The 124028-nt window shown below is 40.2% G+C and overlaps 1 protein-coding gene across 4 annotated transcripts; it reads right to left on the reverse strand.

Moving 5' to 3' along the window:
* Positions 1 to 39257: 39257 nt before the first annotated feature.
* Positions 39258 to 117466, reverse strand: RBM27 (RNA binding motif protein 27). 4 transcript variants are annotated; one of them, XM_037509008.2, is made up of 21 exons: positions 117194 to 117449; positions 103015 to 103133; positions 97170 to 97294; positions 93592 to 93683; positions 92786 to 92979; positions 91729 to 91989; positions 89681 to 89974; positions 86587 to 86721; positions 76345 to 76509; positions 74348 to 74497; positions 70601 to 70745; positions 69546 to 69699; positions 64376 to 64672; positions 62809 to 62949; positions 56523 to 56642; positions 55265 to 55339; positions 54990 to 55154; positions 53767 to 53871; positions 53463 to 53654; positions 44405 to 44515; positions 39258 to 42507 (listed from the first exon to the last, which is right to left on the reverse strand). In XM_037509008.2, the coding sequence occupies exons 1-21, from the start codon at positions 117250 to 117252 to the stop codon at positions 42424 to 42426; spliced, it is 3183 nt and encodes a 1060-aa protein (XP_037364905.1). In that variant the 5' UTR covers positions 117253 to 117449; the 3' UTR covers positions 39258 to 42423. The 4 variants fall into 4 exon arrangements, with proteins under 4 accessions (XP_037364905.1, XP_037364904.1, XP_037364907.1 ...); XM_037509007.2 differs by having other exon boundaries at positions 91729 to 91992; XM_037509010.1 differs by lacking the exon at positions 76345 to 76509 and having other exon boundaries at positions 117194 to 117466.
* Positions 117467 to 124028: the final 6562 nt, after the last annotated feature.

Below are 124028 nucleotides of genomic sequence, written 5' to 3' on the forward strand. Positions count from 1 at the left end.
GAGAAGCTCTCTACTTCCCTTTTTAAAGCTCTTTAATTTCTCATGCTCTGATAAACCAATAAATAAATACAGTGGGTTGAAAAGAAACATACCTAGGCACCTCTCTACTCTACCATTAAATCTGAGTTGAAGGATGAATTTGTGCCTGTATTGTTTGCTTGTCGTAAGCAAACAATATGGAAAATGTTGCCAGCTTGGGGGCATGGAGATATTTTGACCTGGAATTCATTTGTGGCACCTCCCAGGGGAGTGCAGGTGGTGGTGATGGTGGAGACCTCATCTTCCAAGACCCACGTCTTCTGTCTGGTGTAACCCATTCGGGTGAACCATAGTAAAAGACGATTTCAGCTTTCAACATACAATAGGTCATTTGTCACTGACCTATTTTAATTCATTAGACCAAAAGGGTTTTGCAGTTGCCTCCCCCTTACTAACATTTATCACCTTATAAACAAAACAAAATAATATAAACTGGCACTGCCCCACCCCATTTTTCCCCATGTAAAGTAATTTAAATCTTTTGAAGCTTATCAAGTACTTTTCTGTATTTATTAAAATGATGTGGTTTTTAATCCTTTGTTCTAATGATATGTTCTATTACATTAGTGACTTTCAGATGTTTGGAAATTTGGTTTTAGTAAATTATATTTTCACAGGAAAAAAAAAAAAAGAAATGCAGAGAACCTGGAAACTGTTTTCTACTGATTTTCCAGAATTTTTTTTTTTCTTTCTGAGGAATGACACTTCTTCCTTTCCTCGGCTCTTATGTTCTACTTCCTGAGCAGTGTAGCGAGTTTGTATGCATTTGCAAGTGAGTCTTTCAAAATTCAAAATCAGGCCTGATAGTAAGTAGAAGGATCTGGAAATGCACATCATATTCTAAAAGGCTGTAAACCTCGTGATATGATAGGTGAGTACTGTGTTATATTTCTTCTTGCATTTATAACCGCCTTTTTCTCCAAAGAGCATATAACACATAATGGGCCAGTTTCAGTGCAGAAGGAAATGACTACATCCTCTGTGAGTAAGTGGTTAGTCTTCCTGACTGGTGAGCCCTTGATAACTGCTGTGAGTGGGGAGTGGGGTAAACAATAGCCATAAGGTCTGGGAGAGCCAAGGAAGCAGTCTCTGAGTTGCTAAGACCTGAGAAGGAACCAACAGTAGACCTTCTCCGACTTATTCTAGACTGAGGATTAATAAGTGGTGCACCCCCAGCTGGGAAAAAGTTTGCATTTTCAAAGAGCGGGAAGATTACTACTGTGGCTGGGGCCTTGAAACAAGAGGAAGAGGAAAGGGAGATGAATTGGAGAGGTGAAGGGATTAACTAGGACCTTATTGGCCACGGTAAGATATTTATGCTTTATAACAAGGGTGGCAGAACATTTTAAGCAGGACAGTAGTGAATATTTTGATTAACGTTTCATAAAAAGGGCAGCAAAACCCAGGCTACTGGCAGGCAGGTAGCAGAGAGGAGGGCTCCAGGAAAAAGTGACAGAAAAAAAGTGTTCCATTTGTCTGGAACACTTTTCCCCACACAGTCACCTGGTTCAGGCACACACTCCTGTAATGTCACCTTCTCAGTGAAGCCTTCCCCGGGCTCTCTGTTTCAAATTTCAAGGTTCCTGCTTTACTTCTCTCCATAACACCTATTATCTCAGATACTTTATAGCTGTATTTTACTTATTTATTAATTTAGTTTCTATTTTGCTAATAGAAATAAGTTTGATGAGAGCAGGGATTTGGCATTCATCACAAACATGGCTCAATGAATGTGTGGAATAGATGAATTAGCCTAAGCTGGGTTTTGATATCTGATTTTCATATACAAAAAATGACACTGACTGTATCATGGGGGTATATATTTTGAAAAATGTAGTTCCACCTGTAATGCTTATTCAGGTCCCCAGGACTAAGGGGAGGCCACACAGAATTGTGGCTTGGGAGGTACCAAGGTGAGCAGTCAATGTGGGCATCACCCTCACCTGATGTCAGGCTTCCCATCATTCTGCTCTAGCCCCGTGGATGTCTCTATCCTCACACATGCTAAACCCATTCTCATCTCAGAACCTTTGCCGTCATGAGTCTTCTAGAATCTTCTCTATCTGGAATCTTCTTCCCTCATTTCTTCACCTGACTGGCTCCTCGTCATTCAGTTCTTAGCTCAAAGGTTACATAATCGGAGAGGACTTTCTGACCTTCCCCGAATACCCAATCAAAATTATATCTATTGGGCCTCCCCTGGTGGCGCAGCGTTTGAGCGCTGGCCTGCAAGCCTCGCAGCCTCTGCGGTGCTGGTTTGTTCCCCGGCCGCCCCGGCCACCGGCGAGGGTCCCACCAAAAAAAACAAAAATTATATCTATCTACCCCATCCCTTTAGCAGTCACTTTCTATCCCATTATTCCCTTTCAATTTTTCAACCTAGCATTTGCCCCTATCTGAAACTTCTTTGTTCCTTTACTGCCTTACATGTGCTCTCACTGCACTGTCATCTCCGTGAAGGCAGACACACAGGCAACCTTGTTTTGCATGGGATGCCCTAAGAGTGCAGAAATGAATACATCAGACAAGCTAAGGCTGGCCTAGCGCTGCAGAGTAAGTGATTGGCATTGCTCAGGAAATCCCATCCCCAGTTCTCTCCTCCCCTTTAGACCACATTGCCTTCCCCGATGTATGTGGGAAAAGATACCCAAAAAGATAAACGAGAAGAGCTGAAACCTTTCTAAACCCAGATGAAGGGGAAATGCTGAGTTCTTGTGGACGAAAGGCGAAGTATGCCCCGCTTTGGGAGGATTGCTGCCCCCATTGTTCACCTGAGCCTTTGGGTCAAGAAAGCGGATTTCTGATATGAAAAACCAATTAAGACAAAACAAAAACAAACCAAAAAAAAGAAAACACAAAAACTTGACACTGGCTATGACATGACTGTTCCATTGCACAATCTGATCGAGGAAATGTATCTAGGATTACCCAGACAGTCAATTATTCATGAGCTAAACGTCCAGGCATCAATTACCTGGCTTGATGCTCTTATTCATTAAGGAGATTGAACAGACCAACTTAACAAAGCCAGAGAAAGTTGCTAAGTAACAGAAGTTACCTGACCAGCCTACAACATTGCTACCTTCCCAGTGTGAGTGTTTTCATGGCAAGAGAGGGCCCAGGGATTGCCTCAGGGAGATCAGCTGGTAAATGCCACAGGGGCTATTTTCAGCTTGGGCAAAGGGAAGTGGCTGAGGCTAATATGAGCTGGACTGAGAGACAGCAGAATGCATGTATAAGGTCTAAATCACCTTTTCCAAATGAGGGGATTTACCAAGAGGAGTAAGAATCTTTCACAACATTAATATTAATATTTTAGTTAATAGTTGAAGATGCTTATCTAGCATATAGTTGAACAAAAGTAGGCTATAAGTATAATAAACATTTCTCCAAGTGCTACAAATTCTTGGATTTTCTCTTCAGGCAGTCATCTGAGAGTGAGTCTAAAGAGCATTCTAATAGGGAAATGTACAAATAGACTACAGAAGTTAATAAAGAAGACATAGGGCTTTATATATAGTGCAATTATATATAAATATAATTAACTTTCTCCTTATAAAAACTCATTCCACTCTATACTACCATCACCAGTACCTATCTGCATTTTATAATCATAAAAAGGACTTATCACATATTTTCATTTAGTTGAACATTTCTTTTGCCATTTAGAGGCTTTTTAGTTCGATGTGGTACTACTTGATTATTTTTTGTTGCTGGTGCTTTAGGTGCCATATCCAGAAAATCATGTCAAGACCCATGTCAAAGAGCAAGGGTTTTGTGCTTTCTGATCTTACATTTTTTTTTTTAAGTATAGATTTGAGATTTTAAATCTCTCTCTCTTTTTTTTTTTCAAGATTTATTTACTTATTTATACAAGCACTGTGTACAGTCAAAAGCGCGGGAGGGTGAGAGAATTCACCAGAGCCAGAGCAGGGAGCAGAACAGGCAGACCTACGAAGTACACTGCTGAGGGGAGCAGCGGGCACGGCAGGAGAGGTCTGCGTGCCATGTGGGACCCTTGCCCGGCAGCTGGGGATCGAACCAGTGCTGCAGAGGCTGCCGGCAGCTTCGCAACCCAGCGCTCAACCACTGTGCCACCAGGGGAGGCCCTCTTACATTAAGTTTTAATCCATTTTGAGTTAATGTTTGTGAGTGGTGTAAGAAAGGGGTTAGTTTCCTTCTTTTACATGGGAGTATTCAGTTTCCTCAGAACCACGTATTCCAGAGACTGTCCTTTCTCCATTGAATATTCTTACCCCTCTTGAAAACATTAGTTGTCCAAGACAGGCGTGTTAGATCTGAGGATATAGATCTTGATAAAAGGAGTTTGTGTTTTGAGTTTCAGTGCATACTGCAGTTGATACAAGCTGAACAAAGAAGCCGGAAGCTCCCCACATCAAATGTGTTGGTAAGTGGTTGGTAAGGGGCAACGTAGTGCAGGAAACCCTACAAAATGTAATTTGTAGGTCCTACTGCAAAATGAAATAGTGAAGCCCCTTGTTCAAAAATTAAGAATTTCAAACCGGTGACAGCACATGATTAAACCAAACAGCAGGGCCCTGGTGTAACACAGGTTCCAAGCCCATAAAGTCAGCCCTGGCTTGAAAGTTCAACAGCACAAACTTCCAAAGGAGATAGACACTGGCATGAGCTCTGGTTTCCCCTGTACTAGCTGTAAAGCATAGCTGTGTCTCTGTTTTGGTTGTTATTATTTTTTTTTTTTTGAGATAATAATAGGAGCAAATGAGGATTAAGTGAGATCCTGCTTGGCACACATGCGGACCACTCGGTTGGGGATAATTACCTTTAACGCCATGGAAATGTTACTGACAAGTTAGTGATTATAGAGTAAAGCTGCTCTTGGCCTGGGCTAAGTGTCTTCATAGGGTAAAGTTTCCAAGCGTGCAAACTACAAGACAAGGTAAACCACTTACTCTCTGAGCTGGGAATACCCTGGGTACAGGTTTCAGTGGAATTCCTTCTCCCCACAGCTATTAGCACCTGAGAAGGGCCAGATTTGGGTGGATGTGAATATTTCATGTGAGGTAAGGCTGTTGCAAGTTTGATAACTGAGGTTCCTTCTGAGCCAACATAATTTGGCTCATTCATTCATTCATTCATGAAATCCTTTGATGGTCATTCGCTGAGCACCTTCGTGAGACTGGGCAATATGCCAGGCATTGGGGAAGCCGATAAATTATAAGCTCTTCCTATCCTCAGGGTGGGAGAGTGGGCATGGAGCCATGCATTCTGGAAAATACTGCCACAGCCTTCACGTGACTGACTGGTTCATATCGTTTGGTCTCAGCTCAAGTGACAGCACCTGAGACAGGCTTTCCTCCACTCCCCTCCCACGTGTGTGCCTCCCCCACTGACCGCCCTCATAGATCCTTTTGATTGATTTGTAAACAGCAGGGACCGTATTTTGTTCATCCCTGCAGCTCTAGAACACAGAGTAAGGGCTGGCTCGTAGTAGGAGTCCAGCAAATATCTCTGAATAGATTAATGAAGAAAGTGCTAGAGAAATTTGATGGCACTATGGGAGCAGAGAGGAGGAGCACAGCATTATGCCTGAAATTGTTACTGATGGCTTCCCGGAAGAGGTGTCATTTCAGATGAGTCTTGAGGGATGAGAAGGAGTTCGACAGCAACAAGACTGGACATGTTCAGTCTGAGGGGATGGCGTGTGCAAAAGCAAAAGGCCCAAGAGACATCAGGAATAGCCACCATTTCGGAGGGACAAGAGGGCAGGACGCAAGTCACAGGTTGGGCAAGAATTAGGACTAGAAGTAGAAGCAGCAACCATATCACAAGGGACAGTGTATGTAATTTTAAGGAAGCTGAGTTTTGTACTGGAGCAAAGCATCCTCCATGTACCTGTCTGCTTTGTGCCAGGCTGAAGGACGCGCAGTGGCTATGGCAGTAAGGACAGCATACCTGGTCCTTGCCCTCCAGGAGCTTACCTTCCAGCAGGGAAGTCAGGCAGGGTATAAATACATAATGATTTCTTATTTAATAATTAAACAAAAATAATCGAGAGCATGTGATTAAATGCAGGGTGTGATGAGAACCCACATAGGGATCTTGACCTGGTCTAGGGATTGGAGAAGCCTCCTGAATTTGACTCTCAAATTGCTCCTGGAAAAATTCATTGCTAGATGTCAGAAATTAACCCAAACCACATATACCAATGGAAAAAATTCCACATATATGCTGGTGAGTTCATAAGGCCCATTCCCAGAAAGACACGTTTTCTTTGATGCCATTTATATAAAATTTTAAAGCAAAGCAAAATATTATCATTATCTATTGATACATACATAGAATAGAAAGACATTAGTGGGAACAAAGGACTCCAAAATCCATACAGTGGCTCCCTGGGGATGAGAGTAGAAGTTGGAATAAATCGTATTACTGGGAGTTTAAACTATATTTATTATGTTTTATTTCTAAGCTGGCAATAAATACATAGGTTAATTTTATTTTCTATAGCCTCTCATATTTTTGAAGTATTTCACTTTTTTCTTTTGCATCGAAGAACTGGGGTATAGGCCAGAGGTGGGTGGGGCAGTGGGAGAATTCACCAGAGACAGAGTGGGGAGCAGAATAGGCAGATTGACTGAAATGAAGTATTTAACTCTTAAAAAAATCCAGTTAACTGAAGTCCATGTTAAGTATCTTTTTAATAGTCATCATTACCATAAAAGAGGTTGTAAGATCTGTTCTCCAGGAAAATACAGGAAATGGAAATACATATGTGGTACCAATTCCATCCCATATTGCTGGGTAAATAAAACAAAGCTCATAAAAATGTCATTCGGTCAAAATTTGTCCCTAGGCCTGTAAGTTCTTTCCAGAGATTTTATATATAAAACAAGAAGTAAAGAAAGCAATTCTATTTGTTTGTATAAATCTGTCCTTGTGAAACCAGCTCTTCTTATAATCTAGGACTCTTTGGGGACTGGCTGGTCGCCTTGCAAGCTCCCTTTATCTGTATTTTGGAAAGAGGCAACTGAAATGAAAAGCAATCAGGGGAAGGCAGAAATAGCTGGAACCTCCAATTCTCACCAACAATGCCAAAGTCTAGGCGCCAGTGGGACAGCACCCCGATCGATGGCTGAGTGCCTGGGAGCAGCTGCTTCTGTGCCCCATCATAAGTGGCTTTCAGGAGCACAGCTCTGAGGGGCTCTGGATGGTATGTTTCCCTGGACCCTCTGTGGGAGGTGAAAGCTGTCAGGGAGATGAACAGTGGGCTTCCTTGTTTAAGAATATTTTCCTATGAGCCTACGGTGGGTCTCAGTGGGCGTCCTTAAAATAGCCAGCAAGGAGTAACTGGACTGGCAGCCAATTATTGATCATTCAGCAGAGTGCTAGCCGCTGTCATCAGGCCAGGGTAATAGAGAGACCACGTACCTTCCCTCCCCTGGCAGAACACATTTCCCCCAAATCCTTCTCCTGGACCCAGAACTAAAAGCCCTAACTAATTTGCTATCTCAGCAGCACAGTGTCTAATAATATCTTCTGATAAATGGAGATAAATTGTGTTTGGAAGATGGACAGTGCTTTCTAGATTGACAGCCCAATCCTAGGAGACACAAAGGCGTCAAGTGGTCATCTGAGTGAGTCTATAAAGCCATCAGCACTCAAGGCCCCTTTCCACCCTGGATCTGTTCCTATGGACTTTTTCAATTGCTAAGTCCATCCATCCATCCATCCATCCATCCATCCATCCATCCACCCACCCAAACATGGTTCAATGTCTGTTTGTGTCAGGTTCCATTCCAGGTTACTGGATATGGAAATGACTGGAGTTCTGGCCTGGAGAAGCATACAATCAATGTTGACCACATGCCCGCTGGAAATAGGACCTGGCATCAGGGTTCTAAGGAAAAGATCTTCCCCGCAGCTTTGATATGCCAATCGAACTGGATGATGAGATCAATGCTGAAGGCTAGCTCGCCTTGTCCAGGAATGACCAATAGGTTTGTTATAGTTCCATGTCACTTAGATTCAACTGGTGATGGCTATCTGGAACTCTGTGATAAGAAGGACTCCTCTGAGGATTCAGATGGTGGGAAAGAAAATTGTGGTTGATTAATGACATCTGTTACGAGTGAAGAGTAAGAGTGGCTACACATAACTTTCTCTGGTGTAGTGAAAAGACAACAGGCTAGAAGTCTATTTCCAGAGATTCTGATTTTACTTTTATTAATAATAACTGTATATCTTGGGCAAGTTAGTTGCTTTCTCTTCTTAGATCCCTATCTGTAGAACAAAACTGATGATATATGCTCTGTTCTATCTTCCTCCCAAGTTTGCTAGTGAGAATTAAAACAAACTAGGAGAAAGTACTTGTCACCATATATTTATATTACAGGTTAATACTATACCAAAACAAATAGGCTTCATCCTGGAGGAGGGGGGGTCAGTCAGCTTGTTACCTCCCTACTTTCCTATGTTTGATTTTGTTTTCCTGTTCTATCTATACTAAGGAAAGCATGATCTGGTTCTTTCGGAGGGCAGGAATATTCAAAACAGAAGAGCATCATTAAAATTCCTGAAATTGAGAGGAACAAAATTCTCCCAAGAACCAAGAAATAGTGGGGCTCATGGAGAATGGTCCCCGATCAAGATAAGGCAGGTAGTTTGTGATTAAATGTATCCCTGGGGCGTTAAGATAACAAGATGAAGGTGGTTATCAATTCTGGTAGCCACTGTAATGAAGGCTTTCCTGAGGCCTCTTCATTTAGTCCTTCTAATTGCCCCATTATGTATTCTTGTCTTAGAGATGGGTTGATACAAGTCTTAAAAGACTAACAAGCAGCCATGGTCACAGAACTAGTAAGGACCATCTGAAAGCAAACACTATTGTGCTCTCATCCACTTCACTCTCCTACCATCCTAGAAATCTGGAATGAAATACTAGAAATACATGAGCGCTGTAACTCCACATTAATATATAAATACATAGGAAAGAAATAACCACCCAACAAAGAATAACTCACGCCACAGCCTGGGAGTTGGAGGGACAACCTCAGGTTGGATTTCTATGATGCTAGATCCAAAAACCCAGGGGTAAAGGGCCCTTGTTTGAAGCACAAGAGTTATTTTTCAGCAAAAGACAACTTAAAAGAGCCAACAGGGGCGCAACTAACCCAGAAATATGTGGTTCGATTATTCATGATTTTTAAGAAAAACGTCTTTCGATTATTAAGTTCTAGCAATGCAGCAAAAATTAGAATTTTCCCCCATTTCACTCACATCACCTGTTTCTGTTCCCAGAACTCATAAAATTTCCATTTTCTAATATCACATTTTTACAGAGTCCTTGTCCATAATGTAGACCACATCCTTTCAGCATTTACATCCTAGCAGGTAAATAACATTCATTTTAAGAAGTTCCCATCATATGCTTCTTAAGAACTAGCTAAAGTCTATATATAGTGCAAATGCTTGGGCCTGTCTAGACCACTGAAAGGAATTATTCTGCCATAGAATTCTGGGTAAAGTTTGTTGAATTGACCACTCCCTTAATTCACTGGTTTGAAAATATTTTGTTGAAATTTCATATGTTAACTTATGTCCATTTTGCTCACAAAGTGATTGTGGGGACTGACAGATGCTTAGCATGGCCAGATGGAGCTCACTTGTTAGTTGAGCTCAAACTCAACTAAAGCTTAACAGCCAGAAAGGCCTGCCCTTGGAAATTTCCAGAGAGTAATTTATCTGCATTCAGAGTATAATATTTAGTATCTAGTTATAGGCTTGTTTTAAGGGGAAAATAAATTATTACCTGTAAAATACACACTGTCTGAAACATTTAGGCCCTCAATAACAGTAGCTATTGTCTTTGTGGTGGTTACAGGAGTGGTTGTCACAGCCATCTTTCCAAATCAATACATGCAGCTCTGTGACTCCACATCAATATATACATCCAGCATTTCATGACTGTATAGTATTCCATTGTAAGGATATTCATGATTTACTTAGTCATCTGTATTTTCTCAATTGTTTAGAGTGATTATGACATCACATAAGTAATAAAAATATTTTAAAAGACTGATATTTATTCTTTCTACTGAAAACATAATCAGATATTGAAAGTAATCATTAGACATATACATTTATAGATATAAATAGGGTACTATTCTTTTGGTTGTTGAGGAAAGTCTCACTTATATGATCTTTATTTTATTTTTTTTAAAAGCATACCTCTTTTTATTTTATTTATTTTTTAAGATTTATTTATTTATTTATACAAGCACTGGGTACAGTTAGAAGCGCGGGAGGGTGAGAAAATTCACCAGAGCCAGAGCGGAGAGTAGAACAGGCAGACTGACAAAGTACACTGCTGAGGGGAGCAGCAGGCAGCAGGAGAGGTATGGCGCCATGTGGGACCCTTGCCCAGTGGCCAGGGTTTGAACCGGCGCTGCAGAGGCTGCGGGCAGTTTCGCAACCCAGCGCTCAACCGCTGCGCCATCAGGGAGGCCCTTAAATGATCTTTAAATAACTACAAAATTCTTCATATTATTGCTAAATCAGTCCCCCAGAGAGATCTGGCCCTTGGTGACTCCTCTCTGAACTGAGAAAATTAGATCTCTTTATTTTTTGCAATGCCTACCAGTAGTCAGACTGTAAACATCAATATTTGAATAGTTAATGTCATTTAGAACCTGAGTAAGAATTATCTCCAACTCGTATTTAAACTTGGTGTCCTCAACAGGATCTGCTTCTATTATACCAGAATGGACAAATGAGCTATCATATTTAATAATATAATAATATAACTGTGTCACCCTCATTTGAGTTGCTGTGAGGGCACTGAAGGGAAGTTCCTTATGGCTTTTAAATATATATAGAAACACACTTAAAAGATCATATACATTTTTAAAGGCATATAATAATTTCAAGCCTATTATAATGAAGCTCTTCTATATATGTGTGTGTGTATATATATGCACACACATATATACACATAGGCATATATACACATACACACATATATTTTATATATTTATATTATATACATTACATATTATATATATTTTAAGCAAATGGGATGTATGACATAGTTGGTTCTGAAATGAGGCAGAAGTCTGTATTTTCATTGGAGGCCTAAAAACATTCTCTAATCACCTAATTTGGAACAAGGAAAACTGTTCCTATGCCAACTGTGTGAATAAGTTACAACTTTGCTATCCCTTTAGTGTGTCTTCCCATTACTTCCAGACCCTCATTTGCCTCTAATTATTCTAATTACGTGGTTCCAGGCTTATCAGGCAACTGAAGCAACACTTTTCAAATGGCATTAAGGAGTGCATTGTCCAGTCCTTAATGCACACATCACCACACTTTCTAGAGGGGTGCGCTCTCCTTCTGGTGGATTCACACATAACTGCTATAAAATGTGCTCATGCTTTTCAGACCTGTGTGTGTGAACCCCAGAGCAGGACTGAGCTTTGCCTGTGACTGACCTGGCGGTCCTGTGTGATGGCCAGAGAACTAGCGTCTCTGGTCTGTTCCTTAAAACAGAAGAGGAAGGCCTTCCTGGTGGCGCAAGGGGTTAAGCACAGAACTGTGAAGCTATCCACAGCCTCTGCAGCACCCGTTAGATCCCTGATCCCAGCCAGCCAAGGGAGCTACTCAGCAGTGTATTTCAGTCTGCCTGTTCTGCTTCCAGCTCTGTCTCTGGTGAATCCTCTCACTATCCCCCACCCCTGCATCTCTGGCCTGTACCCCAGTTTTTGTATACATAAATAAATAAATAAATCTTTAAAAAAAAAAGCAGAAGAGGGGCGGGAAGAGCATAAGGGACTGTGGTGATGGTGCATGGATGAATTGGTGGTGGAAATTCTATGGGGACTACACCTGAGAAGAGAAAGTAAACGTTGTTTAAAAATGAACAGTGATGTAAAACACATATAAATTTAAAAAAGACACATGCCTGTGAGAGTGACTCTGCTAGGACACGGTATGGCACAGTGGCTTGAGAGCACTAGCTCTAGAGCCAGAGACAGAGGCTGGCTGGAATCCTTCCCAGCTGTGTGACCTGGGGCAAGTTAATTAACCACTCTGACCTTCAGCTCCCTCATTTGTATGCTAGGGATGCTATTAATAGCTATCTTCCAGGATTAGGTGTAAGTGCTCACTAAGATGGGGGCAGACACAGCAAAAGAAACCATCATTCAAGAGAAAAAGACACACTACCACATGGCTAATATCTGAAATATGCAAGGAACTCATAAAATTCAACCACAAAAATCCCCAAACAACCCAATTAAAAAATGGACAGAGGGGGCCTCCCCTGGTGGCGCAGCAGTTGAGCGCTGGGCTGCTAAGCTGCCTGCAGCCTCTGAAGCGCAGGTTCGATCCCCAGCTGCCAGGCGAGGGTCCCATATGGTGCGCAGACCTCTCCTGCCGTGCCCACTGCTCCCCTCAGCAGTGTACTTCAGTCTGTCTGTTCTGCTCTCTGCTCTGTCTCTGGTGAGTTCTCTCACCCTCCCATGCTTCTGACTGTACCCAGTACTTGTATAAATAAATCTTAAAAAAAAAAAATCTGTTAAAAAAAAAAAATGGACAGAGGATCTGAATAAGCACTTTTTCAAGGAAGACATGAAGATGGCCAACATTCATGGGGGCTGATGTTTAACCCCTCTTATCAGAGAAAAGCAAATCAAAACAATGAGCTATCCGGACCTCCTGGGTGGCACAAGGGGTTAAGCACCACACTATGAAGCTACCATCAGCCACTGCAACATGAGTTCGATCCCTGGCCGGGGAGATACCCACATGGCACAGCAGACCTCTCCTGTCTTGCCTGCTGCTCCCCTCAGCGGTGAATTTCAGTCAGTCTGCCTGTTCTGTTCCCCACTGTCTCTGGCGAATCCTTTCACCCCCCACACTTTTGGCCTATACCCCAGCTCTTGTATGCATAAGTAAATAAATCTTTAAAAAAATTAAAAATTAAATTAAAAAAACAAACAATGAGCTATCACCTCACACCTGTGAGAATGCCCCTTCACTGAAAAAAAAAAAAAAAGAGGCCCCTGTTGGGGAGGGTGTGGCTAGCAGGGAAGCCCTGTGCCCTTTGGTGGGAATCTAAATTGATTCAGGCATTATGGAAAATAGATGGAGGTTTCCCAAAAAATTAAAAACAGAAATTCCATAGATCTAGTTATCCCACTTCTGGTTATTTATCACAAAAACACGATAATTCAAAGAGATGTTTGCATCCCTTTGTTTATTGCACCATTATCTACAAGAGGCAAGAGGTGGAAACAACCTAAATGTCCATCAACAGATGATTGGATGAAGAAGGTATATATACATATATGCACAATAGAATGCTACTCAATGATTGGGGAAAAAAAGATGAAATTCTGGGGCCTCCCTGGTGCCACAAGGTGTTAAGATGCAACCTATGAAACTATCGGCAGCCACTGCAGCACGAGTTCGATTCCCGGCCAGGGAGCTACCCACATGGCGAAGCAGACCTTTCCTGTCTCGCCTGCTGGTCCCCTCAGCAGTGTATTTCAGTCAGTCTGCCTGTTCTGTTCCCCTCTCTGTCTCTGGTGAATCCTCTCACCCTCCACACCTCTGGCCTGTATCCCAGTTCTTGTATGCATAAATAATCTTTAAAAACAAAAAGATGTAATTCTGTCATTTGTGACAACATGGACAGAGCTAAGGGTATTATGCTTAGTGAAATAAGTCAGACAGAGGAAGACAAACATTGTATAATTTCACTCATATGTGGTATAGGGAGAAACCAAACAAACGGATGAACTAAATAAAACAAAAATGAGCTTTCAGACAATTCGACCAATTAGTGGTTACCAGAAGGGAAGGGGGAAGGGCGGTGGGTAAATTGGGTAAAAGAGGTCAATGTTATGGTGAAGGATAGAATTTCGGTGGTGAGGTTAATATAGTCTGCACACGTCTGGATTCTTAATGATGCACACGTGAAACGTTCAGACTCTTGGAATGCAGCATTACTTAAACAGCGAAAGGATTGGTGTAGATAAATAAAAGAATCTTTTCACACAAAGGCTATTCTAGCACCAGTGTCTCCTCCCCTCCCCCAGTCACACGTGCTGTAAACAACAGGGGCAGCAACAGCAGCTGGTATTTACCCAGCTTTTGTTAGGGACAGGTATGGACTGGGCTTATATGGGTACCATGGAGTTTGATCTTGACCGAGAACCTAGGTGGCAGGTATTATTGGAACCCCCATCTACCAGTGTGGAAACAGGTCCAGCATGTTAAGTAACGTCAGTGGGGGTGACAAGAAATGTCAGCGGCTGCACTTGAGCTCAGGTCTGAGTGACTTCAGAGGCTGCCTTCCTAACCACGCTGCCGTTGGGACAGTCAGAAAAAGTGCCAGCTGGGGGGCTCAAGCATGTGCTAGGCTTGAGCAATTTTGTAAGTATTCGATTTTACTCTGAAAAATACTATTTCTCTTTTTATAATGTGAAAAACAGTATTTCTTTGAATATTGCTTTTTCTTTCACTTTCTTCCTTCGCATACTGGCATGATCACTGGCCTAGGGGTATTTCACAAAGACAGGGTACTACTGACTTCTTAAAGGTTATAGGAATTGGTGAGTCCTATCAGAGAGCTCTGCTGGACATCCAGAGTGCCCACGTTATAACTGGAAACTTATCTCCGTCAAAAAAAAAAAAAAAAAAAACAAACTTCTGGGCCTCCCCTGATGGCGCAGTGGTGGAGCGCTGGGGTGCGAGGTTGCCCACAGCCTCTGCAGCGCCGGTTCAATCCCCGGATGCGGGGTGAGGGTCCCACATGGTGCACAGACCTCTCCTGCTACCCGCTGCTCCCCTCAGCAGTGTACTTCGTCATTCTGCCTGTTCTGTTCCCCGCTCTGGCTTTGGTGAATTCTCTCACCCTCCCGCGCTTCTGACTGTATCCAGTGCTTGTGTAAATGAATAAATAAATCTTAAAAAAAAAAAAAAATTCTTACTGTGTGTTCATTATGGAAGCATTAAAAAATCTGGAGGGCCTCCCTGGTGGCACAAGGGGTTAAGATGCAACCTATGAAGCTGTGCGCAGGCACTGCAGCATGGGTTCTATCCCCGGCCAGGGAGCTCCCCACATGGCACAGCAGACCTCTCCTGACTTGCCTGCTGCTCCCCTCAGCAGTGTATTTCAGTCATTCCGCCTGTTCTGCTCCCCGCTCTGTCTCTGGTGCATCCTCTCACCCCCCACACCTCTGGCCTGTATCCCAGTTCTTGTATGCATAAATAAATAAATCTTAAAAAAAATCTGGAGAAGCACAATTCACAACTCACAAACACTATCATTTTAGTATATATCATTCTAGTCTTTTTTTCTTCTGGACATCATATTTATTTATCTACAGGTTGATTAATACCGCGGATCCCCCTAAGTGCTCTCCTCCCTCAATGTTGCCTGTCTACCATTAGTGCCACCATTGGCCCAGTTCTTTGGAACAGTATCTAGGAATGATGTTTGAATCCTCTCTTTCACCCTCCACATCCAATCCATTGACAAATTTCATATCTCCCCCCTTACGTAGGTATCTATTTCCAGGGCCATCAGCCAGGTCCTGATCACTCACACCACTTCCTTTTTTTTAAGATTTATTTGTATTTATTTATGCATATAAAAACTGGGGTGCAGGCCAGAGGCACATGGGGTAAAAGGAATCACCAGAGACAGAGTGGGGAGCAGAACAGGCAGATCTACTGAAATGCACTGCTGAGGGGAGCAGCAGAGAGAGACAGGAGAGGTCTGCTGCACCATGTGGGTTGCTCCCTGGTCGGCTGGGGATCGAACTTGTGCTGCAGAGGCTGCGGATTGCTTCATAATGCGATGCTTAACCCCTTCTGCCACCAGGGAGGCCCCAGCATTTTTCTTTTAAATGAATTGAGAAATCAGTCTCTGAAAAGCTTTGACGGCTCTGTACTGGCACAACCCATCTGGCTTTACTTTAAATGTTAAGACATTTGAAAATTATTTTATTTCACCTTTTTCTTGCAGAGTACATTATACTAGAGTAGAGGAATAGAATTGGGTGAAAGAGAGACCTCTGGGCATGCAGGGATATTTCATTGAGGCAAAACAGCAAAATTCATCTATCAGGCAACGTTTCCAGTAAGTACCCATCATTGCATCCACAGTATAGATCTCTCTGGCAGCAAACATTTAGGGGCCATATAATTCAGGAGTCGTTGTCGAAACAGATCAATGGGTCCTGCACGCGAGAACCAGCTTGCGCCCGCAATTGAGAGGCGGCTGGGCTCCCTGGGCTGGGACGCCCGGCCAGTGAATGGCGAATCACCATTCAGCCTCAGCGCCCAGCAGCACTTCCCTATCCAAGCCCGGCCCCCAAGCAGCGGAAGGGGAAGCAAGTGTGGCTTTGTGGTTTGATCAGAGGACTGGGCCATTAGAACTTCAAGTTCGCTTTTGGGCTCTGCCGATGACTTCTCCCAGGGCCTCCGTCCTGTCTGTCTCCTTTTTCTCTGTGGTGAGAGGCAGGTAACACTGCTAGCCCGCTCCACGCTCCACGCTCCACGTGGAGAATACCCACAAGTGCCTCAAGATAAGCGGCGCTCTCCGAAATCCACAAGGCATTTTTTAAAAAGTCACCACTGTAACAGGGATTTTGTGTTACTTCAGATAAATCTAGGCTTCACGCTCATATAAGGAGGGCAAATCAAAATGAAGACGCCAAAGAGGAATCCAGAATTGCCTTTTCTTTGTCTCCACAATGATTCAGAAAAAAACGAAATGAGCATGTGGAATGTGTTGGAGGTGTAAAGGCAATGTAGAAGGAATTTTTTTTTTGTTTTTTTTTAAAATAAATTTTATTTTTATATTCCCCATACAATTGCAACCCCCCCCCATTTTGACCCCAATCCCTCCCCTCCCACCCCTCACCCCCCAGAAGGAATATTTTTATAGTAATGGAAAGTTAATAATTTACTGTTGAGTGAAAATGATACTGAAAGCAACATGATCAGCACGATTCCATTTTGTAAACGGTGAATACACACGTGTGTGGAAATACGGTGATCACAGGGAAAAATCTGGACCTATACTCACAAAATAATATCAAATGGTTGTCTATGGTTTTTCATTTTCTTCCTGTTGGCCTATCCCTACTTCCTAATTTTCCTACAATGAACATAAATTACTTGAGTGCTAAAAATTACTTTAAAGTAAGTGATGAATATTTTAGAGGACAATGATCTTTGTGAACCTAAATAGAGAATAAACCGGGAAGCTTTCATATTATATATGTGGACATGATCCAAGGCTGAGTAATCCAAAGGATTTGTTTTCATTGGAAAGAAGTAAGTAAATTAAGGGGAGGAGATATTTCCTGACTTGCAGTAGACCTATCCGGGGACCTGATTAGGGATAGTTATTGATTTTGTATTACCACTTAGAAAACTCTGACTCCAAATGTTGCTCCAGGTCAGATTTTCCTTCTCTGACCTGTCCTCTCAATTCTTCTCAGAGCCAACTGAAGTTGAGAGGGAGCTTCTCGACACATATTACATTGTACTAGCAGTCATCATCCCAAACCCGAGCTCTTACTTGGTCTTGTGTAGTTCTGGAGGTCTCTCTGCAGACTCACATACCCCAAGCATAAGCCTAGTGGGTGAAGCAACGTATTGCTAAGTGGGGCTGATCCATGAGTGAGATGATCATCAGCTTATATTTGCTGATGTTTCTCACAGACGCTTGCTCCTGCCCCTCCTGGAGAGGGTCAAAACAAAGTTGAGAGAATAGAATGAACATCTACTTTTTTTTTTTTTGAAAGATTTATTTTATTTATTTATGCATATAAGAGCTGGGGTGTGGGCCAGGGTGCAGGGCAGGTGCGGGGGAGTGAAAGGATTCACCAGAGACAGCGTGGGGAGCCAAACAGGCAAATCCACTGAAATACACTGCTGAGGGGATCAGCGGGCGAGCCAGGAGAGGTCTGCTGTGCCATGTGAGTAGCTCCCTGGCCGGGGATCAAACTCAGGCCTTTGCAGTGGTAGTGCTGAGACTTAGCCCCTAGGCCACCAGGGAGGCCCTAATTTCTAGTTTAATACCATAATGATTAGAGAAGATATTTGATATGGTTTCATTCTTTATGAATTTATTCACTCTTGTGTTGTGAGGCCCATAAACAGCTACTTTTCATTAACCATCATCCATTTCCCGTTCTACTGTGACACACTGCAATTTTGCTTTGGGGAACTAGCCCTTCCTGACTGGATACCGATCGCTGAGACTGCCAATCAAGATTCCTACCCTGGGCCTCCCTAGTGGTGCAAGGGGTTAAGCCTCAGTGCTACCAAGCTATCGCCAGCCACTACAACACAAGTTCGATGCCCGGCCAGGGAGGTGACCCACATGACACAGCAGACCTCTCCTGTCTCGCCTGCTGCTCCCCTCAGCAGTGTATTTCAGTCAGTCTGCCTGTTCTGTTCCCCACTCTGTCTCTGGTGAATCCTCTCACCCCCTGCACCTCTGGCCTGTATCCCAGCTCTTGTATGCATAAATAAATCAAATAAATAAAGCTTAAAAAAATTCCTACCCTCTTCAAGGCAGGCTGGCACATGTCCTCTACAAGGACACTTACTCGTGTGGACTGACCAGGGCTGGAGGAGCCCATTCAGGACAGAGCATCGGCCCTTCTTCCACCAGCCTCAGGCTGCCTGGCTCCTGCCATTCCCTGAGATTTTTATCCTTTCCTTCAATTCTGTGTACTAATCTACATTTGCAATAAATTCTATTTTTGTTTAAGTTAGCCAGATATCATTTTATTGCACTTGACCAAGGATCCCAAAGAAGCCCAAAACCCCTTTTCATGAGCCACTTGCATATCCAGCCTCCGAGTCCCTGCAAAGTCACAAGATGACAGCGGTTAATGACACAGGTGTCTAAGTCTGGTGACAAGAGGTCAGAATCTATTATGTCCTGGAAATGAAACAAATACAAACCAATAATGTATCATAATTTAGTGCTCTGAAAATAGCACTCTTTTGAGATTAAGATGAGTCATCACTACCACCATCTGCTATAAGGAGGAAAACATTCTGAAATGCAACAAGTGCAAAATACTAAAATCCTGGAAAACATAACCCAAAGCAATGATGAGGGAGCAGCCAAAGTTTTAGTGACTCCCTAGTAAGGAGTTCCGAGAAGAGAGAGGGGGATAAAAGAAACAAAGCTGAAACTATATGCCAACTGCTCTGAGCTGAGAATGAAAAACTGTGGGTCTTTAGGCCTAATTTCATAATTACATAATTACAAGCCCATGACTGCAGGCATCTAAACAACATCACTCAGATATAGAAAGGAGACAGCATGACTTCGTAACCCTGTCTTTCTTTGTCTAAATTCCCAGAAGGTGGTCAGGCTGATTCTGCCCCCATTACTGCTTTCCTTAGGTCAGGTTCACTCACCTGAGGTCACAGAGGGATAGGTCATGTCATATGAAAAAGGATGCAGAGCCTCACTGGTGGTGCAAGGGATTTCGTCTCAGCACTCTGAGGCAATCCACAGCCACTGCAGCACAAGTTCGATCCCCGGCCAGGGAGCTACCCACATGGTGCCTCAGACCTCTCCTGTCTTGCCCACTGCTCCCCTCAGCAGTGTATTTTGGTAGATCTGCCTGTTCTGCTGCCCACTCTGTCTCTGGTGAATCCTTTCACCCGCTGCACCTCTGGCCTGCACCCAGTTCTTGTATGCATAAATAAATAAATAAATCTTTAAAAAAAAAAAAAAAAAGATGCAGAAGCTCAGGACTAGGGAGGAGGGAGGCAGGGGCAGAAGCCAGGAAAGGGGTGTCTGTTTCAGCAGGGTCATTTTTGAACAAGACGGGAGGAATTAGCAGCAGGCCCCCAGTTCCCAGACCAATTACTGGAGCTGCATTATCACGTAACACAGAAGTCTTATGACACAGAGGGTCACATTACATAATTTCCAAAGCCTTGCCAGCAATAAAGAAAGGGGGTAACGTTTAAACACATCTTGAGGATCACGTGTTAGTAAACAGGGGTGGTTATATTGCATGGTGATACAGCATAGATTTGGGGATCAGACTCTCTGAGTTCAATCCTGTTCCTATCGTGCACCTCCAGTTTTACATAAGCTCCCGATACCACCTTGTATGTTGATTCCGGGGGATACGGAAATAAGCGATGCTCAGGACTCACTGCCATGCCTGGCATTTTAATGTCATGAAACATAAAACTTCCACGGTTGTTATAAGTGAAAAAATTATATGAATAAAGGCATTTCTCTCTCAGTCTGATTTAGTTTTTCATTTCATCACATGTTCCAAATAGGATATCAACCTTTCGTGATAGGAATTAACCTGATCTCAGAAATGTTACTTGATTCTGATGACATCCAGAATAGAGTGGATGAACAAAACAGAAGCCCCTATTTCAGCACATAAGATTGATAGCTGAGTTTTCTAAGTAATGAGGGAAAGGAAGGACATTTCTCACAAAACCGTAGCTCACATGGTGAACAGTAACCTTAACGAACCCCTCTCTCCAGCCCCCCACATGTACCCTCTCTGCCCCTCTTCATCCTTTCTGTTAGCATCTCCCCAGCATCGTCCTAGCTCCTGTGATGTACCCTCCCAGGACTAGCTTCAATAGAGGGGGAAAAATCCACTTTTTATTGATTTCATTTCATATACATTTATGCTGTTGGTTGGCTGCTTTTATGTTACAAGCAACCTTCAGGACCCAGGTTGGATGTGTCACGGCATGATGTGGGGGCCTGCAGAGGGAGCGCCCCTGGCCTTTAATGGGAGCCAAGTACATTCAAAGGAAGAATTTTGCTTTCAATGTACTTAACACTGTTTGCCTAGGGTCCTGTCTCCACAGGGGCTGACATCTATGTAGACAGCAGGGAGAGAAGCCCTTGGCCCAGGCCCTGCTGAGAACAAAGCCGGGACACCTGAGAATGAAGGACTCCCATCCCTCAAAGCTTTCTTGAGACAACACTGCTTCTCATTGCCCCGGCGCATCTTAACACTTCCATTCCCTAGGTTTGAGCACCAACCACCCCCGCCCCCAACACACACACACACACATGCAGAACATAGTGGGGGGGGGCAGAGCATACACTTGTTCTAACTGGTGTGTCATAATGTACATAGCCCACTGCCACTGGCTTTTGTTGATCAGCATTAAGTTTTTGATATTTAGGGGCCTCCCTGGTGGTGCAAGGGGTTTAGATTCAGCACTATCCAGCTATCGCCAGCCACTACAACATGAGTTCGATCCCCGGCCAGGGAGCTGACCCACATGGCACAGCAGACCTCTCCTGTCTCACCCGCTGCTCCCCTCAGCAGTGTGTTTCAGTCAGTCTGCCTGTTCTGCTCCCCACTCAGAACTGGTGGATTGACTGAAATACACTGCTGAGGGGAGCAGCAGGCGAGACAGGAGAGGTCAGCTGGGGCGCTCAGGCTGTAGTGGTGATAGCGCTGAGAATTAACCCCTAAGTCACCAGGGAGGCCTCTTTCCTTCTTCCTTAAATGCTGGAAGCATTTAATATGAGGATTTTAAATAGGCCAAATTTCTTTTTTTTTTAAATAAACTTTTAAATTTTCTTTTATCATTGTTCAATTTTGTACAATATTTGATTTCTTCCCTCAGGTGCAGTCCCTGTAAATCTCCACCACCATATCACCTGTAACCCAACACCTTAGACCCTTGTGCTCCTCCCTCCCCTGAGAGGACCCCCTCCCCCACCCCTCTCCCCTGTTGGGCACCTCAGATCTATAGTCTGTAGTTTGTAAATAGGCCAATTTCAAATTCTCTTTTCAGTACTTTTATTATTTTTTAGTATCTCAGGCGCCTCTAAAGCATGACAGTGACCTGGACCCCTGAGAAGCTCTGCTGTGGCTCCCGGGGAGAGGAGAGGAGCCAGGGACTTGTGGGTCACTCCTCTGCATGCTGGGGATTCCCTCTGGCTCCTGAGAGAACTCTCAAGCTGTTGCAACTGCCCAACAAAGCAAAGCAAAGCCTCTTGTACGGTTCTGTATTCAGTATTTATAGATGAGCAGATAAAAAGCGATGTGAAAGATATCCATTCTACTTTCACCATAGGTGCAGGTGATGTCAGCTCTGGCTGTGGCAGGTAGCTATTGAATATTGCTGTTGCTGGGCCACACTGACACGCTGACACTTCTCAACTGCAACCTTCCCCCAAACCCACTCCTACAGTCCCATGTCTATTGATGCCACTCCCCAGACTTAATAAGGGGTCTCTGCTCCCAAAATCCGAAACAGTGGAAGAAAAAGAAATAAACATCATGCATCTGAATAATCAACCTTTGATTCATCAATCATTTGGACAAGATTGATTTCTAGCCAGGGATCTGATCCACTTTTTTAATAATTCCAAACGTTCCGAGGAGGACAGCTGCTCCTTTTTAAACTGCTGTAACTTCAGGCACTTGTGACAAAGTCTAGGTGAATTATTAGACAATTTCATGCTGGTTTGCAGAGTGATTAAAACAAGTGGCCTTGAATGATAGCACACGTTATAAAGAGATGGAGCTTTTCAGTTATAAAAGATGTATCAATCAGGGGGAAGCAAATACAAATTAAAGTTTGATGAGCAATTGGATATTAATTGGTACTCGCTCTGCCTTTTATGTCACTTTGATGTGGAGAGGATCATAAACATGGTAAGCAATACTCATAATGTATATTCACTTCAATACAACTTTATGGCACCATTTATTAAAGAAACCAATATTGAGATTGAGCTGTGAGTGTGTGGGTGAGCACTTTTTTCCATTGTGTGCCTTGCAGGGCGGGCTCAGGGCCACAGCCAACTGGTGCTTTGCACTTACTTAGACCTGTAAGAGTCACTACCTAGTTTCCTATATGCACCAAATATAAATTACGGCAGAAACAAATTTGACAGTAAAGTAGGACTTTCTCCCTTTTCGCAGTTTTTGTTTACAAGTTGCCTGCTCTTTTCTGAATTTAAACAGCAAGCTCAAGGGAAGGAATATCATGGTTTTTTAAAAATTTTTTAATTTTATATATTTTTTACATCATTTTTCATTTTTGCACAATGTATGCATTTTCATCTTGGCTATAGGAATATTATCTTAATGTGATTAAGTAGACACTAAACAGACGTTGTAACAGAGTCCTACACAGAGCCAAATATTTTCATGTCAAATACAACCCAACAGGCTTTATCTCAAATATAAAGAAAATTCTTTAAAGATAATCACAAAAATAAAGATACGATATATGATCGCTAGTAAAAAAAGAAAATAAAGCTATGTTTTAAAAATTAAAATGGGAACATACTGGATCATCAATTTTCCCCAGTCCTTTTCTCTTCTGACAATTTGGAAAGTTTTTCATTTACTCTTACCTGGATTCATAGTCCAGTTCTACTATGTCTTTACTGGGTAACCTTGGGCCAGTTACTTAATCTCTCTGTGCTTTAATTTTCTCATCTGTAAAATGAGGACGACAACATGCACCTTAAGAACTATTGCACAAATAAATGAGACATTTGAAAAGAATCTTTAAAACTAGTATTTAACACTTAATACCATGTATAATGTATGCTCAAAAACTTAGCTATTGTTGCTGTGACAATATCATTTATAATGGATGGGTTCTGTATTGCCATTCAATAATCCATCTAATCAATCAACAAAAGCTGGTCTTCCAGGTTGGCAACATTTCTCATGGCTTGACTTGGCTTGGTACTTGGCTTTATTACCTGGGGTTAACCTTTAAAATCCAGCCTAGTTAAGAAAACAACTTGTCTTCCCTATAGTGGTTTCCATTCTTTAGCATTTTAGCAGGCCCACATAGGAGATAAGACACTTTATTATTACATTTGAAGCAATACTTCTGTATTATAAACTTATTCTACTAATTTATTTTTTTAAGATGTATTATTTATGCACACAAGAACTGGGGTACAGGCCATAGGTGTGGGGGAGTGAGAGGATTCACCAAGACAGAGTAGGGAGCAGAACAGGCAGATTGACTGAAATACACTGCTGAGGGGAGCAGTGGGTGAGACAGGAGAGGTCTGCTGCACTATGTGGGACCCTTCCCAGCCGGGATGGAACCAATGCTGCAGAGGCTGCAAGCAGCTTCACAGCGCTGCGCTCAACCGCCTTCGCCACCAGGGAGGCCCCTGGGCAGTTTTTTAAAGCAAAGGGAAGAAGGCGGTCAAGTGCAGAGCTAGTGGAATCCTTGAGTTCCATATTTGTTTGATTAAAAGGCAGGCTTATGTGGAAATGTAGAGAAATAGATCCCAGAACAAACACCTTCTGATGGAAGGTGCTGCTTAGCAAACAAAAGACATGTGTTGCATCTCATTAAAAGAGGTTCCTTTTATTGCCACCGATGGACTCCAATGTCACAATTTCCTCTCAAAAGTAAATGGCCTATTTTCAAGATAGGCAGAGTCCCTGCTCCTCCTATTTTCTCTTAATTCAAGAAATATATCTAACAGTAGTCTAACAAGAGTCAGTTTCAGAAGAAATTAATGAGGAGCATCCATTAATTATTTATGCTCTGAAACAGTAGGTCTGCTAATGTTTCTGCTAATCACCAAAGCTAAACAGATGTATCTTCATAGAGACAATCTTGAAGAACAGAATGAGTATAAAAGAAGTACAAGTAGAAAAAAATATGAGTATGTACAGTCATGACAGGAACCGATACTAGCGGGTGCATCATTGTCTATTTGTTTAAACTGCAAGGCATAGAAAAATCATCAGAGCAGGTTTTGTCACTGTTTTCCAATATGTAAATATTACATAAGCAATAATAATAGTTGAATGCATGGAGCAAAGACTAACGCTGAGAATAAAAAGACTGAGATGTCTACTTTTTAAAACCGCACTTAGGAAGCTATCTAATTTCCCAAGACCCTGGAAAAATGATCTCTTTCAGGGATGTTATATAAAGGTAGGGTTTATATTTTGATATTGGCACATACAAACCGGAAATGATTTGAGCCTTCATTTTTGCCTTCATACACATTTGGTCAGAAGAAAAGCCATCAGTTCCTTTTTTGAGTTGCCAGGATGGTGTTAAAATAGCCCTGGTCCTGTGATCTACAGTATGGGAGAGGTGGTGAGAGCGGGACCATTTCTGAGAACCGGACCATCTGGATTCAAACCTGCCTCTTCCACTTACTAGCTTTGAAACTTGGGCAAAGTAATCTGTCCACACCTCAGTCTTCTTATCACCAAAGTGGGATTGTAGAGGACTCACCACAAAAAGTTACAAAGTGAGCTCTTAAGACAAACCACAATATAGGCTCAGTTTTTGTGAGTTATTATTTTCAGGACAACCTGGTGATCTGTTTAGGAGTGTGACCACACTAGGTGTTTGATAGAGTGTTCACTGTCCTTTCGTCACAGCTTTCATGACAGGACAGTGACAGCTTCCCACCTTGCCTCCAAACTCATATTCCTAATCATGATGATGTCCCACAATTCTTTGAACATAACCCAAGATCCTTCAAGTTCTGAAGGTTTGCAGGGTGGTTAGTACCTATGTGGTGCCCAGAATGGGGACATCAGGAAACTAGATTGCCAATCCCGTCCTTTTTTCAGAGCTCCTCTCCCAACCATGCTGGAAACTGGGGGTTAGAGCCTTTCAGTGGCCCATGTGGCTTTTCAGAACTTGTCTCTAAATAGTAACAGGGAGGGCCTCCCTGGGTGGCACAGGCGGTTGAGCGCTGCACTGTGAAGCCGTCTGCAGCCTCTGCAGTGCTGGTTCGATCCTGGCCAGCCGGCGAGGGTCCCACATGGCGAAGCAGACCTCGCCTGTCACACCCGCTGCTCCCCTCAGCAGTGTACTTCATCAGTCTGCCTGTTCTGTTCCCCGCTCTGTCTGTGGTGAACCCTCTCACCCTCCCGTGCATCTGGCCTGTACCCCGGCTCTTGTATAAAGAAAAACTAAATCTTTAAAAAAAATAAAATAAAAAATAAATAGTCACAGGGAATGTGTCCTTACTCCTCTTTGAAAAGGTCGCCTCTGTCACGCCTGCTAAACTATGTGTCATCATTATACGGAGTGATCCTAGGAAGCTCTTCTCGTTCTCTGCCGGAATCACTTGGGAGAGTTTAAAATATGTACATATACATATAAGCACACATATTTCTGGAGGGAGCATGAGGGCTCACTGCTTTCTTTACCAGACCACTGAATTCAAGTCCCTTTCTACAACCTTCAGGGTTAAGACACAGTAACTTGCACTTTTTCAAAGTTCCTAGGAAACTTCTGGGGAGCAGTCAGATCATGGAGCTGCTATTCAAAGGCAGGAGCCTCAACATTCTGTGCACAGCACAGTTGTGTTTCTCATGGCATTTGCTACGATTTAAAGACTGTTAACATTTATGAGAGATTCGCTGTCATAAGTTAGGATGGATTTGAGGTTATCCCCTATAATGAAGTCACTCTCCCTCACACGCACGCCCTAATGCTCTTTTGCATGGGAGAGAAGAGGGAGTTATATTGCCTGTGCCTACACGGGCATCCTGTGTAATCTCTGCAGCAGGAGTCTGCAGAGTGAGTGCCACTGATGGGCCGTTAGTAAATGTGGTTGAAATATTACTTTACTTACCAGAAAAAGGGGGGGACTATTTTCAGTAACTAGTACAATAAACTCATGAGTTTAACGGGCAGGCAGTAATTATGCAGAATCCACCAAGCTGAGCAGCTCAGACCTGCCCGCATCTACAGCAGCCTAGCAGCAAATTTGGGGGCCAGAGTGACTGCCTCACCTTTCAAGCAAGCACCTCTCAGAGGCATGAGTCTGCCCTCGCTCTGCAATCAAGGTCTCTCTAAGCCCTCTGTACATTTTCCTTTCAGTACCTACCTTATCCTGGATGCCTTCAGTCAGGGACCCACAGGCGAGTGCAGAAGAAATAGACATGCAATCAGCAAAGAACAGATGCCTGTGGTGTCCAGCCTCCCTGCTTCCCACCACCGCCAGCCCACATTCCTTGAGCATCAATGATCCCTGGACCAGCCATTTGGTTGTGAGGTTAAAATAGAAATACCACAAGGAAAGGATAGCCTGTTACCTAGAGCCAAGCTCCCTGGAAATAGCGCATTAGTTCCCTTGTCCACATGTGGGGGAAACATGCAGGGTCTGGGCAAATCACACTTGTCACTAGCTGCACTAACAACATCAAAGCCGACATGCAGCCCAAGATTGCCGTGTCCCTGCTACGTTTGATTAAACAACACAGCCCACTAGTTTGCATACCCAGAACAGCTGAGCTCCAGAAGCCATTCAAGGTGGACGGCAACATTCTTCACCCTCTACTGGTCCGGTTTCTATTTTCTTCTCCACACCTTTTTTTTCCCTTATATGTTCTATTTTTTGTTTTAATTATTTATTTATTTATTTATATTTTTACATCATTGTTCTTTTTTTTTTTCCCCACAATTTTGCTTTCTTTTCTCAGGTGTAGTCCCCATAGAATTTCCACCACCAACTCACCTGCGCACCTTCACCATAGTCCCTGGCGCAATTCCTGCCCTCACATTTTTAATCCAAAGGATAAGCTTATAACGTGCCGGCTCTCACAGAGCAGAACAAGTAAAGGAAAATTACAAACACTTTATAAATCCTACAAATTAAAACAGGCAGGGGATTGAAGAGGTAAGACTTTTTGCCAAACTGGTTACACTTCGATATTTTATGTTTCACTGCAGGAAAACTCTCATTTGCCTACAAATATATTCAAAATTACAATTTTCAGATCATTTTTTCAAACTGATCTATGGAAACTTCTGCTCAGGTGTTCTACTTTAAGACAGACACCATCATCTTTAACAAGCAACTAAAATATCTGCAGAATGTGTGGTAGTAACAAACCAGCTAGTCGGAGAAAGGAGGAAAATTAAAGTTATTATAGAATCTTCTCGGTGTTGTCAGCCTCTTATTGCTCCATAAAAAGAGAGAATCCCTTTAAAAATTTGAGCTAATTAATAAGCTTGTGCAAAATTGACTTCTATAGGGGAAAGGACAAGGATGTTTCCTCCCTGCTAATCATGTAATTTATTATACTCTTGAATCACATGTGCAGATGACACTCGTTTGTTCCTGATACAACGCAGTAGATGAGAAGTTGCTCAAAAAAATCCTGTAAGTGGCTTTCCAGTATTACTACCAAGGCACAGAGTGGCGACAGCAAATGACCTTTTCCATGAAAGTTCCAGACTCTCATGCAATCTGTGATCTGAGGGCAGAAAGTAATTTGTAAAGGTTTGAATGATTACATAATCCTCAGTGGTGTTGCCCTAGAAACGCACTCTGTTGATTGTAAGATAGGCTCATTTTTGTCCACAGGTACTTTTACTTTTGGGTTACAGTGTAGTGGTAGAATGGAAGCCACAGGTGACATTCATTACCAGTGGAGAGGCCCATTTGCCTAATGTTCCAGATCAAGTCCAGATAAAGTCATTATCAAAATTTTCACACCTGCCATCCTGTTTTGATTTTAAATTTCAAGTGCAACTTTGCCTATGGCTTCTGGGTAGTTACATTAAGTTAATCATTCCAAGAATAAGAAAGAGTAACACAGCGGACAAAGAGGGACTCCCAGTGAATTAAGAATGGAGCCCTTGGCTATTCGCTTGGGAATACTGGTGCCACACCTCCTAAAAGGGGACCTTTTGCTACAGGAAATGAGGCTTGTTTTCTCATTTTAAGTCTTGCAATAGAAAGATGATGTCCTGAGGAAGTGTAAAGTATATAAAAAGAATTTCAAATAAGGAAAAGTCTCCCACTGGTCTCTTTAATAGTGTGATCGTTTGGAAGCTAGGAAGCAAGTTCAGGAAAATAGCATGTTTTCAGACAAAATGTGTCTATATTTTCAATTTGAGCGTTTAAAACATTGTTAGCTTGTAGAATGCTCATTAAATCAATACATTTGCCTAGATGGTTACAATAGAGTCCACTAAAAAAAATAAATAATAATTCCAATAATGTGATTTTTTTCAGTGTATCATTTGGGATAATTTTATTTATTTATTTATTTAAAGATTTATTTATTTATTTATTCATACAAACACTGGGTACAGTCAGAAGCGCGGGAGGGTGAGAGAAGTCACCAGAGCCAGAGCGGGGAGCAGAGCAGGCAGAAGGACTGAAGTACACTGCTGAGGGGAGCAGCGGGCGGCAGGAGAGGTCTGCGCGCCATGCGGGACCCTCCTCCTGTGGCCGGGGAGCAGCCGGGGATCGAACCGGCGCCGCAGAGGCCGCGGGCAGCTTTGCAAACAAGAGCTCAACCGCTGCGCCACCAGGGAGGCCCGATAATTTTATTTAAAAATGGAGAATGACAGCTTGCTTTGAAATATTTTTGCCTTTTATCCAGAAACACAAGATCAATGAACAACTTGTGCAGTTATTCACATACTTTGTTAATAATAAAATATAGCTGTTTGATAGCTAATTCTAGTGATTGTGATTCCTTGAACTAGAATCATATTATAGATATATTTCCTTGAAATTATCATAGATTTAAGTTCTGTCAAGGTTCTATTTCACATGTTTTCCTTTGGTCATACCCTATAGCATTAGTCACTGGCCACCTTTCAGTAGGCAGGTATATACACTTTATAGATTGTTAGGACAAGGAAATATCTCATTTTACACTACCAAGAGATTCACATTAAAGGATTCATCAGGCTGGAGCAGACCCTATCGCAAACAGCAGAACAGTTAGTGAAGGTAATTGTGAAGTATGACTGTTACGTAAATTACAGCTCAAAAGGCTTGGGACACTGAGGAAACACGTATGCCTTTCTGTCATACATCACATAAGAACACAAAGAGGGGCCTCCCTGGTGGCGCAAGGGGTTAAGCACAGCACTAGGAAGCTGTCCGCAGCCTCTGCAGCACGAATTCAATCCCTGGCCAGGGAGGTGACCCACATGGAGCAGCAGACCTCTCCTGTCTCGCCTGCTACTCCCCTCAGCAGTGTATTTCAGTCAGTCTGCCTGTTCTGCTCCCAGCTCTGTCTCAAAAAAACACAAAGAAAAACTAAAATCAGAAAAAAAACCAAAACACCTATGCACTTTCGTGGCAGACTGGCAAGGGGATTGTAGTCAGGAAAGCAAAGACCCTTTAAGCATTTCAGGTAAGTGATCACAAGACCATCAAAATAGCCTATATTTAATTTACCTCATGGTTACCTTTACTGTCCATTTACAATCACTAAGGATTAGAAAATGTCATCACCTAGAGTCTAGTTGTCTTTACTTAGTTTAATATGTTATAAGGATGTTTTATGTCATAGCAATGCAGAGAGCCAAACTCAAGTAGGAAGTAATCCCTTCTCTTGAACTTAACATTACTAAACACATTTATTTAGGCAATGCCACAAGATTTAATAACTGTTAGGGTACATTTTAATAAAGTTTAAAACTTTAATAAAGTTAAAAACCCCACTCCTGGCCCAGCAGGCAGCTTTGGGAGGCTTAAATTGATAAGGGAATGGATAAGGCTGCCTCAGGGAACAGGTCATAAGACCGACCACCATGACCTGAAAAACCAGGCCAGCTCCAGGAATGCAGCAGCACAGGCCAGGAGATGTTTCTGTGTCAAACACCACTGCCCAAGACCAGACATCCCATCCCAGCAGATAACTGGTGCAAACTGGTGTCCCAAGTTAGAAAGCTCAAGAAAGCAAGAGTATAAAAGAGCCTCAAATCCTCCTTAGTGTGCAGACTTCTCTCGTCTTGCCCAATGCTCCTCTTAGCAGTGTATTTTAATAAATCCACCTGTTCTGTTCTCTGCTCTGTCTTTGATGAACCCTTTCACCACTATGCCTTCAGCTTTACCTTGCTATTTCTCCCCACTACAATAACCAGTGTAGGAAATTCAATTGTAGCTGAAAATAACTCCGTTCAGACAATTCAGTGCAGCTTAAAAGATCTGCTAATTGTTTACATTTCAAAAAGTGCTTTCAGTGATATTCTCATTTAATGTTCATGGAAAACTAGTAACAGTAAGTAGGTACTAATATCATAATACTCATTTTATATGTAAAAACCAAACACTTAAAAGACTAAACAATTAAGAAAAGCTTCTACACTGTTGGTGGGAATGCAGACTGGTCCAGCCCATATGGAAATTTCTCAAAATATGAAAAAACAGATCTACCATAAAATCCATTAATTCCACTCCTACATATCTATGAAAAGAATGCAAAACCACTAATTTGAAGGGATATACACACTGCTATAATCATTGCAGCATGGTTTACAGTAGTCAAGTTATGGAAACCGTCTGAGTGCCCCAGAACAGGTGAGTGGGCCAAGTAACAGCATGGATGGAACTAGAACTAGAGGGGATTATGCTAAATTAAATAAGTCAGAGGAAAGACTGGATGATCTCACTCCGTGGAATGTACGGAAACGAAACAAAGGAACAAACAAAACTAAACCAACATAAACCCTAGAAATTGATTTAGACGGGTTCTTCCCCATCTGGTAGCCCCAATTGGGGGTGGGGAGAAAATTGGGAGAGGGCAATGGACTATGGTGGAGGACTGTGGGTGCCCTGTTTGAGGGTGTGGTAACAGCATCTGAAGAGGTGTGAACCTATTACTCTGAATCATATAGTGTTGGAAACAATGTTACCTCAATAAAAAAAATAAATACAGGGGCCTCCCCAGTGGCGCAGCGGTTGAGCGCTGGGTTGCAAAGCTGCCTGCGGCCTATGCGGCGCCGGTTCGAGCCCCTGCTGTTCCCCGGCCACCGGAGGAGGGTCCCACATGGCGCGCAGACCTCTCCTGCCGCCCGCTGCTCCCCTCAGCAGTGTACTTCGGTCCTTCTGCCTGCTCTGCTCCCTGCTCTGGCTCTGGTGAATTCTCTCACCCTCCCGCGCTTCTGACTGTACCCAGTGCATGTATAAACAAAACAAACAAACAAACAAATAAATAAATAAAAAACATGCCTCTATTAAAAAAAAAAATTTAAAAAATAAATAAATAAATAAATAAATGCCAAAATTTTTAAAAAGAGTTGTAAAATAGGGCCTCCCCTGGTGGCACAGCAGTTGAGCGCTGGGCTGCGAAGCTGCCCGCAGCCTCTGCGGCACTGGTTCGATCCCCGGCCGCCAGCGAGGGTCCAGGGTCCCTCCTGGCACGCAGACTTCACCTGCCGCCCGCTGCTCCCCTCAGCAGTGTATTTTGTCAGTCTGCCTGTTCTGTTCCCCGCTCTGGCTCTGGTGAATCCTCTCACCCTCCCGCGCTTCTGACTGTACCCAGTGCTTGTATAAATGAATAAATAAATCTTTAAAAAAAAAAAGTTGTAAAAATAAAAAAACTAAGTCATCCATTCCAGCTCACACAGGTAGCAAGAATTGTGACATACATACAGTGACAAACAATGCTTAAAAGTCTTACTCTGAAGTCAGATAAAATGTAGCTTCAACTTTTCAACTTTGCTTTGAAACTATGGATAACATAACCTGTCTGTACCTCAGTTTTCTCTTGTAGAATAAGGGGAAAAATAGTACACCTCAGAGTTGTTGAAAGGACTAAGAATGTTTGAAAACGCTCAGCACAAGTGAGTCGCCTAATGAGCACAGAAATGGCAGCATATTAAAGAAAACAAGACTTGAAATAATTTATCGGGAAATTAATTAATTGCCTTTACAATTCCACATTTACAGGGCCTCCCTGGTGGTGCAGGGGTTAAGTCTCAGCGCTATCAAGCTATCACCAGCCACTGTACCACGAATATGATCCCCAGCCAGGGAGCTAAGCACAAGGCAAGGCGCAGCAGACCTCTCCCATCTAGCCAGCTGTTCCCCTCAGCAGTGTATTTCAGTGGCTCTGCCTGTTCTGCTCCCCACTCTGTCTCTGGTGAACCCTCTCTCTCTCTCTCTCTCTCTCTCACACACACACACACACACACACACACACACACACACACACACACAACACACGCTCCTCCTTGCCCTCCCCCCCCCCCCGCACCCGCACCGCACCTCTGACCTACACCCAGCTCTTGTATGCGTAAATAAACAAACTTTAAAAAAAAAATTCCACATTTACAATCATTTTTTCTTACCACCATTTACATTGGCTGCGGTGAAATTTTAACAGGGTGGTCCCCAGGAAAGGGGGAGGTTCCAGGTTCCCTGCCCCACCCAAATGCAGGGTGGAGCTGAGCAGGGAGAGAAGAAGCTGCAGAGGAGACTGAGGAAGGAAGGAAGCAGGATGGAGCCAGGAGACCTGGAGGAGGCACATGGAATGGAGAGACATGTGAAGAAACTGCACTTGCCTTTTGGTTGTGGACTAGGTGACACAAATGTGGGTGAGACCCATGGGGAGGTGACCATGGTGGTTTTTGTCTTGATTTTGCTCTTTTCCCTCCAGACTTGTCTGGTTGTTTCTGACCCTTTTCTGTGGGTCCCCACTGGAAGATGCTTTAGACTTGTGGCAGGCTTTGGGGCCTTGCTCTGGGCCAATCCTGCTTGGGTGGACTTTTACCCACGAGGGGACGGGTAACTTTGGGTGCTTGATTTAGAAACTAGATTCTTTGCCTTTCCTGTATTGTTTCCTAGTTGTATTAAAGTTCCTTCCCATTAAAGTCTCATATGTTTTGTGTTCATGTGGTGGATGGCAGAACCCATTTAGAACAGGCCGGTTTGCGGGGTTTGGGCTGCCCCTCTCCCTGCCCTGTAACAAAATGAGCTACCCAAATAAAAGGCAGAAATCAGTTATTTCCTCTCGTGATTCTTCAAGTCATTTCCTAAACAGTTATTAAATGGCTTCTGTGTGCAGAATATTTTACTCTGACCGAACATTTTTTTAAAATTTCTTGTTTACGTGAAACACAAAGTCCATCCTGGTTCTGGGTAAGAACAGTAAAGGATGACCCTACTAAAATGTTGAATAGAATCAAACCTCATTGTACTTTTCTCCTATTTGAAGTATGCAGATTTTCTTTGGATTCTGACTCATGTAGGCCGCAAAGAAAGAAAATCTAATCACCTACTGCAATAGTCTATGAAGCAGAGAAGCACTGCAGTGATGATGGCCAAAATTCAGGATGAATAGAAGGCAATCTCCCTTGGTAGAAAACAGGAGAGGCTTTCTGACCATGTCTGAAGACCAGTTAGCTTTTTTTTATTCCCCTACAGGAGGTCATTTCTGAGAAGTTGGTAGGTACCTACAAACCCCTAAATGGTTTTCCAAAAATATTAGACAAACTTCAGAACAGAATTCTTCCATAAATGCCCTCACTTCTAAGTAGATTTTAATCATTTGCTTCAATTCTTTAAGGACTTTTCTTCAGCTTTATTTGATTTATCAAAACAGTCACTTGAAAATGTAAAACTAAGAATGAATGGAACTTCTTTGACACACTTGGGGCTCAGGAGAATACACAATACCATTCTATTGAGATCACTTCAAATAATTTTCACATGAATGGCTAAAGTGCAGAAATGCATAATTTATTAGGATTTCAATAAATCACAGGAGAGAAGCACCTTAAAGATTTTGGTAGAAAGTTTAAAAACCAAAAAATGTTAATTCTAAGAAATTAGCTTCTGTGTGTAGGTTTTTCCCATCTTTAGTATTTCCAGGCAAAACATAATTAGCACATACTGCTTTTAGCATTCAAAGACGGTAAAATATTTCAATAACTTAATTCAATTTTATTGTTAGCTGGGAAAACACCTGCATAGAAACATGTACTGTCACTAGTAGAATGGTGTAAACATTCTCTTTTGTCTCATCAATTTCCTTGATAATTACCATACTGGAAATATTCCCAATGGCTACCAAATTTGTCAGGGATAAAACCCTTTTTCTGTTGAATGTATTAAAACATGCCTGGCTTTCTCACGGGCTCTCAGAGAATAAAATGCTCCCTTTCTCCCAATGGTGCTTACATTTCTTTTATTTTTTCTTTGCAGATGACAATTATTGCCATACCATTAGTAGTCAATAAACATTTCATAGTTGCCCAAATAGCTAAAATTAGAAATTCACAAGGATTTGGCATGACATTACTAAAGTAAGAAATCTGAACTTGTAAAAAAAATCAAATAACTGTAACTGAAACAGTGACATGAACATCAGTTTTATTCACTGAGAATATATTCTTTCTAAAAAATCTATGGCATAAATATAACTATAAAGGAACACTGCTATTCTCAGCACTTTCTGCCTAGAAAATTCAGTATACTATATGAAAACATCATTAAATTAAAGCATGTAAACTTATTTATGTACAATATGATGCTTTTAATGCCAAGGCACTAGAATAAGGCACCAGAAATATTGAAAAACACAAAGAAGCAAGGTAGAAATACTGTGAGATTATCATAATTTAGTTTGCCACCTTAAGATAAAATTGAAAATAAAATAAACATAGGTTATGATATAGCCAAATTATTGTGAAGTGTATCAAATTGGCTGGCTGTACATTATGGAGGTCACAAAAAATTATTACTTTAAAATGTTTTCCCACAAATTAGCATATATAAACACTGTTCTCTCTAGGTTCCAATATGCTACCTAAAAACACAATGGTTTTTCCCCAAGGGAGTCTGGTTCCAATCCAAGAAGAAATACATGGAGCCAGAATGGCAGCGTTTGACAGACACTAATAAAAAAGATCAGTGACATTCTACAAACTTGCAATATTCCATTTTATTAGAAGCAGCAGCACACACAGGTTAAAAGCATAAGCTCTGGAATCAAGTTCAAATCCTGGTGCCATCACTACAGGCTCTGTGACCTCCAGGGAGATACTTTCTCTCTCCAAAATCCAGTTTTCGGTGCTGAACAAGGGAGGTAAGAGCACCTTTTTTCCAAGGCCCACTGAAGCACAGAAAACAGGCATACTGAGTCATTACCTGATTCAGTCTGTATTTGATACATTCCAGTTAATCCTTTGAAAAAAAGAAGTTAAAATTTATCACCTGGCTTAATTGCAATTTCTTGGCATCATGGTATTACAGGAATGTCTGGACTATTGTTTAGGGAATCCCTAAAGGAATGGACAAGAAAACAGAAATACTTAAAAGTAGAAAAAACATGCTGCTGATTGGTTATTTCATTACTTTGCAGACTTAGTAGTTTTCTTCTGTGGATTTTTGAAGACAGTAACATTCTCATGTTTCTTTCTCTTTAAAATTTAGAAACTGGAAAAGCTCAAGCATGTAAAGACACAAATAACACACTTGCCCAACATTAAGTGGCAAGATTAGGTCATTCATTGTTTATATAGAGATCTATCAATAGTTCCGGTTTCTTATAAACCTACAGGGCAATGTGTTTGACAAGGGTTGAATTCATTATCACAATGTTGGGATATGTACATTTTCTCACAGGGGTATCAAACTTGGTTTATTTTGAAAGCTTGGTAGGTAAAGTCAATGCAAAATTAAATCCAAAGTTAAATAACCTTTTTGATTCACAGATATTAAAGTCATAATTGTATGGACTTCACAGGCAAGTTCTTTTTCAGTATTTTCTGCAAAATGACTTGAATGTCCAAAAAAGTAGCACCAATATATCAGAATGCCACTCTACCCAGAATAAATCATGACAAAAATATGTGTCAACAAGCTTAAAATACTGACAATGTCACAACAGGAGACTGATTTAAAATGCAAATCACCCTGCAACCTATTAGGCTAGCATTTTCCAAACTGAAGCCAAATAGTGGGTCATCATGGGAATACCTAGTACAATAAGCATATCTACTGTATATTGAATGTACAGCTATATATATTGCTTCGTAAACTTTGTTGGGGGGGAGGGTGTTTACTGTGTCAACAACGCGAAGTATTTTGCACTGTGACCTGCTATGAGAAAGATTCAGTCACTGCTCTAATGTCAATTAAATTTTGCCTTCTAGAGCCCTCTACAGGCTCTGTTAAAAACTTGTAGCCTACAGGAAAAAATCCTTTGTTGGAGGGTTGTTCAGGAACTGAACGACCACAGTTCACATAGCAGATGCTTACATAAATAAATAGGCACTGTTTGGTCTAAGAACTCAAACTGAACACGTGGGCGGCAATGTCTATAGTAGCTCTCATTTAAAACTGGGAAAAACATATCAGATCTCACAACTACAACTCTGAGGGCAAACTAAGATGGAGTTACAAGGACTTTAGAAAACTGTTAAGACATTCACTTTTATAAGATTTTACAAAAATAGTGCTGAGAACTTAATTTATGATGAGGTAATTAAAAGGTGTATTTCCACATTGCTATTCCCCAACAAAGAATTGAAAAAAAGAACAATTTTGAACTATCAAATGCTAAATCCATGACCCCAACCCCAAATATTAAGAACTAGTGAATCAAAGTTGTAGAACTCTATGAAAAGGCTAAAACAAAGTTTGCAGAAGCCTAAGAGCAGATTCAACCTACAAAATACCCTGCAATCACACATCAAACACTATTACTGCCCTTATTTTCACTTCTATACTCAAAATGCTGAATGGTTTAATTCACCTCAGATCCATAGCAGAACCAGGAAAAAGGCCAAGTGGTAGAAATAATCTTGTAGAAAGATCAGTTGGCATAGTTAGTCTCGCATAATGAAGGTGATCTAACACATTTAATAGCAGTATTAAAGCCTGGCAGGGGGGTTGCTTTTAGTTTTTCTTCAGTCTCAGTCCCTCAAACAGATCTTTTATACTAAATATCATACAAAATGGGTAAGTCTGCCCTGTGAGATGTTGGTCCACTTGTTTAAAATATTCCTGACTCACTTAAATCCCAACTTTGACATTCACACTCATGTTATCTTATTTACTAAAAACAATCAGATACAGACTAGAGATTATACTGGGTGACATGAGCCAAAATTTTTCCTTGCTTGGCTTATTCTCAGAATTTCCTTAGTTATCCTTAGAATAATTTACATCAAAACCAGTAAAAACACTAATTTTTGTTGAGTTCCTTTTCAGTAAAATATTTGACTATTAAAGCTATAACTATATTCAGTTATGCTCCCCCCCCAAATCCCAGAACTAATGCTGATTATAAACATAGGGTAAATTATTCAAAACAGGCAAATACAACTTACTTAGCATTTACCTAATGCATAAAAGATTCTTTGTTGTGAAAAGAATGAAATTTACTAATACTTTAGTATTTTCCTGTGTATGCTTTTTAAGTGCTTCTTAGTAATCATTTGAAGAACTTTCTAAGAAAGCAAAAGATGGGGCCTCCATGGTAGCACAAGAGGTTAAGTCTCAGCATGCAGCCACTGAAGCGCCATCCTGGCCAGGGAGCTAACCCACATGATGCAGCAGACCTCTCCTGTCTTGCCCACACCTCCCGTGTAGCCCAGTTCTTGTATGCATAAACAAATTTAAAAAAAAAAAAAGGCACAATAAATCCTCTTATTTGGATGGGAAGGCTGGGGGCGGGAGAGGGAGCAGGTCTGGGCCCAAGTAATGCACCTCATTTTCCCATTACCACCTAGTCTCTAGTGTGTAAAATGACTTCCTCCTGTTATTCCTTACAAATATTCATCACAATTAGACTTCAGGTTATCTCTTCAAGGTGTTTTTTCCCTTTTCTCTGTTCACTTAAGGAAAATGCCTTTCCTACTGTTGGTAGCATACCGAATATCAAGATAATGTGAAAATGATCCTTTGCAGATGGAGCAGCCTCAAATGAAGACATACCTGTGAGACATGATTATGTGGCCCAAAATGGTGGGCACCTACAAGACCTTCAATCAAGTAGAAGTGATGCTGAGACAATCGGCCACTAACTGGACGAACGCTCCATCACCTACCAGCTCACGAATCACGGCCTGGCATGGAGATCACCCACTCCTACAGCTTCGTCTTCCTCAGGTAGCCTACTTGACACCAGTAAGGGCAGAGATGTCTCTAAAAATAATTGTTTTTATAAAATTGTGCTTCATAGGTAGGAAACCCAGACCCTGCCACAAAGAAAACTGGCTATCAAAGGTTACTTACAAGTAGCACTTTAACACACTACTGTTTCAACACGACCCCAATGAGGGAGTTACTCTACTCAATATTTAATAGCCAGTAACTTCAGTACCCAAATTAATAGTGACATTCTCTCATGTTCATGAACCCAACATAAAACACACACACATGTCCTCTACACGCTCACTCTCACACACAAGCAGGCATACCCACACATTTTCTTTCTTTCCAGAACAAGCCAGAATTACAGCTCTTTTGGTGATTGTTATAATTTTTGGAATGGTTCATAAATTTTTCAAATTCTTTTAAATTCGTAATACTTTTTCTTTTCTCTTTTCTTTTTTGCCAATTGTGAACCATTCCATATTGCATCTTTATTGCAAAAGTCAACATGCTTCTTAGAAATTCAGATTGTAATCGATAAAACAAACATTACATATATGAATTTAAATGTATATAAACAGTTAGAAATTCAACAATATCTCCTATTATACTATTACACAAGTTCACAATTTTGTAAAAACTATAATACAGGCGTACTATACATCAAGATGAACCACTATTCCTTTTCACATGATTTTTTCCTTCATTTTGAAATAATGATCCATCACTATGGACCTTTTCCACCCTAACAAGACTGTTTTCCAATTTGTCATCTTAGCTCCTGATGATGTTTCCCCAAAATTACAACATGAAGAAATTGAGGGAAATTCTGCATTCCCTGGGGTCACCTTTTTAAGCTTGGGCAGCAATCCACTAGCAAACCAGGCTAACCTGGCCAAATCGGTGTTTGTTTTTCCTCATCAGCTATTCATAAAGATGTCAGACACATTGAAAATAACAGAATTTGCCTCAGGTACTATGTTTTTTCTATAAATGATGTCAAGAAAACAAGTCATGGTAGTTACTCGGTTTTCACAGAAATTCGAACACTTGGGGATTTGAGGGTGCGGGTGAAAAAAATCTAAAGGAAAAAATATATACATACACTTTTAACCACTTTATGCTAACTTTAAAAATTTCTAATATTATGTTTAATCCATACTTTGAGTTAATTTTTGAGAATCAAACACGTTTTAGAATTCTTAGAAAGGTCATTTTAAAGCACTTAAGTCCTATTTAAGGTATACTGAAAATTTTTATACAAAGGGTTTCAATCTTACTGAAAAAGTATCTTGTCACTTTAACATCCTTTCCTTCAAATATCCCCTCCCCCCAATAACTAAAAAGTCAAACAAATCCTTAACTCTCTGTACTGAGAGTACAAGATGTCTATTTTGAGGTTTAAAAAAATCATATGAAAAGGAATCTCATTCTGTCAAACTGTCAGTCTACTGAAAATTTTCTTACAGATCCATTAATTTACTGTAATTTTCAGTTTCCAAATACAAAAATACAACAATTCTTATTGAAATCTATACGCTGGTAGTTTTAGTACACAAAAAAACCAAACAAATTATTTACAAAATTATACAGTTTAAGAAAAAACTTTGTACAAAAAATATATAAATCCTTTGTTCCCTCTATCACGTTTAAACTGTCAGGACTCAAAATATTCACCACAATGAATCTTTCAAAATATATACCGACTGAGCCACAGACATCAAGAAAATCTCATTAGAGATGATGGAGGAGGAAGGAGCAAGATTGCTTGTTCTAGGTACCCCATTGTAATGTTTTACTTCTTTTATAAGCTTATTTTAGTTTCAGTGTTATCAGAAATACAATAATAACCTACAAAGAGGAAGTCTTTATTATTATGAACTTAAAAATGATCCTGGTTTGATACATCATTCCAGGAAAATATGTAGAAAAGACAATCAGGATGTGGGATTTAACTTCTTGTAGCTAACTAAGTAAATCTAGAGCCTGATGGTTTTAAGTTTCTTAGTGAATAGGTTCTACTGTGAAAAACAGTCTTCACCTCAGGCAACAAAATCCTTAATATAGTGATCACCAAGAGCCTTTTGAAGCCAACAGAAGTTGCAAATTTTCACACCACACACTTATAAAAACATAGATGTGTATATCCTTGAAAAAGTGACATCCTATGTACATTAATCATTTTATTTCCCCAGGGGTCAATACAGTGTAGTGTTGCTCCTCTGCTTTTCCATCTAACATTCAGAACACAAGGACATAAATTTACATATATATTTTACTTAACAAATACTCTACTCTATACAGTGTACAGTAAAAATGCACACAGTGAAGGAAACTGTCTACTGAAGGATGCATGTTCATGGATAGCAACAAGCTACAAAATTATGAAAATATAAGTTCATCTGATCAAAGTCAAGTTATGACTCCCATTTATTTCTAGCATACCCATCCCCTACCCTACCCAAGCCCGACCCTACCCCCAGTCACCAAACCATCATGGTTTAAATTTAGGAAAAGAATTTCAGATACTTTTTAACCCTTTTGTGTAAGTAAACTAAACTGAAGCTTAAAAAAAAAATAAAAAATAAAAAAAGCTGGTGACTCTCCTCTACAAATCTTTACATTATTCTCATCAAAACATCACTTATTTATCAAGGTGCTGGTTTCAACTTTTTATTGAGGACTGACTTTTGGTGACCCTAAAAAATCACTTATCTCAATAATGGATAAGTCAGGCCTATTAATAAAAAGGCAGGAGAAAGAAAACAGGGACAAGAAAGGGGCAATAGTTGAAAGCCTTTTACTTTGTGAGAATGTTAAGAAAAAGGATCAACTGAATCAATGTCCACTAAGTATCAAAGTAAACGAAGGATCAGTAGCAGAGTCCAGGAGAGTTAATGAGAATGGAAATACTATGGAGCTAGCTACCACTTCCTTACAGCATTTAAGAACACAGAGTTTGCTGTGATTTACACTAAAAGTAGTAGTTACTACCATACATGGAACACCAAAATTTAGACTGAATAGAAACTGGGCTCCTCCACAGTAAAAAAATTAAATTTACTTTCAAGATAATTTTTGAAAGCAAAAGGGCATTTTAATCACAAATATCTCCTACTGTCTGACGACCCATCCATAATAGCTGAGAGTTAAGAGATTCCAGGCAATTTTGACATTTAATGAAATTTTATCAGCAGATTAGAATCCAAAATAAAATTTCTGAACACCCTGTCATTTACATTATAATCCAACACCAATAGCAACAAAAAAAGGTGGTGTGGAAAATAAGGCTCTAGAGAGTATCCGTGTCATTCCTGTGGATCTTCACAACTGTGTAAAAGTCACTAGGCCTTTGGTGCTTTAATATCATGAACAGTTATGAGATGTGTTTAAATAGCAAACTTGCTGTCCTTAAACCTATTGTGTTGAAAAGAAAATAAAAAGAAATTTTTTTGGCTCATTGACTTCTTTAAATAATTTTAAAAAGTTGTTCTTCTAAACAATATTCCTAAAAAGTATACAGCTCGAATCAGATTTCATCTTCGCCATGAACGAGACTCATATTCATCTTCATCTTCGTCGTCATCATCATGCAAAAACAAATCTGAGGTTTCTGTTTCCTAAAGAAAGAGAAGGAAAAATTTGCTTAGTAGTAGAAAAAAGTCAAGATACATTTTAGGCCAAAGGACGAACAGATTCATATACAAAGTCCAGACTGGATTTACAAATGATGCATTCGGAGCATCTTTCAAGGCCAAAAAACCCCACCAAAACCTGAAACATTTTTTAAACGTATATCTATTCTTCTCTCCTTCTGTGTTTCCTGGTTTTACTAGATTTCCAATCCAATAATTACAAAAATAAAGAACATATGAACATTTTACAGGGGAAATGAGAGAAAAATATCTATGAAATAGTTTTGATGAAATGTGCTTTTATTCCACTAACTTCACATTAAGGAAAATAAATGACCTAACTCCCAAATCTTTTCTTTGCTATCTGATTATCTTTGAGTGAAGAATACACTAATTTCCTCATGACATGGACAGTCCAAAGTTTACTAATAATATAAAATCTTAAGGAAAGTAGATGTATTGTATCTATAAACATTCCCCAAATATCATGGCTTTTTTTAAAAAAATGATAATTGTTTCTGCTTTTCTTATGTAGAATTACCCTTATGGTCAGAAGACTTTCATCAACTATAATGCTAAAGACTTTCAAAACCAAAATTATCATGAATCAGAAGTAACTTGTAATGCTGGCTAAGTGTGCATTTCAACAAACTAAGTAGAAAGAGGGGAGTAAAAAAGCAAAATTGTCATACACCTTAAGAGGCTGATAACTTATTTAGTATTTATAATAATTTTAAGGCCTTGGTTTTCCTAATCTTCCCGCTTATGTCCAAAAATCCCCTCACACTCTGATTTTAGATTTGCACATAGAAAGAAAACAAGAAATTCAAATCTACTTACTACTTGTGGAACTTGAATAAGCTAAAGAAACCAGCTAAAATTTATGTTATTATTGGCAAGGGTGTAGAGAAAAAGGAACTCTCATACACTTTTGGTGGGAACATAGGCCATTTCAGCCCCAATGGGAAAACAGTATGAAAACGTCTCAAAATATTAAAAATAGATCAACCTTATGACCCATCAATTCTACTCCTAGATATTTACCCAAGGAATGCAATAAACACTAATTCTAAGGGATGAAGGCACTTCTATGTTCATTGTAGGATTACTTACAACAGCCAAGTAATGGAAACAATTTAAGTGCCCCAAAACAGAGGAAAGATTAAGGCTATGAGGTATATATACACCATGGAGTACCACCCAATTATTTAAAAAAAAAAAAAAAAAAATGAACTCTAGTCATTTGTGACAACATGGATAGACGTGCAGGAGATTATGCTTAGAAATTAATCAGAAGGCAAAGATAAATAATCAGATGATTTCACTCACATGTGGAATAAAGAAACAACAAAGGAACTGATAAAACTGAATCAAAACAAATTCTAGAAATATGACTGCAGAATTGAGGATACTAAAGGGGGAAGAAAAGTAGGGGTGGGAATAAAGTGGGAGAGAGCTCAATAGTCTATGGCAAAGGACTGGGTTCTTTGGTGGTGGGTGTGGTGTGGGTAACACACACCTAAAGAGCTATGAACCTATTCCCCTAAATCATATACAGTGTTGCCTATCAATGTAAACTCAATTTTTAAAAAAAGGTCAAGTTTAATTTGGTCACATAATCCATGTCTTCATTTACCAGAGTTAAAATTTCATGAGCTCAAATAAAGCCAAAATAAATGCAATAAAAAAGAATAGTTTCTCCTAGACCAGAAAACAAACCCAAAGAGCTTTATTTCTGCACTTGTTCTGATGCTTTAATAAATTTGTAGACAAGTCTTACCTGCCTGCACAAAAGCAGCAGTTTAAGTTATTTTAAAATTAAGAAAAACACAGAACTGGGAAATGACCCAATTCAACTCTTATTTTCAATCATTAAATTTACCTCTTCCTTGACTTCTTCTTCCTCAGTCTCATTGGATACAGAAGGCACCTTGGCCTTGTGCCATGATATTTGTAGCCGACGGTCTTTGAATTTTGACCCTTGGTTTGGAGCCTAAAATAGATTTTAGAAGAACACAAAAGTTTGTATTCACAATACTAATGATTTCTTCAAATGTGTGCTATTTTAAATTGTAAAATGTGTAAAGCTGATCCATGATTTGCAATGAGGATTAGAAAAACTGAAGGGCCTTTTTCGATTAGAAGACTGGATGTTCTGGTTTGCTCATAGTTCAAAGCTTCTACCTATGTCAGGTAAAATTTAGCATATATCTTGGTCTGGATAATAAATTATATAGTCACTCTACTTAAGTCATGATGAAAACAAAAGGTATCTATATACAATTAATGGTCTTTGGCTTTGACTGCATATTTAGACTGGAACCTTAAAATTATAAGCAGTTTTTTAAAAAGCATTTATTTACATCAGGGTATCTCCTATAGTTCCACCTATATTTGCTAAAGCTATTCCTATTTTACCTTCTAACACGATACATCACTATGACAAGTACTCCCCAATTCACCTAAGAATTCAACAAATATTCATTAAACATCTACTCGTCTAACTTAAGGTAAAACTCCTCAGTTTCAAATGTATTTCTTTGTAGTACTGTACATTTTTTTCTTCCCCAGCAAAATTCAGTAAGAGAAATAAAATGTTTACTTTTAAAGATAAAGCAGGGCCTCCCAGGTAGTGCAAGGGGTTAAGATGCAACACTAGGAAGCTATCCACAGCCATTGCAGCACGAGTTCTATCTCTGGCCAGGGAGCTACCCACACGGTACCGCAGACCTCTCCTGTCTCACTCACTGCTCCCCTCAGCAGTATATTTCAGTCGATCTGCCTTTTCTGTTCCCTACTCTATCTCTGGTGAATCCTCTCACTTTCCACACCACTGGCCTGTACCCCAATTCTTGTATGCATAAATAAATAAATCTTAAAAATAAAATAAATATAAAGCAGCAGAGACAAATGAAAAGGACCCAACATTTCATGAAAAGTGGAAACTTATTCATTCCTATAGCTCTTCTATCAACAATGCTGGATTATGGAATAATCCTAATTCTTGGTTCAGTTGTAAAAAACATAATAGAAGAGGGGCTTATAAATTTAGGGGTGGCCTCCCTGGTGGTGCAAGAGGTTAAGCACTGCACTATGAAGCCATCTGAAGCTTCTGTAGCACAAGTTCGATCCCTGGCCTGCGGGGAGCAACCCACATGGGCAGCAGACCTCTCCTGTCTCGCCCGCTGCTCTCCTCAGCAGTGTATTTCAGTCAGTCTGCCTGTTCTGTTTCCCACTCTGTCTCTGGTGAATCCTCTCACCCCCCACATCTCTGGCCTGTACCCCAGCTCTTGTATGTATAAATAAATAAATCTTTACGTTCTACTCTGAACAAATTTCAATTATATCATACAGTGCTATAATTATAGCCATCAAGCCATATACTAGATCCTTACATGTTACCATATGTTCATAAAAATAAAGTGGAAATAACCCAAGTGCCTAACAATAGGAAAATAGAAAACAAATTGTGCTACATTTATATGACTGTAAATTAGACAGTAGTAAAAATGGCAAGTTACTCTTTGAGTAACAACACAACACAATGTAACAACACAAATGAATCTCACAGTTTAAGGTTAAGTAAAAGAAACTAGAAACAAAAGAATAAACACTGCAATTCCAGTTACAAAATTTAAAAACCAGGCAGAATACTACTACAAAATTCTAGAACACACATTTGGCTGATAAAACTACAGCTGATTCTCGTCATTTGTGGTAGTTATATAAAGCCAATTCTAACACTAAATTAGCAAATAATGAACCATTCTTGCTAGGGGAAAAACAGGATTGGGATCCCACAAGCTTCTGGTGAATATATTTTCATCACCTTTTCAATGCATAAGCTTGTTTCATGTTTAAAGACATCTTATTTAATATCTACTTGCTTCACTAACATTGAATAACAGCCATAGTATTATCTCTCATGCCTGAACAAAGCCTTTCTGACAAGAGAAAAGATAGTGACTAGAAAGGGATAGCAGAAAGGTTTTAGGTTGCTGAGAATGTTCTATTTCTTGACCTGAGGGGGTAGGCATTTGGGAGTTTACCTTCTGATAAATCATTAAACTATATGTTTAGAATTGATAGTGCATGTTTTAATAAGTACTTAAAATCAATAGCTTAATTTTAAAAAATACCAAACTATATGCTAAAAGTGATTTTTGGTGATGCAACCATGTATTAATATGATCCCACTTTAGAAAATTATTTTTAAAGATGTGTATATTTTTATATTCATAATCTTTTTTCTATGCAAATACCCAAGAATAGTAGTTAACTTTAAAAAAATTTTTTAAAGATTTATTTATTTATTTATAGAAGAACTGGGGTGTAGTGTAGGCTAGAAGTATGAGGGGTGAGAGGATTCACCAGAGACAGAGTGGGGAACAAAACAGGCAGACTGACGAAATAGGGGAGCAGTGGGCGAGACAGGAGAGGTCTGCTATACCGTATGTGGGTTAGGTCCCTGGCCAGGGATCAAACTCAGGCCACAGTGGTCATAGCATGATAGAGCTGAGATTTAACCCCTACACCACCAGGGAGGAAGTAGCTAACTTTTAAAGGTAGGCAGATATTAAGAGAAATTTTTACTCTTTATTAAGCACATTTTTAAACTATATATACTAATTTTTAACACTTAAAAAAGTTTAAGGCTCGCCTCTTAAAATGCCATGTAGTTATTAAAACACATATTCTCTTACACATATATCTGTGACTTGAAATAATATTGGAAAATAATTAGATCCCATCAATATGGGACTATTCAAATCTAGTGTGGCACTATTACAATGACATACCACGCAGTCATTAAAAAGAATGAAGCAACATGCTATACACTAGTATAGAATAATTCCTAATTAAACAACTTGTTATAAATTAAAAGTGCACATGTAGGGCCTCCCTGGTAGTGCAAGGAGTTAAGCAACGCACATGAAGCAATCCGCAGCGTCTGCAGCACAAGTTCGATCCCCGGCTGGCCAGGGAGAAACCCACATGGCCAAGTAGACCTCCCCTATCTCGCCTGCTGATCCCCTCAGCAGTGTATTTCATTAGTCTGCCTGTCCTGTTCCCCACTGTCTGGTGAATCCTCTCACCCACCCTCATCTCTGGCCTGTGCCCCAGCTCTTGTATGCATAAATAAATAAATCTTCAAAAATAAATAAATAAAGTGCACATGCAAAAGTGCTATATAACATGCTACCATTTGTGCAAAATAAGATTAAACTGTATCTGTGTGCACAGAGGAAAAAATCTTAAGAAAATGTGAGAAATAATAAACAGCAATTGACTATATGAAATTCAATGACCTAAGTAGAAATTTTACTTTCCATTACATACATTTTTATTTCCTTTATACTTTGCAAATGTGTGTTGGGGAAAAAAAAAAAAACAAACCCTCAAATAAAATAGTAATATATGGGAACATATGCAAATCAAATATATATCATCAATGAAAAGTTACATGCAACTCAGAGGTACTTGAACTTTAGGGGCAGAAGTTATTCAGAAAGAAAATCATCTAGCCCCGTCAATTTCCCATATCAGAAACTAATGCCAAATCTGTGCCTGTCATCATTCAGTAATCACCTAACTGGCAAGGACGAGAAAAAAAAAAAACTCAAGGGCCTCCCTCCCTGGTGGCGCAAGGGGTTAAGACACAACCTATGAAGTTGACCGCAGCCACTGCACCACAAGTTCGATCCCTGGCCAAGGAGCTACCCACATGGAACAGCAGACCTCTCCTGACTTGCCTGCTGCTCCCTTCAGCAGTGTATTTCAGTCAATTTGCCTGTTCTGTTCTCCACTCTGTCTCTGGTAATTCCTCTCACCCCCACAACTCTGGCCCATAGTACCCAAGTTCTTGTATGCATAAATAAATAAATCTTAAAAAAAAAACCTCAAGTGCCTTTCAGAGTATGGGAAAATAGGCACTCTCATCCAATGTTACAATAAATATAAATCAGTGCACCTTCTGAAAGGTTATGTGGCAACCAAAAGTTTAAATATGGATGCTTTTGATCCAGTCAACTCACTTGTATGAACCTACCTAAAGCAATCGTTCTCAAATGGAGACAATTATGTTGCTTTAGGCATTTTAGTTGTCACACTAAAGAGCATTCACTAACATTTAGTAGGTGGGAGAGCCAGGGGTACCTAAAGGACTTGCAATGTGTAGGACCACCCTCAAATCCAGTCACATGTATATAACACTGTTCCCAATGGTGAAAAAACTGGAAATACCCTAACTAGTCACCAACAGCAAGTATCAGTCATTCAAAAGGATCTACTATTATTGAAAGTTTTTAACAAGTTCTGATAAAGGGATATCAGTAAGACACTATTCTGAAAAGTTTCTGAATGCTTCATCCAAAGAAAAGGTAACTTTTGTTTTGATAAAAACAAGGTCTAACAAAAAGATATCACTTTCATACACAGTAAAAAATCTCAAATATGTTTTCAGACCCTTGGACAATGAGATAAGATAAAACCTTGTTTAGAGAGGCTATCAGGAAAAGCCCCAGTAATTACAGCGTAAGTACTCAGTTGTCTGGAATGAAGTTCCACGAATGAAGTGGGAAAATTAAAGGTTCCTGCCAGTAAAAAAACAACAATTAGAACGAATTAAACAAATATTTGGGAGGGACACAGAAACTCAGACTTCTAAACTTCCTTCTTCAGACTCAAAAGGCTCTTTTCAAGAATGAAAAAGCATACATTGTGCAAAAATGAAAAATGATGTAGAAAATATATAAAAGAAAATATATATAAAAAAGAAAATGCATTCATTGTACAAAAATGTAAAACGATGTAAAAAATATATAAAATTTAAAAATAATGAATTTTAAAAAAGGCTGTTTTGGCTAAAGATGGAGGGCTGACTGACATCCATTGTATACAATTTCATATCCTTCCCATTCCCTCTGAAATGACAGTAAAGTGATTTATTTTTATTTTTATTTTTTAAGATTTATTTATTTTATACAAGCACTGGGTACAGTCAGAAGCGCGGGAGGGTGAGAGAATTCACCAGAGCCAGAGCGGGGAGCAGAGCAGGCAGAAGGACCGAAGTACACTGCTGAGGGGAGCAGCGGGAGTGACAGGAGAGGGGTCTACGTGCCATGTGGGACCCTCACTGGTGGCCAGGTATCAAACTGGTGCTGCAGAGGGTGCAGGCAGCTTCGCAGCCCAGTGCTCAACTGCTGTGCCACCAGGGGAGGCCCTAAAGTGACTTCTTTTTAAAGCATAAATACACAGGAAGAGAAAGTAAAAGCAGATCTAACAGTCAAAAAAACTGTGGAACTGGAAAGCAGGACTAATAAATTTAAAAAGCAAGATCTCTACCTCTGAATCATATATAATGTTGTAAACCAACAAAAATCAAGAAAAGTACACTATTATTTAGAAGTAAAAAACAAAGAATCAGTTATATGAGGTAAAGCAGACATCTCTAAAGAAGGAGAAATGGGGAGAATAGGGCTGGGGACTACTTAACAGCTTGTGGTTAAATTCATTTGACTCTCCAAATGATGCATTTATTAACTTTCATGAAAATAAAACCTGAAAAATCCATAAGGAAAGAATCTAAGGTACTTGAAGCTGTTTTCATCTTTCTATAACTGCATACTTTTCAAGTTTTTGTCAGTGAACATGGAAGACCTGTTAACTACCTACTAACTCAACTTCTTTCTAATACATACTGATTTTCATCACTGGCCAATCTCTATATGGTGAACCATGACTGGTTTAATTAAATTATGGTTAGTCTGTTTCCCTTAAACAGGGTACTAAGTTTAGAAATGGGTATGTGACAATTCTGGCTAGTACACATGATGGCATTTTGCTGACTAGAGCATTGTAGTACTTTCTGGTAAGGTTTATTTCATAATATAAAAAATGTCCTAAGAAAGGTATTCTTCTTTTTCTGTCTTTGGGCATTCTTGTTAGAAGCCATGATGTTTGTTGTTGCTATAACCATTCTGACACCATGAAGAAAAAGGCCTAAGAAAAAAAGCCAATTATGAAAAGAATCTGTGTGGCTGAGTTTATGAATCAATCAATCCTAAATATTTATCTACATACACCCCATGAAATAAAAGAAAATAAGCGTCCATATTTTCCAAGCTATTTATCTGTTACTTGTAGTCAAATGCATCCTAAAAGTAGCATGTATTACTGTCATAATCAGGAAGAAAGAAAAAAATCAAGTTCCAACCTATGTCACTGAGTTCACAGTTAGACCCCACTACCATAGTCCAAAAATCTTAGAAGCGGATTACTGGATACACGAATAAACTTTGAAAGAATTAGATCCTCACACTTGAGAATAGCTTCACTAAAATGTACTCATCTTTTTTTTTTTTTTTTATAGATATGGTTTATCCATGATCTCTTCAGAATCATTAAGGACAGTAAAGGAAAACTGAAACAAATAAATTTTACGTTAGGTTCTGTGGATTATGAAAGACCTTGAAGAAAATTTACCCTTTCACTTTGCTAAATCTATCTACAATGATGTCTAGGTATATGTATTTCTATATTTCTTTCCAAGAATTCTAGACTGCCCAAATACCTATTTCTATGGTATGTTACTTGTATTCAAGACAGCCTGATACCACCCTATCAAAACCACCCACCATCAAAACCAAGGGTAGTATATCATTCTTGGAGTTACTCATCTGCCTTGGCTTTGTTCCTTCTCCAAAGGCCTGGCCACAACCCTTTCTGCAACTGAATGCCGTATTTCAGACTTATCAAACATATGACCATAACAATTAATTATTATTAGATGTTCTAGAATGACCCCAATTCTTTTTTTTTTTAAGATTTTTTTTTTTAATAGAGGCATTTTATTTATTTTATTTATTTGTTTGTTTGTTTTGTTTATACATGCACTGGGTACAGTCAGAAGCGCAGGAGGGTGAAGGAATTCACCAGAGCCAGAGTGGGGAGCAAAGCAGGCAGAAGGACTGAAGTACACTGCTGAGGGGAGCAGCGGGCGGCAGGAGAGGTCTGCGCGCCATGTGGGACCCTCCTCCGGTGGCCAGGGAGCAGCCGGGGATCGAACCGGCGCCACAGAGGCCGTGGGCAGCTTCGCAACCCAGCGCTCAACCGCTGCGCCACCGGGGAGGCCCCGAATGACCCCAATTCTAAGAGAGAGATATCGATTTGAGCAAGTATAAAACATCTAGATATAGTCTCTATTCACCTTCATGGTGGAGCATGCAGCTTCTTACCTAACAAGATTACCCACTATTCGTAACTAGAAAGTTCTGCAGCGGGGGCCTCCCCTGGTGGCGCAGGCAGTTGAGTGCCACACTGTGAAGCTGTCCACAGCCTCTGCAGCGCCGGTTCGATCCCGGCCGGCCAGCAAGGGTCCCACATGGCGCAGCAGACCTCTCCTGTCTCGTCCGCTGCTCCCTTCAGCAGTGTATTTCGTCAGGCTGCCTGTTCTGTTCCCTGCTCTGTCTCTGGTGAATCCTCTCACCCTCCCGCGCATCTGGCCTGTACCCCGGTTCTTAAATAAATAAATAAATAAATAAATAAATAAAATCTTTAAAAAAAAAAAAAAAAAAAAAGTTCTGCAGAGTTCACTTTCAAAATTTGTTACATAATTGAATTATCACCTCACCTGAGCTGGCACTAGATCTGAAAGTTCAACTTAGTTGGCAAAGATCTTAATTTTATATACTCATTCTTAAAAGGGAAAAGTCTACATTCACTCAGCTTCTACAAGGATACTTTGCACGTGTACTTTGCATCCTTCTACAAGGATACTCTTTACTCATCAAAGAGTCATTTATAGCTAGTAACTCATTTTATCAAAAATGAAAAAAAGGTTCAGACTAATCAAAGAATTGCTCCAGATTGAATAAGTCACAGTCCAGATCTCAAATTTGTATGCTTTGTAACAACCCACCAGTCTTCACGAGTCAGGGTGAAACAGGATTAATGGACATCAAACTAATAAGAACCCTGAAGGAAAGTGTGCTCTTCAAGTTTCCCCTTACCATCTTTAACCTAAAAGGTTAAAAGCATTTTCTCTCAGAAAAGTAGTTTAACGGGGCCTCCCTGGTGGCGCAGCGGTTGAGCGCTGGGTTGCGAAGCTGCCCACAGCCTCTGCAGTGCCGGTTCGATGCCCGGCTGCTCCCCAGCCACTGGAGGAGGATCCCACATGGCGCGCAGACCTCTCCTGCCGCCCGCTGCTCCCCTCAGCAGTGTGCTTCAGTCCTTCTGCCTATTCTGCTCCCCGCTCTGGCTCTGGTGAATTCTCTCACCCTCCCGCACTTCTGACTGTACCCAGTGCTTGTATAAATAAATAAATAAAATAAAATAAATCTTTAAAAAAAAAAAAGGAAAAGTAGTTTAACGAATAGGGATCCTGAATGTTAATAGTCAGCCATGGTTTTTTTTTTATTGGTTCTGGCAACTTATTAACTGTATGATGTTGACTGATTTGACCTTCAAGTGTATTAGTAAGAATTTGCTAATACCCATGTTTTTACAACTTTTTATAATCCATAAAACATTTGACATTTATGCAGTATGCAACAAGAAAATGCTTAACACAGTGTTTTTTATAGTTAGCATTTACTACTTTATTTTTTTTTTTTTATAGAGGCATGCTTTATTTATTTGTTTGCTGGTTTGTTTGTTTGTTTTTGTTTATACATGCACTGGGTACAGTCAGAAGTGCGGGAGGGCGAGAGAATTCACCAGAGCCAGAGCGGGGAGCAGAGCAGGCAGAAGGACCGAAGTACACTGCTGAGGGGAGCAGCGGGCGGCAGGAGAGGTCTGCGCGCCATGTGGGACCCTCCTCTGGTGGCCGGGGAGCAGCCGGGGATCGAACCGGCGCCGCAGAGGCCGCGCGCAGCTTCGCAACCCAGCGCTCAACCGCTGCGCCACCGGGGAGGCCCAGCATTTACTACTTTAAAACTTACTGAGAAATGTTGAAGTAATTCATCTTTTTCCTCCTCAATGAATGCCCCAACTGTTAGTGCTTTGGGGCGGTGGTCAACCACCATGTGATTGAGTGAGCCCCTTCCTCGTCCTCCACGACCTCGGCCTCGTCCTCGACCTTGAGAAGACATGGTCTTTCCTCGACCCACAGGTAAAATACCTAATCGTGCAGCCTGAATAACAGGAAAAGACAGAATGTAGAATACAAACTGAACCTTGGACAACAGAAGAACAGAAAACTATTTTTTTGAGGTATCAATGTATAGTAACCCTCTTAAATCTCACCTCAACTTGTAACTGATTGAGTTTTTTCCGTAATTCTGTCGTGTCTTCTCCTGAGGATAACCTCTTGTGAAGGTCCAGTTCAGTATCTAACAGCTCCTTCTGGGCCTTGGGAAAATTAAGAGTAAAAATGTATTGTTAGATAACATCAAAGATCTTAAGTCAGAATACTATACTTACAGAATGACGCATCTCTTTTGGAGAAATGAGAGGATGCGGTAATACATTTGTGCCTTACAGAAAGTAACTTCACAGGTATAATACTAAAAACATGCAAACAATATAATGATATTAGTAAAAATAATAAGCAGTACTACTGCTGAAGATGACCTGAAAATGAGACCTTGTAAAGTCATCTAAGATAAGGGATCTGAGAGTAATTTTCCCATAATGAGGCATCATAAATAAAATACAATGGGCTTAAGTAAATTAAATAACAAAAATTCATTAACAGTACAAATGTAAGTTACATAATTGCTTTCAGATTTGAACCGTGTACTGCTGCCACTGTTTTTTGGGGGGGAGGGTATGAAATAAATTATCCATCTTTGCGGTCAAGACTCAAATACTTGTTTTCTCCCATATGCTCTTTAATTTTTACAATGTGCACACTTTCTTTCTACCATCAGGTATTTGTATTATTAAAAAGAAAAACCAATGGAACACTTTCCCTTCCTATAATGATAAGGAAGTACAACTTCAAATGTAATATGATATTGTACATAAAAATTTTCATTCCATATAACTGACAAATTTATTCCTAGTTCTCAAGGGGCTGGAAATTAAAATCCCACTACAGAACTGTGGTAAAGCAATTTCTCTCCCAGGGTATGGAAATAAGAGAAATGATAAAATTAGACTGAAATGGATCTAAACTTGAGATTCTTTTTAATAACATCACATTTTTAGCCATATTAAAGTCAATAATGTTATTACAATATCATAACATTAGCAAAAAAACCTGCTGAAATAGGAGACACCTTTGTACTCCCCATCACCAGCAGTTTCATCTTCAGTATAGAGAACCAAGAAATTCACTTAAAAAATACAAGTCTGCTCTCTCAAAGAGTACACAAGCACCTATAGAAACATTAAAAAAAAATTTTATAATTGTTTCCCTACTAAACTATTGGCTACACAAGAGTTCCAGATATACTTTCAAAGTGCCACAAACTTTGAAACAGATGTTCAATAATCCTGAACATCTGAACAATGCAAATAGATACCTCTGTTTTTGTCTTTACTTTAGATGGTATGGAGACTGCAGAAGATGTTTTTAATTCATCTTTCAACTGTGAGATCTTTTCTCCAAGCTCTTTCAAAGTCTTCATTATATTTGCTCTCTCTTCTGGTTTCATGCTTTTGTTTTTTTCTAACTTAGATATCAGCATCTATAAAGTAAACAGAAATAAGTAAAACTATACCTAGAAAATTTCTGTATGAATTCTATATATTCTATATTCATTCTATATATCAATTACAGCAAATAATGAGCTCTTACCTTTTGGCATTCGATTTGTTTTTCTAACACTTCTTGCCTCTTTTTCCTCATGTCTTGTTGTAACTTCATTGCTTCCTATATAAATAAAAAAAAAAATTAGTAAGGGATATAGAATTTGCCAGTGATATATGACTATTATATTCTCATTTATTCTGGGACATTCCTATTTAAGATAAATTTTCTTCCTTATCAAAAAATAGCTAAAACCTTTACATATATTCCCCCAACACTTCCAACATAAAGTTGTTCACATTTATAAATGTAATTTTAAAGGCCTTTAAAATATTGAACACTAATTAGTTGTCTATATAAGGGCTCATTCACTTATTGACCCAAATGAAGAAAACATAAGTTGTTTTCACTTGCCAATGTAATAAACCTTATCTTTAAAGTTTAAAATTTCACAATGTGAGATGCATAGGTTAGAAATGACAGCAACATCTATAAACTTTTTCCAGGAAAATGTTGCCTCCCACCTCTCAGTCAAATTAAATCACCAAAACTAATTCATGGGGGGGAGGCAGGGTAATACACATAAATATTTATTTAAAAACCTTATGTGGGGCCTCCCCTGGTGGCGCAGCGGTTGAACACTGGGCTGTGAAGCTGCCAGCAGCCTCTGCAGCACCGGTTCGATCCTGGGCCGCTGGCGAGGGTCCCACATGGTGGGCAGACCTCTCCTGCCACCAGCTGCTCCCCTCAGCAGTGTATTTAATCGGTCTGCCTGTTCTGTTCCCCGCTCTGGCTCTGGTGAATTCTATCACCCTCCTGCGCTTCTGACTGTACCCAGTGCTTGTATAAATAAATAAATAAATCTTTAAAAAAAAAAAAAAAACCTCATGTGAGTTTTTAAGTCAGTCTGATAGTGATACTCAGAATTTAGTCATATGAATACAACCACATAAATGTTATAGTTTGTGTGAAACAAAACCAGAAATGAACTGAAAGAAAAAAAAAATGAAAGTGTCTGCTTGCTTCTGTTCCTTGGAGGGAAAAACACATGACAGCTCAATGCTGTTTACTTTAATAGAGAAAAAAAAATTTTTTTTCTTTGTGTTTGATGTAGTCCCTGAAAGACAACTACAAAACATTTTTCCTGTTTGTTGATTTTTCTTCCAAGTTTATACTGTATCAAGAAAGAGCTAAATAAACAGTATAAAGTAGTTCCATTACTACTGAAGTGTTCAAGGGTGTTAACATAATCACTTAAGAATTCGATAGGTTCTTTCATCTTTAAGGGGAGAATTAAGGTTGTTACCTGCTTCTTTTTAAGAACTTCTTGAACATCATGAGATTTAGACCCTGAACAAAGTTTTGAAGGTGTCTTTAAGTTTGAGGAGCTGTAAACCATTTTTTGATGACCTGGAGTTGAAAATATCTATAAAACACAAGATTAAATGTTTACAACCATTTTTTAGAAAGGCAGTAAATGTATATGTATATCTACACACATATAAAAATATTTCATATATAGGGCCTCCCTGGTGTCGCACCAGGGAGGTCTATTTTATATATAGACCTCTCCTGACTCGCCTGCTGCTCCCCTCAGCAGTGTGCTTTGGTCAGTCTGCCCGTTCTGTTCCCCAGTCTGTCTCTGGTGGGTCCTCTCAAACCCCACATTTCTGGCCTGTACCCCAGCTCTTGTGTGCATAAATAAATCTTTAAAAAAGAAAAAACTTTACATATATAAATTTTTTTTTTTTTTAGGAATTCTGAAAAACTTAGCTAGGTCCTTATATGTAAAATTCAATTATCATTCAAAGACAAAATACAAAAATTAATTCTTAGCAACGTTTTGTTTCTGAATGCAATCACCTCTATCATTATATTTATTTATTTTAAGAAAATGAACAACAATCGGGCCTCCCCGGTGGCGCAGCGGTTGAGCGCTGGGTTGCGAAGCTGCCTGCAGCCTCTGCAGCGCCGGTTCGATCCCCGGCTGCTCCCCGGCCGCCCCAGGAGGGTCCCACATGGCGCGCAGACCTCTCCTGCCGCCCGCTGCTCCCCTCAGCAGTGTGCTTCGGTTCTTCTGTCTGCTCTGCTCCCCGCTCTGGCTCTGGTGAATTCTCTTACCCTCCCGCGCTTCTGACTGTACCCAGTGCTAGTATAAATATATAAATAAATAAAACAAACAAACAAAAAAAAAAAAAAAACAAGAGTTCTCCTTTAAAAAAAAAAAAAATAATAGTATAAAAAAAAAAAAAAGAAAATGAACAACAATCCCCGATATCTAGCAGTTGGTCTGCCATGCACAGCTAGGCCTTTGTGTCCTTCTGTTAAACAATTTCACAAACTATCAAATCTCAGATAAAGTCACTCCTAAGACCACGATAGATCAAGACAAAAACAAGAGCACTCACTACATAATCATGATAAAACATCAGGGGGAAAATCCCATGAAAACTATAACCCATGAAAGTGACCAAACATTTCTCTACCCTGGCTAAACAGAAAACACTGTAGCTTCTTTACCCAATTATAGCTTTGGCCTCATTCTAGTCTTCTATAATTCTAAGATTTATTAAGACATCCACAATTGTGGAATTTCTCCTATTTCCTTAATTTAAACCTTCCCCAAATCACCTGACACAGTCCAAATCCTAAAATAACATTTTGACTGAGAAGTTTCACTGTGTATACTTCCTTACTGAATAATAATAAACTAGATATGTTCAACTATAGGTGTGTTCTTGGTGGTCTTTAGCTAGAGGGTACTGTCATAAATGAAGTGTGAAAGAAGAACCCACATTCCTGATAACTGCAAACCCTTCTTAGAATTAAGGTACTTTGGGGCCTTCCTGGTGGTACAATCGTTTAAGACATAGCTTAACCTATGAAGCTATCCGCAACCACTGCAGCACCAGTTTGATCCCCGGCTGGCCAGGGAGCAACCCACATGGCGAAGCAGACCTCTCCTGACTCACCAGATGCTCCCCTCAGCAGTGTACTTCGGTCAATCCGCCTGTTCTGTTCCCCACTCTCTCTGGTGAATCCTCTCACCACCCCCCCACCTCTGGCTTGTACCCCAGTTCTTGTATGCATAAACAAATATTAAAAAAAAAAGAATTAAGGTATTTTGCAATCATAATCTTAATATTTACTTAACTGAATATTATGAGTTTACAATCAAACATAAGACTAATAGTTAGCTCATAGATCTGATTTTGCAAACAAATGACAGCCATCCTTACTATACTAGTGTTGGCATTTCAATTCCTTTTCTCTTCTGAACATATAACTCTCTAGTTAATCTCCACCACCCCCGCCTTAAGGCACAGCAAAACAACAAGGTAAACTACAATCTTCCTGGTTCAGGTCTTTCCTAAGACATGCTGTTCCTTTCTCAATTTTTAAATTACCTTTGAATACAAGATGTAGGAACACAGGATATAATATTAAGGAATTCATGTGAAATTCAATCACAAATAATACCAAATTTCTCTCAATCATACAATGCTTAATTGTTCTCAAATTTAAGCAAAGTCATTTTAACTACACATAAAATTCCTTAAGTATGGTTGGAATCCTATATAGCTGTTGTTCATGGTGCTATTATGACTGCTAGTTATTAATAAAACACGGAAATACCTATAATTTAGTGAGCATTTATTATGTGCTAAGCACTTCCCTTTCATGTTTTGTAACATGAAAGTTTTAGTACCCACAGCAGCTTAAGGAAAAGAAAATCATTGCTCACAAGTTATCTGGCACAGCTAGCAAGAGGCAGATCAAGTCAGGTCTGCCTGGCTTCCAACTCTGTAATTGTTTTTCTTTTTATAATGGAATTTTTGAAACAGACAAAACTACAAAGTTACATAAACTTGATGCACCCATCAACAAGCAGCAAAAATGATCAACACAGAAAATAAACTTGTTTCACTTATACCTCCCAACTATACCTGCAACCCAAACAGTATTGTTATCTATAACTACTTCAGTTTTTTTCTACATAAGAATTCCTTTCTTTTTAAAACATAACCATAATACCATCAGTACACTTAAAAGTTTCCTTTCATTCAATGTCCCATTCCAGTTCTTTCTTTTCCTTGCAAAACAACTGTTGAAGAAACCAGGTCATTCTTCCTATAGTGTTCTCCCCAGGACTCAACAGTACCCTTTAACATGTTTCTCTGTCTTCTGAATTTCCTTTAAGATGGTGAAAAGATATAAAGTCTTAATGACATTTTTGTTCTTTGACAAGATTCCACTAATCCCTAATAATTTCCTCACTTTCTAAGGTTTGACAAAATAGTACCTTTGGGTGCAAAGGGTACACATTAACTGGGTAGGCCATTTCTCTAGATCTTTCTAGTGAACAGAATTAGAAAATGCTTTAGAGATTTTTTTTGTTTGTTTACTTATTTTTTAACATATAATACAACCTGAATCTACACTATACTTTCAATACAGATAAGGACACTATAGAGTTTTTACTTAATTTCATATATCTTACATCTCTCTTTCAATCACAATGAAATCTTAGTAATTAATGACACCAATATAATTCCTTTTGATTTATTCCGCAATGCTCAGAAACCAATATTAAAACATAGCCAACAATATTATTTCTGAAAAGGGCTTTTTAAAATTGTTTTTTTTGTCTTCAGAGTACAACTTACCAGGAATTCGGTCAAAAAACTGTTTTAAGGCACTATCTATGCAGACATGCTAGTTCATTTGTTTCACTTTTCAACTGTTATGGATTATCTTTGTTTTATTACATTTCATAATTACATGCATCATTTACATGGTTCCGAAACAAATGTTTAAAACAAGACATAGTCAAAGCTGTAGGATGGGCTTCTCTGTCCTTGCTATAACCACCAGTTTTAAATTACACACATTTTTTCCTACTACAAACACTTACGTGTTCATTGCCCCTATTTTTTTTTCAATTTTGCAGAGAAAAACTGGGGTGTAGGCCAGAGGTACAGAGGATGAGAGGATTCACCAGAGACAGAACAGGAAGCAAAAGGCAAGACAGGAGAGGTCTGCTGCACCATGTGGTTAAGCTCCCTGGCCAAGGATTGAACTTAGGCCCTAGTGGTGATATAGTGCTGAGACTTAACTCTCCACCAGGGAGTCCCTGCACCTAGTTTCTTGTACCAACAGTGACTGATTATACATTTTTTTGTTCCATTTTGTTTGTATGATGTCATATACCCTCATGATCACCCCATGTTACAAAGATATCCTTTGCAAAGTTACCCATATGCTACTGTATAGATACAAAACATTTTTTTTTTGGTTATTTTATTTTATATATTTTTACATCATTTTTCATTTTTGTATAATGTATGCATTTTCATCTCGGTTATAGTCCCCATGAAATTTCTACCACCCATTCACCCATGAACCATCACCACAGTCCCTTGTGCTCTTCCCACCCCTGTTTTGATCCTACTCCTTTCTCCCCCCACCTCCCCACCCCCTGCAGAATGTCTCTGGTTTATAGTTGCCTGTTGATTTTGATTTTTACTTATTATATTTACTTTTTTCCCCCAGATCCCTTATTTGGATCCCGTACATTGCTCCTATAAGTGAAACCATTCGATATTTTTCTTCTTCTTTCTGGTTTATTTTACATTTTAAGTAACCAGTCCTCCACTAATGGGCATTTGGGTGTTTCCATCCTTTTGTGACTATAAAGAGTCCACAATTACTAGCTTTGTACTTACATCTTTTCAGTTTTAATTGTGCATCTCTGCAATATCCTTAGAAAGATTACTGGTTAGAGAAATGTACACACAACTATTCCAGATGCTATCAAATTTCTTTTCATGCAGGTTGTAACATTTAGCATTTCCAAAGCATCTAAATCTGATTGGTTTGAAACTCACCCTGGTTTAAAATGTAATTTAAAAATGAATCTAGGGTCTCCCTGGTGGCACAAGGGGTTAAGTCTCAGCACCACGAAGCTATTGGCAGCCACTAAAACATGAGTTTGATTCCTGGTCAGGGAGTTAAGCCAGATGGCTCAGCAGACCTCTCCTGTCTCACCTGCTGCTCCCCTCAACAGTGTGCTTCAGTCAATCTGCCTGTTCTGCTCCCTAACTCTGTCTCTGTCTCTCACCCACCTTTCCACCCTGCACCCTGGCCTATGTATACCCAGCTCTTGTATGCATAAATAAACAAATCTTTAAAAAAACTAAAAATGAATCTAATTTGCTCTGTTCTATATGGCTATCTAGTTACGCCAAAACAATTTATCAGAAAGTATGTATCTTCCTCACTGATCTGAGATACCACGGAGGAACAAATTTTTATTTGCGAATGAGTTTATTAGTCAATCTTTTATTCCACTGGGCTGTCTCTTCATGTGCCAGTATCAAACTATCTACTTTAAGAGACTACAGCACTTCTTATTGTCTAGTAGGGTTAACACCCTCTTATAATTATTTTTTCTGAGCTTTCCTCATTCACTGAAATAATCATCATGCCAGAGTCACAGTCTAGCTACATTCCAAAGGGCAAAACACACTACTTATGTTTAAAAGTTTGACTTTTAGGGCCTCCCAGGTGGCGCAGCGGTTTAGCGCTGGGTTGCGAAGCTGCCCGCGGCCTCTGCGGCGCCGGTTCGATCCCCGGCTGCTCTCCGGCCACCGAAGGAGGGTCCCACATGGCGCGCAGACCTCTCCTGCCGCCCGCTGCTCCCCTCAGCAGTGTACTTCGGTCCTTCTGCCTGCCCTGCTCTGGCTCTGGTGAATTCTCTCACCCTCCCGGCTTCTGACTGTACCCAGTGCATGTATAAACCAAACAACCAAACAAACAAACAAATAGATAAATAAATAAGACATGCCTCTAGAAAATTAAAAAAAATAATAATAAAAGTTTGACTTTTAATAGCTATAAGAAAGAAAAAATCAAAATCAACAAACAACTATGAACCAGAGACACACGGGGGGGGGGGGGCAGGGAAAGAGGGATTGGGATCAAAATAAGGGGGTTGCAATTGTATGGGGAATATAAAAATAAAATTTAATAAATAAATAAAAGTTTGACTTTTGATTAGGGTAAATTCCCTTCACTGTGTTCTGAATTTATCCAAGAGGAAAAATGATAAAAGAAGTGGAGAGACAGATATGTATTAATAAGTGGCTAAAATCCTCAAATACCTATTTAGTTTTGAATAGCAAAAAATTTCTGGCTAAGAAAGAAAAAGAAAAATACCGGATAGTCTCACTCATAGCAGGAATCTAGAAAACTTAAATAAGGGACCAGGAAAAAGAATAATTATAAGAAAGAAAATATCAAAATCAACAAATAACTATGAACAAGAGACACTCTATGGGGGGTGGGGGGGGCGGGGAAAGGAGGGTTTGGGGTAAAAATAAGGGGGTTGCAATTGTAAGGGGAATATAAAAATAAAATTTAAATTAAAAAAAAATTCTGGCTAACTATATGGAAATTATGTTAACTTAAGTTGGCTGTCACACTTACTTGAGCAAAGAAGCAATACACTACAAATCTGGATGATAATCAATTTGTTAATTTCTTCGTGTCATTGAACAACTCTAGTATTTGAAGTTCACAGAAGTACATACCTGGGAATCCTCTCCAGCACCACCTGACTGATTCAGTAAGTGTGCGGTATCACTCTGGTTACCACTTGCAAGTCCAAGACGATGTTTAACGGGAACTTTGTTAAGAACATACGCACCTGAGGTCTGTGGTTTGCTCATCATCTGTATGTACAAAATAAAAATGTGGTAAGAAGTTTTTTAAATGCCTAAGAATGAAACAAGTTTAGGATAGTGTTTACTCTGGGTAGGAAAGTAAGGAAATGGGAAGAGGGAACACTTTAATTATTTTTAAGGGCTTATTTTTTAAGTGAAGTGGTGGTATTCAAGTAATTGTTGAATTATCATCCATACATTTTTAGAAATCTGAAATATGTCACAACAAAATGCATGCAGATGTGTAATCCTCATATAAACAGAAGTGTCTAATAAGGTCTTATGCTTTCATCAATATGTAGTTCTTAGGAAGGCTTTTACTTGACAGATTAGGCTACTACCCCCCTAAAACATATTGCAATCTTGGGTGGCACTAAGAAAGTACTGTCTAATGAATCACAGAAGTGATATCACTCTTGTATACAGTATTCAGTCAGCAAGCAGGGAAGTATTCACCTTTGGGCTCTAACAAGAAGTGTGATACAGACAGAAGGAAGGCAACTTTAGATGCAAGTATGCAGAACAATTCTGAATACACTGGAAGCTATATTGATTTTGGCAATTACAATAATCAATATTCAAATTTTGGGCTTTGGAGGCAGAGCTCTGGCCCCTGTGGTGGCAGAAGCCAATACTTTGCCAAACCACGAAACCAAGGTGGCTGTAGTGGTGCCATCAGCAGCAGTAGCTATAGCTATGGCAGCGGCAGAAGGTTTTAATTAACTGCCAGGAAACAAAGCTCAGCAGGCCAAAAGAGACAGAGAAGTGATAGGGCAGCTACAGGTTACAACAGATTTGTGAACTCAGCGAAGCTCAGTGGTGGTAGGGCATCGCTACTACAAAGACGACATGTTTTAGAAAATACTCATGTCTATGGAGGGAATACCTCGAGGACTGTATTTGTGACTAACTGCATAACAGGTTATTTCAGTTTCTGTTCTATTGCCATAAAGGATTTTAATGCAGTTTTTTGTTTTGTTTTGTTTTTTTTTGCACCCATGATTACTAAATGTAATTGTCGATTACTAAACGTAATTGTCTGATCATGGGAAAAAGAGAGTGAGAGAGAGCAGAATCACTAAGAGTATTTTTAAACATATGGAATTATGAGCTGCATAGAGAAAGTGATTAAGTTTGGGAAGGTAATCTCAGGAATAATTCTAATGTAAAACAGCATTAGGGTACGTAAGAAACCACGTGGAGAGCTGCTTAAAAGATAGATTCCTGAGTGCCAACCACAGCAATTCTGATTCAGGAGATTGGGGTGAGGCCCTTATCTAGTAAGAAACTGCATATTTAAAAAGCTTCCAGGAAATCAGATGCTGCTGGTCTGCAGATCAAATTGAGTAGCTCTGATATAGAAGACTCAAAGACCACAAACTGAAAAACAATCATCTAGAAGGTGGAAATAGATACTCTAATTTCCTGTGATTACCTTTTGTATGCCTCCATGTACCGTTGAGGGAGGAGACTGAGCCACCAGCACCTGCTGCTGCTGAAGGTGCTGTGGGAGGTGATGGTGCTGCTGTGACAGGTGACCAAGTGTTTGCTGTTGCTGCAGGAGCAGCTGTGTCGGGGACTGTAGTGCTGGTTGCTCATTATTTTCCCTATGCCACAGGACTCGAATGAATCGGTTGTTCAGAACTGCTTCTGTGCTGGAAATGGCTTTCCTGGCCTCCTCATTTGTAAGATATTGAATGAGGGCTGCTTCTGGATCCCCCTTAAAAGCAACCTAACAAGAACATAAAAAAAGCAACATAAAAATACAGAAATGAACCAAAGTAAAATGTGAATAAAGTATTTATAAACAGAAAACTGTTGAAATCCATCTTGAATAAAGTTCTCCATTCCCTAAAAGACATTTGTATTTCAGAATTATATACAAAAGTTTATTTAGTAATAATCCCAGTAATGTTATCTAACCACTTGGGGAAAGTTGTTAGATACCTCCCTGACAGCTTACATTCAAGTGAACTCCAAAAACAGAACATATTTTACAGCAACAAATAAATAAATAAATAAATAAAACTCAGAAGAACACTTTGTATAATTTGAGCATTTGGAAAAACCACTTAATGCACACCTACAAAGGCAGGCTCTATAAAGACAAACAGCTATAGATCTGACCATATTAAATTCTATAACCTCTGTCAATTAAAACATGACATAAAATTACAAATGGAAAAAATGTTCACACATGTGCACAAAGCAAGGGTTTGAACATGCATTTTTCTAAATTCCCTAATAAAGAGGGCAAAGATTATTGATAAGTAAATACAAAAATTAAAATGTTGTATATAAATTAGTCTATCAGAATTTTAAAAATCAACTTAAGTATGATTTTTCACTTATCAAACTGAAAAAAATAAAATATATATATATATATATTTTTTTTTTTTATAGAGGCATGTTTATTTATTTGTTTGTTTGTTTGATGGTTTGTTTATACATGCACTGGGTACAGTCAGAAGCACGGGAGGGTGAGAGAATTCACCAGAGCCAGAGCAGGGAACAGAGCAGGCAGAGGACCGAAGTACACTGCTGAGGGGAGCAGCGGGCGGCAGGAGAGGTCTGCGCGCCATGTGGGACCCTCCTCCGGTGGACGGGGAGCAGCCGGGGATCGAACTGGCGCTGCAGAGGCCGCGGGCAGCTTCGCAACCCAGCGCTCAACCGCTGCGCCACCGGGGAGGCCCCAATATATATATTTTTTAAGATTTATTTTATTTATGCATACAAGAGCCGGGGTACAGGCCAGAGATGTGGGGGGTGAGAGGATTCACCAGAGACAGAGTATGGAACAGAACAGGCAGATTGACCCAAGTACACTGCTGAGGGAGCAGCAGGCAAGTCAGGAGAGGTCTGCTGTGCCATGTGGGTTTCTTCCTGGCAGGCCAGGGATCGAACTCATGCTGCAGAGGCTGCGGATAGCTTCATAGTGCAGTACTAAACCCCTTGCGTCACCAGGGAGGCCCCACCAGCCCCCCCCCCCAAAAAATATATATATTTTAATATTTTTTCACTTGGGTAGAAAAAACTAATTTTTCACTTATTAAAAATCTTTTAAATTGATTCCTAGTACAGTTTTGCTGAAGTTTTATACAGCACATTTGAAAATATCAATTGGCACAACTCTTTTGGAGAACAATTTGGCAATTCAAATAAAAACTTGTAAAATTCTCAGGAATGCACTATAAAAAATAATGAAATAATGAAAAAATGATGAAAGTTATAGTCAGACACAAAGAGGTTCACCATAACACTGTTTTTCTAAAAACTAATGAAAACAAATTCTAAACAACAAAGAATAGTTAAATAAATTATCCCCTATATTCTGAAGTCCTAAACTCATATGACTATAATTGGAAATGGAGCTTTTAGGAGATAATTTTGATTAAATGAGCTCATAAGGGAGAGGGCCTAATCTGGTGAGATCTTTTCTCTCTCCTCTATCTCCCTCTCCATCTCATTACCCTTCTTCTGCATGTGAGGACAAATCAAGTAGGTAGGTATCAGAAAGTCATCACCAGAAACCATACTGGCCACCTCCTTGAACTGGAATGCCCCCCCCCAAAATTAATTTTTGTTGTTTAAGTCAACCAGCCTATGGTATTTGTTATGGCAATCCGAGCAGAATACTATTACTAATCTACATTAGCCATCTGAAATTTTCTAATTGCCATAAAGAATGACCTAGGAAAGATGGAAGGGAACAAGGGTAGTTACAATACATTGCTATAATTACCTTTTTTGTAATTTTAAGCACATGAATCATATTTTATAAGAGAATGTTATGTCCGTGTAATTTTGCTTATAAGTAAACACAGTTATGTCTTTTCATCTAAACAGTAAAGGTTAGGGCCTCCCTGGCAGCACAAGGGATTAAATTAAGCACTGCACTATGAAGCAATCCAAAGCCTCTGCAGCATAAATTTGATTCCCGGCTGGGCAGGGAGCAACCCACATGGCACAACAGACCTCTCCTGCCTTGCCTGCTGCTCCCCTCAGCAGTGTATTTCAGTCAGTCTGGCTGTTCTGTTCTCCACTGTCTCTGGTGAATCCTCTCACCCCCCACACCTCTGGCCTGTAACCCAGCTCTTGTATACATAAATAAACCAATCTTTAAAAATAAATAAATAAACATTAAAGGCTTTATCTACGTGGTAAGTTTTGGGTAACTGGTTATTTTAAACTTTCAATTTACTGTATTTTCAATTATCTGTAGATTTGTTTCGTTGAAACATCAAATCCCCCAATACCACCTTCTTAAACACAGTTATAGAAATTATATCTTGGTTTGATGGCAGTGCTAAATATCAGGGTAAGTGACTAAAATTGCAACTTAAACAGGACTTTGATTACAATAAAACCACGAAAACAAATTCATATATTAAAATATTTAACAAGCAGACAGCAAAATACAAAAGCTATGATTTACCTGATGTTACAGAACACATTATACATTGCCTAAAATTCTCAATGTTGGACCTCCCTGGTGGTGCAAGGGGTTAAGCACAGCACAATGAGGCTATCTGCAGTGTCTGCAACATGAGTGCTATTCACAGCCGGCCAGTGAGCTACCCTCATGGCGCAGCAGACCTCTTCTGTCTTGCCCACTGCTCCCCTCACCAGTGTATTTTTTACTCAATCAGTCTGCCTGTACTGTTCCCCACTCTGCCTCTGGTGAATCCTCTCAGCCCCACCCCCCGCACATCTGACGTGTACCCTAGTTCTTGTATGCATAAATAAATCAATCTTATAAAAAAAGAATAAAAAAGAATATTCTCAATGTTAGAAACATCCTTAATTACTATTTCATGACAATATAAAAATCAGTCAGGAATGGAGGCATTACACTCCCAGACTTCAAACTATACTACAAAGCCATAATCATCAAAACTGCATGGTATTGGAACAAGAACAGACACACAGACCAATGGAATCGAATAGAAAATCCAGAAATCAACCCACAGATTTATGGTCAACTAATCTTTCACAAAGGAGCAAAGAATATGCATTGGAGCAAAGAAAGTTTGTTCAATAAATGGTGCTGGGAAAACTGGGTCGCTACATGCAAAAGAACGAAGCTTGACCACTACCTCACACCATACACAAAAATCAACTCAAAATGGATTAAAGAACTAGACATAAGACCTGAAACCATAAAATACATAGAAGGAAATATAGGCGAAACGCTACGTGATATGCACATCAAAGACATCTTTACAGACACATCACCCAAAGCAGTGATAGTGAAGGCAAAGATCAACAGCTGGGACTACATCAAATAAAAGAGCTTCTGCACAGCAAAAGAGACAATAACAAAAACAAAGAGAAACCCCACCGACTGGGAGAAAATTTTTGCACATAACACTAATGATAAAGGACTGATCACAAAAATCTGCAAAGAGCTGATGAGACTCAACAACAACAAAGAAAATAATCCTGTCAAAAAATGGGCAGAAGAACTAAAAAGAAATTTCTCGGAAGAGGAAATGCAAATGGCCAACAGGCATATGAAAAAATGTTCAACATCACTTGTCATCAGGGAAATGCAAATCAAAACTACCATGAGATACCATCTTACACCAGTGAGAATGGCACATATTAAAAAAACTAGTAACAACAAATGTTGGCGAGGATGTGGAGAAAAAGGAACTCTCCTGCACTGTTGGTGGGAATGCAAACTGGTCCAACCACTATGGAGAGCTGTGTGGAGATTTCTTGACCTACTAAACATAGAGCTTCCATAGGATCCAGCAATTCCACTCCTAGGTATTTACCCAAAGGACACAGAAACATCAATTCCAAAGAGCACCTGCACCCCTATGTTTATAGCAGCACTGTTTACAATAGCTAAGCTTTGGAAACAACCCAAATGCCCAAAAATAGATGACTGGATCAAGAAGATGTGGTACATATACACCATGGAATATTACTCAGCATTCAAAAAAGATAAACACATGCAATTTGCAACATGGATGGCACTGGAAGGGATCATGCTCAGCAAAATAAGCCAGAAAGAAAAAGAAAAATACCAGCTGGTCTCACTCATTGCAGGAATCTAGAAAACTTGAATAAGGGACCAGGAAAATGAATAACTATAAGAAAGTGAAAATCAAAATCAACAAAAAACTATGAACCAGAGACACTCTATGGGGGGTGGGGGGCAGGGAGAGGAGGGATTGGGGTCAAAATAAGGGGGTTGCAATTGTATAGGGAATATAAAAATAAAATTTATTTTAAAAAAAATCAGTCAGTAGACAAAATTACAATTGTTGCATTAACTATCACGAAACTTATCTACCTAGTTAGAATTCTAAAGCAGAAAAAAATCATTTATCCACAGATAGAACTTTGAACAAAAATAATGTAACTAGCACATTGTTTTTCAGGAAAAGGTTGCAGAAAAGACCAAACTGAAGTCACAAGAACAAAGTTGGCTTAACAATTCCATCATAAAGGTGAGTGCACAAAAATTCAGTGGAGTTCACACTTAGAGGTGATCAGACTAACTGCTGGCTCATTTAAGCAAGGGGAGCTGATAGAAATATTTTCAAAGATGTATAAAAGACAAGGATTCTGTCACCAACATGGATCACGTTTACCTGGATGTTAACAATGGTTCCAAATTTGCTGAAGTGTTCATTGAGCTTGGTAATGTTGTTCAATTCCTGAGGGATTTTCTTGACTTCTAATTTGGTGTTTGTATATTGATTCTTTCTCAAGAATCCTGGTTTACTCTGATTATTATTCCCTTGCCTGAAAGGAATATTAACAGATCTTGTTAATTCTCTTACCTCACTCCTAGTCAAGGGAAAAATCAGTAAAGAATGCAAATTTATAATAAATTATCATTTATAAGTCCTTAACATACTTCAGAAACTACTAGGCCATTTTCACACCAGCCTCATTACATGGGAACAGAAGAGACAGAACAGTAAAACAAGGGCCTCCCCAGTGGTGCAGCGGTTGAGAGCTGGGTTGCGAAGCTGCCTCTGTAGCACTGGTTTGATCCCCAGCCACTGGGCAAGGGTCCCACATGGCACAACAGACCTCTCCTGCCACCCGCTGCTCCCCTCAGCAGTGTACTTTGTCACTCTACCTGTTCTGCTCTCCGCTCTGGCTCTGGTGAATTCTCTCACCCTCCCACGCTTCTGGCTATACCCAGTGCTTGTATGTATGTATGTATGTATGTATGTATGTATGTATGTATGTATAAATCTTTTAAAAAAAAGCAAAACAAAACAAAACACAAACAGAAGAGGTCCAAATGAGATTATACTAAATTATAAATGATTATATAAATTAACAAGAAGATTCACATTAAGGAAAGCATAGAACAATCACTTTTTAATGGTGCATTTTTCTGCACAAGTATAGAACTTTCCTCTTCTATTCCTTTCTAGTATCTTAATAATTCTTAATATTGGCTCAGACCTGTAAACAAATGGGACCAAATTACTACTATAATTTTTGAGACATTTTAATGGTGCCTCCGGGATCCCAAACTTTGAGAAACCTAGTTTGAAAATCACTGATTAATCAGAACTCTTATTTTTACAAATTTACTAATGCAAACAAAACAATGACCAACACACACACACACATACACACACACACACACACAAAATGAATGCTACTAGTTAGCAAATTATCTTACTTTCCCAGCCAAGGTTTCTTTGTGAGTGGACCTTCCAAACCACTCATAGCTCTTTTTCGACTATCTGGTTCAAGAACAACTCTGGTTATGTTGCTATTAATTGAAACTGGGACTGGTGGTTCAGTCTGGATGACAATGTTTGCAGCTGTTGAAAACAAAAATTAACATTTACTCACAATTCATTATATTTGGAGAATTTCAAATGATTACAACATTTAGTGCAAAAATGAAAAAGGCACCCAACTATTATAATTCTTTTCAGAAATGCATAATAGCAAGAAAAATTATCAACTGTCTTTTTGTCCCTTTAAAAAACAATATCCAAGTTTAAAAACTCACAGACAATCCCTATGCAGTAAATTATTTTAAGTCAAGTATCATCAATGGATGCCCCCCCCCCAAAAGAAAGGCAGTGAAAGTTTGTTAGAGAACATGTATTATATGATGTCATATACTACTCCACAAATGTACTACTCCACAAATTATTTACTTCACAATGGACAGGTCTAACAATTATCATCTTGGGCAAGCAATTAAACTTAACATTTTAAATACAGCAAAATTATTTGTCTCCTGATGTTTCCTTAAGTATCACTAGAAATTAATGTGGATAGATATTATGAAATTATGATTTTTCTTATGTATAACAATGATACTGTGGTTACATGAAAAGATCATGTCTTCCTTTTAGGTATCTAAGATGAAAGGAGCTAGCATTACAATGTCTATAATCTACTCTCAAGTTGTCCAAGAAAAAAAAAACATGGTCAGGAGGAGGAAAGGAAAAAGAAAAATGCATATCTATGAGAAGGTATTCAGGCATTTATTGTACTTCTTTTGATTTTTTTGGTAGGGTTATAATTTCTAAACTTAAAAGCAAAAAAAAAATCCAACACCAGTATTATAAATCAGCACATTTCATTCACAAGAGCTAACACTTAAAATACTGTAAGAAACTGACCTTACAATGTATTATATGTGGGTGGGAGGAGGTATGCTCAACCAAAAAGTAAATAACACAAAACAATACATTATATTCTTGGGTATTCTCCCTAACTTCAGCAACTCAACCAAAAGTACAATTAGCAGGAAAGAGTAACATACAGGGCTGGATGCTGGAATAGAATGGGGTACAGTGTGACAATCAGGGAAATCATGATGAAGATTCATTCATTTAATACACATTTTTTTGAGCAGCTACTACAGCTCAACTACCATACGACACCTTGGGTATAAATTAGTGAATAAAATCAACACAATTCCTGCCCTTGTAGGATCTGTGTTTTCAGAAGACTAAAGGAGACATGCCAATAGTGATGGCATAAAGCATTCTAAAATTTGAGATGTCTTTATGTCTTCCCTAAATAGTTAATCATTACCACCTGAAATTGCCTAACATTTTTCTTAACTGAAGTGCTTTATAAAAAAGCAAAGATATAGCTAAAGGTTAAGTAACTTGCCTAAGATGACAAAGCAAGTCTTCTGTATAGCAGTGCCACAATGTCTATAATTTACTCTCAAGTTGTCCAAGGAAAAAAGACTGAAAAAAATTTTATTGCAATGCTTTCGTTTCTCAATAATAGCAAATCTACTAAATCTAAGGACTACTACATATGAATATATAAACCAGGCTGATGGCAAAGGAAAGACCAGAAGTCACTGAGATATTCCCATTAATTTCAGGTATGCTGTTAACAATGTATGCATTAAAGCAAAGGCAATAAGAACACATCTTCTATTATTTGAAATGGGTTCAAATTGCAGTTCTCCCATTAATAGCTATGTGACCATGGGGAAGTACTTTAACTTCTCTAAGCCTCAATGTTTTTACCTGTAAAAAGAGAATAAAAGAAAATAGTACCTTTGTAAAGTGTTGTTAGTAAGGGATACAAAAGATAAAATACATGTAAAAGCATTTCCTTTAGTCATGTCACAAAACTGTTAGCCTACGTGATAAGATTGTTAGTAATAGCTGTAAAAAATGGTTAATAAAATCAGGATAGAACAGAAAATGTTCATCATGTAATTACATCAGAAAAATATCATCACGATGACCAGTCATTCAAGTTGAAATTAAACATTGGAAATCTTACTGTAAATAAAAGCAAACTCGAATCTCATCAAACTCTTTAAACGAACGTTTGTGAGGGAAGAGGAAATTAGGGTACCCACCCATATTAAACACGTGGATTAAATCTTTCAAGGTTTGTGCATATGCTTTGTAAGGGTTCTAACAGATGGTAATAATCATAAATATTAAAGTTTTATTGCAATGTTTTAGGTTCTCAATAATAGCAGTATGAAGCACAGCTCTGGCAACACAAAGAAGGCCCTTATATGATCAGTTCTTTGAGGGCAGTGGGCCATGTCATTCACCTTTCTATACCTAATATCTAGCAGAGTGGGAGTACTCAGCTAAACTAGCCTAAGTCTGGGCCTCCCTGGTGGCACAAGGGGTTAAGCACCACACTATGAAACAATCCACAGACTCTGCAGCATGAATTCAATCCCCAGCCAGCCAGCCAGGGAGCAACCCACATGGCAAAGCAGGCCTCTCCTGTCTGGCCTGCTGCTCCCCTCAGCAGTGTATTTCAGTCAGTCTGCCTGTTCTGTTCCCTACTCTGTTTCTGGTGAGTCCTCTCACCCCCTGCATCTCTGGTCTGTACCCCAGCTCTTGTATGCATAAATAAATAAATCTTTTAAAAAAAGGGCCTCCCAGTGGCAGCAGGTTGAGTGCAGCGCTGTGTAGCTGTGCACAGCCTCTGCAGTGAGGGTTCAATTCCTGGCCGGCTGAGGAAGATTCCCACATGGCGCGGGAGAACTCTCCGGTCATGCCTGCTACTCCCCTCAGCAGTGCTTTTGGTCTGTTTGCCCATTCTGTTCCCCACTCTGTCTCTGGTGAATCCTCTCACCTTCCAGCGCCTCTGGCCTGTACCCCAGCTATCGTATAAATAAAAAAAGAAAAAGAAAACCTCACTGTCAAATTTCTTTAAAAAAAAAAAAAAAAAAAATTGGAGGGCCTCCTCGGTGGCGCAGCGGTTGAGTGCAGGGTTGCGAAGTTGGCCGCAGCCTCTGCAGCGCCGGTTCAATCCCCAGCTGCTCCCCGGCCATCGCAGGAGGGTCCCACATGGCGCGCAGACCTCTCCTGCCGCCCGCTGCTCCCCTCAGCAGTGTACTTCGGTCCTTCTGCCTGCTCTGCTCCCTGCTCTGGCTCTGGTGAATTCTCTCACCCTCCCACACTTCTGACTGTACCCAGTGCTTGTATAAATAAATAAATAAATCTTTAAAAAAAAAAAAAAGAGCATTCCCCCCCCAAAAATGTATCCTTTAAAAAAAAAAAAAATTTGGAGGGGCCTCCCTGCAGTTGAGCGCCACATATGAAACTGTCCGCAGCCTCTGCAGAGCTGGTTCGATCTCGGTGGGCTGGCGAGGGCCCCCATGGCGAGCAGACCTCTCCTGTATTGCCCGCTGCTCCCCCTCAGCAGTGTATTTCAGTCAGTCTGCCTGTTCTGTTCTATGCTCTGTCTCCAGTGAATCCTCTCACCCTCCCACGCATCTGGCCTATACCCCGGTTCTTGTATAAATAAATAAATCTTAAAAAAAAAAAAAAAATGGAGATAAAGCTACACAAGATAAACACAATTTAAATCTTCAAAAGACGTAATATGTAAATACCTTTAGACCTTTGTGAGATCAGAAGTACTATACTCAACTATTATATAACATTTAGCAACAGAGAAAGTTCACCTCTTGGATTTGCATCCATATCTCCAGATGTTAGGCCAATGAGATTTGGGCGTTGTGTCTGTGTTCTTGAAAAGAACTGTCTGTACTGAGATCTACCAGAACTGGTAATACTAGGAGCTTCTGGGTTATAACCATCTGGTTCATATGTATCTGAGAGAAAACAAAGCAAAAAAGCACATACCAAATCAAAGAATGGTTAAATTATTTATTATAAAATAAGTAACTGTAAAAATGAATTTCCTTCAACAAATATAGTTCCATCAACCCATATACATTTTTTTCTTCTAAAGGTAAAGAAATAAAGATGCTTCTGTCACAAAACATTGATAAACAAATCCATTCTTAAATACCAATTAATTTCCAGATTCGGGGCCTCCCTGGTGGCGCAAGGAGTTAACACATAGCACTATGAAGCTATCCGCCACCACTGCAGCAGTTCGATCCCTGACCAGGGAGGTGACCCACATTGCACAGTAGACCTCTCCTGTCTTGCCCGCTGCTCCCCTTAGCCATGTATTTCTCTCAATCTGCCTGTTCTGCCCCCAACTCTGTCTCTGGTGAATGCTCTCACCCCCACCCCCGCGTCTCTGGCCTGCACCCCAGCTCTTGCATGCATAAATAAATCAATCTTCAGACAAAACTTTCCAGATTCACTTACTCATTTTTATCCTATAAATAACCCATCTAAACTTAAAAGTACACTTTTAAGAGAAATTTTCACATGCACAAAATTCCATATATGAAGGAGACTCTTTTGTTATGTCTCACCAATTTCTAGATACTCCCTTAATTAGGACGGAGGTAGGGGGCATCAATCTATTAATGTGGTTAACTGCACTTTATACTGTAGAAATAATAGCTGGCTTTATATGTTTTTATTTCAAACATTAAAATAAGTCTGTATTTATAAAAATAATCATTATCTTACTAACATACTCGTCACAATACAACTTTTATCAGGTTTTCTGTGTTTTCTCTACAATAAAAATTTAACTTTTAGAATTATAAAGCTAAATTAACACTTGTTAGTGATTAAAACAGAAGTTTTGAATCTGTTAATTTCCAAATGATATATATATCCTCTTCATCCTACATAAAATGAAAGAAGGGTTAAGACTAACTGAAGACACTGATTTTTACAATTGTGATTTAAAAGCCCTCAAGTCTCTTTTCTCCTTTATGTAAAAATTCCTTATGTACTTCCTATCATTTCAGCTATAAGATAAGGTATTCATATATATTACTGGTCAATTACTTCTATGATTCAGAGAATAGTATCAGCAAATCATGATAAAAGTTTTTCGTTACCAGTTGGTATTCTTGACAGAAAAGCTCCTATAATTAGGGCTGCAGAAAGTTTTATAGACATTATATAATCAAATGACCTTGGTTCTGTTATTCCTGGGAATACCAAAAAACTTTAATGTTCTTTAATTATGATGAATTAGTATCTAAAAGCCAAGTGAGAAATGTTTAAATCTTATGAGACAACCACAAAGCACTCCACAGATCTTCAATGGGAGGAAGGAATTTTCTTTTTAAGAATTACTATGCTATACAATAGTCCATACAACAAAGGGCAGAGGAGAAAAAGAAAAGTTCATCCATGATTAGCAAGAAACTAGATGCTTTTTGGTCTTGTCTAAAGGAAAAATTAATCTAGTTTTTCTTCTAATATATAATTAATTAGAAAACACTCAAGTAGATATCCTCTCCCTATCCACCTGATTAGAACTAGTTCAAGGAACTAGCATGACTTGTTACCGAGGTACTGAAAGTAAATACAGAGGACACCAGAGATGACAGACGCACAGGAGGCCTAATCATCTAGCAGCCACTAGGGACAAACCAAAGTAGTAGAAGAACAGAAAATACTACCATCTAAGAAATTTAATGGGAATTCGACAGCAAATCAGGATGCCAGGTCACCCACAAGGCTGGGCAGTTTATGGTACAAAAGATCAGGGAGGTGGATGGTCATCTGTAGCAAAGCTTACCTGGGACCAGAGGGGTAGGGCTGGAGACTGAGGTATGGTACCCAATGGAAGATCCCATGAGGTTTCGAGGTGGCACCAAACGAGCTGCCAGCAGAGGAGGCGGTGTCCCCAACTGAAGTCGCTCAGATGCAGCAGCGCCATGTTCACGAGAGTACATGGGCTGTCCTACAGAGGAAAGAATAGGAAGGCAACCGGGATTGAGAGGCACAGCTTCTCTTAGGGTAATGAATTCTTGCTGAGACTTTGAGCCAAGAACAGAAAAAATTACACCACCAAGAACAGTAGTAGAGAAAGATATTACTGAGATTCTTTCTAACTCAAGAAACAGACATGCAACTCGTTAGGATGCACTAAGGTATAAAGAAAAGAGTAAGAATTAGGGAGTATGACAGCAAACGTCTCCATTTGTTAAAATCTTAAAGGGAACAACTATTTGCTAATTTAACCCAAAAGTGAGCATCAAGTTATTAGACAAAGGAGCCCTGAGCTGCTTGTCAAGCAGTTTTGTTCTGTCATGAATATGCCTTCATGTGGCAGGAAGGCTGTTGCACAATTAGAAAAAAAAAGAAAACTAACATTCCTCCCCAAACTTAGATAATTTCATGTTTGTACAAAATATACTCCTATGTCTGGATAAAGAAAAGGAACAATAATAAAGAAACTTTAAATAGAAAAACCACTACAAACATACCCTCACGGAGAATAAGGAATATTCAAAAGGAAAAATTAAACAAGATAATAAAAATTTGTTATCCAGGAGCAGGTGGATAACAAATACAGAGAAAGGGGAAAAAAGGACACAAATCCCAGATAAACACATCAGCCACTGTACACAGGTAATTATCTCAGATGTTAAGAACCACTTTGTGAGAGTAAGTACATTCTGAGTTTATATATACCAATGCAAGAATATCAAACACAATGAAGTCAAATTTTACAGAAGTGGATTAAAAAGGACAAGGTATCAAGGAGCAAAACCTCTTTGGTTAGTCATTTAAATAGTCATTTAAATAGTCCTTTTCATTGACAACTCTAATGAGACCTACTTATAAGATTTAATCAACATGTTATGCTCACAGTCAGGCATTCATTAGATGGCAAAAGACAAAATAAAGCAAATTTAGAATATTTTTTACATCTTAAGAAATGTCATTGAAAGTTACAAAGCTCCTAAAGACTTTTCAAAATACCTTAATAGGACAAGCCACAAAGCAACCACTTAATTTCATGGTAAATGCAAAAGGGAAATAGAAGCTAAATTTCACTACCTTTCTCTTCCAAGGAGAAAGTGAGAAATAAATGTACATATAATTGTACATTTAACACTTATTCTTTCAAAATTTACAGTAAAAAAGAATTATGCAACCACTACGTTACAAAATCTCAAAGATCTGGAAGTAGTTTAAAGACTGACCTACTACAGAGAACTCCTTGGAGAATAAAGTAGTGTGCAAAGGAGAATAGTAAATGTAACCTCAGTCCTTATGACTATGATTTATGATATACCACTCAACGTAGCATGTATATTTAATTAATAATTCTCAAAGCAAATTTGAAAATAAAAAACTAGTTTGCACAATGTCCTTTTTTTTTTTTTTTTAAATATTTATTTTATTTATTTATACAAGCACTGGGTACAGTCAGAAGCACGGGAGGGTGAGAGAATTCACCAGAGCCAGAGCGGGGAGCAGAGCAGGCAGAAGGACCGAAGTACACTGCTGAGGGGAGCAGCGGGCGGCAGGAGAGGTCTGCGCGCCATATGGGACCCTCCTCCGGTGGCCGGTGAGCAGCCGGGGATCGAACCAGCGCTGCAGAGGCAGCGGGCAGCTTCGCAAACCAGCATTCAACCGCTGCGCCACCGGGGAGGCCCTGCACAATGTCCTTTTTGAAACAAATGACAAAGAGCATGTATTCAAACACTTCAGAGGGCCTCCCTGGTGGTGCAAGGGTTAAGACGCAACCCATGAAGCTGTCTGCAGCCTCTCCAACACGAGTTCGATTCCCGGGCCTGCCAGGGAGCAGTTGCCCACATGGCGCAGCAGACCTCTCCTGACTCGCCTGCTGCTTCCCTCAGCAGTGTACTTTGGTTGATCTGCTTGTTCTGTTCCCCACTCTGTCTCTAGTGAATACACTCACCCCCCCCACCACACCTCTGGCCTAAACCCCAGCTCTTGTGTGCATCAATAAATAAATCTTAAAAAAAAAAAAAAAAAAAAAAAGCAAGCTGTTTATTCAAATGAAGTCTGATTTCCTAAACCTATTCAGACCACTGAACATTATTTCAAAAACAAACCATTTCTTAAATAAAAGACTGATTCTAGGTCTGAGCAGGAATTTTATAAGATGAGTCTGGTACCTTGATACACCTTATCCTTCCAGAAGGAAAATGGCTATCAAACAATAGCATGTCAAAAACAAATCAAAACAGGGCCTCCCCGGTGGCGCAGCGGTTGAGCGCTGGGCTGCGAAGCTCTTCAGCGCCAGTTCGATCCCCGGCTGCCAGGGCGAGGGTCCCACATGGTGTGCAGACCTCTCCTGCCGCCCGCTGCTCCCTTTAGCAGTGTACTTCGTCACTCGCCTGTTGTGCTCTGCTCTCCTCTCTGGCTCTGGTGAATTCTCTCACCCTCCCACACTTCTGACTGTACCCAGTGTTTGTATAAATAAATAAATAAATCTTTAAAAAAAAAAAAAACAAATCAAAACAATGGTAACCAAACCACCAGTAGGAACCAATATGAAGAGGCTACCAGTGATCAAAGGTTTTGAATATCAAAAAGGGCTGTAATAGGGAAAAAGGTAGCAAACATGTTAAATTTTCATGAGTTCATTATTCTGAAAACTGACAAATGAATGGAAACAAGCATTTATCTGGCCTTTCCTGTGAAAAACTGCATTTCACATTAACCTAGTGGTTAAAAATGAGAAGTTCTAATTTGTTGAATGCCAACCAATAAATGTAGAAGAAATCATAGAATCAGAACATCACACTTTTATAACCTATAAGGAAAACAGAAGACTTAGACAGTGATCACAAATAGCTGTTGAAACCATTACCAACTTGTAAAATGAGTGGGTCAGAATGAACACACCTATAAATGCTGAAAAATGTAACACAGAAAGACGACAGCTCAATATTGCGAACATTGTGATGTACTGCAGTATTAGTACATAGCCCCATCAATGAAATAGTCATGCTCCCCCAGACCCCCCAAAATTCCACATAGGAACTGAATTAACACTAGCTCCTCTAGCTCTTATCTCTAATTTACAGGAAATAGGGAGACAGAAATGTGCCAAGTTGAGAATGTGAAAAAATCCTTAAGGACAAATGGTCTGTTTCTTCAAAAACAAACAAAAAATTGTCAAGGAAAAAAATATGTAGGGGGAAGCAGTACAGATTTTTCAAGACTTAACAGACACAACAGCTAACCGTAGAATGTAGGGCCTCGCTCGTGGTCTACGGGTTAAGTCTCAGCACTACCACCATGAAAACCTGAGTTCAATTCCCAGCCAGGGAGCTAACCTACATATGGTGCAACAGATCTCTCCTCTCTCGCCCACTTCTTCCCTCGGCGGTATATTTCACAAGATCAAGCCTGCTCTGCTCCCCACTCTGCTTCTGGTGAATCCTCTTAACCCACCCCCCACCTCCGGCCTACACACCAGTTCTTCTATGCATAAATAAATAAATGAATGAATGAATAAATGTAATACATAACCCTGGATCCAGTTTTAAACAAATCAGCTGTAAAAGGAAATTTATGATACAATTATGAAATATGAATACTGACTGGATACTTGACAATAGTGAACTGTCATAAATTTTTTGTGAAGAATGATAAAATACTGTGATTGCATATGTATTTGTGCATACATGGGCACATGTATGTTGAATCCTTATCTTTTGGAGACACATAATAAAAAGCTTGCAAATGAAATGTTAACATTTGGGGTTTTTCAAAAATAATCGAATCAGAGATGAGTTAGAGATTAACCATACACAGGTAAATGTTCAAAGTGGTGAATGTGTAAATGAAGAAATACAAGCAAGACCTCCCGGTGGCACAAGTGGTTAAGACACAACCTATGCAGCACCGAGTTTGATCCCCCGGCCCACCAGGGAGCAACCCACATGGCAAAGCAGCCCTCTCCTGACTCGCCCACTGCTCCCCTCAGCATTGTACTTTGGTCAATCTGCCTGTTCTGTTCTCCACTCTCTCTCGTGAATCCCCTCACCCCCCACACCTCTGGCCTGTACCCCAGCTCTTGTATGCATACGTAAATAAATCTTAAAAAAAAAAAAAAAAAAAAAAAAAAACCAAGCAAAATGTAATTTGTTAAAAGTTACAAAAATGGTGAAGATGACCTAGTCACAATTTATAGTCACTCAATTTAGCTTTGGTCAGTGTAGGGAGTGACTGGGTAATTCCAAACCACAAACATCTCCAGTTTCACATTCCTGTCTTAAACTGTTCATGTATCTTACACGCCTGATAGCAACATTTTCACATTCATAATATGTTCAGTTGAGTCAGCTGACAACAGTCTTTATTCAAACTAAAATTTTAGTTATTCTTCATGATTTTTCTGATTTTTGTCTTCAAAAGTACTTACAGGGGGAAAAAAAACATAAGGTATATTTGAAACTAAAAGGTTCAATTTAGAAAAATAAAAGGCTACCTCTTCCAAATATTGACATTTTATTATATCTTCTCCTTTAGACTCCAAGGTCACTGGCACACCTTCTTGAGTTCTAGGACTTAAATGGTGCCTGGCATATAGCAGGAACTCAATAAAGAGTCACTTAAAAGAATTAAAGATTATTTACTTAAAGTAACCCAACGACAATTAAGTATTTCTTTGGATGAGAATCTGTATGTTGAAATGGGCACTATGACAACTAATCCAATATAAATCCAAATAAAACACAGGGGAGAAACTAAAGGCAGAAGATAGTCTATTGGAAACCAATTCACTCTTTTAGATATCAAAATCCTTCATTCTGCACAGAGAAATGTTAGAATTAAATGAGGAGCCTCAAGTTTAGGAATACAGTATTATAGTAACTTTATATAGCTGATAGCAAAAAAAGTTATTTTTTGAGGGATAAAGATAACTTACACAAATTTATTTGAAAACTGACAATTGCACATAGCCAGTATAATATACTTAGCAGTTATAAAATATTTGTACTATGTCTCTAAAGAAGCAGAGGAAACACACCAAATTTTAGATAGAAGGGTAAGTATACTTTAAAAAGGTCTTATGAAAACCAAAAAGATATTTAGAGTTGGTGACTTAAAATTTGAGTAGTGTTTAAGTACTTCAGAGGAAATAACTGATTTTAATGGGTATGTGATATTGCTTCTTTCCATGAAATACCAATTCATCTCATTATTCAAATCCTCTCAAAATATGTGACATTTTCACTCAACAAAAATGATAAAATTTCAAAGAGTTTTTTTCTCAGCTTTAACTTTTTTTTTAAAGATTTATTTATTTATTTATTTATTTATTTATTTATTTATTTATTTATGCATACATACATACAAGCACTGGGTACAGTCAGAAGCGTGGGATGGTGAGAGAATTCACCAGAGCCAGAGTGGAGAGCAGAACAGGCAGAGTGACAAAGTACACTGCTGAGGGGAGCAGCGGGTCTGTCGTGCCATGTGGGACCCTTGCCTGGAGGCTGGGGATGGAACCAGCACTTCAGAGGCTGCGGGCAGCTTCGCAGCCCAGCGCTCAACTGCTGCGCCACCAGTGGAGGCCCTCAGCTGTAACTTCTTAATATTAACTTTTAAATAGCATTATCAGGAGCCACACATACCCTCTCCAGTTTTACAAAGGGGTAGTTTCTTTTCCTTCTTTTAACATTCAATCGTTGTCTTTCAAAACAGGTAATAATTACAGACTAGAAGGTTTTATTTTTGGCAGAATTAGTTCCTTTATCACACTTGTGTTTCTGAGGCATTATGTTCATTTACTAACGGCAAAACAGATTTTGGCTTGGATTTTGTTGGTTTTTTAAAGATGTATTTTTCCCCACTATTAGATTTCTACTTTCTTCTAGAAGACTCATTTCTTACTGCTCATTTGTATATCTCCTATATTTAGCATTGATCAGCCTCCTAGTTTTACCTCCGAAAATTCAGATTTCATTTTTCTTTTACTTTGGGTTCCTGCTAACAAAACTCCACAACTTAGTATTGATTGATATACTTGTTATTCATGCATAAATTTTCTGCATTATGAATTAATAATTTTTAAAAGATTTACTTCTATTTATTTATGCATATAAGAACTGAGGTATAGGCCAGACGTGCAGGGGGTAGAAGGGTGAGAGGATTCACCAGAGACAGAGTGGAGAGCAGAGCAGGCTCTCCTGGATCTACTGGAATACACTAATGAAGGCAGCAATGGGCTAGACACCCATTGCACCTCTAGCTGCACCGTAGCTCCCTTGCTGGGTATCAAATTCACGCCACAGTGGCTGGCGATAGCTAGATAAAGTTGAGACCTTAACCCCTGCGCCACTAGGGAGGCCCTGAAGGATTCATCTTATGTCTCAAAGACAGTTTCATTTTATTTTTTTCCCAAGATTTATTTATTTAGGGCCTCCCCGGTGGCACAGCGGGTTGAGCGCCGCACTGTGAAGCTGTCAGCAGCCTCTGCAGCATGGGTTCGATCCCGGCCAGCCAGGGAGAAACCCACATGGCGCGGCAGACCCCTCCTGCCTCATCCGCTGTTTCCCTCAGCTGTGTCTTCGGTCCATCTGCCTGTTCTGCTCCCCACTCTGTCTCTGGTGAATTCTCTCACCCTCCTGCGTCTCTCAGTGTACCCCAGTTCTTGTATAAAAATATCTTAAAAAAAAAAAAGATTTATATATTTATGCATACAAGAACTGGGGTCTAGGCCAGCGAGGATTCACCAGAGAGAGTGAGGAACAGAACAGGCAGATTGACTGAAATACACTGCTGTCGGCAAGACCGGAGAGGTAGCTCCCTGATGCAGGTAGGTAGCTCCATGTAGGTAGCGTCATGTAGGTAGCTCCCTGATCAGCCTGTCCGTGGACTGAACTCATGCCACAGAGGCTGCAGAGAGCTTCACAGTGCTGTGCTTAACCCCTTGTGCCACCAGGGGGCTCCTCAAGGACAATTTTAAAAAACTTTAAAATTAAGTAAATCTATTACTGGGCCTCCCCAGTGGCACAGCAGTTGAGCGCTGGGCTGCAAAGCTGCCCGCAGCCTCCGCAGTGCCGGTTTGATCCCCGGCCGCCGGCAAGGGTCCCACATGGAGCGCAGACCTCTCCTGCCGCGCCCGCTGCTCCCCTCAGCAGTGTACTTCGTCAGCCTGTCTGTTCTGCTCCCTGCTCTGGCTCTGGTGAATTCTCTCACCTTCTCACGCTTCTGACTGTACCCAGTGCTTGTATAAATGAAATCTTAAAAAAAAAAAAAAAAAAAATCTATTACTGACCCATACTACAACAAAAAAATTTTTTTGAATGATTAAGATTGCTATTAAGTATTATCTAATAGGCTTTCAAATTCCTCTACAAATTTTAGAATCAAATTTTTAGCTTTTAAGAAAGTGGCTTATAGAGTTTTAAATCATCCAATATGTGTATTCTATAATTTTCAAAATATTCAGCTGCCAACAATTAAATCTCTATCAACACTGGTACTGCATGAAATACTATCTTTGGGGCCTCCCCTAGTGGTGCAGCGGTTGAGTGCAGTGCTGTGAAGCTGTCCACAGCCTCCGCAGCACCGGTTCAATCCCGGCTGGCCCGTGAGGGTCCCACATGGCGCAGCAGACCTCACTTGTCTCGCCAGCTGCTCCCCTCAGTATTGTGTTTCGTCAGTTTGCCTGTTCTGTTCCCTGCTCTGTCTCTGGTGAATCCTCTCACCCTCCCACGCATCTGGCCTGTACCCCAGTTCTTGTATAAATAAATAAATAAATAAATAAATAAATAAATAAATAAATAAATAAATAAGGAATGCTATATTTGAAAGCAGTAATTTACTAATGCAAATGGGAAGTTGTTACCTTTCATTGGTCTGAGGGAAAAATATAATTAATATTTCATAAAACAGGGCCTCCCTGGTGGTGCAAGGGATTAAGACATAGCTTATGAAGCTGTCCGCAGCCACGGCAGCACGAGTTCGATCCCCAGCCAGCCAGGGAACAATCCACATGGCACAGCAGACCTCTACCGTCTCCCCCGCTGCTCCCCTCAGCAGTGTGTTTCAGTCAGTCTGCCTGTTCTGTTCCCCACCTCTCTGGTGAATCTTCTCACACCTTGTACCTTTGGCCTACACCCCAGTTCTTGTACACATAAATAAGTAAAAATAAATCTTTTTTTTAAAAAAAGATGAAGGGCCTCCCCGGTGGCGCAGCGGTTGGGCGCTGGGTTGCGAAGCTGCCCGCAGCCTCTGCAGCGCCAGTTCGATCCCCGGCTGCTCCCCGGCCACCAGAGGAGGGTCCCACATGGCCGCAGACCTCTCCTGCCGCCCGCTGCTCCCCTCAGCAGTGTACTTCGGTCCTTCTGCCTGCTCTGCTCCCCGCTCTGGCTCTGGTGAATTCTCTCACCCTCCCGCGCTTGTGACTGTACCCATTGCTTGTATGAATAAATAAAATGTTTTTAAAAATAAATAAATAAATAAATAAAATAAAAAAAGATGAAACTGAGGGGTTAAGTAACCTGTCCAAGGTCTCAATAATAAATGATGGAAAAAGGATTTTAAAATATGCCTAAACACTTGTTGAATTTAACTCTCCAAGACATGACAAAGATGAAGAAAAGTTTAGGAGGCAAAAGAAACTGTTTTGACAAGTACTGTTAACATAAAAGATGAATGTATCCACACTCTTGGAAAAAAAAATCTCACTCCCTGACATTTTTAACGACAATAAAGACCTTATTTTTACGTTTTTTGAGAAAGGAGTTTAAGCTTCAGTAAATTGAAAGTATAAGCTTTAGTAAATTAAAAACAAAATTTGAGGGCCTCCCCGGTGGCGCAGCGGTTGAGCGCTGGGTTGCGAAGCTGCCCGCGGCCTCTGCAGCACCGGTTCGATCCCTGGCTGCTCCCCGGCCACCGGAGGAGGGTCCCACATGGCGCGCAGACCTCTCCTGCCGCCCGCTGCTCCCCGCAGCAGTGTACTTCAGTCCTTCTGCCTGCTCTGCTCCCCGCTCTGGCTCTGGTGAATTCTCTCACCCTCCCGCACTTCTGACTGTACCCAGTGCATGTATAAACAAACAAACAAACAAACAAATAAACATGCCTCTATAAAAAAAAAAAAAAAAACCTTAAAAAAAAAAATTTGAAAAATCCAAGAAATAAGAGAATTGGAATTTAAGGAAAACATTAAACATAATGCGCTGGCCACCCTGGTGGTGCAGGAGTTAAAGTCTCAGTGCTATCAAGCTATCACCAACCACTGTGGCCTGAGTTCAATCCTTAGCCACGGAGCTGACCCCCATGGCGCAGCAGATCTCTACTGCCTTGCCTGCTGCTCCCCTCAGCAGTGTATTTCAGTAGATCTGCCTGTTCTGTTCCCCACTCTGGTGAATCCTCCCACTGCTGCGCCCCCTCCACCCCTGGCACCTCGCCTACACCCCAGTTCTTGTATGCATAAATAAAATAAATCATTAAATAAAACTTACAATAACCTAACCACTAAATATTATAGTTCATCATTTTAAATAATTTAATTGATTTGCCATTTTTTTACATAACTGAAAAATTTGGGGAGTACAACTTCACAATTCAACATGTGCACATGCTTCACCAAAGTTCCAGTGCCAATACAATGTCATGTTAATATTAGTTTAAATGACGCTATCTTCACTTCAGCATACAGGTAACATCATTATTAACAATATTTTATTTGACTCTTAGAAGATAAAACCTTATGTTTTAGAAACTCATTCAGAGGAACAATTTTTCAACAGAAGTTTAGAAATAAAATGACTTTAGAAGACACTGTATTTTGCTACATCAGAGTAGACTTCTTTAAAACAGAAATTCTTGCCTTTCCCAATATCACACAAAATCATAATATAGCTAACCTGTATTTTATACAGCATAATCTCAAAGAAAATTGCCTTGTGAACACAACATAATCTTTATAAGCCACAGTCCCTGAAAAGAGATATTTAACTATCTATTTTTTTAACAGAGTAACCAAATAGGAGAAAACTTGGCTTTTCTATTTTTAAGTCAAACAACAATTACTTACGTTCTGATACTGTATAAAGGAGGTTCTGGGGTAAAGGAGGAGGTAGTCTTGCTCCCACTGGTGCAAGATTGGGGACTGTACTTGTCCCAGGCTGGTCACGGTTGTTTATCAAACTTGACTGTGTTATGGGTGGTCCTAAAAACACAAGTGAAAGGTAGGGTATTATAGTTTCTACTTGATACTAATTACCTACTTTGGCTGAGAACAGAATTAAGGAATTTGATATATGTAATTGCTTAAGCACTGTGAGCTGCATAATTAATTAAAAATGACATCTTAGTTCTAGAACAGACAAAACTTATCCCGGAAGAAAATAGCAGAACTGATTGCCTCAGGGATTGAGGTGGAAAATAGCGGGGAAGGGACTTGAACAAACTTTCTGGGGTGACGTTATGTTCTACAGACATGTTTAAGTTGATGTCTGCAATGAGCTATGCATGAAATGAATCAAAAATTAAAATGGCATGTAATAATCCAAATGTATATAGTAAAATGTTAACTGCAGAAACTGAATGATGAGTATATGGATGATCAACATATAATACTTTCAACTTTTCTGTTTCCTTGAAATTTTTCATAGGAATACATGGGGAAATGATAGGATTCACATTAAATTTTCCATATAAATTCATGGTAACAGTATTTCTAGACCCCAAAAATAACCTACCAAATCCTACCAAATAGGAACCTCCTCTTTTCAGACAGTAGGAGAAACTGTATATAAAGATGCTTTTTTATCTGAGGAATAAAATCTCAGGCTTCATTTACACCACTTTTGTCACAATATTAAGCATTCACAAACACTGAGTTAAAAGAGCCATATTTCTATTGACCAAATTTAAGCATGACTCCAAATCTTTATTAACTTGAAATATGTTCCGTAAGGATGCTACTGCACAAATAAAAGGTGATAGGTACAAAGATCATGCTAAATGACTTCTGAACATCTTATAAGGCTATAATTTCAAAATGTAAAGTTTTAAAAAAGAAAATTTTTAAAGTATTGTTTAGGGCCTCCCCGGTGGCGCAGCGGTTGAGCGCTGGGTTGCGAAGCTGCCCGCAGCCTCAGTAGCACCGGTTTGATCCCCGGCTGCTCCCCGGCCACGGGAGGAGGGTCCCGCATGGCACGTAGACCTCTCCTGCCGCCCGCTGCTCCCCTCAGCAGTGTACTTTGGTCCTTCTGCCTGCTCTGCTCCCTACTCTGGCTCTGGTGAATTCTCTCACCCTCCTGCGCTTCTGACTGTACCCAGTGCTTGTATAAATAATAAATAAATAAATCTTTAACAATAACAACAAAAAAGTATTGCTTAAATAATATGAATGACAATCATTCTTAATATCTGTGATCACTTAACAATGTTAAATTTCTTCAAGTAAATTTTCTTATGTGTTTAGAAATATCCTTTAGAATTTTAGATACAGGGCCTCCTTGGTGGCATAGGGGTTAAAGTCTCAGCACTTCCAAGCTATCACCAAACATTGCAGCATGTGTTCGATCCCCAGCCGGGGAGCTGACCCACATGGCACAGCAGACCTCTCCTGACTCGCCCACTGCTCCCATCAGCAGTGTGTTTCAGTAGGCCCGCCTGTTCTGCTCCCTGCTCTGTCTCTGGTAAATCCTCTCACTCCCCACACCTCTGGCTTATACCCCAGTTCTTGTATGCATAAATAAATAAATCTTTAAAAAACTTAGAATTTTAGATATAGTTAATATAAGACATAAATAATATTTAGATATACATAGAGACACGTTTTATCTTCTATCACACAAGTTGTTAAACTCATAATAAATTTTTTAAATAATATTTTAAAAGTTTCGTCTTGGTTTCTGCTAAGCTATCAACTCCTAATTACTCATTCAATTTTGGTGGATATAAGAGCATAGATTGATAAAACAATGACAACAACAAAAAATAGTCCTCATTAGCAAAGAGAGTCAAACTTAAGGATATAATGTTGAAATAATAGGACACTAGGAATTTCTTCCAGCAACAAAAAATAAGCCAAAAAAGCGGGGAAAATAAAAGGAGAAAGGGATGAAAAAGCTGAATACTGATAGCCACTGAAGATGGATGATGGCACATAGAATACTTAATTTAATATTCTACTTCTGTGTATATTTGAAAATTTCCATAATAAAAGGTTTTTAAAACTATTGCAATATTCTTCTTTATTTAAGATCTATTTATTTATGCATACAAGAGCTGGGGTACAGACCAGAGATGTGGGGGGTGAGAGGACTCACCAGAGACAGTGGGAAACAGAACAGTCAGACTGACTGAAATACACTGCTGAGGGGAGCAACAGATGAGGCAGGAGAGGTCTGCTGCGCCTTGTGGTAGCTCTCTGGCCAGCCGGGGATCGAACTCATGCTGCAGTGGTTGTGGATTGCTTCACAGTTCTGTGCTTAACCCCCTGCGCCACCAGGGAGGTCCTATTTCAAAATTTTTATTTTTATTTTTTAAAGATTTATTTATGCACACAGAGCTGGGGTTTAGGCCAGAGGTATGGGGGGGGGGAGGAGGGTGAGAGGCTTCACCAGAGACAGAGTGGGGAACACAACAGGCAGACTGACCGAAGTACACTGCTGAGGGGAGCATGTGGGAATCTCCCTGGCTGGCCAGGAATTGAAACTGCGCTGCGGTGGCTACGGACAGCTTCACAGTGCTTCTTCGCTCAACCTGCAGCGTCACCGGGGTGGCCTGGAGGCCCTATTTCAATATTCTTTTTTTTTTTTTCAATATTCTTAAAGACATTTTATTTAAAGATTGAGAAATTTCACTATACTATTAGCAGAGTTCTTTTCCTAGCATCTTAAAAAAAACTAGCAAGATTTTGACTGTAGATATATAAATTAGTTGATTATATTTATACTTTATACTTAGAGGATATAACAAATAATACAATAATACGAAGATGGATGGAGAAAAGGAAATTGCAGCATTTTAACCGGCATTTATATGAATATATACCATATTCTATTATCAACTTATCTTCCAAAAATTTTAAGTATAGTGTTAGGTTAGCCAAAAAAAGACAGGTTCTTCTATGTATCATCCTCCACCAAAGAAACAATCAGTGAACATATACTTACTTGGTATGGGAAGAACAACAGAAGGTGGAGGCTGGCCATGTCCTTGGGGAACAGGAAGTCTCATGTTGTGGCCAGGACCTGGGCCTGGGCCTTGGCCTGGGCCAGGGCCAGGGCCAGGGCCAGGGCCCGGGCCTGGCATCGGAGGCATTAACATCCCGGGAGGTGGAGGAGGAGGAAGTCCAGGAGGAGGTGGAGGGAAAGGAATCATGCTTGGCAGAGCAACTTCATCAACAACCAGGGGATCATTTCCATGATCAAACTGACAAAGGTCACCAAGTACACAAAATCCTCTTTCTATAAGAATGAAAGAAAAAAATCTTATTATGACCTACTTAGAGTTCAGAAAACAAAGAAAAAAACCCATCAATCTGATTTATACAGCACTTCCCTAGGGGGTCTAAAGTCCTCTTGGTATTATTCTGTTAATCATGACATATCCCTAAGGTAGAAGCAGGTGTTCTCTCTACTTTCTACACTATGACACTATAATATATTGAGATAGCAAATGACACAGAGTGAGAAACAAGTAACTAGTCACTAAAACACAAACCCACTAGCTATTACTATGTTTTCATAATAGAAAGATAAATATCTACTAACAAAGGCCGGGGTAGGTGAAAACAAGGGAGCTGAACTAGTTGACCTAACTTCAACTACTTATTTTCATATTATTCTAAAGCAACCATTTTTCTATATATTCACAAGCTGAGACTTTAAAGTATTCAAGTGGCCATTAAAAAACCCAGATTATTCACTGCAGCATTGTTTTTAAGAGCAAAATATAGACACACTCCAAAAGTGCGTCAATAAGGAATAAGTTAAGGTCATTTCTCCAGTACTGCAGAATACTAAGAAGCCTAAAAAATATAAAGTTCTTTATATATTAATATAGGGAGATTGCCAGAAAATATTGCTAGATTTTAAAAAAAAAAAAACACCCACTATGTAGAAGAGTGTGAATAAACAAGCATTTGTGTAATGAAGTGGGGAAGATAGATGCATTTGTTTATATACACATGTATAGACTGTGTTTAGAAAGATATATAAGAAACATTAAAATGGTCTTGGGAGGGGGCCTCCCTGGTGGAGCAAGAGGTTAAGCACCGCACCATGAAGCAATCCGGAGCCTCTGCAGCACAAGTTCGATCCCCGGCCGGCCAGGGAGCAACCCACATGGCGCAGCAGACCTCTCCTGATTCCCCCGCTGCTCCCCTCAGTAGTGTATTTCAGTAGATCTGCCTCTTCTGTTCCCCACTCTGTCTCTGGTGAATCCTCTCACCCCCGCATCTCTGGCCTGTACCCCAGCTCTTGTATGCATAGATAAATAAATCTTTAAAAAAAAAAAAGGCCTTGGGAAAGAGCTCAGTGGTTGGGAGACAATGGTAAAACTGAAGCTGTACCTGACTTAGGATATGATTTTATTTCCTATTTGTATAAGTATGTAAAAAGTTCCTTTCCTATATATAAAAATACATACATTCTATATTTACAGAAAAATGCTTATGATATATCTACTATTTGCTTCAAAATAATATAGGCCAGGAAGAAAGAGTATAGATGAAAACGCAGGTGTCCAAGATCCTGGATACAAAGCCCTGGAAACATTAGGGTTAATTATAGTATCTTGTTGACTTAGAAATATTTAAATAGTTCTATAAGAAAAAAACTAGAACACACACACACACACACACACACACACACTGATCCATTCACAGAATTAGAAAGTCACCAAGTTAATAGTGTAAGTCAGTTACATATGCTTAACAAATTCCAAGCACCAAACATACCACAAAGAAATCACATCCTACCAATTTTTATGGTATACATAGTGTCTGAAATAACAAAAACAATAAAAAGCAACTGAAGGGTCAAATCTGAACATTTCTTGACAAGAGTCAAAATATTAAATCAAACAATAATTAGCATATGCTAAAGAAGAGTCTCCTCAATTATCCTTTTAACAAAATCTGGGCTATAATGATAAGTGTATGCAAATATAAGCAACATTTGCTTTACTATTACTTTTGGGTACAAAAGAGAGTTTTTACCATCATAATCTCTGCATCGCCTCTTTGGTGGTGGGTTTCGACCAAAAGAATTGGAAGAGCTGTGATTGTTATAGTAATTAGACCAACTCTCAGTTGTGTTTTCAGAATGGTGCGCAGGTGCGATCACAGTAACAGTGCTGGGAATAGACTGTGCCCCAGAAGAATACTGCTCAGAAGAGTTTGGAGGTGGTGCAGACACAGGCACATAGGAACTCTCCAAGTCGTTTCTTTCACTCTTAAACTTTGATCTTTCCCTATGCTCTGCTTTAGAGACAATATAAAAACAAACAACAAAAAAATAGATCAGAAATTTATGTTCTTAAATTTTATTTTCTCACAGAATAGGAAAGATGAAAATATTGAATGAAAATTACTGAGCTATCCATATTTCCAAGTACTCTCATTATTAATATATTCTAAGAGCAGAAACATCAACAATGTCTCATATGTAACAATAACGTGTAAAATCACCTTTCATAACATCAACATCAATTTAAAATGAAGAAAGGCCAGTTTCTCCACTGACACTTAATAAGAATGCTATCCAAGAATTGATTCCCCAAACTGATATCCCAGGAGATCAGTGGCTGGGATGTCGGCACGTAAGGTAAATTTTTTCCTTTTAGTTTTATAAACTGCAGGCAACCTTACAGCAAACCAATTATTTTGGGGGAGAGTGGGAGATTTTTTTTTGATGGACGTGTATTAACTTCTAATGTGAAAAACTATTCTTAAAAAGTCAATGTTTCTATCCACTTCCTAGAGTGATAACTTTGTTGATAAATGGACATGTTTCAATTATGCAAAATGACCTAAGTCTAAACATGAATTATGATACAGTTATATGAATAGTTTCTTGTTAGTCAAAACACCTTGATTCTATCCCAAGAACAGAGGCCCTATCTTTGTACCAAAATCAGTATTACATTTTTTTAAACCATTCCAGTTTCTACATAGTTCAGACACATTAAAAGTACATTTACCTTTAAGCAAACAAAATTCTTGAGCCCTTGTGATATAGTAAGATAATATTTAGGGGGATGCCTCATCTACTCACCAACACTCCTGTTTGGATCCCGGTCTTTGCTGCGTCCCCTACTTCGACTTCTACTCCGACTCAGGCCTCGGCTCTTACTGCGGCTTTTACTCCGACCTCTTCTCCAGTCATATTTCTCACGGTACAATTCACTCCGTTCATAGTACCGGTCATAGTCTCTCCACTTACCATCTTCTCTTTTTTTCTCACGTGTCCTATAATACACCGATATAAAAGCCATGTGAACACTATAGAAAACAAATCTGCAAGCAAATCAGTAGAAAGCTCTAAGACTGCCACATAATTCCTCTAATCCACTATGTAAAAAGAAAAGGTATTCCCTCAACTGCAATGGGTGGGGAGAAATGAAAAAGAGGTGAATCCAAAATAAGAGGAGGAATAGGGGAAAACAGAAATTCAAAACTATAAAAGAAAGAAGTCTCAATACAAAGTTTTCCTACACAAAGACCATTTTATTTTATGGCAGGCTGATGATTCAACATCTAAGCTGCGCTACTAGTAACATAAAATGCTATGGATAATTTTAACACTGAGCACCCCTAACCAAATGGAACATTTCATTAATATTCTCTAAGGAGAAAGCTCCCACCCCTGAGCTCTTGGGGAAAGCACATAATGATGACTGTTTATAAAAGGAAAATAAAGTATGACAAAGACAAAAAGCAGAAAGAATGAAAGGAAGAGATTTAACACTCTCTTCCTTTAATCAGTTCTTAAGAGAGTCAGACTATATGTTAAAAATCCTGTAATACCCTTATAAGGTAACTGAAAAGTTATCAATGTCTTTCTAATAATTAAACACAAACCTTCGCTCACTAGATTCTGAACGAGTCTTCTGGGGACTAGGATATTTCTTTTTTCTGCCATCTCGTTCTTCTTCTACTGGCTCCTGAAATACCTGTATGAAAAAATTTATTAGAAATAAGAAGAGTTCTTCTATAAATTACAAAACAGATTTATCCAATCATCCTTCTGGTATAAAAGGGAACAAATAAATACAAAGAAACAATTATGAAGTAAATCACATACAAAAAGTTAGGCAACAGGGAGAAGTAAAAAAGATGCTGAAACTACTGTAACAGCAATATGATAATTTTTAAATGTTAATTTAAAGTAGAAATAGCAGTGGAGAAAAACAGCAATTCATTCTTTAAATTGAAAAAGTAAAAATAGCATATCTCTATTTATAACTATCATATAGTAAAACAGTTTTTTTCCTAGTTATAAAACATATTCAGGGGCCTCCCCGGTGGCGCAGCGGTTGAGCGCTGGGTTGCGAAGCTGCCCGCGGCCTCTGCAGCGCCGGTTCGATCCCCGGCTGCTCCCCGGCCACCGGAGGAGGGTCCCACATGGCGCGCAGACCTCTCCTGCCGCCCGCTGCTCCCCTCAGCAGTGTACTTCGGTCCTTCTGCCTGCTCTGCTCCCCGCTCTGGCTCTGGTGAATTCTCTCACCCTCCCGCGCTTCTGACTGTACCCAGTGCTTGTATAAATAAATAAAAATAAATCTTAAAAAAAAAAAAAAAAAATATTCATACCATAATTCATTTAAGGAAGGCTTTAGATTTGTTTCAGGGAAAGGGTTTTAGGATCAAATAATTAAATTAATGAGTAAGACTAAGTATTTTATGTAAATTAAAAAAAATGGTATTGGGACTAATGAAAATGTTATGGTTTCCTAAAGTCTAACAACCAAGACTCACCAGAAATAGAGAATTAATGGTTGCATTATTGTCTTTAAACAGAAGTTAATCTCAAAAGAAGTACAGTCTTTACCAAAGTTAGGTGAAATAGTATCATTTGGCAAGAGCTAAGCAAGTGTCACTTAAAAGTAGTAGAAATATAAGTATCTAGTCAGGAGTGAATGGAACAAAAGCTAACAATTTGATAAATCTCAGGCAACATATTTTGCTCCCCACTCTGTCTCTGGGAGTCCTCTCACCCCCTGCACCTCTGGCCTGCACCCCAGCTCTAGTATGCATGAATTAAAAAAAGTCTTAAAAAGAAAACAACTCAGGCAACATAAAATGGAAGCCACAAGATGGCAACCATATGGTGCTTAGAAAAACATTATATAATCAGACTACACTTAAAAACCATTCTCTCTATCAATTGACAGGACATACAGAGAATATATTACTCCATTGGGATGCAATCAGCAAAATCCAAACAGTAAAACACTCTATAGGATAAATGATTGAGTTTCTGCAAGAAAACAAAATTTACAGAGGAAATGAGTAAAAGACACGTAGGGAGGTATTAAAAGTGGGATTTAAAGAATAAAAGAGATGTAAAAGAAACCAACTTTGCTCTTTTTCCTTCCTTTTGATATTCTGTATTTTCCAAGGATTTTTTTAGATGGACAAGTATTAACTTTTAACGGGGAAAATTATTCTTGAGAAAAATCGAAGGATTCAAGAAAAATAAAACATAAGTCCACAGAAAAATGCATAAACATCTTAACCCCATGTACCGCCAGAGAGGCCCTGGTTATTGGATCTTAATGAATAATGTTTCTAGAAATGTTTATGCATTTTTTTGTGGACTTATGTTTTTTCTTGAATCCTTTGATTTTTTCTCAAGAATAATTTTCCCCGTTAAAAGTTAATACTTGTCCATCTAAAAAAATCCTTGGACAATACAGAATATCAAAAGGAAGGAAAAAGAGCAAAGTTGGTTTCTTTTACATCTCTTTTATGAAGAGATGTAAAAGAAACCTATGAAGCTAACTGCAGCCACTGCAGCATGAGTTCAATACCTGGCTGGCCAGGGAGCTACCCACATGGCGCAGCAGAACTCTCCTGACTCGCCTACTGCTCCCCTCAGCAGTGTACTTCAGTCAATCCACCTGTTCTGTTCCCCACTCTGTCTCTGGTGAATCCTCTCACCCCCACACCCCTGGCCTATACCCCAGTTCTTATATGCATAAATATATAAATCTTTAAAAAAAAAAAATCCAAAATCCAAAACCCATTTGCCTATCAACCCCAAAAAGAAAACGTGATAAAGCCATATAAAGAAATACTATTTAGCCATTAAAAAAAAATCAAGCACCGGGCCTCCCTGGTGGCCTAGGGAGTTAAGTCTCAGTGCTATCTCTGTGACAGCCTGACTTCCATCCCGGCCAGGGAGCTAACACACATATGGCACAGCAGACCTCTACTGTTTCACCCGCTACTACCCTCAACAGTGTATTTCAGTCAATCCGCCTGCTCTGCTCCCCAATTCTGTCTCTGGTGAATCCTGTCACTACCTGCATCCCTGGACTACACCCCAGTTCTCTCCCTTTTTTTTTTTTAAGATTTATTTATTTATTTATACAAGCACTGGGTAGAGTCAGAAGCGCGGGAGGGTGACAGAATTCACCAGAGTTAGAGCGGAGAGCAGAGCAGGCAGACTGACAAAGTACACTGCTGAGGGGAGCAGAGGGTGGCAAGAGAGATCTGCGCGCCGTATGGGACCCTCACCCAGTGGCCGGGGATAGAACCAGTGCTGCAAAGGCTGCAGGCAGCTTCACAACCCAGCGCTCAACTGCTGTGCCACTGGGAAGGCCCTACACCCGAGTTCTACTATGCCAGAGTAAGTAAATAAAAATCTTTTTAAAAAAAATCAAGTACTAATACATGCTACAACTTGAATGAAACTTGAAAACATGCTAAGAAGTCAACACAAAAGATGACATATTATATAGTGCACTATCCAGAGTAGGCCAATCTGTAGAGACAGAAAGAATGAGTGATTGCCTAGGGCTAGGGCTGGGCTCCAAAGCAAGATGTTTATTTTCTGACTTTTTACTATAATCAATTATATGATCAGCTTTTTATTTCAAAATAAAATTACACTTCCATAAATTTTCAAGAATAGTACCCAAAATCCCTATATTTTAGATTCACCTATTGAAGATTTACCCTATTACTCTCTTTACCTATCCATACCCATAACTTTTTTCTGAATAATTTAGGAGTAAGTCAAATACATTACCTCCCTTGGCTCCTAAATACTCATAGTGTGTATTTTATTTTTATTTATTTTTTTAAGATTTATTTTTTATTTATGCATACAGAAACTATTTTCACTCATGCAGCTTGATTTTTGAACCTACACTTTCATCATATAGTTAGTTTTGTGGGCATAAAAGAATTACAAACGAACTCTGCAAAATTTCCTTCTTGGTTCAAACAATTAGGATACCATCTACAATCATGTCTTAAATTCTTCTAATCCTTTAAATTGAATGAACTAAGGACTGATAAAGATTATGCTTCAAACCTCAAACCCTGAAACTTCAATAAGTTAATTACTTTTAAATAGGGCAACACTGAACTAAGAATGATACTGGTAATGGAATCTAAGAAGTTCCCAAAAGCAAAAGAAAACCTTGCATTACCTCTTCTTTAATTTCTTCTTTTTCTTGGACAGGTTGTTTTGGCTCAGGCTTAACTGGTTCCAAAGGTGGAAGGTAGTTCTTAGTATAGAGACTTTCAAAAAGTTTATCCACAAAACCTGAAGTTTCTAAGAAGAAGAAATAATATTTAAGTGTTGCACAAACAACAAGTTAGACAATGCTACTGGCAAACCTGAGGAAAATGGGACGTCTTATACACTGGTGGTAGGAATAAAACTGAGCCTAACTCTAAGGGGGAGAATCCCACTCCTGGGTCTTTAAATCCTTTGAACACAGACAGTGATACGTATACAGGATTATTTCTCTGGCATGTCAAAGCAAAAGACTGTAACAACCCAAACTGCCACAAATAAAAGACTAAGCTATGAGACAACCATACAATAGAATACACAGTAATTATAAAAAGAATCAACAAGGATAACACCAGATTCAAAGATATAGGATGAAATAATTGTATCTGTTTACATTTGCATAAATACTAAAAAGACAAAGGTTGTATACTGAAGGCAGAAACAGAAGAACAAGTGAAAGAAACTTTTCATTGTATACATTTATATGGCATAATTGCTCTGCCTCCTCAAAAAATTTAATTAAAAACATTTTTAAGTAGTTGAAAAAATACTGACATGAAAATGATATTAAAGTATCTTTCATATTTTACATAAAAGCTGCTCTATTGTGTAACATTTTCAGACTAGTTGAATGGAAAAACCAGATAAACTTATTAAAAATATAAATGTCAAAATATTTACAAAGTTATTGAAACCTAGTTTAAATTTAAATAACTTTCATTGGACCTACTGTAAGCAACAGCTAAAGAGCATATTAAAAGTACAACACGGGCCTCCCCAGTGGCGCAGCGGTTGAGCGCTGGGTTGCAAAGCTGCCCACAGCCTCTGCAGCGCCAGTTCTATCCCCGGCTGCTCCCCGGTCCCCGGAGGAGGGTCCCACATGGCACGCAGACCTCTCCTGCCACCCGCTGTTCCCCTCAGCAGTGTATTTCGTCAGTCTGCCTGTTCTGCTCCCCGCTCTGGCTCTGCTGAATTCTCTCACCCTCCCGCGCTTCTGACTGTACCCAGTGCTTGTATAAATAAATAAAAATAAATCTTTAAAAAATAAAAATAAAAAAAAAAGTACAACACACTATGCTTACACTGCAACTGTTACTCACGTCACATAAATTTGTCTAAAATGTCAAATTAATTTTTCTTCAGAAAAACATCTTCCTATGAATTTCTTTACATTATTTGTGTAGTCAGCATTTTCCATGACTACAAAACCGTTAGCTCTTGTTGGCTATTGCACACAACGTTAAAACAACGAACAAATTAATCAACACCTTCAAAAACTCTATGATCAGAACTTTCATCATATGCTTGTTATTTCTAAAACATATTTAAAACATGCATTACTTTTGTCAGTTAAAATACATGTAACCCATTGAAAGAAACAAAGCATCTGATATTAAATAAGATTCAATATACTATTAAATTTTTACTATTAAATTTTCTAAAGCACATTAAAGAGTATACTACTTTAAAACCATTTTAATATATAATATAAACATATATACAGGAATCTAGAACTGTGCTGTCCAAGAGAGTAGCAACTAGTTACATGACATTAAATTAATTTAAATTAAAAAAATCCGGGCCTCCCTGGTGGCGCAAGGGGTTAAGTACAGCACTGTGAAGCTATCCGCAGCCAATGCAGCATGAGTTCAGTCCCGGGCCAGGCAGGGAGCTAACCACATGGTGCAGCAGACCCCTCTTGTCTCACCCACTTAGCCCTTCAGCGGTGTATTTCAGTCAGTCCGCCTGTTCTGTTCCCCATTCTGTCTCTGATGAATCCTCTCATACCCCCACCCCTGCACCTCTGGCCTATACCCCAGTTCTTGTATGCATTAAAAAAAAAAAAATCAGCCCCCCACCCCCGCTCAACGGTGGCACTGCGGTTGAGCACTGGGCTGCGAAGCTGTCCGCAGCCTCTGCAGCGCCGGTTCGATCCCCGACCACTGGCGAGGGTCCCACATGACGCGCAGACCTCTCCTGCCATGCCCGCTGCTCCCCTCAGCAGTGTCAATCTGTCTGTGCTGTTCCCCGCTCTGGTGAATTCTCTCACCCTCCCACGCTTCTGACTGTACCCAGTACTTGTATAAATAAATAAATAAATAAAAATAAATAAAAACAACAACAACAAAAAAAAAATCAGTTCCTAAGCCACATTTGCCACATATCAAGGGTTCAAAAGCTGCTAGCAGCTGGTGAATTTGAAAGTGAAGATAACAGGTAAATTTTACAGGACAGTGCTAATCTAAAGACTTCTATGAATAGGCAAGTGACTTTATCTCTGATGGCAAATTTATGGTTGTTCATTTTCTGTTATAATTCTTCCCCACATGTATTGGTTTTGCAACTTCGAAATGTCACTAAAAACCCTCATGGTTTGTGTGGAGATTTCTTGACCTACTAAACATAGAGCTTCCACATGATCCAGCAATTCCACTCCTAGGTATTTACCCAAAGGACACAGAAACATCAATTCCAAAGAGCACCTGCACCCCTAAGTCTATAGCAGCACTATTTACAATAGCTTAGCTTTGGAAACAACCCAAATGCCCAAAAATAGATGACTGGATCAAGAAGATGTGGTCCATATACACCATGGAATATTACTCAGCATTCAAAAAAGATAAACACATGCAATTTGCAGCAACATGGATGGATCTGGAAGGGATCATGCTCAGCGAAATAAGCTAGAAAGAAAAAGAAAAATACCGGATGGGCTCACTCATAGCAGGAATCTAGAAAACTTAAATAAGGGACCAGGAAAAAGAATAACTATAAGAAAGAAAATATCAAAATCAACAAACAACTATGAACCAGAGACACTCTATGGGGGGTGGGGGGCGGGGAAAGGAGGGATTGGGGTCAAAATAAGAGGTAAAATAAGGGGGTTGTAATTGCATGGGGAACATAAACATAAAATTTAAATTAAAAAAAAAAAAAAAAGAAAAGAAATGAGGGCCTCCCCTGGTGGTGCAGCGGTTGAGCGCTGGGCTGTGAAGCTGCCTGCAGCCTCTGCAGTGCCGGTTTGATCCCCGGCTGCTCCCCGGCCACCTGAGGGAGGGTCCCACATGGCGCGCAGACCCCTCCTGCCGCCCACTGCTCCCCTCAGCAGTGTACTTCGGTCCTTCTGCCTGCTCTGCTCCCCGCTCTGGCTCTGGTGAATTCTCTCACCCTCCCGCGCTTCTGACTGTACCCGGTGCTTGTATAAATAAATAAATAAAATAAAAAATTAAAAAAATAAAAAAAAAGAAATTATATTGAAAATAAAAAAAAACCTTATGGTTTATAATAAGGCATATTTTTAGAGATTTATTTACTTATGCATACAAGAACTGGGGTACAGGCCAGAGGTGGGTTCGGGGGTGAGAGGATTCACCAGAGACAGAGTGGGGAACAGAACAGGAAGACTGACTAAAATACACTGCTGAGGGGAGCAGCGGGCAAGATAGGAGAGGTCTGCTGCGCCATGTGGGTTGCTCCCTGGCCAGCCAGGGATCGAACTCGTGCTGCAGAGGCTGAGGATTGCTTCATAGTGCGGTGCTTAACCCCTTGTGCCACCGGGGTGGCCCTATAGTAAGGCATTTTTTTAATGTCTAGTAACAAATGCTTCTTATCCCAAATGTCTCTGTTAAGTTTAGTTTTTCTTCATCTTTTTTCATGGTTCTACATTTCATAATTCATCTTTAATAAAAACTAGGTCATATAAATTAATTCATGCAAAAATTAAAATACTCATGTATCGGGAAAGACTTGAGATTTTAGGGGTATAAAAAGCCTTAAAATGGACCAAAAAATCCTGTGTTTTAGATTGAGAAGTTATATTTACTATCTTTTCTTTTTCAGTAGGTAATTGAGTTAAAGGCTATCTTCTCATTGCCAGTAGCTAGATGAACCAAAAAGTGCGTATTATCCACATTCCTATTCATCCATTCAACAATATTGAATATCTTCTATGTGCCAGGCACTGTAGGTTCCAAGTCTCCACTTACAACAAAGGGAAAGACAAAAGGGGGCCAGGAGGAAGAAGGGGAGAGTCACACACAGATGAACATGTAAATAAAGATAATACATCAAAAAATATATATTAAACATGAGAAGTGACTAGTGCCATGAAAAAAACAAACAAAGCAAAGTTGGAAAGAGATGTGAACAGAGGCATGAGGCATATGATATTGTTCACAGGCTGCTCAGGAAAAACCGCTCTGAGAAGCTGACATTTGAGAAGAGACCAGAAACCATAGGGAGGAAACCATGTTCCAACAAGGGTAAAGAGAGTTCAAAAGCCCTGAGTTGGGAACATGTCTGCCATTGAGGGGGTGGGGGGGAATAGCTAGAATGTGGCTATAATGAAGTGAGGGAGGTGGGAGAAGAGAAGCCAGAAAAGCAGCAGGGGATACTTCCTGAAAGTTGTGTAGACCATGGAAAGCAATGTATTTATTAAAAGATGGGAAACTGGGCCTCCCTGGTGAGGCAAGGGGTTAAATCTCAGCACTATGAAGCTATCAGCAGCCACTGAACCAAGAGTTCCATCCCCGGCCAGAGAAATAACCCAAATGGCACAGCAGACCTCTCCTGACTCACCCGATGCTCCCCTCAGCAGTGTATTTCAGTCCATTTCTCTGTTCTGTTCCCCACTCTGTCTCTGGTGAATCCTCACACACACACACACCGCCCACACCTTTGGCCTACACCCCAGCTCTTGTACATATAAAATAAATAAAAATAAACCTTTAAAAAAAATAAAAAGATGGGAAGTTTAAGGCATAAAAAGAAGAGGACCATGCCCATCTCCTCTTCCATATCATGTAGCCACAATCAAGAGGTAAACAGTTTCATTGTCCTAATAAAGAGCAAAAATAAGCAGCTTAATTATCCTTAAAAGTAATGGGGGGGGGGCTTCCCCGGTAGCGCAGCGGTTGAGCGCTGGGTTGCGAAGCTGCCCGCAGCCTCTGCAGCGCCGGTTCAACCCCCAGCTGCTCCCCGGCCACCCACATGGCGCGCAGACCTCTCCTGCCGCCCGCTGCTCCCCTCAGCAGTGTACTTCAGTCCTTCTGCCTGCCCTGCTCCCCACTCTGGCTCTGGTGAATTCTCTCACCTTCCCGCGCTTGTATAAATAAATACAAGTACCCAGTGCTTGTATAAGTAAATAAAAACAAATCTTAAAAAAAAAAATTAATTAATTAAAAAAAAAAGTAATACCCAGGCCTCCCTGGTGGAGTAAGGGATTAAAGCACTGCACTAAGAAGCAATCCACAGCCTCAGCTGCTTAAGTTCGATCCTTGGCCGGCCAGGTAACACACATGGTGAAGCAGACCTCTCCTGTCTCGTCCGCTGCTCCCCTCAGCAGTGTATTTCAGTCAGTCTGCCTGTTCTCTTCCCACACATGTGTGGGAAGAATCTTCTCTCACTCACACCCTGTCCCCGCATCTCTGGCCTGCACCCCAGCTCTTGTATGCACAAGTTAGTAAATCTTTACAAAAAAAAATAGTAATATCCCCCCACCATCAACTAGACCCTGTCACAAGTCACTTAGGACCCAGTCACCTAAAAAGGATTATAGCCACCACTGCCTCAATATAGAAAAGCAGCAGAAAAGGAAAAAGTTCTGCCAAAATACATGATAAATAATGAAGCATAAATATATTTAAATATTCTAAGGACTCTGACCAGTTTCTTTCAAGCTTATAGCTTCAAGATTTTATTATGAAGTTTTAAATTTAAAATCTTTACCCAAGTAATTTAGGGTACATTATGGTTACCTTTTTGCAAAAAGACGTCAAGCTGATCAGCACAAAAGGCTTTCAATTCCTTCTCAGGTTTGTCCTTCTTGACCAAAGCTACAACATAGTTTGCTAAGGCTGAAGGGTCAGCATCACATCTAGTTAAAAAAAAGAGAAAAAAGCATTGAAACATTTTTTTAAAACAATGCTGTCATTAATGAAACCATCTCCATTTTATAAAGCTAAAAGTCAAAAGCTATTTTAAAAAGTAATTGCACACGGGGCCTCCCTGGTGGCGCAAGGGGTTAAGATGCAACCTACGAAGCTAACCCCAGCCACTGCAGCACAAGATCGATCCCCAGCCAGGGAGCAACCCACATGGTACAGCAGACCTCTCCTGACTTGCCCGCTGCTCCCCTCAGCAGTGTATTTCAGTCAGTCTGCCTGTTCTGTTCCCCACTCTGTCTCCGGTGAATCCTGTCACCCTCCCATACCTCTGCCTGTACCCCAATTCTTGCATAAATAAAAAAATCTTATAAAATAAAATAAAAATTAAAAGTGAGAATGTAAGATGTCCCTTTAAGTATTATTAGCCAACTCTTTAGTAGCTGTAAGAAAGAAAATAAAGCTCTTAGGATTAGAAAAAGAAAGGATAAGGGAAGTGGCATAAGGGCAGCAGAGATAACCTTCATCTACTTCACCTTTTTTTTTTTTTTTTAAAAAGAGGCATGTATTTTTATTTATTTGTTTGTTTGTTTGTTTGTACATGCACTAGGTACAGTCAGAAGCAGGGGAAGGTGAGAGAATTCACCAGAGCCAGGGCGGGGAGCAGAGCAGGCAGAAGGACCGAAGTACACTGCTGAGGGGAGCAGCGGGCGGCAGGAGAGGTCTGCTCGCCATGTGGGACCCTCCTCCGGTGGCTGGGGAGCAGCCGGGGATCGAACCGGCGCCGCAGAGGCCGCGGGCAGCTTCGCAACCCAGCGCTCAACCGCTGCACCACTGGGGAGGCCCTACTTCACTTTTTTTTTCCCAGGTCAGTAGTAACCCAACTTTGACATTCAAAAATCACTATGCACAAGCAACACATGATCCCTGAGTTGCCTACTTCTGACATATAGCAATCTGTTAGACTTATTATCTTATCTAATTACATGAAACTGAAACTTTTCAGGGAGTATGTGCATGTATATATAAATACACACAGACACATACAATTCTGCTTTCCCCATGAATGTACTTTAAGTAATACATCTCCTTTGTGACTTTGTAAGGTTGGTGTGAAGTTAAAATGAAAAGAATCAGAGTGAGAGTAAATAAAATTATTATGCAAGCAAAGTGACCCTATCCCTATAAAACATTACTCAAATTTAATCTTGTTCAGTAATCCATGGGCCTCCAGGAAGCCACAAAGTTTCAGCTCATATGTATTAATACCATTTCTATCAACCTTATGATATTAGCAAACAAAAGAAAAAACTACCAGCACCTTTAATTCCTTCTAGTCTATATTTTAAAAACTCACAATTCAATAAAATAACAAAAATGTTTTTCATTGTCAATATTAACATTGTTGTGGGGGGCCTCTCCGGTGGTGCAGCGGTTGAGTGCTGGGTTGCGAAGCTGCCCGCAGCCTCTGTGGCGCCGGTTCGATCCTCGGCTGCTCCCCGGCCACCGGAGGAGGGTCCCACATGGCGCGCAGACCTCTCCTGCTGCCCGCTGCTCCCCTCAGCAGTGTACTTCGGTCCTTCTGCCTGCTCTGCTCCCCGCTCTGGCTCTGGTGAATTCTCTCACCCTCCCGCGCTTCTGACTGTACCCAGTGCTTGTATAAATAAATAAATAAATAAATCTTAAAAAAAAAAAAAAAAAAATTGTTGTGGGGAAGGCTATCTTTTTTTTAACATTTATCTACATACCAAATTCTAAAATAGCAAATTTCACTGACAGTTAATTTTACAAAATCCAGAGTTAATTAAAAGAATTATGAGCAAGTCAAGGGTCAAGGTACATTAGGAAAGGGTGGCAAAGATGATGAGACTAGATTCATAAAAACATGTAATTTGAACAGCTCTCCTGCTCACTTGTGACTATGCCTCTCTTTCATTTTCCTTTTCCTAATAAACCTGTCCTTTTAAAACGTTAAAAAGCGGGGCCTCCCAGTTGGCACAAGGGGTTAAGCACTGTATTGTGAAGCGACCTGCAGCCTCTGCAGCACGAGTTCGATTCCGGACCAGCTGGGGAGAAACCCACATGGCACAGTAGACCTCTCCTGACTTGCCTGCTGGTCCCCTCAGCAGTGTGCTTCAGTCAATCTGCCTGTTTTGTTCCCCACTCTGTCTCTGGTGAATCCTCTCACCCCCCACATCTCTGGCCTGTACCCCAGCTCTTGCATGCATAAATTAACAAATCTTAAAAAAATAAATAAAATGTTAAAAAGCATAACAAACCATACAATTTAAAAGGAACATTTTTGTCAGTAAAAAATATAAACTAGGGGGCCTCCTGGTGGTGCAGGCAGTTAAGTGCTGCACTGTGAAGCTGTCCACAGCCTCTGCAGGGCAGGTTCCATCCCGGCCGGCGGGCGAGAATCCCACATGGTGCAGCAGACCTCTCCTGTCTCGGTCACTGCTCCCTTCAGCAGTGTATTTCAGTCAGTCTGCCTGTTCTGTTCCCCGCTCTGTCTCTGGTGAATCCTCTCACCCTCCCACACCTCCGGCCTGTACCCCAGTTCTTGTATAAGTAAAATAAAAACCTTAAAAAAAAATGCCAATTTCCTTCAACTCTTTTTAAAAAAACAAAACAAAACAACAAAAAATGTTACATATGCCACATTCACCTTGGCTATTCTATAAACACCATAAAGCAAAGATGTGGCGGTAGACTTACGTTCACTCCTGAAAACAGTAAGATATTTGATCAGTACAGTGCTGACCAACATTCAAACGGGGGAGGGAGGGAAGGAATCACATTTCTACCTTTATTTCGGAATTAAGATCCTGAATAAGGAAGGTATTCCAATCACAGAAATAAAAGGATTTTTAAAAATATGTAAGGGGCCTCCCTGATGGGGTTAAAGTCTCAGAGCTATCAAGCTATCGACAGCCACTGCAGCACAGAGTTTGATCCCCAGCTAGGGAGCTACCCACATGGAGCAGCAGACCTATCCCGTCTCACCAGCGCAATTCAGTAGATCTGCCTATTCTGCTCCCCACCCTGTCTCTGGTTACCCCTCTCACCCTCTGCAACTCTAGCTTATACCCCGATTCTTATATGCATAAGTAAATAAAAATAAATCTTTAAAAAATAAGTAAGAATGGGGCCTCCCCTGGTGGCACAGCAGTTGAGCGCTGGGCTGCGAAGCTGCCAGCAGCCTCTGCAGTGCTGGTTCAATCCCCAGCCGCCAGCGAGGGTACCACATGGCGTGACAGACCTCCCCTACCGTGCCCGCTGCTCCCCTCGCAGTGTATTTCGTCAGTCTGCTTGTTCTGCTCCCCGCTCTGGTGAATTCGCTCACCCTCCCATGCTTCTGACTGTACCCAGTGCTTGTATAAATAAATAAATAAATCTTTAAAAAAAATAAGTAAGAATGTCAGAGAGAGGCAACGCTATTTTCTCTAGCATTATCAGAGGCTTCAGGAGTCTCATGACCTCATGGATAACATGCTGGGTAAGGATATGAGGTTTCTAAGGAGAAAATGGGAAAACAACAGAAAACTGAATAAATAGGGTAGATTAAACAAACCCAGCTATCTTACACATATATTTAGTATTCAGACTCTGAAAAACAAATGCATAACTAGATTACTTCAGATCAAATACATTTTGATGGAATGATGTTTAAACTTCTACACCACATACAAAAACACATTTATTGCCAAAGGAATGGGAACATTTAAATTTAACAGTTCCTAACATATATCCATAAAGTACACTATGAAGGAAATTGCTGGTCTGAATAAGAAGTCACACCAACTGAATGGTGAAAGAAACTTAAGTACTCCTGGGAATTAAATGCTGTAATTTTCTGTACCCTTTGATTGTTCTTATTTATTCTTTCAATACACTGACCCTTACTAACTATATAACATTTTAAACTGACAATTACAGTACTGTAGTAGTTATGGTACCATTGCTAGTAGTAGCCCAACAAGACTTCCAGAAGTGTGTCAGAAAAACTAAAGCAACTCGGTCTACCCTCGCCCCCGCAACCAAACCACTTCTTATTGCTCTTATTCAAGAACTATCCAAGAAAGGGCCTCCCTAGTGACACAGCGGTTGAGCGCTGGGTTGCGAAGCTGCCCGCAGCCTCTGCAGCGCCGGTTCGTTCTCCGGTTCGTTCTCCGGCCACACAGGGGGAGGGTTCCACATGGCGCGCAGACCTCTCCTGCTGCCCGCTGCTCCCCTCAGCAGTGTAGTCAGTCTGCCTGCTCTGCTCCCTGCTCTGGCTCTGGTGAATTATCTCACCCTCCCGTGCTCCTGACCGTACCCAGTGCTTGTATAAATAAATAAATCTTTAAAAAAAAAAAAAAAAGCATCTTTAGAAAAAAAAAAGAAGTATCCAAGAACAGTATTTAAAACTGTGACGCTATTTTTTTGGTAACCAACGCTTATGGATATTCATTTCTACTTCATTAGAGGGACAAGCATATTGTGGAAGGAAAAAGATTTAAAATCTAGACACAGGAAATACTCATCTAAAAACTATTGTTTTTATTTTTTAAAAAATTTATTTTACTATTGTTTTAAAAAGGTCGTACCAGAATAATCAATGAATTCTCTATCTTATATATACCTAATTTGTAAATATATATACATGCACAAATTAAGTGAGCCATTCAAGATCAGAGAGCATACCTGTGAATCTAAATCTCAGCTGCAATCCCTCAACTGTAAAATCTGTTTCACAAGACACATTTTCCTAAGACACTATTTCCTAATACACTGCTGTACAACAAATTAATGTATGCTAAGTCTCAACCAGTAGTCACCTTTCAGTGAAAGACACAACAACAAATTTCCTAATGCTTAACCGAAGTTACAACTATGCGGACTCCTTAAAAATCACATCTTATGGGGCTCCCTGGTGGTGCAAGGGGTTAACCGTCAGCACTAGGAAGCAATCTGCGGCTAATGCAAACTGAGTTTAATTCCAGGCCAGGGAGGTGACCACATGGTGCAGCAGACCTCTCCTGTCTTGCCCACTGCTCCCCTCAGCAGTGTGTTTCAGTCAAATGCCTGTCCTGTTCTGTTCCTGGCTCTGTCTCTGGTGAATCCTATCACCCCTCCCACCCCCGCACCTCTGGCCTACAACCCAGTTCTTGTATGCATAAATAAATCTTAAAAAAAAAAAAATTGCGTCTTGCATAATTATATTGTAAGGACATATTTCAATGATTTATCTTTTAATTTTTTATCAATAAAAAGAAATTAGAATAAACTTTTATTAGGGGAAGTTAAGAGAAATGTTGCCTTAAAAATGTCTTATTTGCAAAAACCTCCAATTTGTCTTTTTCCTCCCTAATGAAATTTCCATTGCAGGTATATGACTTATCTGCTGAGCAGGCACATCACTGAAAGAGATTTCAGACACATACCCAATCCTAAGACCAAAGAGTAAAGGTCCTTCCTTACCTCAGGCCCGAAGCCAAGAAACACGACTAATAAGCTCTTACAGTCTGTTTGCTTTCGGAAAAAGTCAAGACTACTTAAAACCTTTTCCACCTTCAAAAAAACTGTTTCTGTGTATGGGATTCATTTTAAGTTCCCCTTTAGTCTTTGTTTCAGAAGCAAGACAATTAATTTAGTAAGCCAAAGGAAAAGCATATGAACAGTGTATGAACAGTGAATAAAAATGTTATTTTTTGTTTTTTAATATTTTTTAAAGATTTATTTATTTATGCGTACAAAAGCTGGGACACAGGCCAGAGATCCAAAGGGGTGGGGGAGGGAGGGGTGTTTGAGGAGTCACTAGAGACAAAGTGGGGAACAGAGGGCGAGTCAGGAGAGGTTTGCTGTGCCATGTGGGTTTCTCCCTGGCGGCCGGGGGACATAGCTTCATAGGTTGCGACTTAACGTTACCCTTGCGCCACCAGGGAGGCCCATGCTCATATTCTTTGAATAGTAATTATACCTAAGGTAAACCTGTCCCAGGAAATCCAAATACAGAAAATACTATTGGTACCTAAGTTATTAAATATATATGATAAAAATGAAAACAGTATTACTAACATAAAAAGTAAGCTCAAAGTAACTTTTCTTATTGTTGAATGTATGAAACATTAGACATCTAATAGTTACACAAATATAAAAAAAATGCTTTTGACATGTCAATTGAGGAAATAAGAAATTTTACTTTGAATATGATTACAGCTACACAAAAATTCATATACAAAATAAAAACTGGAAATAAACATATACAAATAATTTTATTTTCTCTTTCTATACAATGCTTTCATTTTTAATTCATAAAAAAGTAAATTTAGGAGGAGAATAACTGATAAAACAGTTGATTTTATCAAAGTAACTATTCAATTCTAAGAAGCAGTTAATATATTAAAGATATACAAATACTGCTACTTCTATTTTTTTCTTCTGAAATTAAAGATCTCATCCTCCCCTTAATTAATTAGGGGCTTCCAAGAACAAATATGATGTGGAAGAAAATACCTCTAGATTTTGTTTAGGGGAAAAATATATTCATATTTTTGTCAGTTGCAAACGCCATTGTGATTAATATTTGGACTACCATTTCTGGAACAGCAGACACTAGATAGCCATACGAAGAAAATTACACTATATCAAAAAAAACACCTTATTGGGGCCTCCCTAGTGGCGCGGCGGGTTGAGCTCCACACTGTGAAGCTGTCCACAGCCTCTGCAGCACGGGTTCAATTCCCGGCTGGCCAGGGAGATACCGACATGGCAGGGTAGACCTCTCCTGCCTCGCCCGCTGCTCCCCTCAGCAGTGTCTTCAGTCTGTCTCTCTGGTGAATTCTCTCACTCTCCCTCGCCTCTGACCTTACCCCAGCTCTTGTATAAATAAATAAATATTTTTTTTTTAATAAAGATTTATTTATTTATGCATACAAGAGCTGGGGTGTAGGCCAGAGATGCAGGGGGTGAGAGGATTCACCAGAGACAGAGTGGGGAGCAGAACAGACAGACCGAAATATACTGCTGAGGGGAGCAGTGGGTGAGATAGGAGAGGTCTGCCTCACCATGTGTGTTGCTCCCTGGCCAGGGATCAAACTCGTGCTTCAGAGGCTGCGGATTGCTCGTAGCGCGGTGCTTAACCCCTTGTGCCACCAGGAAGGCCCCTAAATAAATAAATCTTAAAAAAAAAAAAAACAACACCTTATTTTTCTAATTGTCAACCTACCTAAACATACATATGAGAACACAGGTTCTTTTAAACATTTCCTGAGTGTTTACTTGTCCTTCAGTCACTGGCCGAGAAATGGATATAAAAACAAATAATTAAAGTACAAAAATAACAAATGGTAAAAAAAACTAATAATGAAGTTATAACACTGTGCGAAGATGATAGAAACACTGGTAGGAAACATAAGGCTATAAAAGAAAACTTCTGGCTTCTAGACTGTAGCAACTGGGCCAGAAAGAATGAAGTCAGACATACTTAGGAGGCAGACCTCAAAGGACACAAGAACAAATCTGATCTCAACTTAGTGTACTTAAAACTTGCTAATAAGTCTTCTGGTCAAAATAAGTTCTTTTCTGGGCCTCCCTGGTGGTGCAAGGGGTTAACTCTCAGCACGATGACACTATCAGCAGCCACTGCAGCAAGAGTTCAATCCCCTGCCAGAGAGCAGACCCACATGGCACAGCAGACCTCCCCTGTCTTGCCCGCCGCTCCCCTCAGCAATGTATTTCAGTCAATCTGCCTGTTCTGCTCCCCACTCTGTCTCTGGTGAATCCTCTTACCCTAGGCACCTCTGGCCTACACTCCAGCTCTTGCATGAATAAATAAATCTTTTTTTAAAAAAAAGTCCTTTTCTATGAAATGGTGAACGGTCTCTTTAAACAAGTTCCACAGATTAGAGGGACACTCATTCTTAGAAGCCATTAACTACTTTAGAAAATAATCAGTACTTCTCAATAAGAACATTACTCCCACCCCCTCCCCAATACTTACTTAACCCTGGTAGTTTATTTATCATGGAGGTCAGGTCTAACAGCTGTTAGGTGATGATTTTTCCTCCCATTTGAGCAACTGTAGAGATTGCTAGTCAGAGTTGAACTTGATAAGGATTATAAACCCATAACAGGGCCTCCCCTGGTGGTGCAGCGGTTGAGCGCTGGGCTGCGAAGCTGCCCGCAGCTTCTGCAGCACCAGTTCGATTCCCGGCTGCCGGGGAGGGTCCCACATGGTGCGACAGACCTCTCCTGCCGTGCCCGCTGCTACCCTCAGCAGTGTATTTCTTCATCAGTCTGCCTGTTCTGTTCCCCCCTCTGGCTCTGGTGAATTCTCTCACCATCCCGCGCTTCTGACTGTACCCAGTGCTTGTATAAATAAATAAATAAATCTTCAAAAAAAATTAAAAAAAAAAATAAATAAACCCATAACAACATATAAACTCTAGACAGAGTTCAAGTACAGTATATACCCCTCCATGTCCAGGGAACCAATAAACATAAACCAATAAAGTTATTTCATTCTATGAACCTTACTGTTGCCTTTTCCATCAAACTCATAGATGACAACATATTCAATCTACTAGTGCACTTAAAAACATCTTGATATGGGGTCTCCTTGGTGGCACAAGGGGTTAAGACTCAGCACTATGAAGCTATCAGAAGCCACTGCAGCAAGAGTTCCATCCCCAGCCAGGGAACTAAAGTACACGGCGCAGCAGACCTCGTCTGTCTCGCCCACTGCAGCGTAATTCAGTAGATATGCCTATTCTGCTCCCCACCCTGTCTATGGTGACCTCTCTCACCCTCCGCACCTCTGGCCTACACCCCAGTTCTTGTAAATAAAAATACCTTGATATGGACTGAACTTGCACAAACTGCACATCAATTCTATGGCTTTTGCTAGCAATTCCTATTACTACCTTAGGGCCTATTACTACCTCTAGCTCTGTACTGCTAATTAATTATTATTGTGTTAAGTGGCAGTGGTACTTAACATTAACAAGTAAAATATTTTTGCAGATAGTTTAATATATTTTCATATTTCAAAACCATAAAATTTCATTTATATTTAATGAATTTGAGGAATACCAAACACTTCTTATAACCTACATCATTAATATTCATACCATAATGTGAGATAGATAAAAGGCTATTATAATTAGATCTGTTTAACAGAGAAAAGTTAGAGAATTTCTCTGAAGTCACAGAGTGAATTAGAGAGATACAGAATTAGACAACTAAATGTCCTGATTCCTAAAATGAAACTTTACTTAGAATAGATATTATAAAGATGCAACAGTCCAAAAAGTATTACCAGCCTCATAATTAATTTTAAAATATATACCAAGATAAGCTTATACAATAAGCCAAATATACAACAGTGAATTGTATGTTTATAAATGGCTAATACAATACATATAATATAAATAAGACATTCCCCATTAAAAACAACCTTTTTGGGAAGAAATACATGTTCGTTATTGAAAAATGCTTCTTGAGGGCCTCCCCGGTGGCGCAGCGGTTGAGCGCTGGGTTGCGAAGCTGCCCGCGGCCTCTGCAGCGCCGGTTCGATCCCCGGCTGCTCCCCGGCCACCGGAGGAGGGTCCCACATGGCGCGCAGACCTCTCCTGCCGCCCGCTGCTCCCCTCAGCAGTGTACTTCGGTCCTTCTGCCTGCTCTGCTCCCTGCTCTGGCTCTGGTGAATTCTCTCACCCTCCCGCGCTTCTGACTGTACCCAGTGCATGTATAAACAAAACAAACAAACAAATAAATAAAACATGCCTCTATTTAAAAAAAAAAAAAAAATGCTTCTTGAACTTTTTCTGAACTTGTACAAATTTCTACAGTGATTCATTTATCCCCAAGATTTACTCAGAATCTTACTTCCAAGGAGTTCACACACTTAAAATGAACAATTATTTCTAATGAAAATAAAACCATTACATCGCCCAATTGTGTATACTCCCTACAAAGTCTTTTTTTTTTTTTTTTAATATTTATTTATTTATTTATTTATTTATGCAAGCACTGGGCACAGTCAGAGGCACAGGAGGGTGAGAGAATTCACCAGAGCCAGAGAGGGGAGCAGAGCAGGCAGAAGGACCGAAGTACACTGCTGAGGGGAGCAGCGGGCGGCAGGAGAGGTCTGCGCGCCATGTGGGACCCTCCTCCGGTGGCTGGGGAGCAGCCGGGGATCGAACCGGCGCTGCAGAGGCTGCGGGCAGCTTCGCAACCCAGCGCTCAACCGCTGCGCCACCGAGGAGGCCCTCCCTACAAAGTCTTGATGACTAGGCTACCTAGAATATTAAGTGAAAAAAAAGTGAGGACCCCCAACAAGATCTGCAAACTCAGTCTGCTCATGCAAGCAACAGGAACAGAGTTATATAAATTTCTTTTTTTTTTTTATATATATATATATTTTTTTTATATAGAGGCATGTTTTTATTTATTTATTTGTTTGTTTTGTTTATACATGCACGGAGTACAGTCAGAAGCGCGGGAGGGTGAGAGAATTCACCAGAGTCAGAGAGGGGAGCAGAGCAGGCAGAAGGACTGAAGTACACTGCTGAGGGGAGCAGCGGGCGGCAGGAGAGGTCCGCGCGCCATGCAGGACCCTCCTCCGGTGGCCGGGGAGCGGCCGGGGAGCAGCCGGGGATCGAACCGGCGCTGCAGAGGCTGCGGGCAGCTTCGCAACCCAGCGCTCAACCGCTGCGCCACCAGGGAGGCCCTATATAAATTTCTTAACTAAGATGGTTTCTCTCCCTTTACTGCATGGCCAAAAAAAAATGGTACTGGGTTTTTCCCAGCCAGTTAAAGAGTAAATTTCTTCCAGGCCCCCTCTTTCTCTCTTTTCTCCAGTAAAAGTTATAGCTAAGTTCCAACACATACAAAAAAAAGGAATGAAAGGTAATAGATGAGACCTAACAGCAAAGGACACTTCTAATTTGTCCATAGGTTATAATGACATGTAAACAGAAAATAACCCATTATTTCATTTGTTTCACCAGTCACAATATGGAACATACTTGAAAAATACTCAAACTGCAAACTTTTATAAATTTAAACTATAAATTAAGCTAAATAAGAAAGAGCAATAGGAAATCATGTGAATATCCACTGCAACTACATTATCTGAAAGCCTAACAACTGCTCTGAAATATTATGTTGTAGCAACATGCCAATCTGCTGTGAAATTTTTCTTGAATCTGGAATATGCAAAAAAGTAAATCTACAACTACAACTCACTTTAGCGTATCATTTATTACATGTCAGGATGTCTAAACAAACAAAAAATAAACACCCATGACACGCACTAAGAATAAAAACATATGTGATATCTGCATTAGCATTTACTATTTTTTATTAGGACTTCCATTCAAAATCATTATTTATATGAGTTAAAAATAAGTACTTTCATTCTGAAGTTCTAGGAGAGTCACTGACATTGATAAAGTCAGAAGTAATTTTAGATCTTTCTTAATATTAAATAAACAACAATTTTTTTAAAAGGATGATGTGTGCTTTACATTGAACATAAAACTCAAACGGGTAAACTAAATTCAATCATTTTGAAAAATAATTACTATTCTTAAAAATTACAAATTACAAATTACAAATATCTATATTACAAATATCTATACAGATCAGCGTAAACAGTTAGAAAAGCCTAATAAAAAAACACCATAAGGAGATTTAAGTTCACTTTTGACAATTAAAAAAAAAAAAAAAAAACCACACAATTCACAGTAAAACATTTCAGGGAACCTTAAAAAGAGCAATTAGCTGTATTACTAAAACTTGTCATCCTCTACCCAAAACATAAGATGTACATTTAATACTTCTGCATCTCTACCAACAAAATCAGAGTTTGCATGAAAAACTGTAAGCACTCCAAAGGTAAAGAATTTTGAAATCACAGACCTTTTTTCAACCTTTCCACATGTGATCTATTTCATTATTTCCCACATTCATCACAATCTACCTCCATCCTTGTGCTAAAAAAACCTTCTCATTGTAGAAAAAAATATGCACACTTAAGATATTTACATTCTAGGCCTCCCTGGCCCTATGAAGGCCCTCATGGCCTTCATAGCCTATGAAGTTATGTGCAGCCACTGAAGCACAAGGTTTATCCCCCAGCAGGGAGGTGACCCACATGGTGCAGCAGACCTCTCCTGACTGGCCTGCTGCTCCCCTCAGCAGTGTATTTCAGTCAATCTGCCTGTTCTGTTCCCCACTCTGTCTCTGGTGAATCCTCTCACCCTCCACCCCCACCCCACACACCTCTGGCCTATACACCAGTTCTTGCATGCATAAATAATAAATAAATCTTCAAAAAAAAGAAAAAAAATCTACATTCTACAAAACTTTGAAGTGTGCTCAGAAGTCATTTTCACTTTAACTAGACCATCACTAAGCCCTTAGTGCACACTGATTCATTTCTGTGCTCTACAAACATACTCCTCATCCTCAGAATGCAAATACCACTTCAGACATCAAAATTCCCCTAGTGCTGCTCCCCTTATCCATCCTACCTTCACAAGGCTGACACACTGGACTACAGATGACTCTCTTTCCACCCCAAGAAACCAAAGTAGCAAAACAAAAGTTAGTTAACAAGATTTCTCAAAAGGATCAGGAAATAGATAAACAGGGAAGTTACTGTACTCCCCAAACAGCCCCAAATTTACCTGCGGACCTCCCAAACTACCCCTTATCTTCACCTCTGAAAAACACTCAAGTTTTCCACCGAAGTGATCTAAGTTAATGAATCAAAGCCTGCCCCTTTTTCCTCTACCCCCTCTCTTTCAACCAGAAAACCCTGACCTCTAACAGGAGGACAATTTAAGAAGCAGAAGAAATGAGGAGGGGGCAGGAAATGATCCCTTTCTTTCCCTTTCCATGCCTTCTTTCCAAAGAGGGTTCAAGATATCGTCTTTCTCCAACCCTCCCTCCAGCTTTCCCTCAGACTATGTTTCAGAGTAACTATGGCCCAGTGTACCAAATAAACACTTCACAATCCTACTCCTCTAAAATGGTTTTAAGACAAACAAAAAGTTGATACCTCTGCCTATCCCTTTCAAGCCTCCCACTATTTCTACAACGAACACAATCCAAGCCATTTTTAAAAAACAGGCCCCTCTCATTCTTTTCAGCCCTCAACAACAACTCTACACCTCAATATCTTCAGCTGCCCTCTCAATCTTTTCAACAATATTTACAAAACTCGATTCTTCCTACAACCCCTTTTATTCCTCTCACACCTGCATCTGAAACTCTCTAGATGTTGAAGGTTATCAGCCCTCCTTCAATTTTATTACACCCCAGGATAGCCCTGTGAACCCCTAAACTTAGAAAATCCCCATTTTCCCCCCAATGGTACCTCACTCATCAATCCTCCTCCCACTATCAAGTCAGTATTTTCAAGTCCATCAATATCCTTGCCACCACCCTTATCCAATACTTCCTAAAACCCTCCAAAGGCTCAAGTATCGCTTTCAACTGCCCCCCATATTTCAAACCCTTCAATACTCTTGAACCCTTAGAGCTCATGAATAATTCCACAGAGCCCTCAAACCTCCCTCCTCTCCCTTTCTGCCCTCGTGTTTTTTTAAAAGGCCCCCGATACTCCGCTTCTAGATCTTCTCGTCACGGAATAACATTGTTTGTAAAGCCCTCGGTTTCTGGCGATTCCCTCCCAGATCCCAGGAGTCACATTTAAAAATCCCTCGATAGTCCTGCCACCCCTCAGTTCTCGAACAGCAGTATTTTAAATTCCCTCACAGTCCCTTCGACTCCTTCCTGCACCCCACCGTGTTTTAAAAGCCTTCGCCATCCTGGGGGGGCCCTCCCGGGTCCCACAGCCACCCCGCCTCTTCGCCCCTTGCTCTACCCTGCCCCCCCCCACCCCCACAATGGTGATAGTACTACAGAGAAGACGTCGCCGGGACCTCCCGACCGCCGCCCCTCGGCAGCGCCCTCCCCCACGCCGCCTCCCCTCCCCCCACGCCCCCGCGGGCCCCCAACGCCCACGTTCGCCCGCCCCGGCCCAGGCCGGCTCACTCACATCGGCTCCAGTAACTTGGCCAGCCAGGACTTGAGGGCATCCACATCCTCTATGAGCATGGTGCAGGGAAGGCGGGCTCGGCCGCCGCTCTTCTTCAGGCCAGCCGCGTGTCTCCCCTCACCGCCGCCTGACGCCCTCTTCACAGCTCCGGGTGCCCCAGCCCACCGGGCATCTTAGGAGACTTCAACCTACTCCCCCAGCCGGGGCCTAACAGGAACTAACCCAAGAGCGCTCACGCAACCTAGCCTGACGGCTCAGGAGGGCGGGAGGCAGCGCTGAGTGGCAACTGCGAGAGCCAATAGTAGAGAGAGGGCCGTGCGCGCCAAGCCAATGAAAAGGCTCGCTCGCCCCGCCCGGCTGGTCGTACCCAGTTAAGAAGGAGGGCTCTAGCAAGGTAGGTAGAGAGCGTACGTGAACTCCTGGTGCAAGATGGTATCTTGGAGAAGGTGCTGTGCCTCTTAAAGGGGCCGCAACGCATTTTTGGACCACGCCGAGCAGCGCGGCGCAATACCGGTGTCTGCTACTGGGAGTGCCTGGGGGAACCCGGCGAGCCCCTCGGTCTGGTTCCTTCCTCTCGTTTTTTTCCTGGAAACACACACTCGTGTCCCGAAATGACTCAGCTGTAGTAAATCTGCAACACAGCGTGTAATACGTTCACGTTCGACACATTGCACAGAATGCAAAATTTTACTTTTTTCCTTACACACTCATTTTGGTCGGCACTCATGCTTGTATTTTTTCCCCCCACTGTGCTTAAATTGCGCGGAATGTTTCAGACAACCTTGCCGTGGTCGCCAGTAATCGTCATTTTTAAAACGTGGCGCACAGATGTAAAAGGCTGAGGCCATTTCATTTTTAATATGTTTTATTTACGAAGAAAGACGAATCAATGTTTTAAAATCCTCTTTTCTTTGCATTTGTAAAATTAAGTGGGAGAATTTTGGTTATCGAGAAAGTTTTAAAAATATTTTCTTAATCGAAATTATAAAATGAGCAACTTAGTTTGTTCTAGAGGAGAAATTCCTTTTGGAGGTTTGCAATTATTTGCTTGGCACTGATGGTAGACTACTGTGTCCAGCTGTATGCCAGCACTGTGTGAAGCACCAGGATTCCAATGGTTAGCAAATCAGAGTCCCTCCTAAAAAGATGAACAGTTTATGTGATTATATTATTATATATTAACATATATTAACATATTATCATTTTGAAAAGACCTGATGAGTACAGGCCTCATATAAAAGAGCGGGGTCAACCCCAAATTAGCAGGTATATACTATATATACATACAGCAGGTGTAGGCAAACTTTTTCTGCAAAGGTCAAAATAGTAATTATTTTTGATTTTGTGGACCATGAGTTCTCTGCTGTCTTGGCATGAAACTTTTCTTAGGCAAAGTATGTAAATGACTAATTGTGGCTGTGTTCCAATAAAACATGAAGTTTTGAATTTTAGATAATTTTCGCATTCCAAGAAATATTATTCAATTTTTTCAACCATTTTAAAGTGTAAAAGTCACCATTACCTGGCAGGTATACAAAAAGGTGGCAACTGGATTTGGCTGGCTGGCTGAAGTTTGTGCTAAATGCACTGAGAGCTAAATGCACTGAGAGCTAAATGCACTGAGATTTCATCCAAAAAATCCCCCCACCTCCACCACCATTCACCTACCACCACCACCCCAACTTTGTAAAGGTGGAAAAAAGCCCAGAGACTTAGTGGTTTACCCAGAATCACACATATCTGCAGATGGAGCAGAAGCAACATCCAGATCTGACAGCAGGATCAAAACTCTTCTTCCCTCTCCCCTCCCTTTTCTTAATGCTTTTCACATTTTTCCTTCACTTCTTTCCACTAAGAAGCTGAAGCTTTACTCCAAAATAACAGCAGTTAGAGAGAGAGAGAAAGAGAAAGAGAGAGAGAGAGAGAGAAATGCAGAAGTGATTTGATTAGGCCTAAGGCTAAGCTATGACTTGATAGATAGTATGATAGAAATGGAAATGAAATTGCCTTTCTCACAGTAAATCACTCCTCTGCAAGAATTTCAGCAATTTTTTGAAATATATTTATTGAACAATTTTGCAGGCCTTACTTTAGAGTTCAGGATGCTGAAATTTCAGCTAGTGACCAACTGAACATATTGGGGTGTAGGATTATTGTTGAGAGGCTGAAAAGAATGAGAGGGGCCTGTCCTTTAAAAATAGTTTGGGGGCCTCCCCCGTGGCGCAGCGGTTGAGCGCTGGGTTGCGAAGCTGCCTGCGGCCTCTGCGGCGCCGGTTCAATCCCCGGCTGCTCCCCGGCCACCGGAGGAGGGTCCCACATGGCACGCAGACCTCTCCTGCCGCCCGCTGCTCCCCTCAGCAGTGTACTTCGGTCCTTCTGCCTGCTCTGCTCCCCGCTCTGGCTCTGGTGAATTCTCTCACCCTCCCGCGCTTCTGACTGTACCCAGTGCATGTATAAACGAAACAAACACCAAACAAATAAATAAATAAAACATGCCTCTATTAAAAATAGTTTGGTTTGTAAAATTGGGGAAATATTGGAAGGCTTGAAAGGGATAACAGAGGTATCAGTTTTTTTGTTTGTCTTATACCCATTTTAGAGGAGTAGGATTGTGACATGTTTATTTGGGCTACTTTTTTAGGCTTTATTACTTTTCTAAATATAAGATCTCTCTCGCTCCATATATTTATTTATATACATACATACACAGACACACACACACACATATATATATATATATACGTACACAGAGTACTCTTTGTGTGTGTGTGTGTGTGTATATATAGATATATGTCTGCTGAGCCATGTGGGTTGCTCCCTGGCTGGCCGGGGATCGAACTCGTGCTACAGAGACTACAGACAGCTTCATAGGTTGGGTCTTAACCCCTTGCACCATCAGGGAGGCCCCCTCCAAAATGTTTTACACACACACACACACACACACACACATATACACACAGTGTACTGCTTTGTGTGTGTTTTGGAAATATTTATATAACATTTTGAAAGTGTCATCAGCTTAGCAGTAGATGGTGATATGGAGAGAAAATGGGTATGGTATAAAGGGCCTTTTGAGGGAGTCCTGTGTTGTTATAACCATTTTTTTTTAAAGATTCATTTATGAGGCCTCCCCAACGCAGCCGTTGAGCGCTGGGCTGCGAAGCTGCCCGCAGCCTCTGCAGCACCAGTTCGATCCCCGCCGCCAGTGAGGGTCCCACATGGCGTGACAGACCTCTCCTGTCTGGCCCGCTGCTCCCCTCATCAGTGTACTTCATCAGTCTGTCTGTTCTGCTCTCCACTCTGGCTCTGGTGAATCCTCTCACCCTCCCGCGCTTCTGACTGTACCCAGTGCTTGTATAAATAAATAAATAAATCTTTAAAAAAAAATCATTTATGTTTTCACATACAGGAGCTGGGGTGTAGGCCAGAGGTGGGGGGTGGGTGAGAGGATTCACCAGAGACAGAGTGGGCAACAGAACAGGTGGATCTACTGAGATACACTGCTGAAGGGAGCAACGGGTGAGACAGGAGAGGTCTGCTGCACCATGTGGGTAGTTCCCTGGCTGGGATTGAACGCATGCTGCAGTGGCTGGCAATTGCTGAGACTTTAATCCCTGCACCATGGGGGAGGCCCCTCTTCCTTTTCTTTTTTCTGTTCTATTTCTTAAGGAGTCCTTAGATATCACAGTGGTGATAGTAATGGTGATGGCAATTTGAACATGTAAGCTATTTAGGAACCACAAGCAGTGTTTTCATGACTCAGGTATCATATTTCTCCTATGAACTAGTGCCATGACCCATGATATTCTGGAATGTGGACAAGATGACAGGCTGAAGCTGGAGTGGCAGAACATGAGTGAGCCAGAGAGCCAGAGAATGACAAATACCACTTTAGGGGAAGTCAATATGACAGGGGTTCTCAAAATTTTTGTATCTGAGAAGTGCAACTTCTCTAATTTGGTTACATTTATCTAAATATAAGACTTTTTCTAATTAACAGGACTTGTGGTCCCTAGCTCATGTCAATCAGATCTAGAATTTCCATTAATTAAATGTGTTTAAGCTGCTATAATAAAATGCAACAGACTGGCTTCTAAACAACAGAAATTTATAAGTCTGGAGCCTGGAAGTCTAAAATCATGCTGGCTGAGTGTCCTCCAGGACAGAGAATTTCAGTTGAAGGCAAAGGAGGTAGGGAACTTTGTGGGTTCTTTTATAAGCACACTGATCCTACTCTAATTCCACTCTCATGACCTAAGCACCTCCCAAAGGCCCTAACTCTTTTTTTTCCCCAAAGATTTATTTATTTATGCACACAAGAACTGGAGTACAGACCAGAGGTGCAGGGGGTGAGAGGATTCACCAGAGATAGAGTGGAGAACAGAACAGGCAGACTAACTGAAATACACTGCTGAGGGGAGCAGTGGGTGAGACAGAAGGGGTCTGCTGTGCCATGAGGGTAGCTCCCTGGCCAGGGATCGAAATCATGCTGCAGAGGCTGTGGATAGCTTCACAGTGCTGTGCTTAACCCCTTGCACCACCAGGGAGTCCCCCTTCTTTCTTTCTTGAGCACTTACCATGAGAGGCATGTGCCAACCCCCTTGTTTGTTGTGGCTCATTTTTTCTCACAGCTAGTCTAGAAGGCAGGTTTTACATCATCCACATTTTGTATATGAAGACCCCTGAAGTTGAAGGAACAGAGAACAAGCGTGGACAGAGCCTCACTTCAGGCTCAAGTATCATACTTCACTCCTGTGATCACAACTCCTGCACACACTCACTGTATTCTGCTGTATTCTGGGACCAGCTAAGCCTCTATCCTGGGAGGATTCTTCCTTTTTCTCTTTATTTTTTTATTATTTTTTTTTTAATTTTCTAGAGGCATGTCTTATTTATTTATCTATTTGTTTGTTTGTTTGTTTGTTTGGTTTATACATGCACTGGGTACAGTCAGAAGCCGGGAGGGTGAGAGAATTCACCAGAGCCAGAGCAGGGAGCAGAATAGGCAGAAGGACCGAAATACACTGCTGAGGGGAGCAGCGGGCGGCAGGAGAGGTCTGCGCGCCATATGGGATCCTCCTCTGGTGGCCGGGGAGCAGCTGGGGATCGAACCCACGCCGCAGAGGCCGCGGGCAGCGGGCAGCTTCGCAACCCAGCACTCAACCGCTGCGCCACCTGGGAGGCCCCCTTTTTCTCTTTATACTTGAATCGTTCACCACCATTCCAGAAGTATAAAAGTAAAGTTAGAACACAAATGGAGGAAAAAAACATTAAAAAACAAAAGGGACCTCCCTGGAGGCACAAGGAGTTAAGCATCAGCACTATGAAGTTATCCAAAGCCTCTGCAGCACGTGTTCGATCCCCAGGCAGGAAGGTACCCCTAATGGTGCAGCACACCTCTCCTGTTTCACCCGCTGCTCCCCTCAGCAGTGCATTTGTCAATTTGCCTTTTCTGTTCCCCACTCTGTCTCTGGTGAATCCTCTCATCCCCTGCACCTCTGGCCTGTACCCTAGTTCTTGCATGCATAGATAAATAAATCTTTAAAAATAAATAAATAAATAAATAAATTTTAAAAAGGTGTGGCATCTAATAGGGTAGGGAAATGAAAACCATATTACCATATTCATTGAGTGGCACATGCCTGTGGAATAGAAATATCAAAAGATGTGCTCACTGTTCCTTCCCCTGTGGACTGTGTCATCCAAAAGTAGGTAAATATGTATTTAAAAAAATACAAAGGGACTCAAGCAACAAGCCAAAGCTAATTGTAGCTTTATGGGATCTAAATTTAGAAATGCTGACTCACTTAAATTGAGTAGAGTGACTGTGGGATGGGTTTGAAAAAAAAAACAAACAAAACAAGAAAGAAATGATTTCTGATGTGGAGTTCTGAAGAACAAGGGTGATAGGGTTTAACAACAACTAAAAACAATAAACCACATTTTTCTGGTGATAACTTGCTCAGTTAAGCTGGGGAGAGATTATTATGGGGCACAGATAAGTCTTTGTAATTTTAATCATGCATGTTTTATAAGCCAGTTTTCCTAAGATCACAATAAAAATAGCTAACATTTTGAAGTGCTTACTATATGCCAGGCAAATATATATATGGTTTGTATACATATCATTTGTTTAATCCTCATGGCAATCCTATAAGGTACTTACTGTTATTATCCTTGTTTTACAGAGTGTTTAATTGAATTGCCCAAGGTCACCTGGCTAGTAAGTGGTGAACTCTGTCTGATTCAGAGCCTGAGCTCTGATCCTCTATGCTCCCTTTCTTTTTAGAATTTCTTTTTTTAAAGATTTATTTATTTAGGCATACAAGGACTAGGGGTACAGGCCAGTGGTGTGCGGGGTGAGAGGATTCACCACAGATAGAGTGGGGAATGGAACAGGCAGATCGACTGAAATACACTTCTGAGGGGAGCTGCAGGAAAGACAGAAGTGGGTAACCTCCCTGGGCTGGGGTGGGTAGGGGGGGTGGGAGTGGGTGGGGGGGAGTGGGAGGGTGGGGGGGAGTGGGAGGGTGGGGGGGTGGAACTCTTTCTGCAGAGGCTGTGGATAGCTTCACATGCTGTGGTTAACCCTTTGTGCTACCAGGGAGGTCCCTATACTCCTGTTCTAATTTCATTTAACTAAAGAGGGTATTCTACACAGCTTAGCAGAGAATAGACATTGCCCAATTAAAAAGTTACATTACTAAGTGGTAATAAATTTCATTAAAAAAAAAATCTCTTGAATCTGCTCACCTTTCTCCATTTCAACTGCCACAGTTTGTCAGGTCATCTTTCCCCTGAACAATTGCAATCGCTTCCTGCTTCCACTTTTGCT

This window comes from Talpa occidentalis, unplaced genomic scaffold (assembly GCF_014898055.3).
Source record: "Talpa occidentalis isolate TD23 unplaced genomic scaffold, MPIMG_talOcc4v2.1 talOcc4.13, whole genome shotgun sequence".
NCBI classification, from domain to species: domain Eukaryota; kingdom Metazoa; phylum Chordata; class Mammalia; order Eulipotyphla; family Talpidae; genus Talpa; species Talpa occidentalis.

Coding starts and splice junctions, on each gene's coding strand:
- RBM27 (XM_037509007.2), bottom strand. CDS start 117,252: ATGCTCATAGAGGATGTGGATGCCCTCAAGTCCTGGCTGGCCAAGTTA. Junction 93,684..97,169: donor AAGAAGAAATTAAAGAAGAG/GTAATGCAAGGT, acceptor TTTTTCATACAG/GTATTTCAGGAGCCAGTAGA. Junction 55,155..55,264: donor AACAAATCGAATGCCAAAAG/GTAAGAGCTCAT, acceptor TTTACTTTATAG/ATGCTGATATCTAAGTTAGA.